Source organism: Haliotis asinina, chromosome 6 (genome assembly GCF_037392515.1).
Source record: "Haliotis asinina isolate JCU_RB_2024 chromosome 6, JCU_Hal_asi_v2, whole genome shotgun sequence".
NCBI lineage: Eukaryota > Metazoa > Mollusca > Gastropoda > Lepetellida > Haliotidae > Haliotis > Haliotis asinina.
Genome location: NC_090285.1, coordinates 59258586 through 59367039, shown reverse-complemented (window position 1 = coordinate 59367039; position 108454 = coordinate 59258586). Strand labels below are relative to the sequence as shown.

The window sequence follows — 108454 nt, the reverse complement described above, 5'->3', positions numbered from 1 at the left end:
GTCAGACTCGCTGACTTGGCTGACACTTGTCATCGGTTTCCAACTGCGCAGATCGATGCTTATGCTGTTGATCACTAGATTCTCTGGTCAAGACTCGATTATTTACAGAGCGCTACCATATAGCTGGAATATTGCTGTGTGGCATAAAACTAAACTCACAACTATTCAGGGAATGGTCATCGAAATCCATCACACCAGTTCTGTCTAGGATGTTAGCGATGTACCTTTGTCCATTCAGATTTTGTCTGAATGTGGCGTAAAACTAAACTCACTCATTCACTCCTTTGCAGTGATTGGTACTGATCTCTAACCTTTGTTGGGTTTAGAACACAAATATTTATTGCATACAATGTAGAGTAGAGTTTAGAATAAAATTATTTATCTTTTTACAATGCTTTGTTGGTTTCACACCAGATTCTTTTGCCGAGTGGTTCCTGATTAACACGGAGTAATGTGTTCTTACTGACACAATGACACTAACTTCCACAATGCAGGATATATGTAACATGCAGCTTGTGAGTCGAAGGCGCCCAAATTATGAACCTTTCGGTTTTTCAGTGCGATATTTGCGCCCATATATGTCACGAAAGCGTTAAAATCACGGCACTAAATAGTTGTGCTGACAACTTAAAAGAAAATTAAGTGCTTATAAATCTTGTATTACAGATATAAAATAAAGCTGAAATGGAGCACTATCTAACCCAACCCACATATCCACCAAGCACTTAACACGATTAATCAAATTTGGCAGGCATTAGATAGTGACAATGAAACTTGATGACCTTGCGCATACATCAAGTTTTGTCAGTACAACAAAGCCACATTCAATGTTTTTGCACATATAAGTACCTATATGCGTTCTAAACCAACGCTTTATAGACAAATTCGACGTATGCTTGAAGACTAATCCGATCTATAAATAGAAATACTATCCAAAATATGTTTGCATGTCAAAAAGTAAATTGCCCGTGTTAGAAAATAACGATATATCTACTGAAAGAAGTTGTATTCTATAAACACGAGCCAGGTGTTTCACCAATGGCATCCATCACAAACACGCGCATAGACAAGCTAGCTGATTATCTAAAAGAAACCGGACACAAAATGGACATGCCATCTACATGGCTGCCACATGTTATACCAAGACCTTGAATGGTTTTAACCTGAACAACCCTTGACTGTGATTCGTATAACGCTGTTGAAATCGTGGTAGAAAGAGAATGCTCGACTGAACCTCAGAAATATTGAAAATATTTTTAATGTGTACACCAAAATCTAGAACTTCAGGAATATTGTTCGACGTAAAGGGTCTTGAGGGTCATGAATTTTGACTGTTATCGTTCTTATGATACACTCTTGTGATTTCCTTCACTATACAATTTTCAGGTCAATATTTCTGCTAGGTATTATTGCACATTAGCACATCAGTTGCCTGAAGGTGGTGTTTTAAAGGGTGATGCACACTTGAAAGTTTCTACCTGGATTTATCCAACAGGAATTGCATACTTGACATTGTAGTTCTCTGTGTGTGTAAAGGGTCATGTTTGTTTCATATTGTCTATCTATGTATGTCTGAGGAGTCGTGTTCACTTGATATTGTCTATCTATGCATGTCTGAGGAGTCGTGTTCACTTGATATTGTCTATCTATGTATGTCTAACGGGTCATGTTCACTTGATGTTGTCTATCTATGTATGTCTAACGGGTCATGTTCACTTGATATTGTCTATGTATGTCTAACGGGTCATGTTCACTTGATGTTGTCTATGTATGTCTAACGGGTCATGTTCACTTGATATTGTCTATCTATGTATGTCGGACATACCTGATATTCTCTATCTACGTCTGTCTAACGGGTCGGACATACTTGGTATTGTCTATCTGTCTTTGTCTAAAGGGTGGTGTACATTTCATATTATTTTTTTTTAATTTTTTTTTTGTTATCCATTCAACTCAGTAGACAGATACACAAATAAATGATGCAACAGCACAAGTACATAATAAGACAAAAGTTCATATGGATAAAAGTTATACATACTGGATATATGGCAGCAGTGGTGACCATTTTCTGTCAAATGGTAACATTTTATTATCCTTAGTAGCAATAAACTTTTCAGTTTTGAAAATATCACCCAGTATTTTTAGAAATGCATCCAGTGATAACTTGGTGTTTTTAATACTTGATACATGAATGTATTTTTTACCAGCAAGAAGTATATGGTTCATTAAGTCAGTATTATTTCCACCAGTTAAGACTGTATATTTTGCCAGGGTAAATGTTTCTGTTGTCTTATTGTCAATATATTCTTTCAGTTTCAACCAGAATGTTTTCACACATTCACATTCCCAATAAATATGTATCAAATTTTCAGACACTAAGTTACAAAAAGAGCAAAGTTCATCATCAACTAATTTCATTTTCAGTAATTCTTTTTTTGTGTATATAATATTATGAATAAATTTAAATTGAAAGTCAATCAATTTAGTATCTTTTGTGCATCTTCTATAATCTTTAAAAATATATTCCCATGGGATTACAGTGTGAAAGAGTTGTTGCCATTTTTCACATGTAGAAGGGAAAGTTTCAGTACTTATAAGCTTATCATAGAAATATCTTGACCTCTTTGGTGCTGAAAGTAAACATATCAGTGGTGTGCTGAGATAGTGATTATGAACAATCAATAGATTATTTCTAATAGTATCTTTCCATTTTCTTGGTATATTTGAAAGAACCTGGTAGTAATCAAGAACTGTGCCTTTGATTTTGTAAGTTTTCTTAAGTTCATTAAATGACAAAATACCTTGATCATTACACAAGTCTCTTATAGAGTGAATACCCTTAAAATACCAATGTCTTATAATAAAATTACTATTTTGGAATTGATGGTTGAACCAAAGGGGTTCAGATAAGATTTGATTAATATCTGTAAAATCAGTTTTATGTGTTCTATAAAATATTCCCCATGCTGCCAACACATCTTTCCAATAGGGATTAATTATTTTCACATAATTTTCAATGTTGGCTCCAAGCAGAAATATATCCTTGAATGGAAAGGTACTAGGGCTAGTGTTTTTATTTTGGAGATATTTATTTAATACTGACAGTTTTAATGAGTTAATGAATACCTCTACATTAACCATTCTTAGTCCCCCTTCTTCATATTTTCTAATAAGTGTTGTTCGCTTTATCTTATCGCGCTTATCATTCCAGATGAATTTATAGAATATATTGTTTAATTTATCAATGGATTCCTTTGGAGGATTTGGGAGTGAAGTGAATATATGCACTAATGATGAGAGTGCTAAAGTTTTAATAACCGTTATTTTCCCTATTAATGTCAAATTTCTTTTTCTCCAATTCCCAAGAGTTCTATTAATAATTTCTAGTCTTTTTCTTGTATTAATTACCCAAAGGTTATTCAACTCTGGATTAAGCTTTATTCCTAGTACATCAAAATCCCCACTGTGCCAATCAAGCTTAAGATCCTGACATAACATCATGTTACTACCTGCCATTGAGCCTATCCATATTGCTTTAGTCTTTATGGATGCTTTAGTTTATTCTTAAACCAGACATTTTGTAGAAATTATTGAGGGTGTCAATTGCTATGCTTAAGCTTTCTTCACATCCATCAAGAAATAATTCAGTATCATCTGCATATTGCCCAATTTTATGTTCAGTATTATTCAACGTCATTACATTTCATATTAGCTATCTATGTGTGTCTAGAGTGTCGTGCTAACATGATATTGTTTATCTATATGTGTGTAAAGGGTGGTTTACATTTCATATGAGCTATCTATGTGTGTCTAAAGCGTCGTGCTCACTTCATACTGTCTGTCTGTGTATGTCTAATAAGTCGTGCCTATTTGATATTGTCTATCTATGTGTGTCTAAAAGAGTCGTACTAACTTGATATTGTCTATCTATGTATGTCTAAAGGGTCGTGCTAACTTGATATTGTCTATCGTGTGTGTCTAACGGGTCATGCTCAGTTGATATTGTCTATCTATGTGTGTTTAAAGAGTCCTGCTAACTTGATATTGTCTATCTATGTATGTCTAAAGGCACCTGCTCACTTGATCTTGTCTGTCATGCGTGTCTAACGGTTCGTGCTAACTTGATGTTTTCTATCTATGTGTGTTTAAAGAGTCGTACTTACTTGATATTGTCTATCTATGCGTATCTAAAGGGTCGTGCTAACTTGATATAGTCTATCTTTGTGTCTAAAGAATGGTGTTATTTGATAATGTCTATGTGTGTCTAAAGGGTCGTGCCTATTTGATATTGTCTATCTATGTATGGCTAAAGGATCGTGTTCACTTGACACTGTCTATCTATGTATGTCTAAAGCGTCGTGCTAACTTGATCTTGTCTATCATGTGTGTCTAACGGGTCATGCTCAGTTGATATTGTCTATCTATGTGTGTTTAAAGAGTCCTGCTAACTTGATATTGTCTATCTATGTACATGTATGTCTAAAGGTACCTGCTCACTTGATCTTGTCTATCATGCGTGTCTAACGGTTCGTGCTAACTTGATGTTTTCTATCTATGTGTGTTTAAAGAGTCGTGCTTACTTGATATCGTCTATCTATGCGTATCTAAAGGGTCGTGCTAACTTGATATAGTCTATCTTTGTGTGCCTAAAGAATGGTGTTATTTGATAATGTCTATCTATGTGTGTCTAAAGGGTCGTGCCTATTTGATATTGTCTATCTATGTATGGCTAAAGGATCGTGTTCACTTGATATTGTCTATCTATGTATGGCTAAAGGATCGTGTTCACTTGATATTGTCTATCTATGTATGTCTAAAGCGTCGTGCTAACTTGATCTTGTCTATCATGCGTGTCTAAAGGATCGTGGTAACTTGATATTGTCTATCTATGTGTGTCTAACGGGTCGTGCTAACTTGATATTGTCTATTAATGTGTGTCTCTAAAGGGTCGTGCTTATTTATATTGTTTATCTACTATACCTCCTAACTGTTTTCTATTTGTTTGTAACTGGCGATGTCTATCCATGTCCGTGTAAGTTTTTGTCTCTGTTATGATCTGTTTAACCGTTGGTGTCTATTAGCAGTTGTGTGCCTGCCCTGTTCCGTTTTAGTGTTGGTACGTGTTACCGTTGGTATTGTCAGTACTGTTTAACTGTGACGCGTCGGTTGTTTCAAAACGCATTAGTGGTCAGCACATCTCACCTTTTGCGTCATCTGGGGACACCACGCACCTGTAATCAAGGCACACTACCCATTGCATGAACATTTATAAAATATAGAGCTGTGTTAATCGTGACAACGTGGACAGTGAGTGATGAGCTAATGATGGAATAGATCATCATTGTCTTCGCAGAACTCCTAGCTAATCGCCTGACAGGTAGATATCGTCACGTGCCAGGAAGGCAGGCAAAGTAGGAGTGTTTTGTCCTTATCGAGACGCCAAGCCTCGTCAGTGTTGCAGGAGCAGTGCACATCTCCAGATACGACATGCGATCCACTGCCTTTTGGTTGTGTGTAGCGGCCATCGTGTCTGTCAGAGACGCTACAGGTGAGTTCATCTTAACTTTCCAACATTTATATTTGTGAGTATCGAGTTTAAAATTAATATTATATACTTGGAGCGACTCCATATTAGATCCGGGATTACCACAATGAACACTTTCTCTGCAGTGCGGGGGAATTTCAATACGCCTGGGGAAAGGTGGCGGGGTTAGATATTTTGACACTAACAGTTAAACTTCGCAAGATGAATTTGCATGTCATCGCTGGAATTTAAGACGAACAATGTTCACACGATCTGTTTAAAATAGAAGAGGTGTCGTTGACTGTTAAACCATGTCTTCGATTTGAGTCTAATCTTTGGTTTGTCTAAATGCTTACTGTGGATTGGAGAACTTTGTCTATAGTCAAACTGTATATATACTTTTGGTCAAGAGACCCTTTGTTGATCGGTGTGTGTATTTTATGTCATTTTCAAGATCAATAAGGGTAAGATACTATCTGAATGGCAGCTCTCTTAGTTTACTTTCCAATCTTGGTACTTACCAATTTCTGAAAGTCACACTCAGATAAAGAAATTAGAACATGACTGAATTGAATTTAACACATGCCATATTTGGGATTGCATTTCCTCAGTAAAGTACAGATCCTCGTACTTTTGTTGGATTGTGTCCCATTCGGGATTCGACTCAACACCCTCAGAGTCAGCACATAAAGTCACATCCGTACCCTACACATCTACCACGGCTTCCACAAAATGCCAACTGTCTAGTTTTATATGTACCATGGCTCAGGTTTCATCTGATTCTCAACATCATAAGCTACAATTGAATGTTTTGAGTCCAAATCCGAGGGACACACCGATGACCGTTAGTAAATTTACACTACATTGTGTACAAGTGCAAGACGTCGGTTAAGTTGGTAGGGCAGCTGTAGATGATGCCGTCAAGATAGTCAGCTGTAGATGATTCTGTCAAGGTAACTGGACCTGAGAATACTGTCGAGATCATCTGTTCCGGGGATGCTGTTACTGTGATCGGGTTCAGAGTATAATGTTCAAATCACAGGGCCTGGAGGATACTGCTAAGATAGTCGTGTTGAGAGGATACTGTCAAGGTTCTCGCTGTAGAGGAACGCATCTACTGATGATGTCAAGGTGGTCAGACCGAGATGATAATGTCAAAGTTAGCGGATCGGCATCATATTGTCAAGATGATCAGCCATAGGAGATGCAGCCAATCGTGGTCACGTGAGGAGAGTAATGTCAACATGTTCAAACCAAAACAACAATGCCAAAGTGGTCTGACGACGATAATAATGTCAAGGTGGCTAGATCACGAGGATAATCTCAAGGTCAAGATGATACTGTCAGCTGCAAGAGGATATCGTTATGGTTTTACGATGTGGGTCATTCTACCAACAGGAACTTCATGTATCTCGAAACACCTATGCTCCACCATAAGTATCGCACAAATAGTGTTTGTTTCCATAAGGCTGATAAAAATAAATAAATGTTCCTCGGGCACATTTTTTTTAAAGAAAGACGGTAACGAGGGAGGAACACCTTTTTATGTTTTTTTTCTCTCAGAAATACAGCTAGGAAACATTAGCACGTGTTAATGAGATGTAGATTCAGTTAAATTCGATCTTACAGACGTTCATTCTTATAGTGGACCAATGGATAATTAAGACGCGGCAAAGTCAAAATTATGATTTATTTAAATGGAAATATATAAACTTGTTACGCGCCCAAAAAAGTGACGCGTCGTTGCCCGAGAAACATTTCACTTTTTCTATTTAGCCTAAGTAGTATACGCAGTGCATTTCCTCATGAAGGTATTGTACAAACGAAAATGTGCAATCTGATGTCCCCACTAGAGATATTGTTTAAACTGTAATTCTCCATCTACATAATGTAAAGTGTGATTTTTTCTTTAGAGCTATTGTACAAAAAATGTAACAGAATGTACGTAGAATGCAAACTGCATTCCTGAAGACAGATAAATCTTCACGTAAGTAATGCACATACTGTGCTCCATAGATAGTGTACTGTGCTATTCAATGTAGATTGTATTCTACCACTTCAGTATTGTACAGAGCCTCGTTTCACAAAGCTCTCGCAGGCCTTCGTTCGTACCTTCTGTGTTACGGTATAGAGGTGACGATGCTACAAGTGTTACGAGATGTTAGCCTTACGAGAGATTTGTGAAACTGGACCTAGACTTCCACGTGACAGGTGCGCCAAATGCGTTTCTTTAAACGTGTAAAGTGTAAACATATTTCTTCCATAGAATTATTTCTTGAAATGTGATTAGAAAACAGGTATTGTGTAAGATGTGTTTATTAACAGAAGTAAAAAGAATAAAAAGAAATCTCGTTAATGTTATTTGTTCTAATGGTAACGCATAAACTTTGCTCCTCTATAAAATGAATGGAATTAAAATTGACAAAACATGATAAGTGAAGGTTCCTTCATTTAGCCCAAGTACAGAATGCTGTCATGAATAAGTGCAGTGCACAATATGCGTCCCTTCATATTGACCAGTCATTCATTAAAGTTTCTCCTTAAACTTCTCTTTTTCATCCCCCGTCTTACATATTATCGACAGATAACAAATATAACAAATGTTTGCAGCCAGTCCTCAAGAGCCTCAGTTTATGAAAACATAACCCACTGACTTGTCAGTATTACAGACATACGAATGGTGTATAGGTTTTTCTATATATAACAATGATTTTAAAAGTCAGGTTGATGGATGGGACATTTTCTAACAAGGTAAAACAGAAAGAAAGAGAATGTCTCTATCAATCAAATGATGCTTTTGTGTGGCGACTATGTGACGTGATCATGGAGTATTCTTAGACTCTACTGGCCGATGTTATGAAACGTCAGTTCAGGGATGAGTGTTGCGAGCTCGAAAGGGGTCTAGGGGTCACTGGGTGACATGTACATATGTGACCTGGGGTCCAGCCCTGGGGCACGCGCGGCACATGTCAGTCATACACTGAGGTGTTACCACCAACTATTCCATTGTCACATTGGCCTGTGATCAGTACGTGAAACTCGGACACGGCAATTATTCTTTGTTCATGAGACAGATATGGACGTATCTGTATTCGCAGTAATTATGGACAATTTGTCAGCTATATGTCACACCTTCGCCGGTCCTTACGTCTCCTGAAAGTGGTATTTGATGATGATATGTGGCAGTCCAATCAACTCTGGCGTTTGTTGCCTTAAGACTATCTACAGGTAGTTCATTGTGTGCTTCTCATTTAGCTTCGGGTACGTTGAACTAAGTAGTAGATCTACTGAAAATATAGTGTATAAAACTAGTATTCGTAATTGGGTAATGAAATGTTCTGTACCAGTGTATCAATGATGTGTAAATTATAAAGTATGAAGTTTGCTTAACATGCACGACGGTTTACGCAGTTAGGATCCCATGACGCGCTTAACCAAGTCAGCGAGTCAGCGATCCCGATAGTCGCCGCATGGGTTGCGGGAGACCAGTTCTAACCCGGATCTTCATGAGTAAGTTCAAAATACCATCGTGTGGTTAAACGATCGGTCACCAAACCAGTCACGCTCATTTGTGTTTGAAAGGACAGACTGGTAGAAATTGTATTAATAAACCATAAACCTATTTACACAAACACATAATCTTTTAAACTGAGATAACAGTACACAAGCCGTTCCTTGTGGAACTAGGTTTGAGTGGGGACTGCGTCTGTACAATGAAGCAGACATTATTTAGGCTTGCTTTGATAATATGTCAATGCAAGGCTTTAGACTACCTCATAACTAGAGGTTTAGGCAGTTTCAACTTTTATGTCATTGTTAGACAAAACGGGGAATTGGGACATCAGACTAAACATAATATTCGTCAGAAAAATTGCAGAAAATCACTTACCCCTCAAAGAGCCTAAATCTAAGGAGACGATTATTGATTTCAGAACACGTACGCATTTGCATTCACCAGTCACAGTACATGGTACAGATGCTGAAATTTTCAAGAACTACAAATATCGTGGGACAATCATTGATAACAAGTTGAACTGGAATAATAATACAGATGCTTTATACTACAAGGTTCAACAATGTTTATATTTCTTGAAGAAACATCGCTCTTTCAATGTTGACAAACGCTATTCTTTCACTGTTTTATCGTAGTTTCATTCAGAATGTCTTAACCTTCTCAGTCCAGTGCTGATAAAATAAAACAGTAAAATCGCAAAAGTAGATATAAAATTGTCGTTATATTAATCAATATGTTTTTAATCTGTGTTCAATAATTTTACAGTACATTTACCTGCGAGAAACACTCTTTAATTTGTCTTTTTTATCATTACTCATGGAAAAATTTAAGGGAACGCATGAAATAGCTGTGACGTTTAGTCTTTGAATCAGTAAGAGAAAAGTTCATACAGATGAAAAGACTTATGTCAAGTGATGAAAATCAATATCGTGTGAGTCCCCCATGTCTCTGGAGAACTGCTTGGCATCGTCGTGGCATGCTGCGAATGAGTGTACGGATGGTACCAATCGGAATTCTACGCCATTCTTCCCGGAGAGCCACGAAAAGTTCATCCAAATTGTTGGTTTGAACAGGTCTGTCCCGAACATTGCGCCCAAGAACATCCCAAAGATGTTAAGGTCAGGACTTTAAGCCGGCCATTGCAACACCCGGACACCTGCAATCCTCAGTCTGGGCCGACAAACATGAGCGATGTGAGGGCGTGCATTGTCATGCTGGAACTCGAACATTCGACCTGCTGCACGCGCAAAGAGGATTACAATCGGGTTCAAGATCTCATCACGATATCGTACACCTGTTATTCCGCCATCAACACGCACAAGATCTGTTTTGTGGTTAAAGGTAAACCCGCCCCACACCATAACAGAGCCCCCTCCATAACGATCATGCTGTTTGATGGTGGAGGCAATGTGACGTTCCCAAACGCGTCTCCAAACTCGAATTCGCCCGTCATTATGGTCTAGTGTGTACCTGCTCTAAACATGGTGTTTCTCCATTGACGTACGGTTCTTCCTCCATGGTTGATTCCAACCGATGGACGGCGGCTTCTTGGACCAGCCGATTTAAGACGATTACGCACTGTACTTGAACAAATTCTGACGTTTGTTCTTCGCCTGAATTCCGTATTGATTTTGGAGTAGGATTTGAACCTGCCTCGCAGAGCAATAAGGCATAGGGTCCGGTCATTCCGTGGGGTGGATTTCTGTTTCCCTCCCCGACCACGCCTCATGTTTGACGTCACCAGTCGCTCTATAGAGATTCCAAAGTCTGGATATCACGCCAACAGACTTGTGAAAAGTTGTTGCAACCTGTCATAATGAGCTTCCACCATTAACCCTGCCAATTGCCTCCCATTTCTGTGCCAAACGTACTGTCTCGCCATGTTAACAATGTTTTTAACCGTTGTGTTTGACAGTGCACATAGATGTAACGTGTAAATCTAAGTGCATGTAACTTCAGGAGCATGTAGTGCACGTGCATGGAAAGCAGCATGGTGAGTTTGAGTGAACTGCTCATCAGGAAAACGATAATACACGGCGCTGAAGTTAGTTAACAGAAAATTTGAATTGCCATAAGAAACATGCGTTCCCTTAATTTTTTCCATGAGAATATATTAATATGTGTGCACGGTGGTGATGTAAAGCAAATTCCCTTTAGATAATAAAGGTTTCTTCTTCCTCTTCTTAAAATGTCTAACAATCAAAGCTTTAAATTCAGGCCTGAACACCTAAGATAGCTCAATTTAAGCTAAATCTCATCTTTAACACTTTAATTTAATATGTTACGCGCGTAAACATATATACATCAGGGATGAATGTATCCATTCTTCCAACCAGGCGGGTAGTGATGGAACTAACTACTGTCAGGAAAACAGAATATAAACTTGTGGAAATCTATCTACAGTTTTAGTTTATTTACAGAGGGAAAACAATCCGCTGAATTTAAAGTAACAAGATGTATCCTCAATACTCAGCGCAACTGTTGAATTATTTGATACCCTTAATGCCCAATGGTTGTTGGTATGACACATATAATCAAGAAAATTTGGTCAGATATATCAATGAACTGTTAATTAAACCGAAAGTAAAAAATGATCAAATCCATGCTGAAACTGTTTACTTTTACTTAATACGACCAATCGTTCGTCATCTCTGCAATGATAATAATGGAAACAAATACAAGCAAACGAGAACGACAACAGAATAAAGGAATCTATATCCTACAGAAACATTAACTCCATTATGTTACAACTGGTATGTGATTATGTGTAACGGATAAATGCGGACTATACTGGAACAACTGAGGTGACTGGCATGTAGGTGGGATATCACCGACAAACGCCGTCATTTAGTGAACTGAGCCGTGTCCTCTCACAATAAATTACTGTCCGAAATCACTGAACCGAAGCTTTAGAATTGTATGTTTTTAGTTGTTTCTGTCAATAACAAATGAACAACTTTTGCATGATTCAGCACTACGAATAACATCACTACCACGTATTCAATTAACAAACAATGGTTTACGAAAGGTTTGCTATGTGGACATAATTGATCGATAGCTGTAACTCAGAGAAACATGACGGCTTTGATGTTATTTGTGAATGCATTCATGTACAGGAATCTTTCGTGGCGGCTTTGTTGGTCATCTGTTGAATGTTGACTGATGGGAAGAAACACAGTGATATTGATAAGTAAACTTCTTCAATGTACTGTAACAGCGCGGCCGTTGTTTACATTCTTACACCGTTGTCAAGCAAGACTGAAGATTGAACTTGGGTACAAAGTTATATGAAGTTTGTGAAAAAAATTTTATGCATGAGATAAAGCAGCACGTGTCGGTTGAAAAAGCAATAACTGAGGGGAAATATTTTAACAATATGATTGGCAGACCAGACACGATCAAGTCACTTAAAATGGATGCAAATTAAACCGGAATACGTATTTCTAGACAGGACCTCTAGACAGGATGGCATTTAGATTTATTCAGATATAGAGGAGAAGGTTTATGTCAATTTCTTTAGTTTCGGGGAATGCGTTTCGGGGTATATACTTATCGCCTCCTTGACTGAACTGGTACTACTAGGCAAAAAGTGTATTACTTTACACCTAAGAGCAACAAAGGTATCAAGGTAGCAAAGGTGGAACCTAAACAATGAACACGATTGACAGTTTGGAATGTACTTAAACTATTAACATCTTATACACATAGTGTTTACCGTGAATTTATATAGTGTATCCAAAATGAGAAAAGCACCGCGACGGCACCACCTCCTGTACCTGTGATTAAATCGTCGTCTACATGGTCTACACTCTTATCATGCCATCACATAACTGTCTTGAATAATCCTGTTTGCGTACGTTTGTTATTGAAATATGCTTCTAAAACATTTCGTTTATCGGTTACCGTGACCGTGGGCACAATTAGATCACACAATAAGCATTGCCTGGTAACAAGCAAGGCATTGGTCAGTGAGATGTCTAACAATGGTTAAAATAATTCCACTGATTACACAGCTTGAGCACACAGAGCTCATCAAACATCTCAACGCCAGTCACCAAAGACTCTTGATCGCCATGAAGTCAACCCTTGAACGTGTCCTTCCAACATACCGAAGACGGACTGAAAACACCAGTATGCCGCAAGCTTCGCACATCACTAGGGCGTTAGGGTAGCCTGGTGGATAAAACGTTCGCTCGTCACGCCGACCAGAATACATATGGGTACATTGTGTCAAGTCCATTTCTGTTGTCCCCTGCCGTGATTGTGCTGGGATATTATCAACATAGGCGGACAAGTAAACTTACTCACTTTGCACACCACTACCGTCCTGCCAAGTCTCCCATGTCCCAAATTGACCATGACGACCATAGCAGTGAACCAATCAATCTGAAGGATTTCTTCACTGTCCTTAACGGTTACCCTGCCCACCTACTCTACACATCGCCATCACAACCTACATACACTCCAACGTCCAAGCTGTCTTAGCTCATCAGTTAAAACAATTCGGCAGAAATATCACTTTTTCGAGCGTTAAAACCATCACGACTAATCTAGCCACAGTCTGTCCAACCACGGTAGATACATACACCAGAACATCTGCAACTGTGACCATAACATTGGAGATTCATTACCGTCACTAGACTCCAAGAACGAACTCTGTGATCGAACTGTACCAAAAATCCGCAACGTGCGAACACTTCAAACAAGGAATATATAAACATCCAGTGGGAATCTGACAAGGTCCTCCCCAATACCAACGACAAAGATACCTTTGATACCATGAGATACCAGCAAGTATTGGCGAGAAGCATACCTACCTAGTATTTATTAGTATTAAATGACTTTGCGCACCAGCTATCCGTCACAATAGCGTTCATCCAACTAAACGTTGTGTTCCCTACAATACGGAAGTAGATATTCAATATTTGTCTCCCCTTTTTGTTAAATGTTGGGAAAGTCTACGAGATAAAAAGAAGTATTTGTTGATTGATGACGATATCTCTGTGTTTTTTGTGCTTATAAATGCAGTTGATTCCTTCAGATGTTGCTTTTGATTGTATATACATCAATTCGCAGGATGACAGCCACGACGTCACACATGCACATGTCTTTGAGAAGACTGACTTTAAATCTATTAAGATCAAAATGGGTATACCATCTCCAAGACTATCGTGTCTTTAAACATCTAGACGACATGGAATGATATCTATTTTTCTAATAAATAATTACCGATCATGAACTGATGCATTATCTCACACTGGTACGTGAACATTAGTAGAATTATTTTATTATTATGAGAAAGTACTTTCTTTACCTCAATCTGAAAACATAAATACGTATCCTAGATATGATTTGTTATTACTGACATAAATATGAATATGAAATTAGCATGGTTTATTATGACATTGTGATAAATGAAATTAGATGCATAAAAGACCGCCATGTCTTATAACATAATTGTGATGACTGAACTCTTACATAGCAGCATTTGTTTCACGATGTGTTTCATCTGTACATAGCATTCGATGTCGAGTCAAAGAAAAAAAAAACATGACAAGTTTTTATTTACAACACTGAATCAAGTTTGACAACCTGCTCACTTAGTGTCCTTGAAATGACGTAAGCAATGAATGCATGAACTTACTTAAAGACCATAAATAACTCAGGTGGGGCTTGTGCCTGTACAGTTTTACTTATCTTACCTCACACATGAAATGTCGCTTTCTGATTGGCTAAGCGCTATTCTATTATTTTCAATGTACCCCGCTTACAGGCGATGTATTATTTTCAGTGTACATCTCTGGGAATTCCGAACTCTTCTGGTGCTTCATGGCAGTACTTCTTTGGCTCGAATAACATTGAATCACGCATGAAGCACGGACATTACCGATGTTTTCCGACTGAAAATCGATGGAAAGGGAGATAACACAAAATCTGTTTACCTTGTGTCCGCAAAATGGCGATTCGCCTCGCATTAAACAGAAGTGATTCAAACAGTTCAAAATTAAAATTCAGGTGTTCGGTAAGATAAAAAAGTTATCTGCAGGCTTTGAATTCCAGAAAACCATGGCCAACACGCTGTCAGTTTTGTATTCATCAGAGGAAGAAACTTAAGACGTGCCCAGTAACGTGTTTAGTTTATAGGTTATAGTTGTGTATCAGATGGGCTATACAAACACTCCTCCACTGTTACAAATCATGCAACAAAATCACTTCGGTCTGTTTGAAAGCGAAAACAATCTGAATGACCCTGGCACGTTGCATCAGAAAACCACAGTTTATTTCTGAGTGGGTGGTTTGGGGTGGATTGTCCATAAGAGCATGGCGAGTCGACGATCACCACACGTTATGATCCTTACTGACTATAGATGATGTCTTCCTGTTCTTGGATGATCATGGCGGTTCTCTTATCTCCTCTCCATCTCCGCTACCCAACTCTTAACAATGCCAAAGGAAGGTGCGTCGTTTCCTAAATACACCGTGTGGACATGTATTGCAGTCAGAATAGATAAGTTGGTGGCCAGGTTTTGATTTTTACCAATAATACTGTCAGACAAAGATTTTTGTCCTTGAAAACAAGACAGGATGTTCCACTGACTCTTGCAGTTGAAGCATCGGTTTACTTTGGATCTACGTGTACTATCGTAATTGTGTCACTGTTTTGAAAAGTGGAGCCCGAGGCCTGGGGCCTGTATATAACCAGGTGTTGTATCGCTAGCCGGGAATAGTCTGAAGGTGGCCATGTAGGAAGAGCTGATATCTTCCGGTGTCGACCGTCAACTCATGGAGACAGTTAGCCTGACTAGGAAACCATAAAAGGCTCAAAATGTTCTAGTGTAACAGCGCAGAAATGATAAGTTGCGCCAGTATTCTTACTCAGATATGTCATCAGCTCAGTCGGATGCTGCCTATAGAAGTCATCTGCAGATAAAGAATGCTTCATGAGTGAAACAGTCCCAAAACATCCCATGCTCATCTCCTCTCACACCCTTAAGTATTCCATCATGTTCCTCGGCAAAAAATTGCACAGTATATCTCAGTTCCTATCCCTGTGAACACAAAGTACAATAACCGCAATAATTTGTGACCAGATGACAACTCAGGTGACAACCTGGGTGACAGTTGCACTTTTGAGAATGTACGACCAAGGTCATTACCTCGGGACTAGAGTTAGGTAGATACCTCCAGCGATAGGCTGGATGACAACTCACGCATAGTTTCTAAGTTTATCATCAGTGTACCTGTAAAAGTGCAGTTTGGCTCAGGTAAATCTGCCATGTTTCGATGAACTTGTTAAGTCATGATATTAAAGTCACTTCTTATATCACGTCTGAAAAGCGTATCTCTTGTATATACGAGTTTTAGTCATAGGTATAGTGTTTCTGGTGTAGCCTGTAAGCATGGGACTTAATGCGCTTAATGCATTGAGAATAGGTAGTTTGAACTGAGTGTGTGGGGAAGTTTTCAGTTAACCCCTGCCTATTGATTGGAATGAGGTACGGTGTATATCAACCTGTCTCTCTCTAATAGATATTTCCATATAGTTTGTTATCCAGTAAAGTCATTACCCGTTCTTCCGTCATTGATAAACTTCAGCGTCAGATCATGCATATTTAAAATAGAGATGTTATCATGTGAATGAATGTGTCACTGAGTAGTGTTTTACGCCGCTCCAGGATTGTCAGGGGACACCAGCAATAGGCTTAACACTATGCACTCATTTGGGGATTCGAGCCCCTGTCTTTGGTTGGCGAGGTAATCGACCGCTTTAACCACCAGGTTCCCCGCCGTTCCGTTTAAAATTTTACATATACTGACAAACAAATATAATGAAATATATTATTCAGCATAGAATGCCAGATATAAACAGGATGAAAGAAATCAAAAGAGAAACCTCGACAAGTCCTTTAGATTCTGGTTCTGAAACTGAAAGGTTCAAGATACTGTTTTCAGCCTTATAACATTCGAGTAAGATTGCATTTTTTATCGATTCTAATTTAAAACTAGATTTATTTGGATAAAGAGGAGAGGTTTTTTTATTATTGATATGGGGGACGTTTAGGTGTAGTTACTTACACCGTTATCACTTGCTTGAAAACAATGTTAGCAGCTACACCTAAACGTCGTTCATATTATTGATAAAGAAGTTGTATACCCATAGAACCCTCCCCGTTGTTCAAAACACCAATTTCTAAATGCCACTCAAAGACGGTATAGATTTCTTTAACAACTGACAGGTTAAAATGAGACACTGACCTTTATATTTGTCTTTTATGCACGCCTATATACAGAATATCTGGTATGAGTTAAACATACTTGGAGTAGATGTAGATTATGGTGAACGTATGTTGAAGTCTCTACTTAACCCTCCAAATTAATTGAGTGCTCTTTACAGCAGGTATATCGAGGAAGGTGTCTTGCTTTAAGCCTGTTCCTCCACCTCGTACCACTGCAACATCTGCTACCTCTACGACGACAACAAACCAGCCATCATTAAACATCGACTTACTCTCAACACTTCCATGGCGAAACGATACCGTGGAGAATGGTACCGACGACATGGACGATTGGGGGCGACCAGACCTAGAGACTCCGCAAGCCTTTGGACCGTACGTTTACCGGGGTCCTCAAGGCGTGATGGTGTCTAGGCGGGGTTACATAGAACCAGACGAGGAGCTGTGGGACGAGGAACCAGAAGAGAGAGCACCAAGGAATCGTGGAAACAACTTTGGGATTATGGGTAACAATTTTAGGACTGAAGGTAACAACAACGGTTGGACGAGTAACAGACCAGGGGGAATGGGTAACCGGGGTTGGTATAGGGAACCGGATGAGGAGGAAGAGGAGATGGAGGAAGAAGAAGAGGAATATCATTCTGGACGCTTTAGGAATCCTTGGTCAGGAAATAGAAACTGGGGTGGACCAGTAAATGCGGTAAATGCAAGGTCAGCGTTAGGTCTGAGCAGGACACCATCGAATGGCTGGACCGGAAATAGCATGTGGGGAGGCCATGAGTCGGACCGAAAACGAAGGCAAGTGGCCGTTGTATCGGGTAAAGTGTCATGTGACCCCTTACATAAGATAAGAATCGTCAAGGTGACTGTAGGCTACTCTCATGACGGCGTGTGTGACAGCAGGCGCCCAAGATGTCGGAGGGATGGTACTTTAGATCAACAGGTGGCGCTTTGTGAAGGCGCTCAGTCATGTGACCTCAGCTATGAACAGACACCATTCGCCGAATGTCCTCGACCAATCAATTTCGTCACAGTTGAATATGACTGTTTGCCAGGTGTGTAAATTACAAAACAATCACTCCAGTACTCACATGAGATTTCTACTTGATTGATATCAGTATTTGTCGTCAAATAGCTCCATCTGTGTTTTTCATTTGTTTATTATTTTTATATTAACGACACCACAATACACCTATCAATAATGAAACATTCTTCAGTATACTGCAGCTTCTACAAAATTATCGTGTAGATTTGTATGTAAAATCAACAACACCCAATCATGTTTTATTTTTGATTTAACTATATTCGCAAATGTCTCTTTCCAGATGACTCCACATTTGGTATATGTGACTTGACTATTACAAGTAAAAATGGCCCTGTCATAGTTACCTCCCCTGGCTATCCAGGAGGTACTTCCGGGAGGGTGGGAGAATTCATGACATGTGAGTGCGTACTGAGGACAGAGCCCAACTCCTCCATCACCATCTCGGCCCTGAGTACTAACATGGCAGGGAACGAGACTCTGTGTACCGAGGATATGCTTCTCGTGGAGATGAAAACCCACCCCGAGGCCAAAAAGTTCAAAGTCGTCGGGGAACTGTGTGGGAAGACTCGTCGGGATGCCCAGCCTCTTGCAAGCAACGTCCTGCGCATGACCTACCTGACCGAGATTCCAGCAGTGGCCGATAGGACTGGCTTCCGTGGCATATTCGAAGGTGAGTTTTGTGCACTGGACAGTCTCAGTCACCATATTTATAAGGTGAACGTGCTTCCCTGATAAACGTATTCAGCCTATGTGGGTTTAAAAAGGCTCAGTTCCTACCTGTTGAAGAGGGGAGTAGTGTTCAATAAAGATTTGCTCCAGCTGTGATGGGGTGGGTATTGCATCCTGAATACATGGATATCCTGCAGTCTGTGAGGATGTGTGCACTGCATCATGAATACTAGAATCAGCTTAAGTCTGTCGGCTTGGGGTATCGTATCCGGATCACATCCGGCCTGTTAGTGCGTGATTATTGTGCCCTGGATGCAAGGACCTGTATTGCACGCCGAGTGCAAAAAACCCAAAAAAAACAAGCAGCTTCAGACTGCAAGGAAGCTCGTTTCATACCCTGAACGCAAGAATCAGCTCTTCCTGTTAGGATATGAGTATTGTATGCGGACTGTGAGTGTATTATTAGCCTGGTCTCGACTTGCCAATGAAAGACTTCTACTCTTGCCACTACCCACATCAAGAACACCACGGTGTCCTTGACAGGGGTGACGTATAGATACATCATCGTGAGTAGTCCATGGATTATACCAAACGAAAAGTATTGTGACTTCATTCCAGCTCATGGACCCAACGCGACCCCAGCTGCCCTGCTGATGACCTGCCGCGACATTAGTTCAGTTCCGGCCATCACAGAACAGGGGACGCAACCCAGCAACTCACAAAGGTAGTAAAACTGGTATCTATTCAGATGGCATTTTGATGGCTCTTCCCAAAGGTAAAAGGCGTTTACAGGGATGAAAATCGCCCAAGGGCGTGTATGTTGATGACATACTATCTGCTGGCTTATATAGTTAGGTTCGAATCCCCTACTCCCCACGATAATGTCACAGAACTTGTTTGCGCCATGCACGTCCGCATGGTTTTCATCAAAGTGAAGGAGTTGCAGAGTTGCATCGTTTCTGAATTACCACACACATCAGTCTCACAAGCAATGATATAACTGTACAAAACAGCGAGAAACGCTCACTCGCTCACTAAAGATTTTTTGTCCTGAGAACGGATGGTCTTGGGTTCGGTTCCCGCTAGCATCACACCATTGTAACAAGTGTTACTTTGTCTACGTGGGGCTTTCATTAGCAGCTGCAGCAGTCTGTGGGAGCCACTATACCACCAGCAACACTGACAAATGAAAAGCAGACTCCCTCCCCCCTACCCTTCTCTCTCTCTCTCTCTCTCTCTCTCTCTCTCTCTCTCTCTCTCTCTCTCTCTCTCTCTCTCTCTCTCTCTCTCTCTCTCTCTCTGTCCCACTCTCATACTGTTTATTTCCAACAGTTACTTCCAGTTCTCTTGCTCCCGTATCTATTACTTGACACCAAGCAAGCAGAACAGTTGAAAACAATAATTGTCTCCCTCCAGTGCAAGAAGACCCGTAACAACATCATCCCCCACAGTGAAGAAGACGACAGCGTTCATAGCTTCTGCTGGTGGAGTGGGTGCCGTCATGGGAGGAGCAGGGAGCGACCCGGTGAACGAGGAGTCGGCTGGAGCAATACCAGGTACGTGACGTACCGGCCTTGAGAATAGAAGAATCGGCAATATACAATGGCCAAATCAGGTTGATGTCAGATAAAGTAATCGTGATGAGTTTAGATGGATAGACCTGGGAAGTGTAAATGTAGATATAGGGATGAATGCAACTTGACATACAGAATAACAAAGGAAGGTGAAAATATAATAAATATGGTGGCTGTCGAAATGAGGGTTGATGCAGATCCGAAGATCAGTTTGGGCGTTAATGGACGGATGGAATGCTCAAGTAGATGGCCCAGGGATCTTGGTGGATGTTAATTGGATAGTCGGGATGGGTGGTAATAGAATGGTCGGAGTGGGTGTAGATGGAATAAGCTTGGAAGATGAAGATGGATTATCGATTTGGCTAAATATGGTCGAAACTTTGTGATATAGAAGGATAGCTCAGTGTAATATATATGTCTTTTGGTTTTGCAGGAGGGATGCTCTCGGGTGTCGTGGCATCTCTCGTCTCTATTATCGCCATCATGGGTAGCGTCTTCGTCTACCTGCTCTACAGAAGGTAAGCCATTCACAGATGCATGTTTCACTGTGACACTACCATACCGTGATCTGGTGAACGTTAGGAGGAAAATACAGAAGTTAACCCACCCAAGACTCTATCTCTCTATCAGTGAGTGAGTGAGTGAGTAGGGTTTCCACGCCGCTCTTAGTAATGTTCCTCAATATGATGGCGGGGGACACTAAAAGTGGACTGTGCACATTGTACCCATGTGGGGAATCTTCAGCGTGACGGACGAACGCTTTAGCCGCTAGGCTATAATTCCTCACTCATACACTCAATCATCCTCTGGTTTTTTTTCTCATTCACTTTGTACAGGTCCCAGAGGAAGAAGATGAAGAAGTTCAGTCAACAGCGTGGGGGCAGAGACGAGTCCTGGTACAATGACCCTACCTACAGTGAGGCTGGTTACAGCCAGCCAGACATACCTGCCGCAATTAGCCAGTCCGAGAAACCTGTACAGAAGACAACGGTTGACAGTGCCACATATACAGCGCCACAAGAAATAACATTGGCGCCTTCAACAACTACCGAAAAGGCGGCGTCATCAGCTCCACCACCACTACCTTCTGCACCACCGAGGCGGAACAGAAAACGTCAACAACCAGACGACATCGTCTACGACAATGCTAACACTGAAGATGACTACGCTAGCTTATCGGACGTATATAACAACGCCAGTCTGCAGTAAACTGATGTCGTACCCGTCGGCGCTCCGTACACTTGTACATCTCTTCCCGTTATGGCAGACATTGTTGCGTCGTCCATTGGTAGAAATGTTGAAGCATTTGTGAGGCATCTTTATTCGTTCCCTGATGTCGCATCACAAGTTGTGTTTATATCATCACTTTTCAAGGGACATTGAAATGTAAACTTAAAAGTATTAACATCAACACATATTATTTACCAGTTTGTCCATCCCACAGTCACGTTGGGTATTTTGTATTTATTTTGACAAACTACTGTGGCTCAGTGGGAAAGAATGTATGTGCCTACACATTGTGGTAACTTCTAGTCTTATCGTTGAATGTGCTCCGCTCAACCTTCCATACCTCGACCATTCTGAATAAATTTCTGAACACACGTTGATCACTGCATAACTTCCCATCCGAAATTCTGGACGTACCAAACGTTGGTTACCCAAGGCTGTAGTTCGGCACAACTCAGCGCTGCTTACCCAAGGTCATAATTCCACATAAACGAGCGCTGCTTACCCACGGTCATAATTCCACATAAACGAGCGCTGCTCACTACGAACACATACCTATTGGTGCTTACTCCAGATCATAATTCGACACATACTGAATGCTGTTTTCTCCCAGACCATAATGCGATACAACAGATTGCTGCTTACCCCAGACCATAATTAGGCATATACCGAGTGCTGCTTTCCCCTGACCATGATTCGGCACGAACCAAATGCTGCTTTCCCCGACACATACCATGCTTTGTTTACACGAACAACATTCGACATATGCTTACTCAACTCAATTATTAGGCACATACCGATCTCTGCTTACCCCAGATTATAATTAAATAGATAGATATGTTGTCATATGACGACAACGCTGCTTTTCCTCGCGTGTTTCCTCAATGACTTCACAGTCATATGACGCCAACACTGCCGTTCCCCTAGCGAGTTGACTCAGTGAAATCACAGTCATAAAGTGTCAACACTGTTTTTCATCGCGTGTTTCCTCAAAGACTTCACAGAAATATGACGTCAACACTGCCGTTCCTAGTGTTTTGATTCAGTGAGGTCATACTCATAAATTGCCAGCACTGCTGTTCCTTGCATGTTGACTCAATGACATCACGAGGTCACATATGTCAATCAGCAGTTCTTCAATGGTATCACCAAATTCTGTCTGTCACACCACAAGCGTTCATCGTCTGGTGTCTCTAAGAGGTCATGGAGTCAAATGCATATCGACAACTCACATCTGATCGAAATGCAGGACTCGATGTGTCGATTACACGAAGACAGCTTATATCTGTGCATCAAGTAGGTCACCGAGTACTTTCTGTATTATATGAAAACAGAGACCAGATAATAGACTATACGGTCTCTGATGAAAAGGAAGAGATATTCTCCAGAGTTGTCATCTGTGTAACACATCAGTTGGTTTGACGTCATAATCGCTGTCGATTTGTTTCAAAGCATGTTAAATTATTCATGCTGGTGTAAGCTTTCCATCGACTACATCTATGTAGAGAAAAACTACTGACGTACAGAGGGTGAACAAGCACAGGCCCCTCGGTTGAACCTCTCTTGTCCTGGGTGGAGCAGAAACACGACTGTCTTTGGCGGAACGTTAAATATCAGGGGCTTCGTGTCTGTACATGGTGTTTCATTACATGTTCTGGCGCATCGTGTCTATGCATGTTGTTTCATTACATGTTCTGGGGCATCATGTCTATGTATGTTGTTTCATTACATGTTCTGGGGCATCATGTCTATGTATGTTGTTTCGTTACATGTTCTGGGGCATCATGTCTATGTATGTTGTTTCATTACGTGTTCTGGGGCTTCATGTCTATGTATGTTGTTTCATTACGTGTTCTGGGGCATCATGTCTATGTATGTTGTTTCGTTACATGTTCTGGGGCATCATGTCTATGCATGCTGTTTCAATACATGTTCTGGGGCATCATGTCTATGTATGTTGTTTCGTTACATGTTCTGGGGCATCATGTCTATGTATGCTGTTTCAATACATGTTCTGGGGCATCATGTCTATGTATGACATTTCATGACGTGTTCTGGGGCATCATGTCTATGTATGTTGTTTCATTACGTGTTCTGGGGCATCATGTCTATGTATGTTGTTTCATTACATGTTCTGGGGCATCATGTCTATGTATCTTGTTTCATTACGTGTTCTGGGGCATCATGTCTATGTATGTTGTTTCGTTACATGTTCTGGGGCATCATGTCTATGTATGTTGTTTCATTACGTGTTCTGGGGCATCATGTCTATGTATGTTGTTTCGTTACATGTTCTGGGGCATCATGTCTATGTATGCTGTTTCAATACATGTTCTAGGGCATCATGTCTATGTATGTTGTTTCATTACATGTTCTGGGGCTTCATGTCTATGTATGTTGTTTCATTACGTGTTCTGGGGCATCATGTCTATGTATGTTGTTTCATTACATGTTCTGGGGCATCATGTCTATGTATCTTGTTTCATTACGTGTTCTGGGGCATCATGTCTATGTATGTTGTTTCGTTACATGTTCTGGGGCATCATGTCTATGTATGTTGTTTCATTACGTGTTCTGGGGCATCATGTCTATGTATGTTGTTTCATTACGTGTTCTGGGGCATCATGTCTATGTATGTTGTTTCATTACATGTTCTGGGGCATCATGTCTATGTATGTTGTTTCATTACATGTTCTGGGGCATCATGTCTATGTATGACATTTCATGACGTGTTCTGGGGCATCATGTCTATGTATGTTGTTTCATTACGTGTTCTGGGGCATCATGTCTATGTATGTTGTTTCATTACATGTTCTGGAGCTTCATGTCTATGTATGTTGTTTCATTACATGTTCTGGGGCATCATGTCTATGTATGACATTTCATGACGTGTTCTGGGGCATCATGTCTATGTATGTTGTTTCATTACGTGTTCTAGGGCATCATGTCTATGTATGTTGTTTCATTACATGTTCTGGAGCTTCATGTCTATGTATGTTGTTTCATTACATGTTCTGGGGCATCATGTCTATGTATGACATTTCATGACGTGTTCTGGGGCATCATGTCTATGTATGTTGTTTCATTACATGTTCTGGGGCATCATGTCTATGTATGACATTTCATGACGTGTTCTGGGGCATCATGTCTATGTATGTTGTTTCATTACATGTTCTGGGGCATCATGTCTATGTATGCTGTTTCATTACGTGTTCTGGGGCATCATGTCTATGTATGTTGTTTCATTACATGTTCTGGGGCATCATGTATATGTATGACATTTCATGACGTGTTCTGGGGCATCATGTCTATGTATGTTGTTCCATTACATGTTCTAGGGCATCATGTCTATGTATGTTGTTTCATTACATGTTCTGGGGCATCATGTCTATGTATGTTGTTTCATTACGTGTTCTGGGGCATTATGTCTATGTATGTTGTTTCATTACATGTTCTGGGGCATCATGTCTATGTATGTTGTTTCATTACATGTTCTAGGGCATCATGTCTATGTATGACATTTCATGACGTGTTCTGGGGCATCATGTCTATGTATGTTGTTTCATTACATGTTCTAGGGCATCATGTCTATGTATGACATTTCATGACGTGTTCTGGGGCTTCATGTCTATGTATGTTGTTTCATTATATGTTCTGGGGCATCATGTCTATGTAAGCTGTTTCGTTACATGTTCTGGGGCATCATGTCTATGTATGTTGTTTCATTACATGTTCTGGAGCATCATGTCTATGTATGTTGTTTCATTACATGTTCTTGGGCATCATGTCTATGTATGTTGTTTCATTACATGTTCTGGGGCATCACGTCTATGCATGTTGTTTCGTTATATGTTCTGGGGCATCATGTCTATATATTTTGTTTCATTATGTGTTTTAGGGCATCATGTCTATGTATGTTGTTTCATTACATGTTCTGGAGCATCATGTCTATGTATGTTGTTTCATTGCGTGTTCTTGGGCATCATGTCTATGCATGTGGTTTCATTATATGTTCTGGGGCATCATGTCTATGTATGTTGTTTCATTATATGTTCTGGGGCATCATGTCTATGTATGTTGTTTCATTACGTGTTCTAGGGCATCATGTCTATGTATGTTGTTTCATTACATGTTCTGGAGCATCATGTCTATGTATGTTGTTTCATTATATGTTCTGGGGCATCATGCCAATGTATGTTGTTTCATTACATGTTCTGGGGCATCATGTCTATGCATGTTGTTTCATTATATGTTATTGGGCATCATGTCTATATATTTTGTTTCATTATGTGTTTTAGGGCATCATGTCTATGTATGTTGTTTCATTACATGTTCTGGGGCATCATGTCTATGTATGTTGTTTCATTACGTGTTCTAGGGCATCATGTCTATGCATGTGGTTTCATTATATGTTCTGGGGCATCATGTCTATGTATGTTGCTTCATTATATTGTTCTGGGGCATCATGTCTATGTATGTTGTTTCATTATATGTTCTGGGGCATCATGTCTATGTATGTTGTTTCATTACGTGTTCTAGGGCATCATGTCTATGTATGTTGTTTCATTATATGTTCTGGGGCATCATGTCTAGGTATGTTGTTTCATTATGTGTTCTGGGGCATCATGCCTATGTATATTGTTTCATTACGTGTTCTTGGGCATCACGTCTATGTATGCTGTTTCATTGCATGTTCTGGGGCATCATGTCTATGTATGTTGTAAGGGGCATCGTGTGTACGAGGGGTGTGCGGAAAGTGGTCGGCCTTACCTGGACAATTATAAGCATGCAACTGTTTTTATGTTTTATTTTCAACATATTTTCTGTTAAGATCAAGCAAATTGCTTTTGTCATGTTCCAGACTCACGATCTCCGTTTTGTTTGACTTTTTATAAAAAACCAGGAAACAAAATATAAAAGATACATTTTGTGTGTTTGAGATAAGCAGAATTCCTCTAGAATCATTAGATAAAAATGCGGTTTGAAATTACAATCGCATGTTAAAATGACTCCTCCCATGATGTTTACTGACAGAGCTTGTTTGGAGACAATACCCACCCTCACTTTCAGATGATGTAATCAAAGGGACATAACCTATTCTAATGTTTCCACTTTTTCATGCATGATGCCAAGGCCTCAAACGAAATACTAAATGGTCACACACGTGACAGCTTTCAATATATTGTAAACAGTGCCAACTTGAATGTCTGGACAAAAAGTTCTTCAAAGATTAAAATGAAGGTGCCCTTTAAACACAGTCCAAAACACAGTCTAAACATAATTCAAGCAATTCAAAACATTGAATGGTGATAATGACGTGAAGTCTTCCATACGATACCGAACATATTTTATATCATTTTATCTGAGCGCATGCCATCATTCAAGAGGTACCAAATGACAGACCGTTTTTCACTTTCTGCAATGATTACAGAAATAAATTTATTACACAACAAAGTGTTGTGATGACAATTATCTCATTAACCACATAACCCACATATGTGAAATATAGAATATAGTGACCACTTTTGGGACAGCCCTCTAATATGTTGTTTACATATATGTTCATGTGTCTCAGTGTTACGGTACACATTCACAAGGAGTATAATGTATCTAGACCTTATATACAGAACCATTGTAACGTTCTGGCTGATATGGTAGAGGAGAACAAGAACAAGTTTAATAATTAATTTATTCTTTTCACAGGACAACATTCATTGATTTTTTGTAAGTTGTACTATGACAGTGTAAAATAAATGTTTGTCAACATAGATTATTGATATGACTATTTATCTTGAAACCGTCGGTATACGATATCGTGGTCGACCTAATAAATATTTGGAAGAGACCAGTGGGAAGGATGTCCAGTAACTGATGGCTAAACCCGCACAATGTGGGTGATTTACCCACATGACATGATTAGTACAATGAAGACACAGATCCACACTCTTATATAGTGTCACCGGATATTTAACTTTCAGCTTTAACATGCCATGAAATAAAGTATTATTCTCGAAGCAAACGCGAACAGTATTTTGTTCTTTCCTACCGTATCGTTACACCACAGAGAGAAATATCATTAGATACAAGATTCGGTTTCATCTGTTTCAATGTCCTTTTAAAAACACAATACAACAAAATAGTCAAACATGTCTTCACTAATATGCTATATACAGTGGAGGCATCAAAACCGGCATCTATCCAATCCGGCAAGTTGTCAACACCGATATGAAATATCAGTCCCAACTGTGGCTTGTACGTTTATTATCAGCTCTACAATCCGGCATGCTGTCTAAACTGGATTACTTTGTCAGTAACGATGACGGACGGCTTGGACATCTTCCACTCTACTTATGTAATGGCAAAACTGTTAAGTCAAAGAGAAGGGATAATTAAGTCATGACAATTCATCATTCACGAGGACTGGTGTCAGAGAATACACACATAGTAAGACACATAAACCATTATCACAAACATTCATACGAGGGACACGTGAACTGGTGTCAAAGAGTAACACACATGAATCTCTGACTGATGACAGAAAATAAACACATGGCAGGATATCGTAACCGATGACAGAGAACAAACACACATGGCAGGATACGGTAACTGATGTCGGGGAATAAACACACATGGCAGGATATCGTAACCGATGACAGAGAACAAACACACATGGCAGGATACTGTAACTGATGTCGGGGAATAAACACAAATGGCACGTCACCTGAACTGGTGTCGGAGAATAAACACACATGACAGAATACTGTAACTGATGACATAGAATAAACACAAACGTCAGTACACGCGAACTGATGACAGAGAATAAACACACATGGCAGGATACGGTAACTGGTGTTGGAGAATTAACACACATGGCAGAATAAGGTAACTGATGACAGTGAATAAACACAAATGACACGCCACGGGAACTGGTGACAGGGAATAAACACAAACGTCAGGACACGCGAACTGATGACAGAGAATAAACACACATGGCAGGATACGGGAAGTGATGTCGAAGAATAAACACAAACGTCAGGACAAGGGACCTGACGACGGAGAATACACGCCCATGGCAGGATACGGAAACAGATGCCGGTGAATAAACACAAACGTCAGGATACGGGAACTGATGTCGAAGAATAAACACACATGGCGAGACTCGTGAATACAAACTGCTCTTAAGTACTTTTTGATGCCACAACGAGAAAATGAATCAGAATTTGATGAAAGTACTGAGGAATAGTTGATTATATGTCATAATACAAAACATTTCTGTATATATCTGTTATATATCTGATGCCACGCTATCCTCCAGCAGTGTCTTTCACTGCTATCTTAAAAAAAACATATGAGAGGCACTACTTCCAAGTGAAGCCTGCTCAGACGTTTAAAATTTGAATTGTAAGGTCTATGTTTTCGCCTTATATTATTGTTATACACGAGGACTTAATGCTATATGCGCATATATTAAACACCTATGCATCGAGGTTTGAGTCGGTGAGGATTGTGTTTCAGATACAAATTACATGGCGTGAATCGAACCTTCAACCTCACAATCATGCTTGCCTTCTGACTTCATTGTCTGCCACTGAGCAACCGAGGAAGGCGATGAGACGGTGCTCGGTCGTGCATGTCATGAATTCAGCGTCTAAATGCTGCACATGGCATTTCTCTCTCCCGCTCTCGTCGAATTTGCCACATTCCGCGAACACGGTATCCTTCCAAAAATGCTCACACCTAGGTTTTTTTCATTTTTTCTTGCATTTAGATTGTTCACAGGTTAGTTAAAACAGTGTTCGGTTGAGGTTGAGTTTTACATTTTCAGGAATTTTAGAGGAATACAAAGACCACCGATATATGTTTGTCAGTGCGTAAAGAAAAACGGTGATCATCAGAGATACTTGTCACTTAATTTGAATACATTTATGCATACATTAAGTGGCGTCTCAGATGTTTGTGTTACAATTACATCATGCTTACATGTGATAGTAATTATTTTCAGACAGTGTATGTATAAGAATGCGTGAGGGCTTTATCTACAGCCAGTGTGACACAAGAAAGTCTATTAGGACGCACATCGTAACACTTTTGTTGTGTTCCAAGCATCGGACACCTGGGTCACGATCCACAAAGCGTTTGCCAAGTTACGACATGTCGTAACTCTATAGTTTACCATCGCCTTACGAATGTCGTAGCGCTATGAACGCTTTGTGGGTCGAGTCAATGCCCTTGTTGAAAGTGACGTGTTTTCAGCTGCCGGTCAGTTAAAGAGGCTCGTAACAACCATATGCTCAGTGAAGGTGTTTGCCTCGCATGTTGGAGGTGTTGCCTAACACCTGCACACCGCCAGCTCCCTGTCGTGCCATCTTTAATCACTCTGATTGCTGGCGTTCTGCCGTCCCCATTGTATTAGAAGCCAACACTATAAAAGTTTAATGCCAACAATGAGAAAATCCATTTATCGACTGATTGCTGTGGTTTTTGTCTTTGAGTGACGAACACGCACAATCTGCATGGTAATGGCTTGTACTGACTTTTGGGACCCAAGGTCAAGAGGGAGGGCCGCCCAATGATGCAAGTGTCACTGATCTCCATGCTGCTTTCGCCCGACATTAATTTAAAATGTACGCTTAACTGACATACAGATAAATTCTGGAATCCCTCCATTCCAAATACGAAAATTCATTTAATAACAAGATTTTCACTAATGCTCATTCAACTATTCGTGACTTGCCTTTTTAAGCATCTTCTCCTGCTAAATGGACTAGTGCAAAACAATGTTGAATATTGAATGCAGGTAGTTATGGCTGGGCTAAGCGTGTTTTCCATGTGAAAAGGCAGGGGGGGGGGGGGGGTGTTGTAAATTTTGAGGTTGTGATAGTGATAGGAGATGAGGGTGACCGGGAAAGGGTAGGGTGGAGGTGGGTTGAGGTGGGGAGGGGGCGGGGGGTGGATGTGGAGGTTATTAATAGCGGCACAACTCATCCTTGTCCTTGTTCATTCTATCAAAGGAATTAGTCGTCTTTATAATCGGGTCGATTAATTATTCATTTTTTTCATTATCGTTTCTGGGTTAGCTCTGGTGTTTCTTTCTTTGCATTGTGTGATCCCAGTTTAAGGAAAGATCTGAGAGCCCAAAGCTCAAGCTGATAACAGTTTACATTTTGGTGTTTGAAAGACCTGATTCAAGTTACTGATGCCAACCAAAAGTTAGATAGATGAATTAGAGGGGTAAGGGGTAGGCTGCCAATGCAGGCCGTAGTTCTTGTGTCAGAGAAAACAACGGATTTGTGTGAGACAGTGGTTGGGTACCATTGGTGTATGAGATGGAGGGAAGGTGTCCTGCAGTGTAGGAGGGAGGTGTGGGGTAGTGCTGTATGAAAGGAAAGGGTGGGTTACTGCTGTATGAGAGGGAGGGGTGGGATACTACTGTATGAGAGGAAAGGGTGTGGTACTGCAGTGTAAGAGAAAGGGGTGGGATAGTGCTGTGTGAGAGGGGGGTGTGGGGTAGTGCTGTATGAAAGGAAAGGATGGGGTACTGCAGTGTGAGAGGGAGGGATGGGATGCTGCTGTGTGAGAGGAAAGGGTGGGGTACTGCAGTGTAAGAGAGAGGGGTGGGATAGTGCTGTATGAGAGGGAGGGATGGGGTACTGCAGTGTAAGAGGGAGGGATAGGATGCTGCTGTATGAGAGGAAAGGGTGGGGTACTGCAGTGTAAGAGAGAGAGATGGGATGCTGCTGTATGAGAGGAAAGGGTGGGGTACTGCAGTGTAAGAGAGAGGGGTGGGATAGTGCTGTATGAGAGGGAGGGATGGGGTACTGCAGTGTAAGAGGGAGGGATAGGATGCTGCTGTATGAGAGGAAAGGGTGGGGTTCTGCAGTGTAAGAGAGAGGGATGGGATGCTGCTGTATGAGAGGAAAGGGTGGGGTACTGCAGTGTAAGAGAGAGGGGTGGGATAGTGCTGTATGAGAGGGAGGGATGGGGTACTGCAGTGTAAGAGGGAGGGATAGGATGCTGCTGTATGAGAGGAAAGGGGGGGGGGGTACTGCAGTGTAAGAGAGAGGGGTGGGATGCTGCTGTATGAGAGGAAAGGGTGGGGTACTGCCGTGTGAGAGGGAGGGGTGGGATACTACTGTGTGATAAGAAGGGGTGTGGCAAGCACGCATGCACGCATGCACACATGCACACACAGCGCCTCCTTGTCCTAATATTGTTTTAAATTCATTTTGAAAGAATACGTATTTAGTCCTACCAAACTGTGACAGGCTAAAGTCAGAACAGTGACTATGGATGGTCTTCCGTTTATCCGTCACTCAAACACACACACACAGAGATACTTGAACAAAATGATCTTTTATTTTTCTTTACAAAATATTAAGTACCCGTGTATCCAACTCCGAGAATTATAATTCACTGATAGCAGACAAGCATCATTCTAGGCAGATGTAACAGTGTTGACATGAAACTGCTGTCAGAAATCATCTTTGAAAAAGACACACAAACACGAGAAACCATGATACACGTACGTCTTATCGATTATTTTAAAAGCCAATTAGCACATGACCAAGCATATTTTACGTGAAATAATGCTTTACTATAATATGTTTTTGCTTCAATACGCTCAGATGGATTCGTACATTAACTGGTAATGCAACATGTCAAATACAAACTGACCATTTGCAATTTGTTTTTTTTAAAAAATCGGAAGCGATGTAGACAGGGTGACCCATTATCTCCTTATCTTTCCATCTTGAAATACTTTGGATTGTAGGAAGTACCAAAGACATTAGAGTGATAAAACTGAAGAATGTAAATTAGGACAGGATTTCAATGACGCACAGCCTTTTTCGAATGTCACAGAAGACAATCTTTTAAAGAGCCACAGCTGACGCTCTAGCCACTTTTCATAAATAACTAAAGATGAACTTTGATCAAACTAAAGATAGTTGGACTGGTTTCACGTTATGATCAATACAAAATTGTGGCAAGATTTCCACACCAACAGGCTTTCAAAAGATAACGAGAAAAAACATAGCTGAAAGTCTTTTGGGTAATGGGTCTGGCTAAGACTACAAAATTACAGCACCCTTCTTGTTTCATTGTTTGATCTGCATTCTAGAAGTTGATGAGCCAATGATTAAACATACAGCTTTATGGATTACAACTTCTTGTTTACCGTAACATGTATAAATCCTTCCCACCATTTAGCTGTATGTCACTTCATAACGATGTAAGCAAATACATCGAAACATCGCTAACGTTGTAAACCATAAGGTTGTATGTTTCCTTCTTGTTTGCTTAGCTAGTTTAGATCCAAACTCATCTTTTCCAGATCTTTTCTTTTCCAAAAAGTATCAATGTGGCCGGTTTGGGTTTTTGGCATGCTTCAAAATACCGTTCGTAACAGTATCTTAAATGTTATAAAATGTTTATTTTTCTAATTGCCATCCATGATATTTATGATACTTCCCTAGACAACTCTTTTATTGGAATGGATGCTTGATAACGGTGTTAGGATCTTCGCCGAAACGTCACGCGAAGTCGTCTAACCATAGAAGGGGTTCATCTTCCGTAGAGACTTATTTTGTGGCAATCATCACTGATTCCAGCTGACCCGACCCCCTATATAACAGGACGATCCCTATTTTAAGTACATCCTATACACCTTACTGTATATTCTATTTAATGCCCAAAGATATGCACGTTATTCATATTTATTCTGGTTATAGGAATGTTGTGTTTAAGTGATGTTTAGGCTGTTTGAAGATAGCTGCTTGTTTAAACCTGAAACCTATCTGCCATAGAGACATTGAAAGCCCACGCAAGTCTAGAACTTTGACTTCCACAGCTGAAAATGAAGAAAGTCTCCGGGCTCCGTTTTATTATATTTTATATTTCTATTTTCTGTGAAATATGTTCATTTCAGAGATTAGTAGTTAGTCTAACCTGAAACGGGTTATGATATGTGGTGTTTGGGATGTCCACACGCGCATATCTGTTCGTACTTACATTGTAAACCAGCTGTTCTACGGGTATGGGGAGGGGGTGGGAAAGGAACAGAGGTAAAGGCTTGGAACCTACAGGTGGCTGACACGTTGGGAGAGGGTGCGGTTACGTTGGTGGGAGGGAGTGAGATCCCACTTGCAATCGAGAGAAGGGGTCGACTCTCAGGCGCCTGTCCTTCATTACGAGCTTAATGAGGAGATATGCGTCGTAGCGAATGAGATAATCTCTTGAGTTAGGTGTGATCACAGATTGGCCGACTGCTTTTTCTTAGAAGTATTGCCTGCCGATTGCCTCGGGGCAAGAAGGGGCAAAGCGTTAATTTAACAAACAGTTCTTAATTTAGCAGTCTAAATTAACTTCAAGAGGAACGGAACTGATGAACCAACCTGATATAGAAATAATTTGACTGTTATTGTTTCCATAGAAGATATGTCTACAATGTAATGAGGTGATGTAGGATCAAGTGACTCGGGGCGGCGGATCTGAGGCACAACTCCAGCCGCCCCTTTTGTTTGTCTTAATATGAACCAGAGGGAAAATTGGTCCAAGTATTTTCAACATTAATGATATTCACCACATCCTCAGGACAAGGTAGTAAGCGGGCAGTATTTTCTTTTCTCCTATTCTGAGACAGACAATTGGGTTTATTCCTGTGGCAAAGCTCAGTTTATGCTCAAGCAACTTCGTTTGAGCCCTATGATTGAGGTAAAGTTAGCTTTATTCAATCAATTTTTATCCCGATACTCAAAAGGGCTCAGGTTACACTGTATACATTTGCCTTATACACGTTCAAGGGACAACAGGTTCTCAGTGTACAAATGCCTATAAAATATACATAGACAAGTTTTCAATTTCTTTAGTATTTGAACTCTGCAGCAATAGTGAAGGCTTATGCCTGTTTGGATAGACATAATATTTTTTTTCTCATATATTTGCTTCCAAGATTACGGTAATGGCATACAAGAAGAAAATTATACTCGTCTTCAACGGCATTTTATTTGCATAAAAGGTTGACAGGTTTTATGTTCTCTATTCATATTTACGTATCTGTCTTTCTCCGATGAACATCGGAATCGTGTTAGACTTATTCCATATTTTCTTTACATTTAATCAAGGTAGACTTGATTTCGGTATGGATATTGTTATAAACACAACATAAATGCCGCATTTGCTTGAAATATATAGTCTTCCTTGCCGCTTTTGAAAATACTTATTTTTAGTGTTTGAGTAAGTGATTTGATGGATTTGGGCTATATTTCCAGATTCTGGTTATGTCAAACATCTCTAAATCAATTAGAAAATAAATGTTTTATATCAGCCACCTAGTTTTTGTGTCCATTTCTATCACACAAAAACGTCATATTATAACATCTCTTTGGTAAGCGATAGGTTGGCATTCTTGATGCCAGTCAGGTTATATCGTGTCATTGTGGAAACGTTCGCTTTATACTCAACCATTAAGGTAAAGCTGTGGCATTGTGGCAAAGTTCGGTCCATCACTGGGCAAAAACGTTTCATGCGCAGATATTGTGGCAAACTCGGTTTATGCCATGACGTTGTGGTAAAACTCGGTTTATGCTCTGACATTGTGGCAAAACTCGGTTTTATATCCTGACCTTGTAGCAAAGCCTTTCCGTTGTGGTGACAACAACACAAAATGTACAACAGATGGAATTATACTGTATTCGGAAACCCAATAACGTAAGTCATAGGATTAAAACTCAACTTGAAAAACGTATCTCCACTTCACCGGGCCAAATGCGTGAATCAGCTTGGTCAGAGTCTGAGTGCTTTCACTGCAGTGGCAAGTCTTCCTTGATGTGAAACTGTTATATCGTTATTAAAACGACATGGATTCAGTCAAGAAATATAACAAATTACGATTAATAATAATGATTAGAATATTCTTCTTTCCCTCCACGAAGCTTCTATAGTGGGTGAGCTGGGTATATCGCCGACTTTGACAGTTTTCCTGTTATCACGGGGCGATGGGGAGGCCTGGATTCGACTCTCCACAATAGTTCAACGTGTGAAGCCCTTTTTGTGAGATATTGTTGAAATATTGCTGGAATATTGCTAAAAGCTGGGTAAAAACATGCTCACCTGCTATGTCACGACGTGTCATGTTATTGACGAAGGGACGCATGCCTCAGACGTGTACACTACTGTTGAATCCACGAGTGAGGGCTAGGTGTTGACACATCCAGAACCATGATCAGGTAGAGCCGGGATTCGAACCCAGTCCACAACCACAATTTGATAAACTTTTATCGTGAAAGTTTATTCTCAAAGTATTTTCGAAATCTGGAACAAATGAAGTCAAAGCAGAATCAGAATTTAATTTGACCCCGGTTTATAATATCTACGTGTAATTTATGTACGTATTGTACAAAGTATATTTTAAGTTTAATATACATGCAGTGTAGTGTTTCACATAATATGGCAGTGTGCATTAAGTACATTGTTCAGCGTTAAAAATGTAGCTTTTACAGTCACTTTAATCAAGACTCCACCATGTCACTGAGATTTATGACATATCAGGGAACAATCACAAGCTGGATCGGAAAGCGCGCTCTCAACACCTGCTCTAAATTCCCGCCATTTTCGGAGTACCTTTCATTTTCTATTCATTTCTAAAGCCATCTCCTACAGCACCCGCTCCCTCCCCCATCCCCTATTTGCTCCAGAGTCCATCTTTCCTTGTCCCTCCTTCCACACTGCTGAAGCTGTGCTATCTCCCATTTCGCGATACGCTCTAGTGATTCTCATTCAAAGCTAAGCCAATCCAAGAAGCGCCCATGTTAAAGTTCACAGATACAATTTCCTTTCTTGTCAATAAATTTTGGTGCTAACATTTTCAGATGAATGAAGTTGTGTATAGGGGATGACCCGTGGATGACGAGCCGGTAGTGTTGTGAAAAGCTCGCACGCTCCACCCTACAATTGTTTTCTGCCCGGGGCAACTGAGCCTTTGTGCTCCGTGCGCTGTGCAGCTGCGACTCTGCTTGGCGCTGATTGGTTGAACACTCTGACAACTAGCCAACCGTGACCCGTATTCCCTTCAGCGGGAGAGATTAGGTTACAACGGCAGATGTCTTTGCAGAATTCATACCAAAACACCTTCTTGAAAAACTCACAGGTATACGACGACAGAAGGGTTTGGGAGGCTTTCTTGAACTTTCTACGACAGTAAATGTATTTTATGCACCTAGTGCGCTTTCGTGTTGTCTTGGAGAAGTGAGCGCTGTCAGTTTAGCAGACGATATCCGGTGGTGAAGCAGACGACACGATTCAACTTTACAGTGAGGCAAAAATCGGATACTGATGCAGAGAGAGATCTACTAGTCAACAATGTTTACAACAGATAGGATGTCCCTGTGTGTTCGAATGCTGCTGTTGCTTGCGTCACTCTCTACAGTGATGTCTCAAGGTAAATATCAGTACATTCACAGTTCTCAACAATGTCCATTATTAATTCACGTACTCGTGTAAATGTTAAATGTCACTTCATGGACTTTAGACATGTAACCTGACGGCGATGCTGCTACTGCTGAAAGCAAGATCCACTCTTACACACCATGTAGCGAAAATAAGCAACACATGTACATGCGGATTATAAAGCGCACGTGTTGATATACTTATTCTCCTTCACACGTGCACACTGACAAAGTGTGTTGTAGCCTGTGAATTCTGAAATTACATTATTTAACGTGGACCATACCGCCTGTCTGATATCACCAGAGACCATATACACTGACATAAAGTACATATTATCTCATACAGCCTGAAAGTTATTTCACGTAGTATTATTTTCGAAATGTTTTATCCCATTTTGGAAATTTATACTGACATTTCCGGCAGACTTGGGATCTAAAATCGTGTAAATACTAGTACATCTTTATTCCGTGGTGGTTGGTATATCTGGTTTCTTATAGATGTCTCCTCCAGCAGGGGATGCCAGCTGTCCAATATGACCTCACCGACGGCAGCGTGTTGGTCTTTGTGTCAGAGGTGGACACCAAGCGTGACCACAAGACAACAGTTTATTTGAACTGTTGTTTATGTTTAACATGGCCTATGTTAAGAACAGAATTAGTTGTCATGACACTCTAACTTGCCTCCGGCATGCAAAGCAGTAGCCATGCGTAGCCATTTGGCCTGAACAATACTGTTCCAACATACGTGCATGAGAGTGCACTTACAAACAATTTTCGTTCAGATACCGATAGTAGCTACGTTTAAAAAACAAAATTAATTACGTTTGCGTACCCCTAGAATATTTAGTGGCGTAAACATTCCTAATATGCACATTCCACCCTAGTAGTATACAAGTACATGTCATGCACATATTTCAGTGACATGCGTGCGCCTGTCGGATATTGACGAGAATATCGGATACGGAGCACGTAACCTGTAACAGAATACGTACTGTCAAGTTTCGTGCTGCATAACACTGATCCGCGTACGTACATTACAACAAGTGCATCTTTTTCACCGAAGAGCTCATGCATCTGTATTGCAGAGTTGTTCAATGGCGAACATACGTTTGACTCGATATGGGGGTACAATGTGATATCTACGATAACGCACACCATATTATTGTCGTTCATATACGTTGACATACCCCACGCCTGGGATATACATGCCGACATGGTCTACCTTCTTGCGTTATGAACCGATGCTCCACACATGGTGACATATCACACACAGGCATGACGTAAAGGGCGGCGAGTTCCCATGTTAGAGGACTGTGAGAACAAGACAGCGGCAGGCAAGGGCAGGATATGGCTACCCTCAGGCTGGGCCACACACGGGCACGGCTGTACATACTCAACAAACCTGCCATAATACAACTGAAAGATCAATCCACAAATCAACATCATTCATTGATGTGGCCCAGTGATTAATGTTCGAACTATGTAAGTACGTTCCACTGTTCCATTCCACTGTTGCATCTAAATGAAACTCATGAGGAAAGGAAGCGGCACATGGGTCTGTTAGGTCGTATGGTATTTGATTTTTTATGGTATTTGAACGTTTTACGCAAGACAATGCCTGGAAGCCTTGGATTTCAAAGCTGACCTTCGAACACAACAAATACTCTGCGTGCCGAAACGCGGAACAAATGTGGGGAGGAGTCTTGAGTATCGAACGTAGAGATGCGTATCTATGACATTTATAATTAATAAGCGACGTAATGACTCGACCTTTTGTCTGGCACACATCCTCGGGGCTGGTTATCCTGTATCTGACACACCATCATCCCGGGGGTCAGACTCCCATCCCCGGGGACAGCAAAGCGATCTGATGTAACACGGTGTCGCCTGTTAGGGATCAAGAGATTAGCATATTGGCATACTTTTGTCACCAGTCTTTCTAACCAGGTTAAGTCGACAGATACAATCTGCTTGCGGGCGTAGGGATATGAAAACATTGAAATCCCTCCTACGCCACACTTACACTACTGGTTCTACTCCCAGATTGGTTATAATGTCATACCAACGCATGGCAAAGTCGGCGACATCTTGCTATATTGACATAACACTCGTCTCAATGACTGATATCCATGACGCACTCAGTGTCTCATTCACAGCGACAAGGGTACATCTTGAGTTCTGTCAAATCTGCTATACCACGGACAGGCACATTGTACCATTCGCAGTGACTTGGAAACCCAATGTCTGGTGTTATCAGCTGAAATATTTGTCAAAACATATCATCCGATTCTGCAAGCTTAAAATACAGTGGTATAACTCCGCTGATGTACGGATTTGCTTATGGAGATGAAATACGCCCAAACACGGGGTTTTCCCTTTGGATATCCAGACTGCACCTCTCTTGGTAGTCCGCCTCATAGTTCCTCTACCACATAATATTTTCCATTGTCTAGCCCTTCCTGCAACTTTACAGCCCTACATGAAGGAATTCTAGATTTTCCCTGATACTCCCAACTAATGCTTAGTCTCTGAATATATATAATTTTGATAGTAGCAAACAAACCCATTTTAATTGAAAAGGAGCCCTAGGGAGACGAGAGATTCCCGAACGTGGGGAAATCTAGACTTGCTTAATTTAGGGCTTTAGCACTGCAGAGAAGGCTTGGCACTGGGTGAAATGATGTGGTTCAGGGACTGTGAGACAAAATACGCCAAACTCACTGGGGCCCTTTTTCAAGTTAATTGGGTTTACTTGTTCTTATCAATATTACATATTCAGGGACTGAGCGTTAGTCTGCCTCTCCTAGTTGTGTGTTCTAAAGAGCCTGATCAGCATTACCTGGTTCAGGGCACACCACATAACGGCCCTTCGTCTACTCTAGTCGGGTAATAATGCGCATCCTGCATGGTTTCATCAAGCCTAAATATAGTCCGTCTCCCCATGATGTACGCCCCTTCCGACAAGCCCGCCGTCTCCAGAAATCAGGCATTAGAGGAGAACCTCCCCCTCTCCATACCCATCCCGCGGGATCATCTTGGAGCTGCCACACTTCCTTTAATTACAGGAAGCCGAAACTTCGCCCTGCCTAGTCTGTCTCGCAGTCCCTAAACCACATTATTCCCCTTTCCGCTAAGCCGTTTCTGCAGTGCTAGAGCCTTACTGAAGATAGGACTTTCCTGTGCATCTCCCGACTCAGTGGATTTCCTTTCAGTTTAACACGATGTTGTTTGGAATATGTTTATGCTTGTCATTAAAAAAGTAAGGGATAGTGGATTTTCAAGATGGATGAAATGCAAATGATGAATCCAAGGAGGAAACAGATGGAGAAGAGAAATTAAGGGAAAATGTCAAAAGTTATTCATCCCCTTTGGAAATGTTTCATCTCTATAGATATATAATATTATCAGCCTTTTTTTCATATGCATTGGCATTGGCTAGTGATAAGGTCGCAAAATGATGGAATATTCCCTACTTTTTAAATTTATATTTTCTGAGACAGAGACTGAGTGTAACCTCTGTCAGGTTTCTGTCGACTGGCCAGAGTGTCCCGCAGGAAGGCAGCACAGGTGTTGTTTCCATCCCAAATGTACAAACAACAGTCCAGCTTCGAGGAAACGCGATGAGGCCAGGTGGTTCTCTTGTTGCATTCTATAACACTAGGCTGTGGGGTACGCCATCTGGCTGGACGATTGACCCTCTGGTTCCGGTGGAAAGACCGAGGAAGTTGAATGTGGATTAGGGACCTTATCTCCAGTCATAGCCTGATGCGGTCTCATGCCTCCCCCTTAAACCACGGCGGTGTTTCTGACATGTTTTCAATTACTCTCTGTTTACGCTCCCACCTCCAAGTCCCGACCCTCTCATTAATTTCCTCACCCCCCAGGGTCACGTGAAAGAGCTGACCACCCTGTCACACGTTTTCGCACAGAAACGTGCTTTGTCCAAAACTATAAAGAGATCACTTCAATGGGTGATCAGTGTTTAGTTGAAGAATAACACTGAATGTCCTTGTGTGCATAGAAATATAACATGCTATGACCCTTTTCACAAAGCGATCTTAGCATCCCAAGGCGACCGTAGGCCCATGTTAAAGTATGCGAGTTCCGAACACAATAAAACATTTAGTACTGAGAAGTCTTTGTTGAACGTGGATGAGCAGTTCACATGGTAGACTAACGTTTAATGCCCGAAAAGATGATTTTGATAGCAACAAACAAACCCATTTAGTTTGAAAACGAGGCACAGTGAGTTGGCAGATTCCTGAACCTAGACTTGCTTCATTTACGGCTTTAGCAGTAGGGAAAATAATGTGGGTCAATAACTCCGAGACTGACCATGTGCGTGTGTAAGGTGGTGAAGTACCGATGACGGTGCATCCCAGAATATGGGAATTTCATGTGCAGGTTTGACATCCTATATTCAATAGTAAATGCAAGGAAGTGACTAAACTGAAGGTCGGATGGTGTGATTTGACTTAGTGTGTGTCATCATGTCCCGAATGCATGGTTCTTCGCTCACGCTATCAACCACAGGCATTTCTTGTTCGAACCTGGCTCACCGCGATGGAGTCCACATGACTAACTGCCGGAAAAGCCATCACGTTCAAAGGTCGCCAAATACAACTCTTTTTAAAATGCACATGTCACACGTACTAAAGTAACTGCAATTCACCCTTCAGGAATATTCTTGTCATGAAAAGTTAATACCATCGACAAAGCAAGTTTTAAACAATAGACAAGAACAATTCTTTTTTCCGACCTGCACGAGGTGACAGCTTTGCTTATTGATGCATCGATTACCGTTATCTCAAGGCAACGACGCGTTCTTCTAAACATAACTGGTTACGACAATACCGCAGACACAATGCATTGTTTTAGCATATTTCCAATCACCATATGTTTTCTGTACCGGCGCGTGCAGCACGCGCTGCAGGCGACAGGTGTTAAGTTTCAAGGGTCGGTCAAAAGGCCTTCTGGTAATATGACCTCTCCGGGCACGAGCTGTTGTCATGGAAACACTATTATAGGAATTTTCACAATATGTTTAGCTGAAATACCGTTTCCGTTTCATTGTAGTCAATGTTTTATTGGACGATAAAAGACATTTGGCTCTAAACTATTGTTTTCAGTAAGTGGTCCGTGGAATTAATTCGACCAAAAACCTATTCCAGGTTCGAGTAAGAATAAAAATCGGTTTGCAAGAGGAGTGAATTTGCTGTGTTGCGGGTCGTGCATATAATACTGAAAACTTGAAACTTACATAATTAGCATCCATTCAGACGTGTGTTGTTTGTGATAATAACATGCACAATCAAATTACTTTTGTGTTTATAGATTCTCCAGTAACAATGTGTCTGACGGACGACGACAGGAACAGGACGCTGAACGTGACGCTGACGTGCCCCCCAAACTCCATCATAGCCGTGGGGGAATCATTCTTCGGTCAGAATCAGTGGGGACTATGTACCCTCACTAGAGACGACTGCACTGAAAACATCCTCAGCATGAACGTCTGTGACGGCAAGAGAAACTGTAGCATCTCCTTCCCCGGCACGTACACCACCAAGTGTGGCTTCGCCACCTTCCTCAGAGTCGTGTACGACTGTGTAGCTGGTAGGTCCATCACACGATAGATCAGACAATTCATTTCTGTACATGTTAACTCGCCATTATAATGGTATATTTATTGCATTATGTGTTTAACACGATATTCGAGCTATACGACGGTGGTCTGTAAATAGTCGAATCGGGACCAGACAATCCACTGATTGTCATCTTGATCTTCAATCTGATCTGAGTCAGCGAACTTGACCACCCGATCTCTTTAGTCCTCTTAAGTACAGGCATTGCTTGCTGAAGATCAATTCTAACCGTGACATGTACGGGTATATAGTCAGTATAGACCAATGGAAATAACGGGTAAATTTATGTTGATATATAAGAGGACGAAAATGATTCGGTAGTCAGACTCGGTTGTTGCATGTCATCTTAACCCAAGTATGTCGATCCATGTTCATGATGTTCATGTTAACTTGATTGTTTGGTTCAGAGTAAACAGGCCGCTGTATTACTAGTGGAACATCGCTGAGCTCGGCGTAAAACAACCAACATTTTGTATATTTCATCACGTGTTCATGATTGTGTAACTTGTGTAAATGACCGCTTTCTCGAGAACATCACCGATTACAGTCCCATTTTATTGTAACAGAGACACTTTGTGCAGAGTAAGAGGGTTGCTGTAATCCTGGCAACCCAAATCGTATCAATGAAATTAGAGACAGATGTTAACATTAAGAGTACATTAAGTGCCGGTGTTTGAAAAAGTAACAGGTTACCAACACACCTCATTGTTCTCGCTCTCCAGGACCCGTCAATATACCTGCCCACGTGGAACAGAGGACGCCTGACCCCCCGCAGCAGAAACGACCTTTGACTCCGCCCCCTACTCACCCCAGGCGCGTGGCCAACTCGGACCCCGTGGTGACCCCACAAAACAATGATGGTAAGCCTGAGATGGGGGATTCATGTCTGTAGTTTTACCCCCAGGGCATATCACAATCACAAAGGCGGTTGTGTTCGATCGTGTGTAGAGCTGTCTTGGCTCACATCTGCAGGCAATTAACAAGTTGAGAAAACCAACCGAACAGTTTAATGAGATTTTTGTCGTTTCATCTTTCAAGAAGTTTGCTTTAATTTTACGTTTTGATTTATCCTTTGAAGATCGTGTGCTCCCGTATCTGTATTTAGAGACTGTTCGGTTTGTATGAGAATCTATTGTCTTAATAATACGACGAGTACTGTTTGGTTGTCTGAACATTCATGGGGGGAATGAATACAGACGAAGGGTGTCATTGTCCATTTGGCAGCTGTTGATTGATGAACAATAAGTGTGATGGTCAGTAATTCACCAAAGGTAATTGTTGTTCGGACACCGATTTGCCAACCTGTACGTAACTGCATCGTCGTTTCAGACACTGCCTTGATTGCCGTGTGTGCTGTTGCTGTCGTCATCACGTTGCTGGTTCTCACCTTCGCCATCTACCTCGTCATCAGGCGGCTTCTCGGGTGAGTTAGTGAGTGAATCGGGGAGGAGGTGGGGAGTAACCCATTCACTTAGTGATGGGGGTAAACGGAGTTGAAACGAGTGATTGGAATTGGTCGAGTTAGTAAGTAGAATCGGGTGAGTTCGTGATTGCACTGAAAAGAGTGCGAGGTTAGCCGGGTTACCAAGTTGGATGAAAGGGTGTGAGCAAAGGAACTGAAGTGAGAGAGTAAACTCGGCCAGGAACGCGGAATGAGTGGACATGTGCCATATCTAAAAGAATCAATGTTGGGTTCTGAATGCCGGATTGAACGTACCATCCGTATCAGTAGTAGAACAGTTTGCGTTTCGATACATGCTGCCTACACGCAAATCGCTCATTTGCTATTTCCTTGAAATATATTATCCACCAGAATACATCTAACTCACATATTTCGTGTAAAAGAGCATATCCCATAAACTATGGTGGATTAGTTTTCTGTTCTTATTTACACGCAAACTTATTCCGTTGTATTCAATGTTTCAGTGTCCACCAAGACGTTCACAGTCCAGGTCTCATCAAGAACAACGGAATCTCGGGTCTATTCTATGGTCAGTTTGGATGTATCTTATCCCGCTGTCATGAGCAAGACCCTGAAGATGGTGGGGAAGGACTCGGAGCTCCACCCGCAGAGCAGGACGATGACGATGAAAGCAGGGTGGCGCCCGTAGGAGCTGACGCGGTGGAGGAAGTGTACGAATTGGGCAGACCGGACATGACGTCAGATAGTCCAAACCAGACAAATGTTACGGGGCAGAATCCTACTGAACGTAACTCAGCGCGTGGGTCACATGGAACGGAAGAGCACAATGAGATGAATCCTCGGGGTAGTAGAGTTGTTGGCGTCGGTGCATCTGCTACATCCGGTGATGGGGTCAGCGCTGCCCAAGGGGTGGACACAAGGCATGTTCGACTGGATGCAGTGGCAGTGCCGAACACAGAGCTCTCTACACTGTGCTAGGCTATACCTGACACCACAGGGAAGGGCATCCATAGGTCGCCATCGGCCACTGTGACAGTTAGATCTGTGTTAAAAACACCAAAGGCAGCTCAAGAGGCATGTTCGCTTGTACCTCGTTTTTCTGACCACTTGCTCACAATCACCGAACGTTCGCGAGTGATTAGTGTCTCATGGACCAAAAGGATGCCTGAGATATACTATGACAATATTTATGATACAGAAATTTGTGAACTCTGTGTTGTTTGAAACCTTTCCAAGAAAGACAACGCTTGGGTGATTCTGAGATGGGTTCAAGCCTTCATCCGGCCGACCAGCTCCCGGATTCGTGTGCTGATTTCTGGAAGCAACAAATGATTTCGGAAACTCAAGCCCAAGTTAATTATTTTTATTTATATTGTTGACGTTTGAGTGTTTGAACTGTATGGAAGTGTTGTATGGAGAACATGGGATTGACACAGAAATGTGACGTTGTTGGATTTTTTCAATGTTGGCATAATATTTTTTTCAAAAACAGACAAAAAAAAAAACATCAAAAGGGGATGTGTGTTTTTGTGACACCATACAGTCAGTGTGTAGCCTCATTTTAATGCAATTTGATGCACTACAGACGACTGTGACTGCTGTGACGCTGTAAATATTAAACAATACATATTTACCGAAACCGTCTTGTCATTTGTCTCTGCGAGTTTCTTTTAGGTGGCTTACTAGATTAAGGTCTCGGAATGCGCTTTGCTCGGTCAGTGGATGCAGGTTCCGCTGGTCGAATGTTCCGTATTCATCCATAGTTTGATATGATTAATTATCGACCTGATTCCCTTTTAAGTTGTCATTCAAGTGTCTTCATGAAATGCTCTTCAAAGCAGCGTTACCAGCTCTGGTGTTGCTCATGCGTATTGTTTATGGAACTACTGAGACGGCCGAGGTGATTGAATCGAAAGACAATTTTGTGATGATCACAACCACGTGGGGTATTTATTATAATTCAGTCGGCGTGTGTTGACATTTTTATTCACTGAAATACATATGTCGTGTGAAGAGTTATGGATTTACACTTTTGTAATCAAAGGCAAGGGACGTTTAGGGTGCGAATACCTCACATACCCAGCCATGTCTCTCCCTTCTTAGAGACCATATTAAACATTAGTCCAACTTTAGATGACAGGAAAAGTTGAGATCACCTTACATTAAGCTCAGATATTAATTATACACTATTTACATATTTAGTGTGTTTGTTTGGATGGTGTTTTCGTTGTATTTTTATAGACACGTATTTGTTTAGTAACCTATCTATGTTTCTGGGCTAGATGCGAGTCTGAAGATCTCCATCAGCCTCTGAAGAAGGCCCTCAGCTGAATGCTGGTATATGGTTTAACTAGGCCGGATATCATCCGTACATCTTGCTTCTACACAACTAAAGTATTTCCACACATTTTCTAAGGGCACCTCCCACTGCATCGCACGTTCTGCAGCACACGTGGTAAGACAATGTACTTTATCCGTTTGGAATGCTAAGAAACATGCTCTGAAGAACTGGTCAGCAGTAACCTCTTGATTCACGTTTCCTTCTTTCTCTTCCCACAGAGGTTACTCTTGTCATATCTTCTTATGTAGGACATGACAGGAGTAACCTCTGTGGGAAGAGAATGCGTTTCCTTCCTTGTGAAGATTCAGCATTAAGAGTAACATTTAAAAAAGGAGTTGGTCCACATCTTGCCATATCTGAGGTTACTCATACTAACTCTTGGTTCGTTTGTCCATTGCCTGATTCTAGTAAAGAGCTACCGTTTCGAACAAGTCTTCCATGCCATCAAAAGTGATCCCCAGTCATGTGTTAGGTGAAGAGCAGATGTAACTCGTTTTATATGTTGTATTACAAACTATTGTAGACGGTTTCCCTCTAATGAGTTCCAAATTTGAGATATCCATGATCAAAAGTCAAAGAATCATTGCACAGGAGACCAACAGTACATATCTGTATTAATGCGTCATAACTAACTTGAATATTGAGACATCCCTCTTGAAAAGCCCAGAGCATCTACTGAAATAACGCCAGTCCGGATAATTAAATATGTTATCAAACATCAATTCGGACCTACCTACACATCAGCTCAAAGCAAAAAGAAACCAAAGAAAGAGATGTTTAAAATGTATTGCAATGTTAAATGAGATTCTTCTTGAATAGGTTCCAAACAAAAAAACATCCAAATGGGTATATATTCTGAATTATGATAGTGATGTAACTAGTATTTTATCATTTTGCAAGTACTGCATGCCCATCTTCCAGACAAATAATTCCATGATTAAAAATTTCCATGTATATAAAGTGGTCAGTTTACTAGCGAATATGGCAAATGCATCTCTCATTTAAACAAATGTTTCAAAATGATTTTGCATTCTTCATCGGTGCATGGTTCCTGTTTCCTTTCATGTGTAATGAAATATTTATGTACCTCATATTTATATAGATTGACACATTGACATTCTACATAAGAAAGGCAGTGCCTCTACGTTAAATCATTTAGTGTTTTACACATACATCACTGTCAAACGTTATTGACATACATGCAATCGATTTGACCTACTGGCAAAGGGTAAGATTTGCTGAAATCACAGCATGTTTTTCACCATCAAGTAACTATTTAAAAAAATAATCATTATATATATTATCTACTATCTATCTTCAAAGCTGTCTTTGCATGAAATTAACCACAGTTTATGATGCAAAATTATGAAAAATCAATCAAATTGACTTGTTGAATGGATGATGTACAAGATGTATTATGAACCATCCAGGAGTTATCTCCCTTGAACAAAAAACACTTCAAGCTGATACTCCCAATACTTTTAATGCTACAATAAATATACACTGTATATTCACATCGTGGTAAAAAATACTGAACATTTACTATTGTTGCAGCAGCATGCAGAATTACAAAGGACGGATGAATACAAAGGACGGATGTAATTTGTTTTTGTCAGAAGATGATATATCCCCCCAGCCCCAACTTATTTGAAAGGACAAATCAGTTACTTATTGTGTTGTTAGACCAAGTCTGAATTGTTTCCATGGAATTCATGAAAAATATAAATGCCATATATCTGTAATCAGATAAAGTCACCATTTCAAGATCTGTCTCGTATATCTTCCAAGATCTTTCGAAAGATATGAAATGGTGTTCGAGTTGTGCTCCAGAAACAAAGTCAGCAATGTGTTCATGGAACCGAGAAAATATTACATCATAAAAGCCTGTAAACAGCAAAAGGCACCACTTTATGGTCTGCCACACACATCTACCAAGTAACACTGACAGATATTAAGAAGTTCTGCTCCGGAAACCAGACAAACCTCTCACTTTTGAGAATAAGTCCGAAACGTTTCCATGGAAACTGATAAAATAATAAATCACAGAAACCTGCAAGTAGCAAAAGGCACCACTTTAGGTTCCGACTGATATATCTACCAAATTTTGCAGAAAAAGATTGAACGGTTTCTGAGTTCTGCTCCGGAAACAAAGCCCATTCCTCCATTTTGAGACTAAGTCTGAAACGTTTCCATAGAAATGGAGAAAATAATAAATAATAAATAAATACATGTAAATAGCAAAAGGCACCACTTTGGGGTCTGCCACACATATCTGCCAAGTAACAATGACAGATATTAAGAATTTTTTTAGTTCTGCTCCGGAAATGAAATACACCTCTCACTTTTGAGACAAAGTCTGAATCGTTTCCATGGAAACCAAGAAACTAATAAATCACAAAAACCTGTAACTAACAAAAGGCACCACTGCAGCTTCTGATTGGTATATCTACCACGTTTTGCAGAAAAATATTGAACGGTGTTTGAGTTATGCTCTGGAAATGAAGCACATCCCTCCATTTTGAGACTAAGTCCGAAACATTTCCATGGAAACCCTGAAAATAATAAATCACAAAAACCTGTAAATAGCAAAGGGCACCACTTTGGGGCCTGCCACACATATCTACCAAGTTTTGCAGAAAAATATTGAATGGGTTTTGACTTCTCCTCCAGAAACGAAGCCCATTCCTCCATTTTGAGACCAAGTCTGAAACATTTCCATGGAAACCCAGAAAATAATAAATCACAAAAATTTGTAAATAGCAAAGGGCACCACTTTGGGGTCTGCCACACACATCTACCAAGTTTTGCAGAAACATATTGAACGGTTTTTGAGTTCCTCTCCGGAAATGAAGCCCGCTCCACCATTAGACTAACACCAAAATGTTCCATGGAAAAACAAAACAAATAAAACTGCCAAAACTCTGTAAATAGCAAAAGGAACAACTATAGGTTGTGATCATTACACCTATCAAGTTTGGTCTAAAAATATCGAATGGTTTCTGAGTTATCATCTGGAAACAAAATGATTACAGACGGACGGACGAGGCGTCAACTATATCCCCCAAATTACATGCCAGGGGAATAAAAAGGTATACAAACACAATCGACCGGCATTTTGATTGCCTCATTCTTTCAATCCAGATTCATAGCATTTATTTAGGGTGCTTGTTGATCCGTTACCATGTGTTCACGAGTTTGATATGGAGATTTATCATGGGTCTAAGTTAAATATCAAACTCAAACTTCATTCCCATTTCATATTTAACTTGGACACATAATAAATCTCCATATAAAACCTGCGAATACATGGTTACTTATCATACCAAAACATTGCATTGTTAAATCAAAGAAGTTGATCAACGATTTAGTTGTGTCATCTCAACAGATGAATACATATTAGTGAAAGTAAACTTGATTTAACAGACATTGTTACAGTTCTGTGGCAAGGCTATAACCATTAAACTACATAATACATATTCTCTACAACACAAACAATTCCACTTCAACAGCTCTTATGACCCTTGTGCAGCTGAAGTTCTTATTTCATCTCACAACCAATATAATCTTATACCTGGTCACCTCTTAGAGTCCTTGAGTCCTCATCTGCTTTCCATCCATCTATCAACTGTCTAGGAAATACAAACCAAACCTCCAGGTTGTTCATGAGGCAATCACTGTGCCAGGTCATATAACTCCCTTAAGTATCACAGTCACTTTTCACTTAAAAAGCTGGTAGACCAATCAAAGAATCTATCTCAGAACTTTCTTTACTTTTGGTTTGAGTTCAAACGATGCTGAAACACGGCTGCGTACAGTTATTGTTGCATTTGAGATACGTTCCTGGATTGTTGTCATGGTTACGGAGTCAGAGTTTGTGTCTGTGTGTCCTTCTATCTCCTGGCTGTCTTCCTCCATGATGTACACAGGCCGACCCACAGACAAATGAACAAAGCGGGCCATTTCCTGTGCCTTTTGCTTCGCATTGTGGATGGCTACAAGACTGGCCTGTTTCCTGAAAGATGTAAACATGCTATCAGCACATACTGAAACAATTTTCCCAATTCTCTTGACTTGGCAAAATCACATACTAACAAACAACATTCCTTGTAAATCAACACTTACAATGAGAATGTTGTTGAAAGATCTTTTGTCCCATAAACAACAATATCATGACCATTATGACAGAATAACATTAAAAATGCACAATTAATGTTTTGGAAATTAAAGTAATTCTTTATTGCAATATGTAAGTTTATCCACTAGTGAGTGAGCTTAGTTTTGCGCTGATCTCAACAATATTCCAGCTACATAGCAGCAGTCAGTGAATAATCGAATCTGGTCCAGACAATCCAGTGATCAACAGCATGAGCATCCATCTGCGCAATGGGGAACTGATGACACGTGTTGTCAACCAAGTCAGTAAGCCTGACTACCCGATCCCAGTAGTTGCCTCTTACGATAAGCATTGTCGCCTTTCAAGGCAAGAATAGTTTCTGAAGACATATTCTACCCTGGACCTTCATGGGTTTATCCACTAGTACATATTACAGGTTCATGTAACGTTTGTTTGGTACATTTAGGATTACATGTTCTCAATACACTGAAGATTCTTTGAGGTGCTGAAACCACGATCCCACAGTGAAGCACCAGCCCACAAACTCAGTGTGGCAAAGACTGCCATGCTTGATCATAGTTAATCTCAGCTTTGTCTTAATATAGCCAACAAATATCCCTGTATGTACGGCTTGTAGTCTGACCTGAGACTCTCTAGACTCTGGTTTGTGTGGAAGAACTCAGGCAAGGAGACAGTGACAGTATCATCAAGCTTCTCCACCAGCAGGTTGCTGACACTCTCACTCTTCTTGATATCTCCAAACTTGACCCCAACCTCTGTCTCCATCACAAACAGCGAGTCACTCCTGGACAGGTGTTTATGGATGTGTAGGTCCTCCTCCTGAAGAAGTAGAAATGTAAAATAGTCACAGACTGTTGTGTCAAAGTTGAAGGGACCTAGATTCACTACGACAGTGATAAAGGAACACCAACAGATGTGATTTCACTTCAAGACAACTGTAAGTTTGATATATAAAAGTATGTAGTATACACATATGTACATCTACTCACATAAAACATCGAAGTATACATAAACATTATTGTGATTATTCATTTCCGAAAATGATCAAATTAAAAAATTCTGGAAGTAGTGCCCCCTAATCAGTACACTTTCAGCTACTGCTGAGTGGATGGTTGAGGCTTCTTGCAGCTTCTTTATTTAAGAAGATAATTGCAGAACATTTTCCTGCGAGGGGATTTGTGAAAACTCCTTAACCAATACAACTTACAAGCAACAATGACACACATTTTAATAACAATGAAGACCGCAGGCTAGCGAGTTCACGGGTTTAGGCAGACATACAGAATCCCATTCGAACTGTGTGAAGTTGCCTTAGTTGGTATTCTTTTTTGGTAGTACTGATTTGAGATACTGTCAGTCATTGTAAAATACTATAACCTTGATTCCGTGGTTCTGTAGGGTCTGCACGATGTAGTCTAGGCGCCGGGCCACGCTGTTCTTGGCATCCTGGGGGTTGTCCTTCTTGCTGGTGACTCGCACTGTGAAGCGACACAGATCAGGGGGCTGAGAAACTTCACCCACAGCAGTTACTCGAATTTGCCGGTCCCCTGGTGACACTGGCTCACATGCTGCCCTGTTGTCATCAAACTGTATTATCTTGTGAGGTGATTTCTCCACCGGGCGATTCTGCATCTCAGCAAACACTCTTACTGGGCGATATGAGGCCATTCGTTAGAGCCGAAATCCACACTTTCTTCTTTTGCTGTTGAAACAGGACACAAGCTTCAACTTGTTTACGTGAAGAGGTGTAAAACATGACAGGACATTCTCATCCGAATGTGGATTAATGTACGCATGGCAACGTACGTGAATAGTTAGGGTTCCAGAGGAGTCTGCAGAAGTCTAATTGAAGACTCCTACGTAATCACACAAAAACGGTACTTAATTTCACTCAGGAAATCTGAACGGTTAGATCAATATGTCTATCAGCGACCACAACATAACTTTGCCTTCTGTTTCAGATAACGAATATGAACAACTTCTGTACCAGTATGTTCAAAGAAATTTAAAATTGTAGGCTTTCACGTAGACAGTACTAAAAACACAGAAATGAAGCTTCATTTCAGTTGGGAAATATGTCATTGTTTGGAAATAGTGGCATGCATACCTCTAACCTTCACTCCATGTAAGTTGAATGTTGAAACCTCGTGAACGTGCACTGGTAGAGAAATAGAGAAATGTGTGTTAAGAATACCATAAGCGAATATGTGTGTGTGTGTGTGTGTGTGTGTGTGTGTGTGTGTGTGTGTGTGTGTGTGTGTGTGTGTGTGTGTGTGGTTGGAAGGGAGGACGGGGTGGTGGACGGGGCGGGGAATGCAGGGGTGCCCCCTCCCCGTTTTAGACCTAAAAGTTTATTAAACGACCACTGAAACCGTCACCCCTTTGCATACACCCCTTTCTCTAAAAAACTGTGTCCGCCCATGAATGAAAAAATGTACACTTGAATGTGCTTTTCTTGGTTTTCTTTGACAACAGTCCCAAGGAATCTGATTAAATTACAAGGTAATCAAGAGGAGTTGATTCGCCCTCCGTTCGGTTATAAATTGTTTCTTTTCGTTTTTGAATTTATACTTTAACGCTTACCATTTCCGGTAATTCGGCAACATCGCTTATTGTCCTAACAAATCGTTGAAATTGGTTTTAGTTTATTTTTGTTATAGAATAAACATTAGGACTAATGACGTATGTACTGCACAATTAAAACGTCAGACTTCATTGACGTTCTGGGGAATGATAATTTTGTATTGATATTAGCGATGCGGCTTCGGAACGGAAGTCAAGTTTGCCATATCGGGAGCGACCAAACCCTCCTGGCCAAGGCCAGTTGTTTCACCGTGTCCTTTCGTTGAAACTTTCAATCACCGCAGTTTACGTTGTATTTACAACTCCAAATGGCCTCCAAATTCGGGAAAAGGCCAGAAGGGTCAGATGGAAGTGATTTCTGGCACAGGGAAAGTATCGCGGGGCAGTATAAAGTAAGGTGAGGGTCAAATATCTGTTTAGTTTAATCAGTTGTCACGTTGACCCATAATGGATGCATGTTTTGCCAGTAATTAGTGGATTTGATCAGACATTTACATGCGTTTCAACGGAAAGAATGCAGGTTAATGGACACAACTTGTGATCATGTTGCAAAAATACTCGCAATTCGCTGTTCTTTCAGTCGACACTGGAATGTTAACATTATGGCGCCAGCTGCTGTTACTGATCTCACGTCTGAAATTGTATTTGAGTAGTCGTGGGGTACCCCAACTCTTACTTAAAACCTTGAAATAGCCATCTTTCCAAAACTGAATCCTTTGTGTTCATTACTGTTAATTACCCTTCACCTCTGCCCTGTTTTTGAGTACCCCTTTCCAAAGTTTTGGTTAAGTTGTCATTTTGGGTTAGCATCTCGCCTCTTTGACAAATGTTTTGTAAATACGTCCAGGCTACAATATCATGTGGTCAGTTTTCAATGAAAAGGAAAATAATTGCCTAATATGTGAGCATGCTTGTATGCAGTTCTGCTCTAATTTTGTCATCTATCAATAGCTACACAAAACTACAGTAGTGAGAGTTAATTATTTATGTCATATGTTTTCTAGTTATCTCATTACAATTAGCATTGCCAAGGAAGCAGTAGTCAGACAATGGGGTTTATCAGCTCGACCCCGCGTGGTACTACAGAAGCCATGTGGTGCTATTGGGAAACCCAAAGGTGCAATACAGTGAAACCTAAGGTTAAACTAAACTCAACAGATTATAAAGATAGTTTGTTATATGCGTTTGATCACATATACTACATGTAACCAGTACCTCTAAAGTTAGTTGGTTGTGCCCCACAAACTGTCAGTTTGTTATATCTGTCAGTTAGTTATTTACACGTGTGCTGTAACCATTGTTTATTGTTATTTTGTATGTTTTTGCTTTCCTTCAGATGTGCCAACTTATATTTTCAATGGCATTTTCTATATTCAGTCAGTGTGTGAGTTTGGTTTTAATGGCACTTTTTAGCAATATTACAGCAATATCACAGCTGTAATAAGTCACCAGATATTTGTATTCTGTGAACTGAAATCACTTGATTATGCCCCATGTTGTGTGTGAGTCCCATCAGCAATAAAAACACATACTTTCAGAGTGTCACACCTAATCACTTCAAAATTAGTGATTTAACCCACTCAGATCTGTCACAAAATGGAATTTTGAAAATAGTAAGTCTAAATGGGCAAGGCTCACATGTACAAAAGCAATGAATACACAATGCTCTTTACATCTGAACACTTTCATAAAGGCATTATATATTCATAGCTTTTGGTCATGGGATCATGCTGATTTACTCAGCTACTCAAATTTACTTAAAACTTCCAGTTCCTGAAGATTTGGTAGTGGCTAATCAGGGTTTTGTGTAATGTAAAATTCACTCAAATGTTCATAATGGATGCAGAAACAATACATTTTACATCGTGAGGGAAGACGATATTATCCGTTCTACTGAATTCTTGGTAAGAAATATTATAGTAATGATATGAGAATAATAACTAAATCTTACAAACTATTCAGTACACTTAACCATTTCATTACTTCGCAGTATCAGATGCATGATAAACCTTAAAGAATCAAATTTAGATATTCTTTCTACATATGGATGCTCATGAGATCAATCAATGGATTATCTGGCCCTCACTCCTGTATTTTGAGATCAGTATTATATAGCTATAATATTGCTTAGCTTGACTTCACACAAGATACATTATGTCTATCTTTACACTTGGTACATATCTTTCTTCTCTTTCAGCACTGAAAACAAGTCGAGACTGAGGCTAGATTTGTTCCTTCACTTTGTCACAGGCTTCATGATGTTCATTCGTCTACTGCCAGCTCTAACTGCCTTTTTCGGGATGTCGGTGAAGATGTTGCGTCGTTGGGATCTACCAGCTCCACGGTCTTGGGAGTACGCTTGGTTCATCAGTGTTGTAGCTGCTGTGCTGGGGTGGAAATCAACACCTCACAACCAAATATTTCTCATCAAACAGTACATGCTAGGAACTGTTGTATTTGGGATTTTCCCAGTCATATTTGGTTTCATAGATGTGGCTGATGATTTAGGCAAATACTACCATGAAAAGAAGTACACGTATGTGATGTTTGGCTATCCTGCAGTTATTGTGTGGTTTTTGTTCCTGCTTGTAGCAGTGCAGCTCCACATCTTTGGACTTTATTTTGGCACCGTGCTTGTGAAAGCATGGCGACCCCGTGTTGTAAAACCCAAAGAAGGATAAACATCTTACCCAAGTGTGTTTTGCATGTTTTCAGTGTTCTTGAATACTGACCTTAACGGCCAGCTATCAAATGGTTTGAATGGGTAGTTGGAACCCTGGATTTGAAAAATATGGAAGATTAGTATGTTTGAACAGACAACTAAGTGGCAGGGTGCTGGAGATAATAGCTATGTCAAACAATCCTGTATTCTGACCCATCATCATCAACAATGAGGTCAGCGCCATCTTGCCTTATTTTGTCTCCTTTCTAGTGAAAGGAGAAAATGGGACCATCAGTTAATTTTCATTTTCTGCCACAACAGCAAGCCACTGCTTCCATTAGAACTTTAGATGTCATGTATTAGAATTCAAAACTTTTGATAGTTGGTCATTTAATTTTTCTCTCTAATTGCTTCCTCCATGTAGTCATGGTGTACATGTAGACATATTCCCCCAAATAGAAGTTGTAGGTATTGAGTTTTCACCATGATAATGTCAGTATGTGCTCGAAGTTCACCTGGTATGCTGTTTTATTCAATACATGTAGGGGAAGTAGATGTTTACTAATAGTCTACACTAACGTGTCTTCATTCATGAGAGCATCTGTCAGGTCAGAGAGTACTGTTTTGGGAACTGAGTTCAAGTTTAGTGATGGATTCTTTGAAAGTTATTTTAACTTGTATTATGTTTTGATACGGCACCTACTGCAGTCATATAGCTGGAATATTGCCGATAGCGGAATTAAACAACCAAATGATAAGCAACCTATTAGTCTACCATCAATTTTCTAAGCACCTGAGGCACTTGTCACGACAAAAACAGTCTGAAATATTACTGATGAGACGTAGTGTTTACTGAATGATTTGAATGTATCGCAAGATACTCTGTGGAGTGTTAATGAGTAATGCAGTGATGAGGTCCCCCAACCACCACCCCCAACACTAAATATGACATGATGCATGAGCCTGTCTTTCACAAATGGTTTTTCAGCATAGACCTGTCAATCAATTTATCTGCATCACATGGGTATCAAGTAACATTACTCAGCATGTGGATGGATACAGCTTGTAGCATGCTTATCAGGAGCACTTGGCATCTCCTGCAGGTGCTATCTCTGTGTGTGTGTGTGCTTCACCAGTAATGGGAAGCGTTGGTCATGCATAACTGGTCACCACTCCTTCTTGGGGTGTCAGGAGTTATTTAACTGTTGCAGGCACATGCAAAAAGATATCATCACTCACAGATGATGTTCTGTGATACACATTGAGTGGAGTGTTGGCTGTGTGATGCTGGAGATTATGTAGCAAGTAAATACCATTCTGTAATCTATACAGTCAAAGTTTGTAGGATGAAAACATAAAACACTGTCACAGTGTGGTTCAAATAGGGCTTTATACAAAGGTCAATAACCCATGAATAGATCAATGGAAAAAGAATATTATTGAGTATAGATTATAGATATGAAAACACTGCCATCAGTATATAAAAGTTTATAAAGGTGTGTGGTGAAGTAAAGATTGATGGCTAAAAGTCACTTCTCTGATATTTATCAGTAGTCAGAAGGTATATAGTTAATGATTATCAGTCTCATATCAACAGCCATCCCTAGTTTGGAATATGTTCATGTAACATGATACACACTAAATTAAGGGGGCAGTTGGGCACAGTGGTTGAAGTTTATCACAAGTTTGATTCCCTAAAGGATGGTTCAGTGTGAGGTCTATTTCTGGTGTTCCCATGTATAATATTGCTTGAATATTTCTGAAAGCCACATAAAAGCATCATCATTTTGTGATGGGCTAGTACAGTCCTAAGTGGATGAAACTAGAGCCTAGAAAAAACATCTACAACTGACAACAGTCTTCCTGCTAACATAAGAAGACACAGGGTGATGTTCTGTCCAAACTGATGTCAATACTTCTCAGTCCTGCTACTTTTGGTTGTGTGCTTGCTGTACATTTTTGTCACAGTACTCTGTACATATGTATCTACCATGGTTACCATTATGCTCCGATAATTTTACCAAATCAGCAATAATTTGACTTGGCTTCAGATTAAACTTTAACCTTTCAAAAAATAGGTTTAAAGCGTGTGTTTGACAACTTAGAGCTAGGAATAGCCTGCTTGAAATGTATGTATGACTGAAAAGTGAAAGTATAAGATGTTGTCTCATTATCTATGTGGGCATTTTTTCATTTTCTGAAAGTTTCATGATTGGGATGTGTTACATGAAGGTTATTTCTTCATATCAAATTTCATTTGGCTTGTATCATTGAGCTGCAAAATGTGAAATGATTTAGAAATATCTTTCAGGGTTCATATGAATCTCTTTTACCAAATAAAGCTGGATAAAAATAATTATTTTGGTGTGTTTATTAATACATTTTGTAAACTTTGCAATCCCAGCATGTATGGTGAGTGAGTGATGTGAGGCCTGTTTCTAGGACTCCTCCCATTATATTGTTGATACTGCATGAGAAACAGTGTGAGAACTGAAAAAACATATAAGATTTGACACAGTACTTCAATGTGGGTTGAAGTTCTTGATATTCTATGATCTTCATCTTTCTACTAACTGATGACTTTCAGTCATATTTTGTGAAATACATTCTCTCCTCAGGAATGATGTCCCTCGCGGACTCCTCCCAGTAGGTGTCTTGTTAGAATGGGTAAAGAAAGGTTTCTCATCAATGCCAGAATTTAAGAATGGCATGGAAATCATGCTTTGGGCTTTTTAAACCACATCCTTGTGTGCAGAGTTATGTTTTTAAACAACAAATGTAAGACTATAACCAATAATAAGACTGAGCACTTCATTACAACAATGAAAGTGTTGAATGTACTTCCCAAGACTGGGAGAAAACCAACTATAGACAATATGCCATAGTGTACCATATTGTATTAGGTAGTGCAGGATAGAAAGTTCTTGAAGACATATCAGTAGTGCAAAATGTTTGGCTCAATCCAGATTCCACTGAAAAAAGTACTCGCTAGGTTTTAAAATATAGGTGGTTTGATGAGAAACATATCTTTTTCTCTTCTTTTTCATGTTATCATATTGTGTTGATCTTAAGCATGTTGAGTTAAGCCTGAGTTACTGTGTGCCTTATTTATTTGTTCAAATTCTGAGACTAACAGCATTCATATTTGTTATTGGGGCTGTAACGATACACTTGGACGAGGAATGTAAATCCTAATTGGTACACAGCTACAATTACCATGATCTACAGGCATTCTAAACTGTTTCTGAATCTTGCAAGGACTTGAAGTTTGAAGGTATTGCAAGAGTGTCATTAGAAAGTGATACATGATATTAATACAACACTTGACATCATAAAAAAACTACATTCCAGCACCAAGAATAACCAGAGACTCAGAAATTGAAATTGTTGATGAATTGTTTTAATGTGTCAGATGTTGACATGAGGATATATATTACTCATCCTTTGACAGATACTGAGCATCTAGGAAGGGCCTTAAGGTGACTGTATAAGTATATTGTCACATTCCTTATCAAGTAGATTAAACACGTTTCAGGAAGCAGATGTTCTTTATTGTATCACAGCTTGCTGTACCTGTAAATATTGAGCAGTACATACAGATACAACTACAGCATGCATGCTAGTATGCTATGATGGTGTCAGGCGTCTTACTGAATCAGCATCATGAATCGTTACAGCCCTAACCATATTTTTGTTCTGGCATGCTAGCAGGTGCACTAGATGTGATTGTATCAATCCCTGGAGTTAGTGTGACAATTTTAGTTGAACACAATGCTGCCACATGTTAATTGCTCAATAGCCATGATACTCAAGTGAGATGAACTCACACAAATTAAATCAGGTAAACACTGAATGGGGACCCTCAGGTCAGATTGAGAAAAGGTACAGACCTAGAACAAGGCAATAAAGACCTCTTTTTGGGGTGTTCTATTGGCATGTAAAAACATTTTCATAAGATTAAGTGCTTGAAAATAGTTATATATTTCTTTAGAACATGTTACCTTTCCGACAGTCAGCTGTGTGTTTAAAGGGAGATAACTGTCCTTGATATCTTGGCAAGAATCCAAACAAAGTGATGCTACTATACTTTACATAGTTACAAGGTTACATGTCTACACGTACTGTTCTTTATCCTGCATCACACGTTATACCTGCTGATGAGTTTCCTGGCTCAGTTTTCTCCCTGGGAGGAAGGGGAAGCAGGTCCATGTGTTCTGGAAGAGGAGGAGACATAGTTGAAACATTGAATCAAACAGTGCAGCAAGGTCATTCTGAAAGGATGAAGGCAGACTCTTTATGGCAAACACAAGTTAATTGGAATAAATGGCTATTTCATAGATGATGAAACTAGCCTATTGGAATGTCAGACATTATGTCTGTGGCTGATGCCGATGTTATAAAAGATCTCAAATGTCACTGGCAGGTGTGATCATACATTATTGACAGTGTTGCTGATTCAAAGAAAAGCAGAGATGTTTCTATAACTGAGCAACTTGTTCTGATGTGACTTTAACTACACAGTGTCTGCAGCATGTTGAAACACTTCTTTAGCAAACAGCTGGATGTAATCACTTGTCAAGGTCAGTGATTCCCATTTTGTACAGCAATTGCAAGACAAATGCCTTTGCTCTTCTTTCTAATAGTAATAATATGTGCATCAGAGTGGTCAGCGAGACATCACTCAGACATCCATCCAACTATGGTCAATCCAGAAGCATGTTGATGATGCTGAGTGGGATAAGACCTGCAGCCGAAGTTGAAAGTCTGAATGACAGAATTACTTTCAGTAGATTGTGATAAATAGAGAATACTAAACAATGTGCAAGGTAATACCATTTTTATTAAATGAGTTAATGATTTGGTATCAAATAAATAAAAGCGAGTTTGATACTAAATCTTTCACGAGTTTTATTAAAATGGTATTTCATGGAAGTAAGTTTAGTATTTCGTTTATTACTCTCCAACATAGTTTGATAGAAACTGTGGCAAAATTGCTTACAGTGTGATGATCCTCAGCTTTCCATGAGTCAAGCAAGGTGTAGTACCATTACGAAAGTAGCAATAGCATAGTGACGTCATATACTGTGAACTATTACATCATACGTCAAGAGGTATTACACTTGTGACAAATTGCCATACAAATATTACACTGGAGTATCTTCCAAGAGTGAGTAATAAATGCCTTAATGGCCACCAAAACAATGCAGTGAATGTCTGTGAAAGATCTCTGACAGAATAGGATGACATTCCTGAATGATCAGCTGTAGTATGTGAAATAAATGTTCCATAATTTCCAGGGAACCAGTTTGAATGATCATGTGATTATTTATAGGAATGCTAAAAAAATTATAAATCATAAATGCTTGTCAGAAGGAAAGAAAGTAACTGGTATCAGTCATTATATCATCAAAGTCTTGTGTGCCTCTATCTTTACATCTTGTGAATGCTGATTTCATGGGTATTTTTTCAGGGCTGACAAAGCTGCAATCGGTGGTATTGAAGTTGAAGGTTTCCTGTTACAACCCATGTCAGCAACATGTCTCATCATGCATCATGAAGCCTCAAATGTGTTGTTAGACTCCTTTGTCAGAATACAAATCTAATACCATCAATACCGTGACCTCGGTCCTACAATGAGTGAGGAATGCACATGGTCATTGGTCAGGATCAAATGTACACAGGTGCCTGATGATTAACCAGCAGTGTTCATTGTGATGTACTAGAAAGACCCTCAATGCCTGACACACATAGACAGAAGACCCTCAATGCCTGACACACATAGACAGACAATGTCTGTTCCTCACACATTTATAGAACTTAAAAGTATTATTTCTGTGGAACCTTTCATTGAAGCTTCGAAACATATAATATATTTACATTGATAGTTCAGTAAAATATAGTGTACATGGTGTTTTGACTTAAGGAATATCTTATTGAGGTTTTCCAGGTACAAATGTATACGGAAGAACTTGATTCACAAACACCTGTTAATAACAGTATGTTGTGTTATTGTGATGGGAAGAGACTGCACCTTAAATTTTTTGGATGTGAAGAAATCTATAAAAACTTACTGCGTAATTGTTTTTGCACAAAGTATTTTGTTTGTCATGGATATGTACGTACTGGAGTGAAAACTTTGATTTTGGACATGTTTTGTACATACGTCAGTGATAAGCAAAATGATACCTCTCTCAAAAACTAGTGAAGTGCAACTGTACAAAATACAGTCTGTTACACAAAACACACTGTCCTCTGTGGTACTATGCGGTGGTGTTTAGTGGGCAGTGTCTGTGGTACTGCCCTCTAATGCCTTGTGGACGTTGTCTGTGGTACTGTGCTCTAGTCTTGTGCCTGGAGGACATGTGTCTGGTTCAGTACAAGATGACTGAAATATGAGACTCTTTTATCAGGTGGTCAGTTCCTGCTTTGAAGTTGTTATGGCCATAGTTTTGCAAAGACTTGTGCCAAGCAGTCCAGCAGGCTCTAGAGTTATGGCATTCAACAGAACCTGTTACACAATTTAGTTTGATAAATGTTTCTCTTCCCTGTTGGATTCCCTGAATAAACAAATTTAAAGAAGTTACATTTGTTTTAGTACTTAAAATCCATCAGATTCTCATCATCCATCTTCTTGATAACAGTGAAAGTCCCGGTTAACCATGCTTGCCATGAAAGGTGACTGTGCTTGTCGTAAGAGGCAACTAATGGGATCGGGTAGTCTGGCTCACTGACTTTGTTGACCAGTCATTGGTCCCCAGAATGATCACTGAATTGTCTGGTCCAGACTCGATTATTTACAGACTGCTGCCATATAGCTTGAATATTGCAGAGTGCCATGTAACAGTAGACTCACTCCATCTTGGACTTCCATGATAGGATTCAAGAAACAGATGTCACTTTTTCAAATTTGGCCAGGGTACAGTCTACTGTTTTTTTAAATGCATAGCCAGAGAACAACTTGTCTCAAGTAATTTAACTATACGGATTCTATTTGAATGTAAAAAGCAAAATGACAATGAAAACTACACATAAGTAATGACAAACTTTTTGTAACTATACAATAATTTGTTAGTAAAATGGGTTCAAACTTGACCTCCTAACATCCTGTGGGTTTTTAAAAATCTCGTATCAGAGGTTCCACCAAAGTGATCTATTCACCTAAACAACGTCACTGGAGGCTTCATTCCTAACCTGAGTGAAGCAACACAAGCAATGTTCCACAGTGACAACACCCACCGGAACTAGTTCATCTCAGGCAAAGGTGGTCCAGTTTTCATCAGTTCGGTTTGAGTTCGTGGTTTTGAATCCCTGTTTCTGGGTTTGCCTAGCACCATACTCATAAATGCTTGCAGATTTTACCCGAGTGGCAAAACTCGGTCTCTCCTCCCTCACCAAACTGACCTGTCATGACGGAAATACCTTTGGAAGCGGCATTAAGCCCACTTCAATACCTTTACAACTTTCCCAATGTGTTACAATAAGCTACGAGGAATTGCCGGTTGTCTGAGGTCATGACTGACTGGAGGTCTATATTTACAATCCCAAATCCAAATATATTCTTAGTACGTGAGAAACCATGGCCATTTCTGGAAAGAAACTAAGTGTATTGTGTAAAATTCAAGCACTTAATAAGCAGTTTATTGTTCCTTGATGTGACAAATCTGGTGATGCTCTGAGGAAATCTGTCTGTGAAGCAACATAACACAAACATTGTGTTTGGAAGAGTGAGTGAGTGAGTTTAGTTTTATACTGCACTCCGCAATATTCCAGATATAAGGTGGTGGCCATGTTTGAAAGAATGCACACAAATCAGAACATCGCCGGAAGAATGCGAAATAAGTTCTCAAACTGATCATAATATTTTTACCTTTTCGTGTTTTCTGACACAGTTTTCTGAACAAAAGCTGCAGAATTTGTTTTTCATGTCTTACTTGGAAACTTCAGCGCTGGGGTACGTATGAGTTAAGCCAAAGAAGTACTTTAGGTTGTACTGACAACGCTTGTCATGGTTGGTACAAAATCAGCTTTGGACACGGCATGTAAGTTGTTCAAGAGAAGCATAGAAATTTAACTATGACTTGTCTAACCTCTGCGACTTCTGTGTCCATTGAGCAGAAAATGTGAAGACAACCTTTACCTTAATCCCATTGTCCCTGGACAGGCATATCATCAAGCTGATTGAATTATTACCATCTGAATGATTCAGAAGAAAAGCTCTAACATCGATAAAATAGAAAAAAAAACAGGCATCAAGCAGATCAGACCTTTATGGTTACATGTACATGCAACAAAATCAAAACTGAGATAATTTAAATCCTTAAAAAATAGACTATCCTTTGTGCAAAGTCATGCTCTTGCAACAAATCGATCTTCTCATTTTAAAACCCCAGTTCTCACAACGCATTTAGCAATCGTCAAATGTATGTACATATAGATGCATGTGAAATATAATGTTACTACCTTTTCCACTGTATTAGGAACGTTAACCGATCTGTCACAAGCAAGATTCTTAAACCCGTTTCCTGAATAGCTGGGGGAAACACATCGGGCCAGTCTCATGGGAATGTACAGTTTCATAATTAATATGGAAAAGCTTAAGAATTACAGTGCTAGGAATCCTACTTTTATTTTGAGTCTGGTGTGTGTGTAGGAACTACAAGCAATAACAACATAAAAAGCACATAACAAGAAACAGAAGCGTCCGAAATCAGAATACAAGGATTATTATGAAAGCCATTTCCGTAAGTGGTCAAATGTAACGTCATGTATTGGGATAACACTTTCTTAGAGAAGTATAAATTCTAGTACTTGCCTGACTCTGAGGGTGCGGTTTCGAATCTAAGATGGGACTCAACCAAAAGAGTACTACAATTTGTACTTTACTCAGACATTGTAATCATGACATATGTTACAATGCCATGGCATGAATACGCAAGAGGATATATCCTGCATACCAAATGGCACATTCAGCGCTTACTGTTGAGTATAAAACTTTTTTGCATTAAAGTCAAGGCAACTGTCCCCAAAGCTGTAGTAAAATAGTTACTGGCGATGACACTAATAAAGGGAGGCAACACTCTTTCTCAAACTGGTTCACTTCGCGTAAAACGCTAATGAGTTTAACCCACGTAGACAGGATCCAAGTCTAAGCTCTTTTGCAAAAGAAATAGTCTTCTCAAATTTCCGGTGCGGGAAAATTTAGAAATTCTGCGCGAACAGGAGGAAGATATGGATACTGCAGAATCTGTCTCAAAGGTAATTGACGAAATATTTATACCCTCAGTGTGGTATGCTAAGTATGCTCAGTTAGACTTTCAGTAAACTGAACCAAAATTGGGACAGCGTGCTGCTGCACCGGAACGTTGAAAATGCAGTTTACAGGTCGCGGTTTGTCTAATCGCTGTTTTGCGGACTCAGTTCTCGACATATATACTCCCTGACCCAGACATTATCAGTTGTCCAGTTTATAGGTACTTGTTTGTGACAGAATGGTCCCATTTGATTTTGTATGATATGAGATATGTCATATTTTATGCTTGAAATCGGAAGTATTGTCATACATGTCAAAGTTGGTAGATAAGTGTACCTCTTCCCCCCTCAATCAAAAACCAAAATTACAAACTGACATGCATGCCTCCCCATGAATATGCATTCAGTAAACTAGAAAAACAATCAATCGATTCAATGAACTTATTACAGTGTTTTTAATATTCCCCTGGAGCAAATTTACTATGTAAGAAGAAGCGGTATGGGCAGAACTCTTTCATCAAAGGCATTCATTTTCCAACAATATACATGTACTAAGAATCATTTTCTCAACCACTTCTAGTGTATTATATATTTACTCGTTTCAGGGTTGTTTTGCTTACAAAGGAAAGAAGAGAGTGGCAAATCCAGGTAGTTCTTTATATCACTTCATCACTGTGTTCATTTGACTTCAAACTACAGATCCATGCCAGTTATATTCGGACACGTGACGTCATTTCCATAGTTTGCATGAGTAATTTTCATGAAGTGAGTTTAGGATGGATCTTTGTAAAATTTGACAGGCAAATGTGAAGTCATCTCTGCTCGGCAAACATAATTTCACTTCAGTCTTATCGCTTCAGAAATGACATCACATTTTTAAACTCAAAGGTCATATGCAACGTAAAACACAACTTTGCAGACTGTGATACCTTTAGGTATGCACTTACCGAAACAGGAAAAATGCCAATTCAGCCTATAAAGTTGAAAAAAATATGATGAAAAACAAGCCTGCGAAATCGGAGTTCAAACGATTCACTAAATTTCCACCAGCACTGTGGGAAAAATTCGTTTCAACAGTTGTGCCGTGCTGCCCCCATAACACATGCATGGTGAAAAGGTTCTCGGAGCTTGAAACATTATGCATGCTCGGAGTATGAGGTCGTGAGCAGTAGTCTAATCTTGGTTGTGTATACAAACAAGTAAATAATCTACTCTTGACATAAAAAAACTTGTTGCAACTTGAACTTAAAGGTCACATGCAACGTAAAACACAACTTTGCAGATTCTGGTACCTTTCGGTATGCACTTACCAAAACAAATCATAAAAAATGCCAATTCAACCTATAAAGTTGAAAAAAACGTAATGAAAAAAAGCCCGCGAAATCGGAGTTCAAACGTTACAGTAAATTCCCCTGAGCGCTGGGGGAAAAACTGGTTTCAACAGCTGTGCTGCGCTGCGCTGCGTCCATAACGCATGCGCAGCGAATAGATTCGCGGAGCTTGAAACAGTGTGCATGCCCAGCGTCTGAGGTCATGAGCAGTAGTCTAATCTTGGTTGTGTACACAAACAAGTAAATAATCTACTCGTTACGTAAAACAACTTGTTGATTGTGGTAAGCGGTCTCTGTCACAGAGAAAGCTCAGTGTCTGGTTTATTCACACCTAAATGTCTGCCTGCCTGTCTGCTAAAGACAACATGCAATGACCACGTGCAATTTGAACTTAACACCTATCAGACTATACCACATAAAGAAAATAAGTTGATTTATGACTCGTGCACCCGAGTCCCGTGTCTGCCACATTATGTAATTAGGCACGTGTGATACACATGACATGTTTTTTTGTCTGTGGGTTGCAAACAAACTACATTCATTTTTTTCGGATGACTGGATCTGACGGAAACTGGTGCAAACTCTTGTCAGTTTCAAGTCCTGCTTTGTACTTGGACAAATGACAGATTCCAGCCACGCAGTAGTTTACCATATCTACTGACATGATTTTTGATTGGATCGAGTGCAAATTCACAGAACATGTATTTGCCAAACCCAACATCTCTATATACATTCTTCATGGATAACGACTTCTTTTCGTGTATATGATTTTGTTTGACAACAGTATATGAATCCATACTGAAATGACGCATCAAGTACACAAAAAGAAGTTGTTATCCATAAAGAATCTTACTTTCTTGTGACTGGCTATACTTCTAAAATGCCCATCAAACCGATCATGTTTCTGTACACACAACGAACTCTCAGCTTATCAGCAAATGAAACAGCCAATCGGAAGCCGTCATTACATTTGAGTGCATATCCACCCCGTTATGACTGGGTTCAGTCTCCCGAGGGCTTCGTTTCGGGGGAAGTAAGCCCAAGTACAAAATATTGCACTTTTGAATCGCGATTGTACGCTTATAATTGTGTTTATTTGTATTTTTCAAAGCAGCAATGTATATTATATGTCATGAATAAGTGGTAAATGTGTTTTAATTATGTTTGATTTTTTGGTTGCATGTGACCTTTAACACCTATCAGGCAATATGCCATACACAAAATATATTGATTTATGACTCTTGCATCTGAGTCCTGTCGCTGCCACATTATGTAATTAGGTAGGTGTCATACTTGTACACATAACAAGTTTTTATGTCTGTTTGTTGCAAAACTGCATCCATTTTTTTGGATGACTGAATTTGAAGGAAACTGGTGCAAACTCTTGTCAGTTTCAAGTCCTGCTTTGTACTTGGACAAATGACCGTTTCCAACCACGCGGTAGTTCACCATCTCTACTGAGATGATTTTTTGATTTGATTGAACTCAAATTCAGAGAAGATGTATTTACAAAATACCAACATCTCGACATACATTCTCAATGGATAACAACTTCTCCTAGTGTATATGATTTTGTTTGACAACGGTATATGGATCCATACTGAAACGGTGCATCAAGTACAATAAAAGAATTTGTTATCCATAAAGAATCTTACTTTCTTGTGACTAGCCATACTTCTAAAATGCCCATCAAACAGATCATCTTTCTGTACACACAATGAGCCCTCAGCGTATCAGCAAATGAATCAGCCAATCGGAAGCCATCATTACACTTCAGTGCACAGCCACCAGCTATGACTGGGTTCAGTCTCCCGAAGGCTTCGTTTCGAGTGAAGTAAGCCCAAGAACAAAATATTGCACTTTTGAATCGTGATTGTACGCTTATAATTTTGTTTGTTTGTTTTTTAACAAGCAGCAATATATATTGGATGTCATGAATAAGTGATAATTGTGTTTTAATTATGTGTGACTTTTTAGTTACATGTGACCTTTAAGTATGGTTCCTCAATGCACAATCCCATAGACCGCCATGTTAAAGGAGTTTATTGCATTTTGTGTTTGTCAATCAAATTGTTGCCATTCTATAAATAAGCAATGGAAAATGAAACAGCAATTATGTGTTTGTAGGTAAGATAATTCCTCACAAATGTGCAAAATTTGAATCTTATGAAAATCACATTCTTGAAAATTATTTATGCTGCTCTAAATTAACATGTAGGATTATGGAAATCATGTCAAGTGTCCAAATATAACTGGCACGAGTCTGTATGTTAAAAACATAACGAGGATGGAAAAAAATCACAAACTTACTCTTTTCTCTGCAAAATGCATTACTACTGACAAGTTTGTAAAGTTTTATGAAGTGTATCAGGGTTAGTGATACTTTCCTCTCTTCAGTTCATTATTCGGTTCAGTTCATATGAAGGTTTAGATTGGTTTGTGATTTGGCATGTTGGAAAGGTTCGCAGTATTTGGATTTCATGTCAAGTGGCTATTTGGGGTTCCAGTCCCCAACAACATATACTTCTTGTAGGAGATATAGGAGGATATATGGGTAGAATAGAATGCAACAAATTGCATAGTAGACAGGCAGACAGTACAAAATGTTTCGTATTGGACATATCTGGATTAAACAGTACAGCTGATGCATAGATGATACAGCGAATGCAAGAGGCTCGTTTCTAGTTACACGATTGCAGAAATGACATTCCATTTTCTATAAAAGTGTTTCATGTTGACGTTTTTCTTATTGATAAATTTCTCTGTCTCATAAATGTCCTTTAATAATGCTCTGTAGATTGTGAAGCTGGGTTTGTGTCCTCTTATGTTCATAATGAAACTGTGGTGCTTTGCTAATAGAATCATGTGGTTGAGTAAATGGTTTCCACTGCTACAAAATAGAATATCGTGGTTAGAGGTTTTGTACGTTTTGCCAAGAAACTGGGTTATAGCTGAAGGAATTGGGTGAACAGGCTTCCTGAGTTAGACTTTGTGGGATGGCACTTACAATATCGGTCACTTTTTTCTCTCACATAGACATGATCATTAGCTGGACACTGTCATCAGGCATTACGGTTGGATACTGACCAGATTTTCATATTGCCATATAGTATGGCATGTGTTGCCTTATTGCAGTATGTATTGCAGTATATAGTTGAAGTGAAACGCATGGTTTAACTTAAGGAAATTAGTGTTTCCTTTCTTTAAAACAATGCTGCTTGACACTGTCAACATTCAGATGTGCCTGTACAAGAGATGATTTGAAAATGTTTCCAATTGAAGACTTCCCTCTGAAGAATGGAACTCAAGAATAAGCATCTGCAACAGCATTCACAAATTTGGTTTGTTTATTGATGCAAAATGTTATTAGAATTTTTTACTACATCATGAAAATTACCAATCATGGGCATAGCAATTGTGAGTTCATGGTATTTCAGTTGACATGCTGTGTAAAATGCATTTGTCTCAATTTTTTGTGTAAGTACAATATTCTTGAAAACAACCTCATTTCACCGAATGTGATCAGATGCTGATTGTACATTCTATTGTTCCAGCTGCATATTTCACCAAGAAGGATATAGGATGTGGGGCCCGACTGGAAGCCTACCAGTCCCTGTGGGAGATAGTGGACACAGATATAAAGGTGCGCGTCAGCTTTTGTATTCAGGGTAGTGTGTGGATGGATGGCCACCAGGAACACAAAAATATGAACTGTGATTCCTGTGTGCCTTGAATTCTAAACTGACTCTCCCGTCATCAACTACTGGTTGTAATAAAAAATAAATCAAAACAGTTGCAGCATTATAGCTTTTCAATGTGATGTTGAAGAACCACTCTTGTTTATGATTCTGGTAATTGCTCAACACAGCTGGGGCTGTAAATTGTAAAGCTGTAAAGTTTACAGAGTTTTATTGGATTACAGTCTAAGTACCTTCAGCTGCTAAATTATGTAAATTATGTATTGTGAAAAACATCTTTACAAATTGGATTCTTGAAACTGGTAATGTACTAATTCAGAGTTGCATCAGCAGTGCTTTCAATATGTTTTAGGCCACTCCTTGTTTGCTCTGTTAATGTGAAAGATAATTCAAGTGACCTCTGCGAAGCTACAGCATTAGTTATGATAGTATCTGCTTTTACTGGGAGTATTTAGCCATTTGCTGAAGTCTTCTTGATCTGAAGTGAGCTGAATATATCCCTGCTCAATGTTAAAGTAATGGTGGGAAAGTTGTCAAATGTCTTTCATTCACAAGATACCAATCTTCAGGGGCAGTGGGGTAGCCTAGTGGTTGGTGCATTTGCTCATCAAGCTGAAAACACAGGTTTGATTACTCACATGGGTACTGTGTGAAGTTCATATCTGGTGTCCCTCTCCGTGATATTGCTGAAATAGTGCCAAAAGTGGCGTAAAACTAAACTCACTCAGTCATCTTGCATGTAAACATGTGTGAGCGCTGCTTTTAATAGCTTGTGTTCTTTCTTTAAGATCATGCAGTCGGACCTAAATAGTCAGATCTTTGAGGAGCTTTTGGCCTTTGCAGCGTCAAGCCATTGTCCTCGCAGTGGTGATGAAGAGGAAGGAAGACAACTTCGCAAGGCTATTCAGGAGATTCCAACAGCAGCTCTTATCACAGGTGAGAAACATTCATGTACTCACGCTCATACTGTTTGTTTATTCTTATTTTTAATGTTTATAGTTTCCGAAAAACAGTAAGGGCCAGTATTCGAAAGAATTGACAGCCTGGAGACCCAGCCTGGTTGTTATTGTATCAGGCTGGCAGTTTTAAATGTTTGCAGGCCCTTGTGGCCTTCAGTTAGCCAGCTAGTCTTTTCAACCGGAATCTTATTAATGTTTGTGAATCTTACAGAGTTAAGATGACTTAGAGTTTCACCTCCTGGTATTACACATTCTCTTCCCACAGAGGTTACTTGTCATATCCTCCTACATAACCTCTGTTCTAATACGACCCTTTTATGGTGCGAGTGTTCAAGACACATGATTGAAGGCAATCAGATTTAGTAGTGCAATCAGCGACCTTGTTTCAAAAGTGATCGTTTGCAAGATCTTGGTAATTTCCAGATGCATCGTGAAAACTAGAACCTCTTCTCGAGCGCTATACTCAAATGTTTCTTCTAGACAGAACTCAGTCATGTCATTTTTGTTTCTCCACATTGCTTGCATTTGTCAAGATGAATCTAGGTCGATGTAACACATGTTCTGATTGGACACTAAAAAGGGAAATAAATCTGCTGCCATTTTTTGCCGCTAGGGCATTTTATGAGAACCGCGAATTATGGGCGTATTAGAACAGAGGTTCGTAGGAAGATATGACAAGTAACCTCTGTGGGAAGAGAATAGGTATTACAGTGCCTTTTGTTTTTGTGCATAGGAACATCAACATCAAATTATTTAGACTGGAATATTTCACTTGAAATAGTCATTGTCTTGTTTCCATGATGATACTGTGGTTCAGTGTGGATGTTGATGATGAGTGTAGACAGTGATTTTGTGTATGGATGGTGATCTGGATATGGATGGTGGACTGCAATATATGTGTGGCAGGGATTTACGGGATGTGGATTCACAAGGATGCAGAAAAAAGTCCAAACACTTTTTCTAAAAAATTTTGATCAGGTAACAATAAGTAAAGACTGGGACTTCTACTGGCCGGGTTATGGTACGCATCATTTGCAATTTAGTGATGATCATAATACACTGTATAAAACCAGTAAATGAATTGTACAATATTACATTCTTTTTCCCCTCCTTGGGGTACTTATAAGCATTTAAATGTTCTTTAAATTCTCGCGACAGTTGTAACTATATTTTTTCAATAAAATATATACAAAACAAAAAACATCGTTTTTGTCTTGTGAGACCACCCCTACAGGGCCCCTGGCCCCCTGACAGCCAAGAGCAGGTAACTCTTCAGACTATAGCCTCCAGCAAAACACTTTCTTTTCTGTCGCCAGCCTATGCAGACGTGCTTCAGCGTTCACAGAGATTCTTGCTTACCAAAGACAAAGACAAGTACTAAGATGAGTACCACACAGGCTCAAACTGTATGTATGGTTTCTTTATTAGACGCATGGGTCATTAGGAATCATTTTTAACAGTTTACTTGTCAAAATGTTGTAACTTTTGCCGTCCCTGTTGGTAGCCACGTGGTTAGCATAATGGTGGAAGGCAACCCTTTTTTCCCGCCAAAACTTTTCAGTTTTATGGCGGTCTTTTTTAAAGTAAGCTTGTGTTAGCTATACTTTTATGTACTTTATTCATATTATCTCCATATTTACTACTATTTTTATAAAAAATATGTCGTAAACTATGGTGTAGTGGCACTTAGCTTTTACCTTAACTACGTAGGTAGTTTTAGTTTTAGCTTTGCGCCCAAGCGTGTCTTGTTTTTATTTGTTGTTTACTACGCAACACTAGGAGGTTATTTGTTGCCTTGCAGTTTAAATCCTGCTCAACATGCAAATCCTCCATTCCGGGTAAAGACCTGCATGATGTATGTATAAGGTGCCTAGTGGAATGTCATCACGACGATCAGTCTTGTGATGTGTGCGCGGGTTTTACCCCTCAGACCAGAAAGTCTAGACACGCGGACTTCTTGTTCTATTCCAACCTACTTAAGGCGGGGGGGGATATCTGGGCTCAGGACCCTCCATCTAAGCGCTCCCACAAAAAGAAAGGCGCAGCTTCCTCTTCGGAGGGGTCGGTTAAGAAGGCCAGGGTGTCTAGGGACCCTTCCCCTTCTCCTGCCGCTTTATCCTCAGCACCTACCCCTACTTCGCAAGCACCATTAATCTCTGTTGATTCAATTAATGCCTTGTTTCAGCAACAGATGTCTTCGGTACAATCAATGATAGATTCGGCGCTGTCTGGTTTCCGAAAGGAACTGGACGCCCGATCTTCGTTGAACGGCCATGGTGGTTCAGTTGAGGGAGGCCACGGCCCGGGCTTAGGCTCGGAGAACGCTCCTCCCTCTGGGCATCCGTCCTGAGCGTTCAGGCGGATGTGCCTTGGGCAGTCGGCCCCAGCTTGTCCCGTGGGGCAAGTGGGGAAACGACGCCCGGTGCCGGCAGCTTGACCTCAGTCAGCGCGCCTAGTGCCACGGTGGGCAGGCAGCCTAGTGCTGCCCAGCCACTGGGGGCATCGACATCCTATCCATTTCCTGGGCTCTCGGGTCACCCTCCGGTGGGGGGCTTGCCCCAGTTGCCCAGGCGACCTAGTTCGGGCTCTGGCAGGGGCGAACCTAGCGGCTCGGCCCTTCTCAGTCTCTCTGCTCCTTCGAGTTCCGTCTCGGTAGTGCCCTCGACAGGCTCGCTTTACGGTGAAGGTTCCCTGTCTGAGGAGCGTGAGGAGATGGATATCGAGGAGGAGGGGATTGGGGAGGAGTGCGAGTAGGAGGTCACATACTCGTTCGGTTCGTCCCTCAAACAGGTTAGAGAGAAAATTGCCGAGGTCTTACCTCCAGTTTCTATTCCTGTGTCGGAGCCCGACCCCTTGGAGTTTCGGCTCCCAGGGGAGGCGTTCGCGCCTACTAAGGTCGCCGAGGCGAGGTTGCGCCTGCTCCCATCGCTGGTCGGGGAGGTAGTGAATCCGCTCCTTTCGGGTACCCGGTCGCGCTTTGATCTCCCGGAGATTAGCCGCCGATATCAACTGGATGAGGATTCGCTATTCGAACCGCCGGTGGTGGACGAGTGTGTGTACGCCTCGGTCACCCTGGGGGGGTCGTCCTCCTCTTCCTTGGCCTTGGCCAGGCAGGGCCGGCGGCTGCCGCCCTTCTCCACGGCCGCTCCAGCGCTAAGGTCCGCCTATCGTTCCTTTGAGGAGCAATATAGGTGTGCGGCCCAGCAGCTGAGAGTAGTGGTCCATTCGGCTTACCTTTCTGCTTTGCAGGGGCAGCTGTTGGATCATGGGAGCACTGCTGACGACTCTCCGTCGGCAGTGTTGGGCCGGCAGCTTACGGACGTGCACTCTCATCTGGCGAGGGACAGCATTAGGTGCTGTGCTAGCCAGATGATGGGGGCCGTCATGGGGTTGCGTCGGCTATGGCTATCCATAGCCAGGTACTCCCCCGCTACCCAGCAGGCACTCCTGGCTCTGCCCTACAGGTTGGGATCTTCCCTCTTCCCTCGGGCACTACAGGTTGTGCGGGAGGCCGCGGAGGCTGTTAGCACTTTCAAGGACTCTAAGCCCTTGTTAGAGCAACCCTCCTCGTCTCGCCAACGGCCTCCCACTCTTGCTTCAGCTTACCCTTCAGCGCCGGCGAAGGAAGGTGCTAAGTGGACTGCTCCGCTGCAGCACAAACGTAGCAAGAGGGCAAAAGGCAAAGGCAAGGGGCCTGCGTTGCAGCAGTCGCAGCAACAGCAGCCTTTTCGGGGCAAAGGGAAGCCTGCCCCGGCTTCCCGTTAAACATTTGCCCAGAGCCTTTGGTGTCCCCCACACAAGCAGGCGGAGAACTGCCAAATGTGGGGGTACATTGCCTTGCGTCAGAAGTCCCTGTAGGCGGCAGGCTGTCACTATTCCTTTCGGAATGGCAGGCAGCCACTTCAAATCCCTGGGTCCTGTCCACAGTCAGGGATGGCCATATGCCACAGTGGAAGCGAGACCCTCCACGCTTCTCAGGGATTCGGCACACGCTGGTGCCGTTCTCCCGGGAAAAAGCAGAGGTCATCCGTGCCAAGGTCCAGTAGTTACTGGGCAAGGCTGCCATCGAGATGGTTCCGGAAGGTCAACAAGAAGACGGGTTTTATTCCACGTACTTCCTTGTGACCAAGAAGGACGGAGGGTTCAGACCTATCTTGAATCTCAAGGGGCTGAACAAGTTCATAGTGGTTCCGTCCTTCAGGATGGAGACACTGCGGTCAGTGATCTCTTCCGTAGAGACAGGGGATTGGCTCACGTCAGTCGATCTCAAGGACGCTTACCTCCATGATCCGATACACTCCGAGTTCAAGAAATACCTTCGGTTTTCGTTCGACGGGAAGTGTTATCAGTTTCGGGTTCTACCCTTCGGCATCTCCACAGCGCCGAGGGTGTTCACCAAACTTATGTTGGTTCCGGCTCAGCTGTCATCCGTACCTGGACGATTGGCTTTTGAGGGCCCTCGGGCTCCTGTTATCACACGATGCCACACACCAAGTGATGGACATCCTGTTGAAGCTCGGCTGGATCATCAATCTCAAGAAATCAGACCTGACCCCCACGCAGGGTCTGGTGTTCTTGGGGGCACGGTTCAATATGGCTCAGGGGATTGTTTCCCTAGCCCCAGACCGCATCGTCAAAGTTCAGAGAACTGTATTTCAGTTTCTCGAGTTCCCCAGAGCCACAGCAAGAACTTGGCTTCATTTGCTTTTGCACTATGGTGGCTACAGTGGACGTGGTCTGGCGTGCGAGGTTGAGGAAGCGACCCATTCAACAGGTGTTAGCCCAGTTGTGGTCCCATTCGGAGAGCTACGAGACTATTCTCGAGACTCCCGCTTGGTTGATTCCTCACCTGCGGTGGTGGACGGAAGTCGGAAATCTGTCCAGGGGGATCCCCTTAGAGACACCGACACCTTCCCTCTCGATTCAGACGGACGCCTCCCTCACAGGCTGGGGGGGCATCCTGGGCGAACTATCGGTCTCGGGTCGTTGGGCCGAGGACGAAGTTACCCTACACATCAATGTGTTGGAATTGAAAGCAGTCCGCCGGGTGTTCGAGAGCTTCGTGGAGTCAGTGCGGGGTCAAGTGGTTCACCTAGAGATGGACAACCAGACCGCTATGACGTATATCCTGAAGCAAGGCGGCACAGAGTCTCCGTCCCTCCTTCAGGAGGCGTGGCAGTTTCTGATTTGGTGCAACCAGTTCGACATTCGGGTACTCCCCGTTTATCTCCGAGCATAGACAACGTCCGCGCAGATGCACTATCGAGACGTATACTAGCCCCACACGAGTGGATGCTGCATCGGGGGATATTCGGGATTATTTCCCAGTTGTTCGGGTCGTTCCAGGTAGATCTGTTTGGCTATGGGGCGACGAACCAGATTCCTGTGTTTTGCTCAAGGATACTGGATCCGAGAGCGATAGCCAACGACGCCTTTCTGCTCGATTGGACAGACAGAGTACTTTGGGCGTTCCCACCAGTGCCTCTGATCTCACGAGTCCTCTCGCAGCTGACCGCACAACCGGCTCGGCTACTTGTGCTTCTAGCACCGCTTTGGTCGGCTGGTTTCTGGTAATTCTCAGGTTTCTGGCTCAGCCTCCTGTACTATTACCCTTTCGACCGGACTTACTATCCCAGAACGGAGCGCCACACCCCAATCCCAGGATTCAGTGGGTGGCTTGGCCGCTGTCCCGAGTCGCCTCCATGCGAGAGGAATTCCTGCACCAGTTGCAGACACAATTCTGGCTTCGCGGAGGGATTCGACGAACGTTCAATATGAGGATAGATGGGCCTGTTATGCGCGCTGGTGTGTCGACAGGGGGATTCTCGATCCCTTTTCTGCAGATCTAGTATCTGTGTTGGAGTTTCTGCAATCTAAACTGGAAGCCGGTCTGGCCGCTTCTACAGTTAGAGGTTACTCCACGGCAATCTCTGCCTTCCACATTCCTGTCGATGGTGCATTGTTGGGGCAGCACCCTCTAGTTCAGCGCTTCCTTGCAGGCGTGGACAGAATCCGTCCGTCTGTCCGGCGGATTAGTCCCCCGTGGGACTTGCCAGTCGTTCTTGATTGGCTGTCCGGTCCTCTTTTTCACAACCTGTCGGCTCTGTCCCTCCAGCTGTTGACATGGAAGACTGCTTTTCTTGTGGCGGTAACCTCTGGCAGGCGGGTAGGCGACATACACGCTATGTCCGCCAACCCTGAATTAACGGTGTTTCACAAAGACAGAGTGAGCATTCAACTGCCAGATACTTACCGTCCTAAGAGAGATAGCACCTTTCACGTTACGGCGCCTATTGAGCTTCCTGCTTTCACGCAGCCTTCGCCGCCCGGTACCTCTCTTCGACGTGCTCACGTCTTAGATGTCCGTAAGACCCTTAAGGCTTATATCAAACGAACAAAAGACATTAGGAAGAATGATCAATTGTTCTGCTGTTATGGTGGCGGCAAGGCTGGCCTTCCGGCGAACAAGCAGACCATATCTAGGTGGCTTGTCTCTGCCATTTGTATGGAATACACCTCGAAAGGTCGTACGCCCCCTGAGGGTTTGAAAGCTCATTCGGTTAGGGCTGTGGCGACGTCTAAGGCATATGCGTCTGCCTTGCCCATTGAGGAGATCTGCTCCGCTGCTATTTGGAGCCGACCGAGCATGTTCATCCGTCATTATCAGTTAGACAGACTGTCAAGCGAGCGTGCTCGGTTTGGCCAGTCAGTTCTCACCAGTGGGCAGGGCACGAGTGCCCTAGCCGATTGAGCTACCCTTGCATTTGACGAACGATCATTTGACAAACGATCATTTGACATTGTAGCTGCAACAAGAAGACTGGTGGTGGTGTCTTACTGTATACTTTCCATCTTTTATCCCGGTGGTGGGCTCTATTATGGTGGTGGTATTTTTTGCTTTACCGGTCTAGACTGTTTCAGTCCTTCCCTAGCACCTTGGCCAGTGCACGAGAATGGACCCTGATATATCGGTCGCCTGTCTGGACTCCCGTTTTTGAGAAAAAGGGTGGGTGGGGGGGGGCATTTTTTATAAGCACCCTACGACTTTCTCATAGAAAGGTAGGGTTAGACCGTGTAATAGCCTGGCCCTGGTCCGCATCCCTGCCGCAAGGCATAGAAGGTCACGTGACCAGGTAAGTTTGATTCCTTGTTACTTCCAGTTAAACGTAATAAAGGTTATCATCTTATGTCAGGTTTATGAGCAGACAGAATGCCTCTCCCTAAGATCAGTCTTTTGGAGTCTGTCTTATGCTTATAAGTACCCCAAGGAGGATCTCTATGAAAAAGAATCGAACAAACCTGTAGAGGTTGCAGATTCTTTGAATAGAGTCCTCCTTGGGGTAAGGCCACCCACCTCCCAACATTCTGTCTGTATTGCTTACAGAATGGAAGTGTTTTGCTGGAGGCTATAGTCTGAAGAGTTACCTGCTCTTGGCTGTCAAGGGGCCAGGGGCCCTGTAGGGGTGGTCTCACAAGACAAAAACGATGTTTTTTGTTTTGTATATATTTTATTGAAAAAATATAGTTACAACTGTCGCGAGAATTTAAAGAACATTTAAATGCTTATAAGTACCCCAAGGAGGACTCTATTCAAAGAATCTGCAACCTCTACAGGTTTGTTCGAATTTTACTGTTAACTGAATTTACAAAATAGTATTAGAGTCCAGAACCCCCATATTTTAGTCCAGGACCCCTGAAAATAAGGAATATGAGTCCCAAGGACCCTCAAATATAAGACTGTGGTAACTTCCTGGTGTAGGTATGATAATGATGTGAATATGGCAGGGGTTCACAAATATTTTTGAAAGTCACTTGCCACAGTGACTTAAAGGAAGTAATTTGTCCTGACTAATTTTCCACTTGCCCTGATGTATATGACATAATCATGGTGAAGAAGTAATGAAAGAATAGATCAGCAAGGTATTTGATGTTAATGTTTTTATCATTGCAAAATATCATGGATACATTTTGAGCAGGTATGAAATGAAATCAAAGATTATTTGCAGTTTGAAACCATAAACGAAAATTATCTAGTAGTCCAGGCAAAAGTAAGGCATCATTATAATTTATTTGATTGCCCAACATGTAAACTGACTTGTCGGGTGTTGGGCTTTTTAATCCCCTGTGTGGACTGACTGTGATAAGTCTGTGGCCGGTGATGGTGTTGATTGTGGATATGGACGTAATGATTATTGCTGTAATGATGCATCAAACTATAGTCATCACTAGTAATGAACGTGTTTGTTCTCGGCAGGTGTCAACACTCCAGATCATGCAGTTATGTTCTCCAACCTTGTGCAGCTGCTGAAGGAAAGAGTTAGCTCCCTTGTAGCAACTCTTCGCTCTAAGGACTGTCCGAACTTGAAGACAACCCTCTCCAAGATGATCTCCCAGCTGACATCAAACCCAGACTTGGTGCGGTTACTGCCTCCCTTGCACTGCATGATCATATTGATCTGTCTCTCCAATAACTTTTGTCATTTGTTACTCTCAATCACAAGTTATGTCTGATATATACCACAGATATAGCTCCGAGATAACTCAAAGTGGCAAATTAGACCAGATTTGATACTATGAGTATGCTCACGGTGGCAGTCAGTGTGTTAAACACATTAATAAAATATTTAAAAATGGAATGTTTGTGCTAAAGGACTCAAATGTTTTACACCGATGTTGACTTGTTATTGACATTGTTCTGCCATATTGGTGAGTGATATTCTGATCACGTTTCTTGTTTTTTTAGATGTTAGATGATGACGATGATGATATCGCTCCAAAACGAAAGCAGGCGGCGTGTACAGTGTCCACACTGTGCCAGTGGTACAACAGCAAGTTCAGAGTGAGTTGACAGTAGTCAAATTATTTACCAAACAGCTTAGATAATGCCCCCATCAATTTGTTTCCATATCAATGCATGGACTGTTTATACATCACTGTTTGAAGTACATAGCATAAACTCATATTTCATGAAAATGTTGCTACCAACCTATCACATAATAAAACAACAATCTCCACATTCATAGATCAGTGCAAACTAGCGCTTCTGATCTTGCCATAATTTATCAGGAGTTAACACATATATCTTAAACCTCTTTTTGATCTGCTTCATGTTAAAAGTTTCCTTTGATCTCCTTCTGGGTGGTTATGTAACTGTGTTGTTAATGCAACTGTTTATCATTTTGGTTCCCAACATGAGCAATATTTTGAAATCCATTTCTGATGTCCTTTACTGTAATATTTCTGGAAGCAGCAGTGAAATCCTGAGGGGATAGTATCATGACTGTGTTATCAAACTATGAGGGAAACCAGACGTTTTTGTTGATAACATGTTGGTCCACTGATGTTATTCAGAGGAGAAAAGACTATGCTACAAGATAGACTTGAAGTCAGCTAATGGCTCATTCCTTGAAAACAAGCCATATGTTATGATATTTTGAGAGAACTGATGATATTAAAGTTGTGGTGTGCCTTTGCAACAGATGTTAACATGCTAGAGGTGTCAGATGTAATGGTGGTGGTTGCACAAACATCGCACATTGTTTGAAGTATTCAAGCTGTATCTTCCAGTCTTCAAGTTCTTCTCCAAAGAAGCGTCGTTCTGGTGGTGGAGCTGTCGAAACAACCATGTCACAGCCCCCTCTGGTGGTTGTTCTGGAAGATATGGAGAGTTTCTTGCCCCATGTACTTCAAGATGTCATCAGTATCTGCAGGTAAACAGGCTCATCATTCCCACACCTCACCAGCAGTCTCCAACGCATCACTAGATCATGACTCCTATTATTTTCAAAAATGTTCTCACATGATAAATACCCTGAACTTCTTCCAAATGAGAGCTGCTTTTTGTCATCAACAACTTTCTGAGTGCTATTTTAGCTCAACAGTGCTCTCTGAGTGCTCTTTGACTTGATTTAGCATTTGTATTGTTTAAAATATACAAGTGGCTGAGACCATAAATTTGTAAACTTATCTTATCTCATGTATATACTCTCTCTCCTTTATTTGAGGAAATTAGAAAACTTGTGAACCTCCAGTGCAGGCACCCATCCTCCATGCTGTCCTCCTCCCCTAGAGGCAGTGCGCAGTTTTTTACTGTTTCGGGCTGACAGGTTCAAATATTTGCAGGCCCCAGTGTCCTTCAGTAGATTATCTCTCTTTTGTTGAACTGGAATCATTTCCTTTTCCTTTTTTGTTATTTTTATTAACGTTCTGGAATCACCCATGATCCTTCATGTTATGATAACTTACAGTTTCCCTCCCAGGTATTTCAGTGCTTTGTGCTTAGGAATGTCAACACCAGTCTTCCAGTTTATTGCAAGCTCCCATCTCCCAGTATTGTGCTTAGTACACTAAGGGGTTCAATGGATTAATCGATCACAAGAATAGGAGTTACACAGTAAAAAGCCTCTTTTGTACTTACAACTTATCTCAGTAGTTGAGACTTTGCTGTCTGTACTGTCACACACTAGGATAAGTACAATACATGAGATAGAATAAATTTACAAATTTGGAAATATGCTACACTAAGGATGTTTTCCCTATGACAGACAAACCAGTATAAAGCATTACAATAAATCATCCTTGTTTCAGCAACTACATTCATGAGCTTCCACTTGTGTTGGTGTTTGGAATTGCCACATCTGTAACAGCTGTTCATCGCCTGCTCCCCAATTCAATCTCCTCTCTTCTGTGCATGGAGAAGTTCCAGGCACCCCCCTCCTCGGAATACCTCACCCAGGTCATCAACAAGGTCAGTGTATCCAGGCATCTCACACACTACTTCTGTAATACTTCATGGGCGGTTCGTCAAACCCCTATGCAGAAAAAAATCTTCAGTGTGTTCATAAGTCATGTTCAAAATGGTTGGGAGTTTTCGAACACCCTGAATATTGCTGAGTGTGGCGTAAAACTTAACTCACTCACTCACTTACTTGATCCCTATATTGCTACAAAATGCCCATTTCTGTGTCTTTGTTTTCATTTTGTTGGAATATTACTTAAACAGAGTGAATCAGTTCTCAATCACTTCTAGTGTGTTAACTTCGCATGGGCACAATGTGTGAAGCCCATTTCTTGTGTTCACCAGTATGTCGCTGGAATACTGCTAAAAGCACTGCAAAACCAACTTTACACAATCACTCACCTAATGTGGTAAGTCAACTTGAAGTTACGTGTGATGATATTCCCTTACAGGTGTTGATGACAGCAACATTTCCCTTTAAACTTGGGCCCAAAGTGTTCCAACTACTCCTCGATATCTTCCTGTACCATGACTTCTCCGTCCTCAACTTCATCAAGGGTCTCCAAGTATGTACGTTTTTACAACTTACTGTATTTCTCTTGTAGGACTTAAACTCTGAAACTTGATGAGAAATGGTACTGACATTACCTATCATGGCGACTTATTGACATGACACAATGTTTGTTTCAGTTCTGTATGTTGGAGCATTTCTACAACCAGCCTCTGAGTCACTTGTGCTGCCACCTGGTGGACGTAGACAACACTGTCTCAAGTCTCGGCCACAAGGAACTTGACCGACTCCGACAGGTACCCTCCTTCACCAGGTATGTGCAGATGATTCAAGGTCTAGACCTCTTTGCCGTCTGTATTCACATAGGTGGACTCTTGTGTTTAGGGATGACAGACAAACTATCTCATGTCAGTATGTTATCCATTGTGAAGATCTAGGGTGCGTTGCAAACAGACAATCGCTTGCAAACGATGTACAGCTCACATTGAGTGCAAACTTTATATTGGCGTCTAAAGAAAATTTCAATTTGAAGACTGAACAAAATTGTTTGGGTGCCAAATTGGCAAAAAATAGCTTACATCCCAGCATCCTCTGTTTATTCCACAGGTTCAATGCAGTGCTTTTAAATTATCTGAAGCAGGATTTTTATTATATTTACGCTCTGTTCACAGACGTGCTAGAGACAAGCAACGTTGGCTCGCATTAGCCATGTCTAAGTCTGAGATAAGGTATGGTAACCGGTCAATTGTTGATGCTGAGATTCATTCCAGCAAGAAGCCAGCTGTACGAGGGGATGTCAATAAGTTTTGAGCCTTGAGCATTTTTCATACCCAGGTGTCGCAGCCTATGGTACGACATTGAACCTTGGGGTGTAGCTGATGTGATATATAAGTTTTGGTATCCTACTCTCAGAAGTTATTGAACAGCTCACATGGACAGAAAGAGACCCCCCTCACGGTAGTGAAAATGAAGAAAATTGAGTATAGAGCAGTAGTTAAGTTTTGAGTTCTTGAATGAAACTCGGCAAAGAACATTGAAGAAAATCTTTCAGCAGTTTATGGGAAGTCTTCCCCTTCATCTGCTACCATCAAATGATGGGTCAATGAATTTAAGCATGGTAGAGAGAATCTTGAAGTTGACCCTCGTCCAACAACAAGCACTGGTCAGGAAAACATTGACAGAGGGCATAGACTTGTGCTGGAAAATCGTCGAATCACACTCCACGAGTTAGAGGAGACCACAGGCATTTCACATGGATCCATCGAGACAATTCTTCATGAACATCTCGTCATGTGTAAGGTATGCGTAAGATGGGTGCCAAGAATGCTTACAGATGAAATGAAGCAAACAAGGTCACCATAAGCAACTCCATGCTAACCAGATACAAGAATAATCCAGAAGATTTTCACTTTAGGCTAGTAACCTGTGATGAAACCTGGATCTGCCACTATGATCCAGAGAGCAAACAAGAATCCATGGAATGGAAACATGTCACTTCTCCCAGGACCAAAAAGTTCAAAGCCTCCAGATCAGTGCAGAGGGTAATGGCGACAGTCTTCTGGGATAGCAAAGGCATCATCCACATAGATTACTTACCAAAAGGAAGAACAATGAATGGGGAATATTACGTTAACTTGTTGATGCAAGTGCGACAGTCAATCAAGGAGAAGCGCCGGGGCAAGATCAGACGTGGTATTCTTCTACATCAAGACAATGCTCCAGTACACCTTGCGTTGCAGCCGCTGCTATACAGGAATACGGGTACAAAATCTTGCCCCATCCCCCCTACTCTCCAGACCTGGCACCAAGTGATTACCATCAGTTCCCAAATCTCAAGAAACACTTGCGTGGTCGTAGATTTCAGGATGATAATGAGCTTATTGCTGCTACTTGGTTTGGGGACCAAAATGGCGCCTTCTACAGAGATGGCATCAGCGACTGGCAGAAAAGATGGAACAAGTGACTCACAAAGGGACTATGTTGAAAAATAAATGTGGTTCATACCAATATTTTGTCTTTTTCTATGCAAGACTCAAAACTTATTGACATCCCCTCGTATCTCCAGGGTCGTGTCCAGGGTTGGGCGAGTCCCCTTCCAAGACTCAGAAGAGATCATCTGTTGAGACAGAACCATCTCAGACCAAGAAAAATAAGAAGTCAAAGTCGTCATCTGCTAGATCTTTGCAGAATCATCCCTCGCAGATAAACAAGTCATTTGGGGAGAAGATAGTCCCCCTTAGAAGAACATCAATACTTAAACGAGTCTCCGTTAATGACACGGAGTGAAGAGACCATGCATTGGACTTCGGCAACTAGATCGATACCAATGGCATCTTTAACACCTCAGAACACATCTCATCTTCAACAGACATCTTCAACAGATTTCAAATGCACTGACGGGCATCGTAGACAACTCTTCAACACAGTCGTCAATGCACTCACCGAATGCATCTGACACAGGCGTCTTCATGCAACAATTGATGATGAACCTCATGGAACAAAGATTGGAAGAGGAAAGACAACTGCACTCGTCAACTACTTTGACTGTGAATCAACAAGATCATTCATCTAGACCGGCACTCACGTGGATGAGGATGAAGAGAAGGTGCATGCACGCACGCACTCCAGAAGATCCAGGTCCAGATCATCAGATCGCAGCACAGAGAAGGATATACCCACACCGAGTGAGTGTACTCGCACGAGTAGCGTCATACGCTCACGTGAGTGCACTCATGGATGGACGCGCCAGTGGATAAGTTCTTCTTCTTTCTCTCCTGTTTATAGAAGACGTTGTATGCAGTCATCCTCCCCTTTGGACTTAGACTCACGCAGTCGGGATCGTCGGCAATCTATGGATTCATCTTTCTCTAGGAAGAATGAAGTTAGACATCAGTGTGAATTGTCATCAGAGGAAGTCTTATTCTCGGACTCGGAAATTACATCATGGATCACAGATGGTTTAAACCTGGCTTCCCCATCTAAGGATACCAACGAGTTCAACACATACATGATGAAGAATGACGACATTGATACGTTAACATTTCCGCTGATTCCTCCTGTATCTACGATACCTGAGACTTTGTCTACAGCATTCAAGACAGCAACCAAGTTTTAACAGCAACATGTGCCGCCTTTTAACGCACGTCATTTCCCTCTTCATAATATGGAGCCATTCATCAGAGCGGCGGAGGTTGACGAAGGCTATGAAATCATCAATCCAGCTCGTAATAGATTTTACAAGGTGGAAGACAAAAGATTGGCGCAACTGGACACTACTATGAGGCGGACCATTTTTGGATTAGCTCGATCTAGAGCCATCAACGGGACTCTCATCACTAAGTTTAGCAACCCAGTAAACGAGGAAGAGAGGATGATCCTGTCGGCACTCGTTACGCAGAGGAAGGATCAGCGATTTATGTCTAAGCATTCAGCTTCTACCACTGCTGGAATTAATCTACTTCGTAGGCAGGGGCTCCTGTCCGCCACCTCATGGAGTGAGAACTTCACAAAGCCATTGTATCAAGCCCCATTGTCTGCACCTACAGTATTCGACGGAAGGATTGAAGGGGTAGCAAGATCGGTTACTCAAGATTCAAGGGAAGTTATGATGATAAAATCCATCGACACTTCTGTCCTTAAACAGAGAAATCAATGTTACATTAGCAAGTCCAAGTTTTCCAGGGTTCAAAGAGCGCTGGAGGATACACCACCACTCTCAAAACAACCAACTCACATCATCTATGCAAACAACCAACTAGACAAGTTGACCGATGCTATATCAACACTTTTGCAGAATGGAGCAGTAGAAGTAATACAGCCACAGAATTTAACACCCGGATTTTAATCTCCAATTTCCCAGTTCGGAAGACGAATTCCAGAGAGTAATTCCATCTCATTTACAACATTAAGGAATTCAACAAGAAGTTTCTACGGAAGCCAGAACATTTCAAGATGGTACATCTTCCTCAATTAAGACTCCTCATCAGACCAGCAGACTATCTAGTCAGCATGGATAGGCAAGATGCATGCCTACATATCCTGATATGTCGCGAATCCAGAAAATATCTACACTTCCTTTTCAATGGTCAGCATTATCAATGTTTGGAATATCTTTGGCCCCATGGCTATTTACATGAATAACCAAACCCATCGTCACTTATCTACACCTCAGGGGGCTACGCAGTGCGTTTTATGTGGACGACAGGATACAAGTGCATCAACGGGAAAGTCAACTCAGACACCAATTAGACTTCATGATCAGGCTACTAACACAACTGGGTTGGTTAGTAGATCACCTAAAGTCAGAATTGGAACCTCAACACGATATCAAATTCCTAGACATTTGTTTCATCACTACGTTGAATCAGATCGTAGTTCTGGAGGACTGGTGGGTCAAGATTCAAGAAATGATCATGCAAACTCCGCTAACACTTGACAATGGCAGTGTCTACTGGGCCTCCTCACATCAGCACAAGATATGACTGAAAGAGGAAGACTGCAGTTGCATCCCTTACAAGGATTCTTGAATCTTCATCTCAGCAACAGAGTACAGATTCCGCTTCCAGACAGCCTGAAGCCTTTTCTGATGTGGTGGACTTGCCGATCGAATGTCTGCGCAGGAACCTAGGTGTTAGAGGCAGCATTCAACAACCGCCTTTAAGTAGACGCATCTCTACAAGGATGGGGAGCTCATCTGGGAAATGAGGTAGCAGCAGGAATCTGGAACAAAGAGGAACAAGATTTCACATCAACAGTTGGAAATGAAAGCACTCATTAATACCATCCACCACTGGTCGACAGCATTAAGAAACAAGTTATTAATGATCCACACGGACAACTCAACAGTAGCATTTTACATAAACAAACAAGGGTCAACAAGATTACTATCTCTACTACGCCTAACATTTCAACTGTTCAACCTAGTCGACAGCCTGAATCTTCAAGTAAAAGCATGTCACATACCAGGAGCCTGCAACGGGAACCGCAAATAGATCTATTTGCAAACAGACAACAACCTTTGTGGCGCCAGTACCATATCCCCTAGCCAAGGCAACGGACGCTCTCAGCATTCCATGGGAAGGACTAAACATGTACGCGTTTCCCCGTCCAGTACTGTTACCAACAGTCATTGAGAAAATCAGACAAACAAACAGGTTACAACTGATTTTGGTCATACCTTACTGGCCAACAAGAGATTGGTTTTCAACACTTATAGAAGAGCTAGGACAACCAACACTACAGTTACCAGAGTGAAAGAATCTTTTCATTCATGGACCGTATCAAAACTTGTTTGAAACGCAAAGGATATTCAGAGAGAGTGGCGAAAGCAGTCACCTTAGCTTTAAGGAAATCCACTGACATGCTTTATAACAAGTGGAAACGGTTTGAGACATATGCCAGGAAAAAGGGATTTTCGGCAAACAAGGCAACTCATCCTCAAACAGCAGATTATTTATCTGACTTAAGTTACCCGATCTATCACATGACTTGTGGAAGCCAGATGCTCTGCGGAGTATTTTGGTGGAAAGTCTATGGGCACGTCTTGAACAGACTAGCATAAGTGATTATGACCTTGCATTCATTATGAAGGTAATTATACATGGAAAAACGTCGCAACTAGTTTCGATTGTTATATTGTGATATTTAGTTGCATCAGAAACTCACAAGACACTAGATTTGTTAGTGTCATCTCGTACCAGTCAACAAAACCTTCTCTTCGACTGGATGTGATTCCCCTCCAAATCTCCAACCAATATGAGAAGAATAAGACTGAATTATCGCTGTTACAAGTTCCCGTTAGGGGGAAATTATTGGATGTGGTTTACAACTGACACCAGAATCCAGCATGGCCTGACCCACTGCCGCTTCCGTCGGATTCTGTAAGCAATTAAGCATGAGTCAGGATAAGGAAAAATATGTAATTTTCTGAATAAAATTGATATTTTATACTTATCCTGACTCATGGCTAAAGCCCTCCCAGCCGCCCCTCACAGACACACTGAATTCTTGCATCCTCCTGTCGGGCGATTACAGGAGAGAGTGAAGTAGCATGGCGGTCAGCTGACCATGTGAGTGGGAAAAGGGAGCTAATACTTGGGTGAGTGTGATTTTACGTCTGCTTCTTTTAGAAGGGAACTTTAAGGGATTTCAGGTGTTCCACTATCTTCACCAGGAAGAGGAGAGTAAGCAATTAAGCCAGTCAGGTTGAGTATAAAATATCAATTTTATTAAAAAAATTATGTTATTAGCACCAGACAAGCAAACGGTAATTTCCCTGCCATTTTTGGAAGATCGATAAACCCCTTGAACCGTTTCAAGCCCAGAATAATTCATTTGCTTACTCTAAGCGATTTTCAGCTTGCAACGCACCCCTATGCTTTATTCTTTACAATCTGTAGTGACATGAGGTTGATACATGGCATGCAGTCCCAGTGTTGGTCAGTGTTTGTGATGTCGAACATCCTTAGAGAGCTGTTTTTTCACATTGACAGTCGCATAGCCAGGATATTGCTGTTGAGCAAAGCAGCCTAAATACCTCTTATATTAAGTGTATATTGAACAAGACAAACAAACAGTACCTGTTTTGTGGTAGGTCTTGTTCTGCTGTATATACAGGGACAGTGTAACCTAAAGACTGCTTGTCCAGGACTTACTTCCCCTTCATGTTGTGTACCTGCCAAGATATTGTTGGAATGTTGCTTAATCTAAAACCATACTTACTTGCTTTTTACAACATAATCTTAATTAACTGTGTGTACTGCAGGTACCTTGTGGAGAGCTGTTCTCCTGAAGATCAGTCCAGACTCGAGGAGGATGATAAATTTCTAAAGGTAACAACGAGTGATCCTCAATATGCCATCTTTATTGAATAACGTTAATGACCCATGGATAGGTTTAAGATATTGGTGTATGAAGTATTGCTTTATTTAGTTACACATTTTGCAACATTATTATACAATTATTGACTTCTAGTGAGGTTGATCCAATAATTTAATGACCTTGGACAAGTGATATTCACTTAGGCAGAGCCGAGGTGTCCAAGGTTTATAAATCATTGGAATGAAGTCAAAATGAAGTCAATAATTGTTTTATTATATGACAAAAGTACTGACACAGTCATGAATCTTCGTGGTGTTGTGTCGTCTGCCATTTTGATACAGATGGGATGTAACTCTAAACCAACACAGTCACAGCCATGAAGCAATGCCTATCACATCCTTACCTGGCATAACACATGCAATGTGGAGTTCACAGATGGAATATCCCAAATGTATTTTTAGCCAAGGGGAGGTGCTTGGATTGTTATATCAACTTCTCGAAACATGGCAAGGTTGACATCACTTAGAGTCAAAGCTGTCATGTGACCAAGTGAGCCAGTCAAGGGCGAAAATCAACCTGCCATATAATAAGGACATTTGGTGTTATGTCTGTACTGATCAACATCAGAGACACTGAACTGACTCAAGAGCTTTTCAGTGTTTGCTGATACAGTATGCCAGGATTTTTTGTTCTCAGTAATGCAATTGTTGACAGTTATGTTCTGTTATTAGCTATCTCCTTTTTGAGATGTATTATGTTTTTAGGGATCTACTTGTTAAAGATCACATGTACTCTACCTGGGGTGGGTGGAGGGGTGGGTAAAACTACGTAAATCATATATTGACATTCTTATAAATGATACCCCATCATTAAAACTACACATTTCGACATTTAATTACCTTAAATTGACCTTTTTGACAACAGTGCACAATTCTCTCCCACGAACAAAATTTCAACCAATCAAAGGGATGTAATATGAGGTTTGGCTATGTGGGTTGCTGTAGTATTCATCTACATTTCAGGGGTGGATTATCTAAACCTGCAAATTTTGACTATTGTTTTGAAAAATGAAAGCGTTATGTTTGCAGAATCTACTGCCATATAATTTTGTCACCTGTTTTGCTTATTTTCAGAGATTCTGCTTGTTTTTATAGAAGATTCTATCAAAATCACTTGTTATAATGGATATAAATCATTCTGTTACAAGCTGTGTCATGTAAAAATTTTTGGTCCTGATTCCAAAACTTATTTTACTATGAGCAGGAGGTGGTTTTGATCTTTTAATTTGATGAAAACAAACCATAATCTAATTGATCCTCAAGCTGACTTTAGGCTATGACCCCCACGATTTTAAAAAATGGTGGCGCAAACATCTGCCAGTCTGAGAATAAGTGCCATTTAGGTTGTTTATAGTGATTTACGAATTCTAACCTACTTTCTTATAACCACTGCTCATAACATAACAATTTCACTCTTGGAAGCGAGGTGGGTGTCAATATAATACTACGTGTGTACTTCTGAGGAAGAAATCTCAATGTTGCAAGTTGTGTCATGCAAAATCTTTTTGGTTATCAATCATTTACTAGTAAGTAGTATGATATTTTTTTTTAACTTGATGGAAACAAATCTGAATAGTATCTTCTATCTTTGAAGCAAGCTTGGTGCCCAGCCACCTGATTTAATCCGTACAGGCTTGTACAACGCTCGCTTTACTCTAACCAACAACATATTTAGCATGAACTGAGGGGTCCTGTGATAATGGCGACACCATCTCCTGTCACCAGTGAGCATTTGACAGCAACCTAATGATTTGCCATGTCCTCATTGATGTAAAAAAATCAGCAAATTGACGAGCTTTTTACACATTTTATATACAACTAACTGAAAATTCATCCTCACATGACGTCACTGCAGGACTCTGGTGGCAGAGTTATGTAACCTGTCTGTGGTTTCGTTGGGGTGAGAGGGAAGGAGGCAACTTCTTGGCAACTTTTAATTGCTCAGTGGTAATTAACCACGCGTTTTTTAAGAAAAAACCTGCTGTTCTGCTTAAGACTAACTACAAGTAATGGTTAAAGGAGTACAAAAATGTGAGTCTATTTGTGATTACATCCACATGTAATCAGTTATCTACTTGTTGACGTGTAGTGCTGTGTTGTCAAGGATATAGTTGTTGACATGTAGTGTTGAGTTGTCAAGGATCTAGTAGACATGTAGTGCTATTTTGTCAATAATCGTGTTTCTGCGTAGTGCTGTGTTGTCAAGGATCTACTTGTTTATGTTTAGTGTTGTTTTGTCAGGGATTTACTTGTGAAATTGTAGTGATGTGTTGTCATCAATCTTCTTGTGAATGTGTTAGCTTGTGATGTCAAGGATCTACATGTTGATGGATATTTTTACATTGTCAGGATCCCCTTGGTCACATGTAGTGTTGTCAGGTATCTTCCTTTTGACATGAAGTGTTATGTTGTCAGGAGCGAGTGAAGGATCTACTTACTGGTCTCCATGACTACCACAGTACTTTCTTCCCCATCCTACAGTGTCTGAATGTATGGGGGTCAGTTCTTCCAAGGTACCCACTTGGCAAACAGGTATGTGTTTTCTCAGCTTTTTTATCTTATGTCCTGTACTCCAGATAATTTCAGTTATTGCAATGACTTCAGACAAACCACTCACAAATGTGCCTGCATTATGTTTTAAGACATTCATAACTTTTTCTTCTATGTTGCAGCTGCGGGAGCTGTATGCCACCAGTCTTGAGTCAGATGTGTGTGACAGTGAGGCTTACAAGGAGGCCATGACTCTTTTTAGGTATCCGTACTGCTCCTTCCCTTCCTTCCAAATCTCTCACTCACTCACTCACTCTCACTCACTCACCCACCCACCCATATTTTGCCGAAGGTTTCCAAATAACGTAATTTTGCCTCTTTCACCCTAGCCTAACCCAACAGCACGTCATCCTATCCTGCTTTCCTTAATGATCAGGTCATTGTTTAGTAGATGTTATTTGTCAAGATAAAGAACTGGTTGGGAAAGTAAGACCAGAAACCAGAGGACGGAGAGAAGTAAGACCGAGAGCTCGTGACGTCTTACTTCCCTCCAAATGATGGGTGAGGACTTACTTTTCCTACTATAACCGAGGAGTGCTTTTTATACGTATAAACCGTCAATTATGTATGTTTAGATGATCATGTAATGAACTTCATAACTGTAACTGTAGCACTAGTAAAATCAATTTAATGACAGGCCTAACTATAAATAGATTATTCAACCCTGGTACCTTTGTCTGTGCGGTGACCGTCAGAGTATACATTTAATAACCTGATAGGTGCAATTTAAACTGGAAAATAGGTCTTACTTACAATAAGAAATACCTTGTAGCAAACAAAAACAACAAGTGCTGTCATTCCTTGGAAAGAGGCCATGTCTAATATATAATGTGAAGCACCCTTCAGGTTTATATGTCATGTTATCCTCTTGTTACGCTTGCCAGGATGTTATCAAAGGATGAGTTGTCGAGCCTGGTCACTTTGTGTGTGGAGCGAACTATGTCGCTGGACCTCCCTCCAGGGTTGGTGCAGCTGCCAGACCATCTCCAGGAACTCCTGGCTCTGCTGGAGAAGGAAGATGGTGGGTGTGTTTGACATGGTAAAGTCTGAGTGATAAAATGTTAAGTCAGTCATTTTTAAACTACAAATGTTGCGTTCAAGTTTTCCCAGATGCTCCTAACTGTCTTGTCTGTAGGTTGATGTCCAAGAGTGTGTTTGTTTTGGCCACTTATTTACAGTACTTCTATTGAACATTAGAGGAAGCACCAGAGACAGAGCCGGCTGAGAAAGATGAAGTGCGCTTCACGAAAACAGATCTACACACTTTACGTAAGGTAGGACATGAGCAGATCATGGTGATCCTATGTTTTTCATAAATGCACTTGACCTGCATTCTGGTTATATCTCGGTAGCTGAGGGAAACTTGACTTGATTTCAGACCATGATGTTTACTACTCCAATCAGTTGAAGAGTGGTGTCTGGTGACAGTTTTGGTTCCGGAAAGGAACTCCCAATACAATATAGAATCATTTTTCCTTATCCTGATTCATGCTTATTATTTTTATCTCTTTATGTACAAATTGACAGTGGAACACTTGAATCCCTTGTAGTTAGTTGAAGAGGATGTAAAAGTTTACTCCCCCTTTGAGTTGTGGATGCTCCTCCCTTGAAACCTTTCCCTCCAAAACAGTCATCAGAGAGCAAAAGGAAGAAGTCCTCATCGTCTGTGACACAGAATTCAGAGACGTATACGCTGACCCTCTGATACTGCTGCTAGAACATCTATGCAATCTACCTCCATGGTGGAACAATCATCCTCTGCAGGCACGACAGGTGTTCACATGCTTGAAGACCAGTCTCGACCAATGCAGACGTCTGTCAACAGAGACAACACCAGTGAAGCCTCATTGCAGCTGCAGGAAGACATAGATGGTGCCTCAGTGTTTTCAAATGCTTCATCTACACCGCATGGAGCATCAGTTCGTCAAAGAGAGAGCTGTATGTCAGAATCCTAACATGATAGAAAGCGTTCGGCGAAACATGAGCATTCAAGAACTTGTTCCTGAGAGATCTTCACCATTTTCCCACAAGCCGATGGCTCACGTTTGAGAAGATCTTCATGTTCAGAAGACTCAGCCATCATAAGGGAAGAGAAAGATGGTTCCAGTAATGTCCTTGAGACTACAAGAGATTATGAAGTCACGTCAGTGTCCGAGAACGTCAAGAGAAAAAGAAAAAGGGAGATCTAGTCGATCCATGTCAGAATCCCACAGACATAGATCAGCATTGTCATGGAATGGAAACAAGGGGGAATTTTCATGAAAAGAAAGTTCACGAAGGTACAGTTTGGTGGACCCGGAACTATCTGAGGGAATATATACAGAGGAAGAGGGCAACTCTGTCCTCTCAAAAGCAGAGGTCACATCTCGGATTGCAATCAGCTTGAACTTGGCATCCCCCTCCAAGGAATCGAATGCAGCGTTCACATATAAGATGCTGACAGATGACTTTGACACACTGAAAATTCCACTCATTGAATTGATCTCCAAGGTGTGTGTAAACCTCCATACAGCGTTCGAAAAAGCAACCTGGTTCCAGAATCAACATGTACCTACGTTCAATGCTAAGAAGTTCCCTCTTCATGCTGTGGACCCCTTCATGAGAGCACTGGACCTGGATGACAACTTGAAGTTGATCAGTGACTCCCATAACAAGTATTATAAGATGAAAGACAAGAAAATTGGTCAGCTTGACACCATGACTAGAAGAACCTTATTTGGCCTTGCTACATCTAGAGCGATCATTGAGTCACTGATATCCGACAGAAGACGATAGAATGATCCTGTCAGCCCTAATAACTCAGAAGGACCAGCATTTCATGTCTGATCACCTGGCCTGAACTTCAGTATGTCTCACCCTACTACAAAAACAAGGTCTACTATTAGCATGTTCCTGGAGTGACAGGTTCACCAAACCTCTACTGAGAACTCAAGGGTGGTGCCTACAATCTTTGGCTGGGAGATTGACAAAGCTGCCAAGGGAGTCACACATGATTCCAGAGAAGTCATGATGATCAAGTCCATTAACAAGTTGGCCAACATGATCCGTCAAACGCCACACAAGTACTTCAACAAGTCAAAGTTCACCGGAGTACAGAAAGTGAAGGAGAAGAAATAGTCCAGCTTCTGAGACGAGAAGAATTCCTTTAGCTAGTAAACTTGATGATCTCAGTGTTGGAACCAAAGCGGGATCGTCAGTTCCTGTAAATAAGGCTCTTCACAACACAGAATCACAGTTGTGGTCGCAGACCTAGTTGGATCAAGATCAAAGACTAGATTCAAATAGCCTTGATTACCACCACCAACATGGCAGTGTCTCCTCCATGGCATAGGACCTGACTTTCAAGTGATGGACTCACAAGTTGAATGTCTGCGGAGGGACCTATTTAGAAGAGCCAGTCTTTGACATGCATTTCTACATAAATGCATCAGTACAAGAATAGGGAGCACATCCTGACAATGAAGTGGCATCAGGGAAGTGGTCGAAACAAGAAAAACATTTTCACATCAAGATGAATTAAACATCTGGCTAAAGGTGTGTCGCATCCCAGAAGAAGTCTGACAGCAATTAACTTAACCCATTGAGTGGATGCTCCACCTAGAGGCCTTCTGGGTAATCGTAATGTAAATAGTATGTGCCCTCATAGATCTGTTCACCACAAGATTCAACAGCTACAACATTCATCTCACAGGACCAGATCCTCAAGTCTTGGCAACAGACACACTGAACATGCCATGGGAAGGACTAAATGCATACTACTACCTCCAGTACTATTGAAGATCAAGCAGACCTGAAAGCTACAACTGACTTACACAGATCTAATACAAGAACTCGGAAGTCCAACCCTAAAACTACCAGAGTACTTGTACTACTTGTACATCCGCAAACCAAGCAAGCTCAGGGAAAGCTGCAATGTTCCAGCTACACGTATCAAGACTTGCTTCAAGACAGAAAAAGATACTCAGCCAGAGCAGCAAAAGCAGTAACCCTAGCTCTACGCAGATCAACTCACAACTTCAACTTTCACTCTGGAGAATTTTAGTTTAGAGTCCATGCACACTGTCTAGACTAACATGAGATACAGGACGATAAGGAAAAATATGTAATTTTTTAAGTAAAGTAAAGTATTCAGAAAATTACATTTTTATACTTATCCCGATTCATGGTGTCAATCCCTCCCAACCTTCCCAGAGAAGGCACTTTTGGTGTCCCAGCAAACCCAGGTGCAAGGGCTTATTCAGGAGAAAGTGATAAGCATGGCAAGTCACAAGACTGTTTTGGAGGGAAAGGGTTCAAGGGAGGCAACTCGCAGGTGAATGAACTTTTACATCCTCTTCAGGGAACTACAAGGAATTCAAGTGTTCCACTATCATTTGCAGGATGGTGATATGCTTAATACGCATAAGTCAGGATAAGTATAAAATATCATATTAACTTAATTACATTTTCCATGTAACAAATTTTACATTAGGTCAATATTGCATAACAATATTAAATTTAAAACTCTTTTTTCATCCTCTCCGTGTAAATGAGATCCAATCATCCCATATATATTTATTGACTTTGTGCAAGACTGCTTTTAAGTATAAGTGATACAAGTCCCATGTAATACACCAGGGTTCAGTGTAGGTGATTCGTTGTTTACTTTCAGACTTTAAAGGAAATGGGGAAGAAAAGAAGATTTTCACCATTTGAACAACAGAGAGAAAGAGTTGTTGACTTCTTTGATTCACTATTTAGGTGAGATTGATGATATGTTCTTAGCCTTTTACTTTAGACAATCATCCTCTGCAGGCATGACAGGTGTTCACCTGCTTGAAGACCAGTCTCGACCAATGCAGACGTCTGTCAACAGAGACAGTTCAACATGTAACTGGCATCTTACAGCAGCAAACAGAACTCTGAACATGAGATGTCAAAGTGGATATTTTCATTCTTTAGCATCGAGTACTGAAGGCTTAAATGATGCATGTAGGTGTGGTGAGGGCAAAGATACATATGTACAATTGTCATCAATGTGAACAGGATATTTACCCAGTGATGATTCCAAGTTGTAAGTGGTCTCCAGGAACCTATGTTGTTCATGATAACAGGATATTTACCCAGTGATGATTCCAAGTTGTAAGTGGTCTCCAGGAACCTATGTTGTTCATGATAACAGGATATTTACCCTGTGATGATTCCAAGTTGTAAGTGGTCTCCAGGAACCTATGTTGTTCATGATAACAGGATATTTACCCTGTGGTGATTCCAAGTTGTAAGTGGTCTCCAGGAACCTATGTTGTTCATGACAGGTGATGCTACAGACCCTAAGTGGCTGCTTCCAGTGTCTGCTACATTGCCAGGACTTGCTCAGTAGTGTTAAACTATGAAGTGATGCTAATGTTCCTCTTGTAGGAAGTACTTGAAGTGTCCAAGCAGTCAGCCGCTTCACGAGTTGGTCTACCACAGTTCGGTGTCTGGTGTCCGACGCCACATCAATGCCTCCCCACGCCTCGCTATACAGAAGGCACTCAGTAACCCAGCCAAGTACCTCCAGGTGAGTTTGACATTTAGGATCCATAGCCCTGCTACCCAGCCAAGTACCTCCAGTTGAGTTTTACCTGTAAGGTCCATAGCTCTGCTACCCAGCCAAGTACTTTCAGGTGAGTTTTACCTGTAAGGTCCATAGCCCTGCTACCCAGCCAAGTACCTCCAGGTGAGTTTTACCTGTAAGGTCCATAGCCCTGCTACCCAGCCAAGTACCTCCAGTTGAGTTTTACCTGTAAGGTCCATAGCCCTGCTACCCAGCCAAGTACCTCCAGTTGAGTTTTACCTGTAAGGTCCATAGCTCTGCTACCCAGCCAAGTACTTTCAGGTGAGTTTTACCTGTAAGGTCCATAGCCCTGCTACCCAGCCAAGTACCTCCAGTTGAGTTTTACCTGTAAGGTCCATAGCCCTGCTACCCAGCCAAGTACCTCCAGTTGAGTTTTACCTGTAAGGTCCATAGCTCTGCTACCCAGCCAAGTACTTTCAGGTGAGTTTTACCTGTAAGGTCCATAGCTCTGTAACCCAGCCAAGTACCTCCAGGTGAGTTTGACCTGTTAGATCCATAGCTTTGTTACCCAGTCATGGTACCTCAAGGTGAGTACAAACTGTGACTTCCATAGCTCTGTAACCCTGGATGTACACCAGTTGCCATTTAACTCACATCACACCTGGCTATAGATGATGTTGTTTTCTGATTAGCTTCTTCTGGTTGCAGTGTGAGTGCTGTGAAGGAGAGCATGGGGCGATCACATCCTCAATGCCAGATCTCTGCATTGTGTATAAGCTGCATTTGGAGTGTCCTCAACTTATCAATCTGTATGACTGGCTTCAGGTTAGTATCAACAGGATGCTTACTATAGTCACAGTGTTGCTGTAAGAGATTCATTTGATACTCTGTTACAGGTAATACACAGAACAGCCAAAGAAATACAACTCTGTTTTTTGTCAAGTTTTTAAATAGAAGACATGAAAAATGGTCACTTTTGTGATATATATATATGTTTTTTTTAACTTGCCTTTCTTTTGCTGTTAAGTATACTTTCAAACTTTGTCCACTTGCAACAGTGAAAGGTTTTCCTTTCAGCAATTCAGGTTGTATACATGTCATCACTGATTTAGAAAATTATTCTCTTGTAAACAAATAACCCTACCTTCAACTTAATATACAGTTGTTAGTCTTTGGGGACATTTCTCAGCCTGCTTTGTTTATAGGTGTAACATTGTTTCTGTGAGTAGAAAATGATATCAACCATTTGTAAAAGTCTCATTTTGGCTCATTATGAGCAGCAATGAACAGCAGTAGTCAGTTAACTTGAATTTTAAGTTTTTGAGTTGACATTCCCAGTCTATGTACATTTTGGTATATGTATGTTGTCACCCAGGCTTTCATCACCGTGGTAACAGAAGATGAACAGAAGAGGACAAAGGATGAGGACAGTTTATTGCAGTATCCTTCACTGAGTTGCAGAGACATCTAAGCAGGCATGTTAAATGTTTTTGCATTTGAGAAGAAGTTGTTATAGAATGACAGCAAGGATTTGAAGCTTATATTCTAGAACTAATGGGATCAGTATTTGCTTTATCTCCTTGGTTCCAGCATCATTGTTAGAATTGTCAAAGTCAGACATATTGTTTCTTTTCTTCAAGTTTAGGAGTAGTAGGGTAGCCCAGTGGTTAAAGCATTAGCTTGTCACAATGAAGATAAGGGTTAGATTTTCCACAGGGGCACAATGTATGAAGCCCATTTTTGGTGTAGCCCGCAGTCATAGTACTGGAATATTGCTAAAAGTGGTGTGATTATCTTAGTTAACTAGTTTGATATTTTGTAGGATTATGTGGTATGACAGCAATGCATGCTTTGTTACATGTTATTTGATTCTTTAACCTATGCCAGAGCACGATTTATTCGTTCAGTCTCAGAGCTGCAATTCCTGGGTTTCATCAAACCAACAAAGAGAAAGACGGATCACGTGGCCAGACTCACATGGGGAGGTTGCTGATACAGTGTCTAACATGTGATACAGTGTCTAACATGTGATACAGCATGTGTAACATGTGATACATTGTGTGTAGCATGTGATACAATGTGTGTAGCATGTGATACAATGTGTGTGAAACAGTGAACAGTAAAGTGATTGAAGTGTTGGCTGGCCAACAAAAGGGAGATAACTCTGACGGGTCTGGCAAAACAGACACCTGTTGACTTTCTTCCCGTCGTAGACCTATCATTCAACTGATGTACCTGCAATAAATATTAATTATGCACAACTTCGTTTTTGTTGTGTGTCTGTTGAGTTACTGCTAACTTTTTCATTGTCATACCGTGATTCTATTCAGGTTTGTAAGGTGGATGCATTCCTAATATGTGGGAAATGGGAAATATTGTATGTAGAGTATATAACTCACAATCTTTACATATGGCAGATGCCTAGTCTCAGAATTTTATTCCGAAACTTCATAAGGTTGAAATCTGACAAAGACCATTTCATGATGATAAAGGTACAAAGATTTCAAAATTCTCTACTGTTGATATTAGATCCATCTCCAAATTCTCAAAACCTAATTTACTGGCCATTTTGGTCTTGGCCTCTGATAAAAGGACTTTACATCTGACAGATGGACTATTCCACACTTTCCACAGAGGAGCCAAGATGGACTATTTCAAAATGTTAACGCTTGACAGGATCTGACAAAAAATATCTGCATCAGATAGATGGACCACATCCAAATCACCACATCTGACCGATGAAAATTTCACTATCTCTTCATCTGTTGGAGGGACAAGCTCACAATCTCGGATTAAGGCAGATGGACCATCACAAAATCTAGACACCTGCCAGAGGGACCATCTCCAAATCTCCACATCTGGGTAGCAAGATCATCTTCCATCCCTAGTATCTGCCACACGAATCACCTTCCAATATATTTGTTTCGGCATACATACCTCCATACCATCTCCAGTGACATTTGCCTTGGGGGATTATATTTGATTTAGATATTGATTCCAAATTAAGCACATGATATATTAGCTTTGTGTTGTCATGTGTCTTGGTTAAACGATAAAGTTGTGTCCGATGATTCAAACTCTATGTAGAGTCCAAGATAGCGGACAGATTACAGTGATGTGATTGTCAGAGTGTATGCATTAGTTTCTTTAAAGTCTACTTAAACGTGTAAAACATTTCTGAATGCGAAAGGGTTGTGAAACTGAAATACAATATGGAATACAATGGAAGCGCATTAGGGTCACACAGAAACTTATCTCTTAATTAGAACTTAATGTTTCCAGGACTCATTATTTTACAAATACGTTTGAAAAAAGTCAGTCAGTAGTCATTCTGTTTGCGTTACAATCTTGGATGAAGTCATGGATGAAAGCATACGGATTCGTCTCATTTTGGGCTTGCAGTATTGAGAAATTTTGTCTTGTTTGGTCTGTTTCAACTGTCTCGGGAAGAAACGTGGCGTTAACCTTTAATACCTTGATCCTGATGATGGCGTCGTCAAGTAAGGGTGTGACACTGACAGTGTGAACAGTTTGGGAGCGACATATCAGCAATCCCTTCAGCAAATAGTCCACATTAAAGTGAGTTTGTTGATTGTTTTGTTTTTAAATATGCGCTTAGTATTTACATGCCAACCGTCTCGTTTCCTTTTGTCAAGAACAATTAGGTGATCTTGATGATGACGTCAAGTTGGGGTGAGACACCTATAGTCTAGCAGTTTGGGCACGACATACTGATGCACGCCACCCTGCGTGTGGGAATCATGTAGAGTTATGACATAGGTCTTGAGATAAGGCCGTGATACTGATACTATTAATTGCTTCGCACGACGTTCTTTCTGCGTCAAGTTAGGATGTGACACTGATAGTTTTCAGCAGTTTGGACCCAACATACTTCACTTAAACGTGTAACAAATTCTGAATCCCAAAGGGTTATAGAACTGAAGCACACTATGGAATAGAAGCGTATTAGGGTCACATAGCAAAATATTATAATCAGGAGATATTAAGTCCTAATTAGGGCTGGGCATCTCCTAGGACTTAATGTTTCCAGAACTAAAGGATCTTTGGATACATTTGGAAAAGGTCAATCAGTAGTCATTGTAGTTTTGTTTTGTTTTGCCCATCCATTTAAATGCCACCACCATCAGTATGAAGACTTTGGAAAGGAAATTAAAACGACTGCTAATTAGGAGGTAGTGTTTTTTTCTATATGACAAAATACGCTTCCTTAACTTGGGACAGCCGTGTTTAATACACCATTTTTCCTCACGGCATCCTTATATCCGCATGTTGTCTTCATAATTGGGTTTATGCAGAATCTGCAGCAAGATATGCATCTAACAAATCATATTTGGTTGTTTTGTCCTTTGAAATAGTGTTTTATTCAATTTTAGACAGATGGAAAAGACATAACGCCTTTGACACAAAACTGTTTGCATGGCAGATGTGAAATATGTTCCCAGAAATCATTTCTGTTATATATGATTAATATCGTTTCCACCCATATCTGTACGCATTTCTTGTTAAATTTGATTGTCCATTAAGTGCATGGTGTTTGTAATACGATCAAGTTTGGCTTCGTCTCAATCTCGGGTTACTGTAACTTTGACAGCGCTTGTGGAAACAACAGACCTGTTTTGCCGAGGCAGAAAAATTTCCAGTGTTTATGTATCTGCAACATACTCCCCGTACCCAGACGTTTCCACCGTCTGGGAATCTCACTGTGAAATGTTGCTTGTGGTAGGTGTTTGGTTTGCTACGACTGATGCAGCATGATACTGAGTATATCTGTTTTCTTTGTGTGTAATATCCATTTGTACCTCCATGCTAGATATGTGTGGCAGTCTAGCGGTTACAGCGTTCGCTCCTCACGCCAAAATACCAGGCTTGATAATCCTTGTGGTCAGCGTTCGGAATCAACGTAGTTCCTTAGGTTCGAAACCGACTGAAAACCAGGGGGGCGCGTTTGTTTTCTGCAGGTCCTTATGGCCGACAGCTTTTTCATCCCCACTAACTGAGAGTATTGTTTTTCAGAAAATATGATTCTGTAATTTCTGAAATTTATCTCGATCAGCAGTTGTCTGGGTTCTTTGTGCACAGGGTTGTGTACTGCACACTAGGCGTTGTGACAGCACGGAAAGAGTCTGCACATAAAGTTGACTCCACGGTTTTTACACCCGGTTACAGGTGGGCTAGATCCCGACACTTCAATGTCAGTAGTTTCTTGGTCTGATGGATATACAAGTGTTTATTAGCTGTATTAAGTTGTTTGGACTCCGTGGTTTACTGCATTCAACCCTCTGTGTTATGGTTCAATATTGCATAGAGGATCAGATAAAGCGCAAATATTACTCATACATGATCACTGAAATCTGATCTGATATGTGCCAGCTTAGTAAATCTACAAGTGTTGTGAAATTAGATATGTAGAAGGTATGCGATGCCATATAACACACGTCAAATTTGGTTGTGTTCTTTTTCGTTCACAACATGTATTCTTTGATTCATTACCATTTAGGCTGCCATTTTGAACGCTTGGCCCTCCGATAGTCAGTGTAGTCATCTGCGTAGACTCTTCCTGTTTGTTCTTGGGTGATTGGGTAGCATAGCTTTCCACGACGAAGACCGGGTTTTGGTTACCAACATGGCTACAATGATTGCATGAAACCCATTTCTGGTGTCGGTCGCCATAGTATTTCTGGAATATTGCTAAAAAGATCGTAAAACTAAACTCCTTTACTCACTCGTGCCATTTCACGACTACCCTTGTATCAAAAACGTTTCTGACTGTCTCATAAACATTGATGTAATGTAACGTAACGCGAGAGGCCAAATGTGCTGTGCACAGTTGCGTTCCCTTGGTTTGCCAGCAACCGATGAGTTAGTCCTACGCTGCACTCCAATATTCCAGCTTTATATCGGCGGTCTGTAAATAATCGAGTCTGGACCAGACAATCCAGTGATCAACAACATGAGCATCGATCTTCGCAACTGGGAACCAGTGACATGTGTCAACCAAGTCAGCTAGCCTGACCACCCGATAGCGTTAGTCGCCTCTTGCGACAAGCACAGTCGCTTTTTATGGCAAGCATGGGTTGCTGAAGGCCTATTCTACCCCGAGACCTTCAGTATTATTACTTGTGATATTCACCCTGATCTTGGTTTGTCAGCAGGGGGCTTCAGTAAAGTGGTAAATCGATCGGACATCTAATCCACATTAAACCGAGCTGCTGATATTTCTTAAATGCTTCTATTATACCTAACAACCGTCACATTTGTTTTTGTCGCGAATAATTACGTGATCCAGCAGTGCTTTGTATCGTCATGTTTTAATGACTTTCCTTCAGTCATGATTTTGACATTTAGATATATGTTTGCCTTACTTCTCTCAATACCGAGGTCGTCCCACTTGGATTTCAGCCAGAAATGATATTTGAAGATGTCCTAAAGAAGCTGTCTCTGCTCATGAGCGGTATGCGTCAAATGCCTCCATCGTTTGAAACTTTTTTTAGCATTTAAATGTGCATATATATCTCCTGGATATGTATCAGCTGTCCAAGTCGTGGTCTTTGTTAGAGCACTTAAATGTCATCTTTGAAAGAAAGTGAAAAGTTTCATCTGTTTCAATACGAAACGTGGTGTTAACCTTTAACCTTTAACCTTTAGTCTTTTTATCCTGATGATGGTGTCTTAAAGTTAGGGTGTGACACTGACAGGGTGAACAGATTGGGCGCGACATGTCGACAGATCATTCAGACACATAATCCATATGGAACTTAGTTGTTTTTTATATGCGCTTTATTTTCACAAGCCAACCGTTTCGTTTCTTTTTGTCAAAAACAGTTGAGTGATCTTGATGTTGACATCAAGTTAGTGTGTGACACCGATAGTTTCAGCAGTTTGGGCACCACATACTGATGGCGTGATCCTGGAGGGTCATGGCATATTGGGGGGGGGGGGGGGGGGTTCTTAGGGTGGATCGTGACACCGTTTGTCACGACGTTCTTACAGCGTCTTCAAGTTCGGGTGTGACAATGATAGGCTGAACAGTTTGGGGACGATGTACTGTTGGCGTCTTCAAGTTCGGGTGTGACAACGATAGGCTGAACAGTTTGGGGACGATGTACTGTTGGCGTCTTCAAGTTAGGATGTGACACTGACAGGTTGAACACATGGGTGGGACATACTGGTGGAATCTTCAAGTTTGGGTGTGACACTTATAGACTGAACAATTTGGATACGACTTACTGGGGGCATCTTCAAGTTCGGGTGTGACATTGACAGGCTGAACGTTTGGGGACGATATACTGTTGGTGTCCTCAGGTTAAAGTGTAACACTGAATAGGTTAAACAGTTTGGGCACGATATACCGGCATCGTCTTCAAGTTCGGGTGTGACACTTATAGATCAAACAGTTTGGGGGCGACGGACTGCGGGCATCTTTAAGTTCGGGCGTGATATTGATTGTTTGAACAGTTTGGGGACGATGCACTGGTGGCGTCTTCAAGTTACAGTGTGACACTGAATAGGCTGAACAGTTTGGGCTGGGCTCGACGGGGACTTCAAGTTCAGGTGTGACACTAATAGGGGAACAGTTTGGGCTGGGCTCGACGGGGACTTCAAGTTCAGGTGTGACACTAATAGGGGAACAGTTTGGGCTGGGCTCGACGGGGACTTCAAGTTCAGGTGTGACACTAATAGGGGAACAGTTTGGGTACGACGTCATGGGGACGTCTTCAAGTTCGGGTGTGACACTGATACCCTGAACAGTTTGGGCACGATGTACTGGTGGTGTCTTCAAGTTGTGGTAAGGCGTACTGATAGCTGTGACCGGGGTGCTGAGAATCCTTGACTTTTAATCACTGAATTGCCCCTTGCTGAATCTTACATATATATGTTAAGTAATAATTCGCGATGTTTCCTTGTCTACCTCTTGTGACTAATTGGATAAAACAGGGTTTTACTGCAAGGGTCATATTGCTGGACGAGGTAACTGTAATAGATCACGTATCTTTCTGTGTCAAGAAACCAGGGCATGGCAGTTCAGTTGTTTAGCACTGTGTTACTAGCGTCAGTCTAGACTAATACAAACAGGCAGAGGCCGGTTGGTTAGCCCAGTGGTTAAAGCGTTTTCTGGTTGCCAGGTTCTATTACTAACATAAGCATGATATGTGGTGTCAATTTCTGGTGTCCCCTATCGTATATTGCTGGACTATTCCTAAAAGCGACGTAGAACATTGTTCGGTCACTCCCAAGCAGACTTCTCGCTAAAGACGTTCATCGTTCTTGACCTCGACTCTGAACCTCATTTGAACTTGAGTGGAGACAACAATGCCTTTGTTGTATACAAGATGTCTCACTTGAAGAAGTGGCAACAAGCAGTCTGAAAGGATGTGGCTAGTGCTCACCACTGGCTGTTGACCCCTCTACACCAAGTAGGATCAGCTGTTATATGGGTTGGTGGGAAGCGGTACAAGAGAGGCCAATTGACCATCTCACCTCGTTTCCTGTGTACAGTTGACACGGCCTCCGTCACCTACAAGAATGTCCATAGTAGTCCCAACACGCATTCAGTATGTTATACACCGCCTGCCGGCGATACTAACAACCGTGATCACATCATCCACTTCGTAAAGTAGTAAGTAGGTGTGTTATGCAAATGTCTGCGAATCTGAGTTACACACGTTTCGATATGATATACATCTCATCTTTATTTGAATGAGTTTAGGTTTATGCCACTTTTAGTACATCCTCGATGTCTCCAGGATATACGTTCCGATAAGTCTCCACTATACCCTGGAGATATCGAGGATGCTTTTAGTATTATTCCAGCAATATCACGGATGGGGATACCAGTGATAAGCTTCAAACACTGTACTCAAGTTTAAAATCGAACCCAGGTCTTCTGTGTGGCGAGCGAACGCTTTAACCATTAGTCTACCCCCCGCGTCCTATTGTATAGTAATATTTAGTAATCTGTGTATCAAACTGACAACAGGCCAACATGATATAGTGGCAGTGGCGGCAGCAGACACGTACGTTTTCTAAGAACATCATCAGTGTTTTGGCTTCATGAATTCTAATTTTCACCATAAGCGTTACCTTTTGCGTCCTAAAACTGTTATTCGAGACTGATCATGCTCTAGCCTTCAAGTGTCATATGTGTGTGGCAATATTGTTTGTTTTACCTATTTCGCCCACGGTTATAGTTTTTAAAACAACGCAGCGTCGAAATGACAATATTTTACGTGCTGCGAAGATTCAATGATTATTTGTCTCGAGTGAATTCAGTTTGTGTGTCGCCTTGGCGAAGAGTGGAAAAGTTGGTGTAAAAGGTCAATCATTGCCGAGCGAAAATTAAAGCTTAGCTCGACTGAAAATAATTTGACCGATGGGGTGTCCCTTGTGGCTAACATTAGGAACAGTTTGCTTGCTACTGCTTCAGTGCTTGTATTTTCAAGTGAACTCATTTGTGAATGTCACAAGTAGAAAACCAGCGTCCGTCCTCTTAGTTGTGCCATCGACAAAGGTAGCGATCATCATTCATCATTGTTAGCGAGCCTTCCCCCACAACAGACAGACAGACAGACAGACAGACACACACACACACACACACACACACACACACACACACACACACACACACACACACACACACACACACACACACACACACACACACACACACACACACACACACACACACACACACGTGGCATGTACCAGTATAATGTCATCTGTTTTGGTTGAAAGTGAGTGAGTGAGCTTAGTCTTACTCCGTTTTGTTTGGCTAGCATCCAGCAATATGACGAAGGTGGACTCCAGAAAAGGGCTTCACACATTGTAGCCACCCACAAGGCCTCAACTCGCAAGGGTTGAGGGAGGGAACATGTTTCTTAGAAAGCATACATAATATCACCAACAACGCTAAAGAGTGTTTCTCGATCTGTCAGCAGTTTATCCTTAAATGGATTTTACAATAGTAATAAACGTCTGAGACCTGGATCAATGTGGGTTGGTTTGTTTGTGGATTAACGCCGCACTCAGCAATATCCCAGCGACATGGCAGTGAAGGTGACAGCAAGGAGAAACACATCGTTCTGCTCCGTGCATCTCGTCTCTTCTCTTAGTACCGGGGACATACTCTGGCACCATCATACATGTACGTATGATCGTATTACAGATCATGTTCCAGCTCGATCTTTACGATCCAGCAGCCAACAGCAAAACCCCTCCTCAGCTGCAATGGCAACAAAACCATCTCAAAGACTGTTCCACTATTTTGGAATTCCATCCAGACAGGAACTATCTGACTTCAAGTCAAACTTGAAAACGCTGTTCTTCAGATTGGCATTCAACTGAATATCTTTTTCCAGAGCTGTTGTTCTTCAAAGGCGCCTTTGAGCAGACATTCACAAACTGGCAATAGAAATATCTAATTATTTATTAATTCTGTCTCTGAATTCAGGGCAAACTGGCACACACATGCTGTGGTGGTTCTGTCTGTTTCCAGGTACACAGTTAGACAAAGGTAAGGAACCATGATTCCTGGCTCAGATGTCATCTTGTAAGATGTGGCCATAGACACAAGGTGTCATCAATTCCACGGGATTCAGAAATTAGAGATGTCTACATAACAGAAATGACCAACCTCATCAACATGCGCGTAGACACAATTATATAAAACTTTACAAGACATATCGACTGTCTCCATCGGAGTACAAACCCGGAACATATGAGAAGACAAGCAATTATTTTCATGTAACTACATGAGAGCTGTGAGCTAATACCGTGGTTTATCGTACAACCACCATCATTCAGGCCACGCTGCAATCAAACTCGGTCACTACCGAACATGTAAGTTTTCCATTTATTTCCGTAGTCAGTTAATTGCCAATTACTTGCGTTTTAACAGTTCAAAATGACCACCCGATATTTTCAAGCCCACATGTACCAGGCCTTTCCCTATTGAAATTAATTACACTGAG

At 41.1% G+C, this 108454-nt stretch overlaps 5 protein-coding genes across 6 annotated transcripts; 4 read left to right on the top strand and 1 right to left on the bottom strand.

The window, feature by feature from the left end:
• The first annotated feature begins 5444 nt into the window (after positions 1 to 5444).
• On the top strand, positions 5445 to 22167 carry LOC137286966 (uncharacterized). 2 transcript variants are annotated; one of them, XM_067819025.1, is made up of 7 exons: positions 5445 to 5548; positions 17437 to 18327; positions 18598 to 18987; positions 19605 to 19710; positions 20403 to 20542; positions 20994 to 21078; positions 21397 to 22167. In XM_067819025.1, exons 1-7 carry the CDS (start codon positions 5488 to 5490, stop codon positions 21767 to 21769), a joined length of 2046 nt encoding a protein of 681 aa, XP_067675126.1. In that variant the 5' UTR covers positions 5445 to 5487; the 3' UTR covers positions 21770 to 22167. The 2 variants fall into 2 exon arrangements, with proteins under 2 accessions (XP_067675126.1, XP_067675125.1); XM_067819024.1 differs by having other exon boundaries at positions 17434 to 18327.
• Positions 22168 to 36707: 14540 nt separating this feature from the next.
• LOC137286864 (uncharacterized) lies at positions 36708 to 45934 on the top strand. The gene is made up of 5 exons (XM_067818877.1): positions 36708 to 37223; positions 42565 to 42843; positions 43595 to 43732; positions 44202 to 44295; positions 44799 to 45934. Exons 1-5 carry the CDS (start codon positions 37145 to 37147, stop codon positions 45271 to 45273), a joined length of 1065 nt encoding a protein of 354 aa, XP_067674978.1. The 5' UTR covers positions 36708 to 37144; the 3' UTR covers positions 45274 to 45934.
• A 2169-nt stretch (positions 45935 to 48103) lies between these two features.
• Positions 48104 to 52535, bottom strand: LOC137286381 (interleukin-1 receptor-associated kinase 1-binding protein 1-like). Its single transcript, XM_067818214.1, has 3 exons — positions 52149 to 52535; positions 51394 to 51590; positions 48104 to 50648 (listed from the first exon to the last, which is right to left on the bottom strand). The coding sequence occupies exons 1-3, from the start codon at positions 52437 to 52439 to the stop codon at positions 50387 to 50389; spliced, it is 750 nt and encodes a 249-aa protein (XP_067674315.1). The 5' UTR covers positions 52440 to 52535; the 3' UTR covers positions 48104 to 50386.
• A 1028-nt stretch (positions 52536 to 53563) lies between these two features.
• Positions 53564 to 56053, top strand: LOC137286957 (protein jagunal-like). The gene is made up of 2 exons (XM_067819006.1): positions 53564 to 53751; positions 55552 to 56053. Exons 1-2 carry the CDS (start codon positions 53663 to 53665, stop codon positions 56033 to 56035), a joined length of 573 nt encoding a protein of 190 aa, XP_067675107.1. The 5' UTR covers positions 53564 to 53662; the 3' UTR covers positions 56036 to 56053.
• Positions 56054 to 65150: 9097 nt separating this feature from the next.
• Positions 65151 to 99727, top strand: LOC137286372 (origin recognition complex subunit 3-like). Its single transcript, XM_067818188.1, has 20 exons — positions 65151 to 65271; positions 65871 to 65913; positions 70151 to 70239; positions 71083 to 71230; positions 79508 to 79668; positions 79997 to 80092; positions 80821 to 80963; positions 81841 to 82000; positions 82444 to 82557; positions 82682 to 82815; positions 89266 to 89332; positions 91796 to 91912; positions 92053 to 92132; positions 92815 to 92951; positions 93128 to 93204; positions 96582 to 96670; positions 97328 to 97469; positions 98175 to 98291; positions 98842 to 98906; positions 99354 to 99727. The coding sequence occupies exons 1-20, from the start codon at positions 65245 to 65247 to the stop codon at positions 99457 to 99459; spliced, it is 2112 nt and encodes a 703-aa protein (XP_067674289.1). The 5' UTR covers positions 65151 to 65244; the 3' UTR covers positions 99460 to 99727.
• The last annotated feature ends 8727 nt before the right edge of the window (positions 99728 to 108454 follow it).

Excerpts from the sequence above, each read along its gene's own strand:
- LOC137286864 (XM_067818877.1), top strand. The coding sequence starts at position 37,145 with ATGTTTACAACAGATAGGATGTCCCTGTGTGTTCGAATGCTGCTGTTG. Across the intron at positions 37,224-42,564 it reads CTCTACAGTGATGTCTCAAG|ATTCTCCAGTAACAATGTGT; the intron begins GTAAATATCAGT and ends TTGTGTTTATAG. Across the intron at positions 44,296-44,798 it reads GTCATCAGGCGGCTTCTCGG|TGTCCACCAAGACGTTCACA; the intron begins GTGAGTTAGTGA and ends TCAATGTTTCAG.
- LOC137286381 (XM_067818214.1), bottom strand. The coding sequence starts at position 52,439 with ATGGCCTCATATCGCCCAGTAAGAGTGTTTGCTGAGATGCAGAATCGC. Across the intron at positions 51,591-52,148 it reads TACAGAACCACGGAATCAAG|GAGGAGGACCTACACATCCA; the intron begins GTTATAGTATTT and ends CTACTTCTTCAG. Across the intron at positions 50,649-51,393 it reads CAGAGTCTAGAGAGTCTCAG|GAAACAGGCCAGTCTTGTAG; the intron begins GTCAGACTACAA and ends TACATCTTTCAG.
- LOC137286957 (XM_067819006.1), top strand. The coding sequence starts at position 53,663 with ATGGCCTCCAAATTCGGGAAAAGGCCAGAAGGGTCAGATGGAAGTGAT. Across the intron at positions 53,752-55,551 it reads GCGGGGCAGTATAAAGTAAG|CACTGAAAACAAGTCGAGAC; the intron begins GTGAGGGTCAAA and ends CTTCTCTTTCAG.
- LOC137286372 (XM_067818188.1), top strand. The coding sequence starts at position 65,245 with ATGGATACTGCAGAATCTGTCTCAAAG. Across the intron at positions 80,964-81,840 it reads GATGTCATCAGTATCTGCAG|CAACTACATTCATGAGCTTC; the intron begins GTAAACAGGCTC and ends TCCTTGTTTCAG. Across the intron at positions 82,558-82,681 it reads ACTTCATCAAGGGTCTCCAA|TTCTGTATGTTGGAGCATTT; the intron begins GTATGTACGTTT and ends TGTTTGTTTCAG.
- LOC137286966 (XM_067819024.1), top strand. The coding sequence starts at position 5,488 with ATGCGATCCACTGCCTTTTGGTTGTGTGTAGCGGCCATCGTGTCTGTC. Across the intron at positions 5,549-17,433 it reads GTCTGTCAGAGACGCTACAG|CAGGTATATCGAGGAAGGTG; the intron begins GTGAGTTCATCT and ends TGCTCTTTACAG. Across the intron at positions 21,079-21,396 it reads GTCTACCTGCTCTACAGAAG|GTCCCAGAGGAAGAAGATGA; the intron begins GTAAGCCATTCA and ends CACTTTGTACAG.